General features: G+C 43.0%; 3 protein-coding genes, 1 long non-coding RNA gene and 4 other non-coding genes across 9 annotated transcripts; 7 read left to right on the top strand and 1 right to left on the bottom strand.

Moving 5' to 3' along the window:
• Nucleotides 1-12,710: 12,710 nt before the first annotated feature.
• On the top strand, nt 12,711-39,909 carry MMP2 (matrix metallopeptidase 2). The gene is made up of 13 exons (XM_005890934.3): nt 12,711-13,181; nt 16,354-16,580; nt 17,541-17,689; nt 18,750-18,878; nt 19,098-19,271; nt 21,846-22,019; nt 22,884-23,057; nt 25,232-25,387; nt 26,620-26,755; nt 30,977-31,113; nt 32,614-32,773; nt 37,120-37,229; nt 38,992-39,909. The coding sequence occupies exons 1-13, from the start codon at nt 13,026-13,028 to the stop codon at nt 39,093-39,095; spliced, it is 1,986 nt and encodes a 661-aa protein (XP_005890996.1). The 5' UTR covers nt 12,711-13,025; the 3' UTR covers nt 39,096-39,909.
• On the top strand, nt 33,524-33,597 carry TRNAG-UCC (transfer RNA glycine (anticodon UCC)). The gene has a single exon. It is a non-coding gene; the product is annotated as a tRNA-Gly (tRNA).
• Nucleotides 39,910-45,997: 6,088 nt separating the features above from the next.
• Nucleotides 45,998-118,635, top strand: LPCAT2 (lysophosphatidylcholine acyltransferase 2). 2 transcript variants are annotated; one of them, XM_005890933.3, is made up of 14 exons: nt 45,998-46,282; nt 52,154-52,293; nt 53,740-53,957; nt 55,454-55,566; nt 57,703-57,763; nt 58,651-58,709; nt 60,188-60,222; nt 62,870-62,924; nt 72,729-72,811; nt 76,112-76,237; nt 78,090-78,243; nt 100,081-100,179; nt 105,827-105,962; nt 109,748-118,633. In XM_005890933.3, exons 1-14 carry the CDS (start codon nt 46,097-46,099, stop codon nt 109,930-109,932), a joined length of 1,650 nt encoding a protein of 549 aa, XP_005890995.2. In that variant the 5' UTR covers nt 45,998-46,096; the 3' UTR covers nt 109,933-118,633. The 2 variants fall into 2 exon arrangements, with proteins under 2 accessions (XP_005890995.2, XP_070244518.1); XM_070388417.1 differs by lacking the exons at nt 57,703-57,763; nt 58,651-58,709; nt 60,188-60,222; nt 62,870-62,924 and having other exon boundaries at nt 109,748-118,635.
• On the bottom strand, nt 74,688-74,759 carry TRNAG-GCC (transfer RNA glycine (anticodon GCC)). The gene has a single exon. It is a non-coding gene; the product is annotated as a tRNA-Gly (tRNA).
• LOC138991892 (U6 spliceosomal RNA) lies at nt 86,796-86,902 on the top strand. Its single transcript, XR_011467787.1, has one exon. It is a non-coding gene; the product is annotated as a U6 spliceosomal RNA (small nuclear RNA).
• On the top strand, nt 92,062-93,414 carry CAPNS2 (calpain small subunit 2). Its single transcript, XM_005890932.3, has one exon. The coding sequence runs from the start codon at nt 92,418-92,420 to the stop codon at nt 93,156-93,158; it is 741 nt and encodes a 246-aa protein (XP_005890994.2). The 5' UTR covers nt 92,062-92,417; the 3' UTR covers nt 93,159-93,414.
• A 4,890-nt stretch (nt 118,636-123,525) lies between the features above and the next one.
• On the top strand, nt 123,526-139,429 carry LOC138991687 (uncharacterized). The gene is made up of 3 exons (XR_011467556.1): nt 123,526-126,092; nt 135,502-135,647; nt 139,346-139,429. It is a non-coding gene; the product is annotated as an uncharacterized lncRNA (long non-coding RNA).
• On the top strand, nt 126,688-126,760 carry TRNAF-GAA (transfer RNA phenylalanine (anticodon GAA)). The gene has a single exon. It is a non-coding gene; the product is annotated as a tRNA-Phe (tRNA).
• Nucleotides 139,430-144,179: the final 4,750 nt, after the last annotated feature.

The following is a 144,179-nucleotide window of genomic DNA, read 5'->3' as shown; positions in this document are numbered from 1 at the left end:
ACTGAACCTCATAGACCAAGAATTTGGGAGAGGAAGTTCCCCAAAGGAAAATGAAGGGGAGGGGCAGCTACCAAAAGCAAGAAGACAGGGTCTTGGGAAGGAATAAACAACACACGGCCACTGCCTCCCCTGGGTCCAGTCTTCTTATGTTAAATATCTCACATCCTTGTTTTCCCTCTTTAGCGATACAGACTTCATCTCAATGCTGCCATACTCCAGCACCTGAAACAGTGTTCATTAAAGTTTTCCTGAATTAATGAATAAATGAATGAATGGCAGAAATCGATGCCATATCTTGGTGTTACCTAATCGTTGTTATTTAGTCGCTAAGTCGTGTCTGACTCTTTGCAACTCCATAAACTGTAGCCCACCAGGCTCCTCTGTCCATGAGATTTCCCAGGCAAGAATACTGGAGTGGGTTGCCATTTCCATTTTCAGGGGATCTTCCTGACTCAGGGATCAAACCTGCATCTCCTGCATTGGTAGGCAGATTCTTTACAGCTGAGCCACTAGGGAAGCCTGTCACCTAATTGAGACCTGTATAAATTTCCCAATGCTTCTGTAACAAAGTAGCATAAACTGAGTGGTTTAAAACTAAAACGCCGGAAATTGGGACTTCTCTGGTGGCCAGTGGCTAAGACTCTGTGCTCCAGTGCAGGGGGCAGGGATCAAACGCTGGTCAGGGAACTAGATCCCACCTGCTGCAGCTCAGACCTGGCACAGCCAAATAAATTAAAAAAAAATTTTTTTTAATCAGAAATTTATTCTATCACAATTCTAGATAATAGAATTATCTATTCTATTAGAGGCTAGAAGTTCACAATCAAGGTGTTGTCAGAATCATGCCCTCTGCAAAGGCTCTAGAGAAAAATGTTTCCTCGCCTCTCACAACTTCTAGGGGCTCCTGTCAGTCCTTGGGATTCTTGGTCTTCCAGCTGTGTTATTTTAGATTGCACCTCCATGGTCACATGTGTGTTTCTGTGTGCAAATTTCTGCTAAGAGCACCAGTCATTGGATTACGGCCCACCTTAATCCAGTATGACCCCATCTAAACTCGGTGATTTTTACAAAGACTCTCTTTCCAAGTGAAGGTACATTTTCAGGTACTGGAGGTTAGGAGTAGAACACATCTTTTGGGGGGAACACAATTTTTTAAGGGCTTATTTATGTATTTGGCTGTGCCTCTTCTTTGCACACAGGATTTTCAATCTTCATTGCAGCTTGCATTCTCTTAGTTGCAGCATGGAAGATCTAGTTCCCTAACCAGGGATCAGTCCCAGGACCCTTGCACTAGGAGTGTGGAGTCTTAGTCACTGGACCACCAGGGAAGTCCCAGGGGGCACACTATTTATACATATTACGATTGGCTAAAAGATGCTGCAGTAACAACCGTATCCCCAGATCTCAGTGGTTTTTTATGTCCAAGTTTGTTTTTCCACTTACCAAGTCTGCAGTGGTAAGTGGGACTGGTTGCTTTCATTTTGTGGTTCTGCCACATCACCATGGGGCTCTCGGGGTTACCACAGCTCCCAGGGTGATCACAGCAAGTCGCCAAGGCAGAGACAGCTAAACGGATGCACAGGGGTCCTGGAATGTATGGCATGTGCTCACCAACAAGTTCATTACCACTAGATATTTCCTATGCTCCCCTAGTCCCCTGGGCCTTAACCACTGCTGGGCACGGCCACGGCTCTGCTGGTCACCATGAACACCTGCTTCTGCAGCTTTCAATGTCTCTAAATGATGTTAGGGAAATTAAAATGGAAGAAGTCTTGTTCAGACTTAAGAAGCAGGAGAGCAGTGCTCTGACCTTGCTTCTGACTGACCCGCCTGGACACTCCTGGGATCTTGTGCCTGCCCACAAGCACAGGAAGTCAGGCAACACTTTAGATAAGGAAGGGAGTGAGTCTTGGAATCCTTGAGCCCCTGAGGGTCTGGCCAAACCTCTGGGGTCTAACGAAATCCTATGACTCACAAGGTGAAAGAAACAGCATTGTGAAAACGTGGAAGTCAAACCAGAGCTGCATGTGGGGGCACAAACTGATGATGATATCAGTTTGCGGTCTGATAGTATAAGTAGGAATCCCCCAAACAGCAATCTGAAGTCTCAGCCATGCAGTGGACACACTGCCCGGGAGCTTTTCCTGTTTGGGACTCCAGATTGCTGTTATTCAGGACTTCCCAGCATGCCATTCAAGTGTGAATGCTGGTTGGCCCGATTTGTTGATGTACATGCTGTTATTCTTCTCTGCTGTTTCTAGTTCTCTTTTCTTTTAATGACTACATATTGAAATTAAGTTAAAGAATCCTCTATTAAATATTGAAATTGTAATAAATGGTTTCTTTTGTTAACGAATCCTTTGAAACTGAAACAAAGAAAAACTCTTAGCAAAACATAAATTGGCGACATGCGCAGGATTCGTGAAACAAAATGCCACTCTTTAAGAAGAAAGAGGTTAAGATTAATGAAGATTTTATTCCTGGATGGGAAGATTTGCCTTACTGTTCGTTAGCTACTGAATGGGGCATATCCACTGGATTGTGTGAGAACGGAGACCCCAAGTTAAGGCAGACTGAAGCTTTAGAATTTATTGATTGTGGCTTGTGCCAACTGAGAAACGACAAGAATGTACAGTGCTGAGTCGGAGAGGCCAGATCCTCCTCTCTGCCTACCTATAAGGTACAGGAAGCCAAATTAAAATTGGTTGAAGAGAAATTAAAATCGGATAAAGAGTTATGCAATTTACAAGGATAACTGTCCATGTTACAATGTCAAAGTTACATTTTAGCTGACCAAGTCTCCACTTTTCAGTCAGTAGGCAGAAAAGCTGCTGTAAAGGTTGCAGAAGTTAAATAGCAAAAGCAGTGCTTTCGATATCAGCAGATGAACAAAAAGAAAGTTCATCTGGCGACAGCTAAAGCAGGAAGAGATTGGGACCCCGATGCTTGGGATGGGAGATTAATCCCTCCAAAATTCAAGGACCTGCTTAGACTGTAAAGGTTTCAGAAATACAGTGGGCTAAAGGACATAGATTTTGTGTGAGTGTTAAGTCGCTTCAGTCGTGTTCAACTCTTTGCCACCCCATGGTCTGCAGCCCACCAGGCCCCTCTGTCCATGGGGATTCTCCAGGCAAAAATACTGGAGTGGGTTGCCACGCCATTCTCCAGGGGATCTTCCCTACCCAGGGATTGAACCCACGTCTCTTACGGCTCCTGCATTGGCAGGTGGGTTCTTTACCACTAGCACCACCTGGGAAGCCCTAGAGAGGTTTTACCTAAAGCTAAACAACAGATAATGGAATTTTAAAACTCCCCAGGCAAAAAGGAGACTCAAAAATATATAAGGCTATTTGGTTTCTGGAGACAACATATTCCACATTTGAGTCAGGTATTGCGTTCACTTTACAAAGTAGCTCAATGTGATGGAAGTTTATTAAATAATTAGGCCATTTCCAAATAAAATAAGATGCTAAAACCTTAATTACTAAACACTGGCTTCCTCCTGCAGAGAAACTAACGCTATTTTGGACTATTAATTGTCAACTAAAAAAACTGCACAAAGCGAGAGTCCTGAGTTGAGTTTTATTGGGGGCAATATGAAGACTGCAGCCCGGGAGACCGAAGCCCAGGTAGCTCTGAGAAACTGTTTCAAAGAGGCGGGGGGAAGGGACAATGTATATGTGATTTTGGTAAAGGGGGGAGTGCAAACATGCAGGCACATATTTTTTGTAGAAAGTTTCTGCTGGTCTCATGAAGCTTCTGCTACTCATGAGAAACAGTCGTCAGCATGAACAATTTAGTGCTTTTCTAGATGTGAGGAGATAGAAGAATTGAGCTCATAAAATTAGCTCCCAAGAATATCTAACTGACTAAAGACCTGTCCTACCAGTTTTCCCGGAGCACAGAGTGCCTCGTTTCTGCTCTCCACCCAACTCCTTCAGGGAGCGTTGAATGTCAGCAGCTGCAGTGGCACTTGATTTAATCCTTGTAGAGGTAGAAATCCTTGTAGAGGCAGATGGCAAACCGGCATGGCAAGTGCCAATTTGTGGCTGACATAATGAATATGTTAGGTACCATCCTGAGATCTTCTCTATAAGCAAGTAAATATTTTTTTTAGAAATTAGCACTGGTATTTATGGTCACTAACCTGACCTGCCTCTTGAGAAATCTGTATGCAGGTCAGGAAGCAACAGTTAGAACTGGACCTGGAACAACAGACTGGTTCCAAATAGGGAAAGGAGTACGTCAAGGCTGTATATTGTCACCCTGCATATTTAACTTATATGCAGAGTACATCATGAGAAACGCTGGACTGGAAGAAACACAAGCTGGAATCAAGATTGCCGGGAGAAATAGCAATAACCTCAGATACGCAGATGACACCACCCTTATGGCAGAAAGTGAAGTGGAACTCAAAAGCCTCTTGATGAAAGTGAAAGTGGAGAGTGAAAAAGTTGGCTTAAAGCTCAACATTCAGAAAACGAAGATCATGGCATCCGGTCCCACCACTTCATGGGAATTAGATGAGGAAACAGTGGAAACAGTGTCAGACTTTATTTTTCTGGGCTCCAAAATTACTGCAGGTGGTGATTGCAGCCATGAAATTAAAAGACCCTTACTCCTTGGAAGGAAAGTTATGTCCAACCTAGATAGCATATTCAAAAGCAGAGACATTACTTTGCCAACAATGGTCCGTCTAGTCAAGGCTATGGTTTTTCCAGTGGTCATGCATGGATGTGAGAGTTGGACTGTGAAGAAGGCTGAGTGCTGAAGAATTGATGCTTTTGAACTGTGGTGTTGGAGAAGACTCTTGAGAGTCCCTTGGACTGCAAGGAGATCCAACCAGTCCATTCTGAAGATCAGCCCTGGGATTTCTTTGGAAGGAATGATGCTAAAGCTGAAACTCCAGTACTTTGGCCACCTCATGCGAAGAGTTGACTCATTGGAAAAGACTCTGATGCTGGGAGGGATTGGGGGCAGGAGGAGAAGGGGACAACAGAGGATGAGATGAGGATGAGATGGCTGGATGGCATCACTGACTCGATGGACGTGAGTCTGAGTGAACTCCGGGAGTTGGTGATGGACAGGGAGGCCTGGCGTGCTGCAATTCATGGGGTCGAAAAGAGTCGGACACGACTGAGTGACTGAACTGAACTGAACCTATAGAATGCTAATATAAAGGACAGTTCATGGTTGCTTAAGGAAAGTAGAATGTGTGTTTTTGGTAAAGAAGGTATGAAGAATGGAATTGCATTTTGTTAAGGGGAAAGGAAGTAGGTGAGACTTACCAGTGTCTGTTTTTGAATGGGAAAATACATTTAAGGATACAGACAGTGGTAAGAAAGGTTTGTGGAAAGCGGATCACGAGAAAAGAGTTCTAGGCATGGTACAAGTGTTCTTGGGATGTTGAACTGCCTTTGATAACAGATTTTAAGTTTCTTTTCCTCTTAAGTGATCTGTTCTATATTTGCCTTTGAAATCTTTTATTGCTACTTTGGCTGAATGAATAACTATTGTTTCATAGTGACCTATGATTTTATCTAACTGAGTAATTTAAACCCTTTGGTATATTTGACACAACTTACTAAAATCTAATTCTAAAGAAACTCTTTTGTCTGTTTGCCTGCTTAGTCACTCAATCGTGTTCAACTCTTGGCGACCCCATGGACTGCAGCCTGCCAGGCTCCTCTATTCATGGATTCTCCAGGCAAGAATACTGGAGTGGGTTGCCATTTCCTTCTCCAGGGAATCTTCCCAACTCAGGGATCGAATTAGCATCTCTTGCATTGCAGGCAGATTCTTTACTGTCTCAGCCACCAGGGAAGCCCTGAAGCCCTTTTGACCTCTAACTAATTTTGAGGGTGCTTCAGAGGGCCCTGAGGCATTCCAGAGAAAGATATTAAACTAATTAGGTTCATCTGGTATGTTAAAAGTACATGGAAAAGAAGTCAAAGTGTTAGTCTCTCAGTCGTGTCTGACTTTTTGCAACCCCATGGATTCTAGTTCCCCAGGTTCCTCTGTCCATGGAATTCTCCAGTCAAGAATATTGGTGTGAGTAGCCATTCCCTTCTCCAGGGGTTCTTCCTGACTCATGGGTTGAACCTGGGTTTCCTGCTTCGCAGCAGATTCTTTGCCATCTGAACCAGCAGGGAAGTCAAAGGTACAAAGGAAATACTGTCAAATAAGTAATAAATCTTCGCAGGTTATATTGTATGGCAAATGTTACGAATACAGCTATTTTAGAAATTAAATAGAATTCATAAGGCTCTGACATGTCCTGATAAAATGTTATCAGTCATAATTCTAGTTACATGTATTGACTTAAAAAATACTCACAGCCTAAAAGATGAGATTTATGTTTTATTGGGTGGGAACTTTTAGGACTTCAAGCCCAAGAGACAGGATCTCAAGTACCCCTGCGAGAACTGCTCCCAGGAAGCAAGGGGAGGAGCCAGGTTATACAGAAGTTTTCAAACAAAGGGCATGTAGTCTGAACATCAAAAGGTTATTGTTAATTAAAGAAAACCAGATATCCCAACTTGAGGAATTTAGCTCTTTCCTATGTATGGGAAGATGCAAGAGTCTGGGCTCACTGAATTTATTCCTTTCATATGCATTTCCGCTATCGGAGCCAGTATCCTGTGTTTTCCCACCCTGAGCTTCTTTTCCTCGGGGCTCACCATAGGGAATGGCTGTAGTCTGATGGTTGCTGAAAACTGAAACTGTTAGTCACTCAGTCGTGTCCAACTCTTTGTGACCCCATGAACTGGGGCCTGTCAGGCCCCTCTGTCCATGAGATTTCCCAGGCAAGAATACTGGAGTGGGTTGCCATTTTCTTCTCCAGGGGATCTTCCCAACCCAGGGATCGAACCTAGGTCTCCTGCACTGCAGGCAGATTATTTCCCAGCTGAGCTACTAGGGAAGCCCCTGATGGTTGTTAGATAGCAGGTATTCTCCTTCCTGCGCTCCCTTAGGGCTCACAGACTCACATTCAGTTCAGTTCAGTCGCTCAGTCGTGTCCGACTCTTTGCGACCCCATGGACTACAGCACTCCAGGCCTCCCTGTCCATCACCAACTCCCGGAGTTTACTCAAACTCATGTCCATTGAATTGGTGATGCCATGCAACTATCTCATCCTCTGTCATCCCCTTCTCCTCCTACCTTCAATCTTTCCCATTAGAAGGCTGCAATTGCTGATGACTGTGACATTCTAATTTACTGATATGGCAGGAAATACTCCATTTCTCAACACAATATTCCATTCATAACAAACTGTGGAACATTCTTAGACAGATGGGAATACCAGACCACCTTACTTGTCTCCTGAGAAACCTGTATGCAGGTCAAGGAACAACAGTTATAACCAGACATGGAACAATGGACTGGTTCAAAATTGGGAAAGGAGAATGACATGGCTGTACATTGCCACCCTGCTTATTTAATTTCTATGCAAAGTACATCATGGGAAATGCAGGGCTGGATGAATCAAGATTGCCAGGAGAAATATCAACAAACTCACATATGCAGGTGATACCACTGTAATGGCAAAAAGTGGGAGGGAACTAACGGGCGTCTTGATGAAGGTGAAAGGAGAGTGAAAAAGCCGGCTTAAAACTCAACATTGAAAAAACTAAGATCATGGCATCCGGTCCCATCACTCATGACAAATACAAGGGGGAAAAGTGGAAGCAGTGACAGATTTTCATTTGGGGGGCTCCAAAATCACTGCGGACAGTGACTGCAGCCATGAAATTAAAAGATGTGTGCTCCTTGGAAGAAAAGCTATGACAAATTACACTCCCTTTGAAAAACTGTTGTTGGCTTCTGACTGGGCTTTGATTGATACGAAACAATTGACTATAGATCATACTGTAATATTAAGACCTCAAGTGACAAGCATTCAATGAGTACAAAGTTCACCCAAAACCCACAGGATTGGGCAAGCCCAGGAGTCCAGCATAATAAAATGGAAATGATACATTCAGGACCAAGCCAAACCTGGGCCACATGAGTTCACGGCATTACACAAAAGAATTTCTGAAAATGTTACAAAAGGGCTCAAGCAACAGGCTCTAATTAAGCCTAAGATAACTAAGTTACTTGTAAAATGGTGAATGCCCTTTGTGCAAGAAAAACAGCATGCGTGGTTTAGTGATGGATCAGCTAAATATATAGGATCCACTCGCTACTGGAAAGTGGTGACATATAATCTGGTCACTACTAAATCACTGACGACTATCAGGGAAGGTAAAAGTAGCCAATTTGCCAAGTTAGAGACATTACTTTGCCAACAAAGGTCCATCTAGTCAAGGCTATGGTTTTTCCAGTAGTCATGTATGGATGTGAGAGTTGGACTATAAAGAAAGCTGAACGCCGAAGAATTGATGCTTTTGAACTGTGGTGTTGGAGAAGACTCTTGAGAGTCCCTTGGACCGCAAGGAGATCCAACCAGTCCGTCTTAAAAGAGATGAGTCCTGGGTGTTTATTGGAAGGACTGATGTTGAAGCTGAAACTCCAATACTTTGGCCACCTGATGTGAAGAGCCGACTCATTGGAAAAGACCCTGATGCTGGGAAAGATTGAGGGCAGGAGGAGAAGGGGACAACAGAGGATGAGATGGTTGAATGGCATCACCGACTCCATGGACATGGGTTTAGGTGGACTCCGGGAGTTGGTGATGGACAGGAAGGCCTGGTGTGCTGTGGTTCATGGGTTCACAAAGAGTGGGACATGCCTGACTGACTGAACTGAACTGATGCTGTTTATCAGGTATTAAAGCAAGAAAATCTAACTGAATGCCATATATACACAGATTCTTGGTCGGTAGCCAATGGATGGGCCACCCGGCTTCCACTGTAAGTAAAGAGTAACTGACTCCAAAGAGCTATGGGGAAAATTACGGTCTAACATTTGGGAAATTGTTAAAATGACTAACGTTTCAGTCTTTCATGTAGATGCTCACAGGGTTCCAAATTCTATGGGACGATGGTATAACTCTATTATTCAAGCCTGAATCCAAGCAGTAGAAGTCTATCCAGATTCCAGCGACTTAAAAGGTTTGACTCTGTGGGCACACCAGAAATGTGGCCATCTGGGAGAAAAAGCAACATACAGACTATTCTTCAACTAAGCCTGTAATGAGGATTGTCATTCACACCCCAACCTTCAAGGATAGGCTACAATTAAAAGAAAAATATGAAGGAAGCTATTGGGGAATCTTCAGGCTGGAGAAACATGAGCCAGACCCAAACTCAGGATGACTTCTCCTGCCCTGCCAACAAGGTCTGTCCTTTCTTAACTTTGACTGTCTATGGACAAAATTTACCTGTTTTCTAGATTACACAGCACTGCTAAAGATACAGCTCAAGCGTTGAATACAAGTATTATGTGCCAATTTCCTGTGTTACTTTAATAACTGTGCCCACTTACTGATAGACTGTGACAAAGCTACCTAAGGACTGCTACATGGACCAACTTCTCACATTTGAGGAACCATGCTTACTGGAGTACTCCACCAACTATTGTGAATGGACTATCTTCCCTAAATCCTTTAATATGTTTTTTGAAATAGCCCCTCAGTTTATATGTATTGTAACCAATGATGTAGAAACTGCTTCTGTGTATCAGTTAGGAACCCCTTTTTCCAGAAGCCTAACACATGTTGATCATTTATATTGAAAAGGGACCACCTATTATTTTCCTCCTATGAGAACTTTTTATTAAGGACTCAGATGTTATTTCCTATTTTGTCTCTTCCTAATATTAGATTTTCCTTAGAACCTTTATGTAAAATTTTGCAAGGAACCAAAGAGTTACAAAATTTCACAGATAACTGCAATTGTGCCTTGATAGAACATTGTATCATTACCACTATTGCTGCCAATAAAACAATGGAAGTAAGAGTTGATGTATGAAAGCATACTTCTATGTTGAAACTTTTTCTTTACTAAATCCTCTACTGCTCAAAAATTGTTCTCTGCAATGTTTAACCCATTACTTGTGTCTTTGGTCACTTTATTTCTGTTGACTATCTGCAATCGTTACTTGACTTATAGAATTAAGACTGCTTGTATTATTTTGCCTTATTCCTATGCTCTCCAACCTAAATAATCCCAAGGTTGACTTTTAGGGAAATTAAAATGGAAGAAGTCTTGTTCAGGCTTCAGAAGCAGGAGAACAAGCCTCTGACCTTGTTTCTGACCTGCCTGGACACTGCCCAGATTCTGTACTTTCCTTCAAGCACAGGAAGTCACGCAGCACTTCAGATAAGAAAGAGAGTAGATCTCGGAATCCTTGAGCCCCTGAGAGTATGGCCAAACCTCTGGGGTCTAAAGAAATCCTATGACTCACAAGGTGAGACAAACAGCATTGTGAAAAGGTAAAAGTCAAACCAGAGCTGCATTTGGGGACACAAAGTGATGATGATATCAGTTTGCGGCCTGGGATTATAAGCAGGAACCCCCAAAATAACAATTTGAAGTCTCACCTGTGGCATGGACACGCTGCCTGAGACCTTTTCCCATCTGGGACTCCAGACTGCAGTTGCTCAGGACTTCCCAGCACACTGTTTAAGTCTGTTGATGTATATGTATTGTTCTTATTTGTCTTTTCTTTTAATGATTGCATATTGGAATTAAGTTAAAGAATCCTCTAATAAATATTGAAATGGTTGTGTGTGACAAGTGGTTTCTTTTGTTAATGAATCCTTCAAGCCTGAAACAAAAGGAAAACTTTCCATAAAACAAATGGGTGCCAAGCACCTACACTGGGCACCAACGCCCTGGAAATGCCAAAACTGCACAGGTTGTGAAGAGGTATAGTCAAAGCTGCCCTGTTCCAGAAGTACCCAATGTCTTACAAAGGTTTTGGGGGAAAACACTAAACCTCAAAAGGGGCAAGTGATGTAAATGAGCAAGACTGAGCCGAGTCACATGTGAGGCAATAGAGAATGGTGGGGACTGTGGCAAACCAAAGCCCACACCTCATCTAACAAAGGCAGCCGCTATTTGGCTTCAGCTATCATCCCCTGTGGAAACTGGCACCCAGTATTGCCAGGTTTGGGGGAATTTCTAAAGAAAACCAGAAAGTCAGATTTTTACAAGTTTCAAAATGCTGTTCAGGCGGGATTCAGCCCACAGGCCACGAGTTTGTAAGCCCTGCTTTAGTGAGACAACTTTTTCCATTTTCACTCCCAGCTCTCTGCTCTCCAACTTGGCTCTCTGGTAATCCAGAGGATGTGGACCTGAGCCAAACAGGGCTAAGCCAGGAGGCAATCCCCCTCCCCCACTGACCTCAGACTCACCCTCCCCAAAACAGGCAAGGCTTCTCTCTGGGTCAGGACGAAGGGCCAGGCTCCCTCCTGTGGGGTGAAGTCCCTCCCAAGGGGTTTCTTACAGACTGACTTCTGACCAGCCAGCAGGGCATGCCTGTCAGACAAGCCTGTACTTGTCTGAAACCCACTGAGACCCGAGCTGCAGAGGCTTTTCTGGATCTTACAATAAAGACCAGATTCATCACCCTGACTTCCGACACCCTCACAGGCAGATTCTCACTGACCATTTCAGCCCATGATGTTGCTCCTCACATTGGTCCCTGCTGCCCCTCAGTCCCATCTCTTCCCCTCCCCCACTTCACCCCCAATTTCCAGACAGAGGGAACTTGCTGTCCTTCCTCTCTGGACCTTTGTAAATGATGCTCCCTAGACCATGAAGATCTCCTGGAGGAGGGCATGGCAACCCACTCCAGTTTTCTTACCTGGAGACTTCCCATGGACAGATGAGCCTAGCAGGTTACAGTCCATGGGGTGGAAAAGGGTGGGACAAGACTGAGCGACTAAGCACCGCACAGACCATCCCGCACCATCCTTCCCACCCCCAACCCCCACCTAACACTTCGTGTCATCAGATCCCAGCCCAGAAGTTACTTCTTCCAGGAAGCCTCCCCTGACCACCCATACTAGTTTAGGGACTGAGATCAGGTATTCCCACACCTGCTGGAGAGTCCTATCACAGCTTAGCACGCAGTGAATTCTTTTTCCTGAGAGAGGAAGGGGACGTTCCTCAGGGACAGGGACCAGGACTGCTGGGTTTCCGAGTGGATATCTAGCACCTAGCATTAAGCCTGAGGCCAAGTAAATGCTTAAACATTCACAGAAGGAAGGAAAGGAGGGGAAGAGAGAAGGAAGCGGGGCGGGGGAGGCGAGAAGGAAGGAAAGGAGGGAAGGAGGGGAGGACGGAAGGACCCTTCCTTTTGTTTCCATCTCTGTACCTCTTTCCATCTCTCTCATCTCTCTCCTTCCATCTCCCTCATCTCTCTCCTTCCATCTCTAATGATCTAAATGCTCTCTCTCTGATGATCTGTAGGCGCGGCTGATCATCTCTTTTTGACCATTCCTCCCCATCTCTGACCCACGACCCTGGAGTGCAGGCCGTGCTGCTCGCCAGGACGTCAGAGTCTAGAGTGGTCGCGCCGGATGTTTCTCCGCGGGGATCCTTAGGTTTTGCGCCCCCGTGGGGAGTATAGAGGTTGGGAGGTCGCGCACTCATGGTGCTCACAGAGGCCCAAAGCAGCTAGCTGAGGGGAGAGGAGGCGGAGAAAGGAAAAGAAAGGAGAGAAGAGGCGGAGGGCAAGAGGGGGAATGGGGCGGAGAGGGGCGGGCCCGAGCGCCCGCCCAACCCCACCCGCCGCAGCCCTGCCAGCGTCCTCCCAGCCCAGCCGGCCACATCTGGCGGCGGCCCTCCCTTGTTTCCGCTGCATCCAGACTTCCTCCGGCGGTGGCTGGAGGCTACGCATCTGGAGCTTTAAACATAAAAAGGCTCTGCCAGGACTGGGCGAGAGCAGGCGGCGGCGGAGCGGGCTGGGGGCCGGGCCATGCTCTGCTGAGCCGGGCAAAGCCGAGGAGACCTAATAGAATAGCCCCTCGGAGCACAGCGCCGCGCGGGGGAGCAGGCGCCAGCCAGGCGGCGACGCGGCCACACGCACCGAGCCTGCCACCCCCGGGCGACGCGCGGGGCCCGGGAGCGCAATGACCGAGGCGCGAGTGTCCCGGGGCGCGCTGGCCGCCCTTCTGCGGGCGCTCTGCGTCCTGGGCTGCCTGTTGGGCCGTGCCGCCGCCGCGCCGTCGCCCATCATCAAATTTCCCGGCGATGTCGCCCCCAAAACGGACAAAGAGTTGGCTGTGGTGAGTTGCGACGCTAGCCTCATCCAACCAAGTTTAGAGAAACTTTGGAGCGGGGGGAAGGGCCACCCCTCCCCCCACCCCATGGTGGGCTTACAGTGTGGGGGAGGGGCTTCAGTAAACCGCGCGGGGTGGTCTTTGGACCGCCGAAGGAGGGATGGTGGAGCTGCTGTAAGAGGAGAAGGCCTTTGATAAACAGCTTGGCAACTTTCAGGACCCAGAGGGGGGGCGCACCACCAGCAGGGTCGGGAACCGAGGTGCTATGGCAAACCTCTGGAATGGGCCCCTTTTGCAAATAACAAGGACATTGTCCAGGATCTGGGATTTGGCAACAGGGGGGCGGCTTTGTAAACAACTCTTGGACACATCTGGGGGGCTGGCTGACAAAGCCAGTTGGCCAGCGTCCTTGGAAGACTTTGGCAAAAAGCCTGAAGGGGTCTCTTTTGCGAACAGTGGAGGATCCTTGAAACCCCTGTTTAGGGGTTCCATTTTAAGGAAGAGGGAGCCTTTGACACACAATTTGGATAAAGCTTTGCACACGTGAGGGTGGGAGCTCTGGGCAAAGCAGAACTTTGGCCAACGTCTAGGAACCTTCTGCACACATCTGGAGAGGGGCCCTTAGACCAACCTCTCAGGAGTCCTTTTGGCAAGTATTTGGGGCCGATGGGAAACGACCAGCGCATCTTTTCTCAGTGGCTGAATGAACAAGTTGGTCAACGAAGGTCAAGGGTTGGACCTCAGAAAGTTTCCTCGAACTTCTCCAAAGGAGTCGGACGACGGAGGGAGAGAACTGGCCAGCAGGGCGGAGGGAGGGGCAGCACGAGGGCCCCGGCGCGTGGGGCGGGGGCGGACTGAGCCCGGCTCCGACGGGAGAGCAGCCAGGGAGCCCTCCCTCATGGCGGGGTTCCGAGCTGCGGCTCAGACGTTTTGAGAGCGCGCTAGTGCGCGCGCCTGGCGCCAGGGGCATCCCCGCCAAGAGGTTGCACAAGCAGGGATGGGGGCAGCGGAAGGGCACTCCCCCTTCTCCCCGTAAGCACCTCGGGCTGGGTCTGGACCCCTCAACACGTTCCTTCCAGCGCACATCTGCCAATTAGTTGCTTCAACCACCCTTTGTTGTTGTTTAGTCGCTGAGTCAACCGCCTTAGAAAGCCCTTATCCTCCCCACACTGTCCAGGACAGGATCGTCAAGCCCTTGGTCACCTGGTCACCCGGGGAACTCCTTCTCAAGCTATGACACCAGCCCTGCCCCTTTTCCAGCATCCAGGTCTCTGCCTTTTTTGGACAAATGGAGCTGGTCTGCATAATGATGGGGCTGTGGTTGAGGGCGAAGGTGGAGCTTTGGAGTATCAGTCACGAAGCTACCTGGGCCCCCACACTTTCTACAATCTATGGAGGTCCATGTTGCCCAGAGACATACAGTGGGGGGCTTGAGAAACCAAACTTTGAACTTAGACCACCTGACTTCAAATCAGGGGGGTGCACTAACCAACTGGCCTAGTAAATCTTGGGCAAGTGACTTCTCTCTGAGCTTCTCCTGCAAACTGAGGGTAATAAGGGTTCCTGTCTTGGGGTTAAAGGAGCGATAATCTTAGGAAATTCCCTAGTGGTCCAGTGATTAGGACTTTATGCTTACACTACAGAGGGCACCGTTGGATCCCAGGTGGAGGAACTAAGATCCTGTGTGCCTCGTGGCATGACAACAAAAAATAAATAAAGGAAAATAAAGGAGAGGTAATCTTAGACACTTTGAAGGGTACTTGGGACATGGAAAGCACTCAATGTGTTAGTCATCATATGTTATTATCGTTTATTATTAATATTATTATTATACCCTTTCTTTCCTCTTTCCAAACTACCCTCCTAAACAAGGTTGCTACTGCTAACTGCTAAGTCACTTCAGTCATGTCCGACTCTGTGTGACCCCACAGACGGCAGCCCACTAGGCTCCTCTGTCCCCGGGATTCTCCAGGCAAGAATACTGGAGTGGGTTGCCATTTCCTTCTCCAATGCATGAAAGTGAAGTCGCTCAGTCGTGCCCGACTCTTAGCGACCCCATGGACTGCAGCCTACCAGGCTCCTCCATCCATGGGATTTTCCAGGCAAGAGTACTGGAGTGGGTTGCCATTGCCTTCTCTGCCTAAACAAGGTTAGGGCCCCATTAATAAGGCTCTCCCCACCATTCCTATCACATATTTAATTTTTCACTTATTTGTGATCCGTCAGCCTCCCTATACTGGGCTTTGAACCCTAGAGACTGAGACTAGAAACATCTGTCATGCTCACCACTTGACCCTCAGCCCTAAGACTGGGCTTGGCACCTGATAGGTGTCAGAAAGTATTTGTTAAATAAATAGATGAACTGATTGGTCTCTGACCCCCTGCAAGGGACTGTTTGGTTTTGGCCTGCATTTGGGCTGAGCCAGCTGCACAGTCACAGAGGGACAGGATTGTTTTCTTTGGGAAAATGGCAGATTCAGATTTGGAACCCAGGTCTGTCTCTTGCTGGAGCCCAGGGCACACAACCCTTATAAGAAAAGTGAGGGAAATAATCCCTATGTCATCAGCATTTTGGTGGATTAAAAGAGACAATGGAGGTAAAGAGAGGTGGTAGAGAGATAACAGTTCTAAGCCTGGGCTCTGGAGCCAGTTACTTGGGTCCCAGTTCAGTTCTGCCATTTAAGAGCTGGTGATCTTAGGTAAGTTTCTTAACCTCTCTGTGCTTTAGTATCTTCTTCTGTATGATGGAGATAGTTATACTGTCTACATGATAGAGGCTATGAGAAGTTTTGTTTTGTTTTGCCACACTGCGCAGCGTTGGGGGGATCTTAGTTCCTGGACCAGGGATCAAACCCGTGCCCCCTGCAGTGGAAGCAGAGTCTTATCCATTGGGCCACCAGGGAAGTCCCTGCAGTGAGCATCAAATGAGTTAACACATGCTGACATCAGTACCTGGGCATATAGTGGGCACCCAACATGTACTCCCAAACCACAGTATCTACAGTTTGTATGTCACTCGGCTAATGGGAGTGTGAGGCCATCTGGGAGTGTGTATGTCACTTAACCAGTGGTTTGGGAACCTGGGACTCTACCCAGTGCCCTGGGGTTGCTGATTCCTTTGGCCAATACTATACCATCCTAACATGGCTGTTTGTGCCTGGGTCCTTATTTCTTCCAGCAATACCTAAACACCTTCTACGGCTGCCCCAAGGAGAGCTGTAACTTGTTTGTGCTGAAGGACACCCTGAAGAAGATGCAGAAGTTCTTCGGGTTACCCCAGACAGGTGAACTGGACCAGAGCACCATTGAGACCATGCGGAAGCCGCGCTGTGGCAACCCCGACGTGGCCAACTACAACTTCTTCCCCCGAAAGCCCAAGTGGGACAAGAACCAGATCACATACAGGTGCCAAGGCAGGGCGGGCCCTGGTCCAAGGGATACTGTGTCTCATTGGGCGTTGTCTTCTCCCCTCTCCGGGTACCCAGGAGGGATCTTGGGAGGACTTGGCATCCTAAGGAGTTTGCGTACAAAGTTCTTAGGAATGGAGTCAAATGGACCAGGACTTGAATCTCACCCTTCCTGGGTGTGGGGCATTGAACTACTTCTTTTTCAGTGCTCTGACCCTTGACTTTCCACTCTACAAAACAGAATTAAAACAAAACCTTATTTATGGGTAGGTTGGGAAGTCGACCGCGTACATAAAAGGGTTTCACAGTGTCCAGCACGTAGTGAGAGGGGGTAGCCATTCCCTTCTTTAGAGGATCTTCCCACACTAGGGATCAAACTTGGGTCTTTTGCATTGCAGGCAGATTCTTTACCATCTGAGCCACCACAGAAGCCCATAATCAATGCTAGTCATTGTCATTATTAGATGAGGTTATTGAGTGGGTAATGAGAACTTGATGATTGGTTGCTATTGATAATTGGGTTTTATGGTATAGAGTTGTTGTAATTGGTTGTTAATTGGGCTGAGAGAGCTCTGTTCTGTAGGGCTCGTGCTGCACTCCAAGGATGACATCTCTGCAGGGTCCTGGAATGCACTGTTTACATTCCTATCCGTATGGGTTGATCTAAGGCTCCGCAGGACTTCAAGGCGCTCTAGTGGGCTCCTCTCCAAGGAAGCTCTACTTAACATGTACACACATGCCTGCGTGTGCATCCACACTCATGCACACACTTATGCAGACACATACCTGTCACATGTATGCACACATTCACACACCTGTGCACACGCACCCACCATTGCACTCACACACAATCACATATACACACCCTTGCACACATACATACACATTTGTAGGCCTAGGCATACGCACATGCCTTTGCACACCTGCACACACTCACATGCACTTTTGTTACCTCCAGGATCATTGGCTACACACCTGATCTGGACCCCCAGACAGTGGATGATGCCTTCGCTCGTGCCTTCCAAGTCTGGAGCGATGTGACTCCGCTACGGTTTTCTCGGATCCATGATGGAGAGGCTGACATCATGATCAACTTTGGCCGCTGGGGTAGGCGGAGGAGGGGCGCAGGGGGTCAGTGTAGAGACAAAGGGGCAATCTGGATATTAGAGAGGCACGGGGGGAGTCTCCTTTCCAGCTTAGCTAGGAGGGTAGAAGATGCAGACACTAGAGTGGTGTAGACTGGAGCAGACATGGGAAAGCCACATTGACGCGAAGTGGATGATCTGACTCCCTGGAGGTGGTGTGACACTGAAAGCAAATGGTCTCCCCACACTGTCCAGTATAGTAGCCCCTGGATCCTCAAGGCTACTTACTCTTAAATTAGTTACAATTAATAAAATTTTAAATTCAGTTTCTTAGTCACACTAGTCAAATTTCAAGGGCCCTGTAGTCACATGAGGCTAATAAGTTGGACAAAGAACATTCCCATCACGGCAAGAAGTTCTGTTGGATGACACTCATAGACGCTGAGGAACTCTAGATATGAAAGTGGGTCGGATACAATGGACCAGTGTAGACTTGAGAGTAAGCAGAATGGATGCCGGGGTCTAGGGCACCATGTGGGTTGGGGTGGGAACACAGTAGTGTAGACATGAAGGTAAGCAGTGTAGACATTGTGAGTGGAAAGTAATGAGGGTAAGTAGCACAGGAGACAGTGCAGGTATGTGGGTAGATGGTATGGCCCTGGGTGGCAAAGTGGTTATGAGGGTTAGCGTTGTGGCCATTGGGAATAATATGACTTGAAGGGAGGTGATATGGCTAAGAGAGGATGTGAAGGTAGTTGCTATAGACACTGGGGACAGCGAGGGTGGTGGCGAGGAGACTGGTGTGGCAGTGTAGCTATGTGGGTAAGTGTAGCGTCATCAGCAGTAGTGTAGACAATGAAGGCTGGTGGTAGAGATTCTGAGGGCTATGTAGACCATAGGATGCTGACAGTCAAGTCAGCAACACTCTACTGGCCTGCTGTGTCCTCAGTCCTGGATAATCCAACAGGGCGAGGGAAGGGGTCAGAGGGTAGATGGGCTGAAGGGCCCCAACCATGGATGAGATGTGGCTGGGGTTCAGCCCCCAGTGGGGTAACTAGAAGCTGAGATCCAGTGTGTTTCAGAGCATGGAGATGGGTACCCTTTTGATGGCAAAGACGGCCTCCTGGCTCATGCCTTCGCCCCAGGCCCTGGAGTTGGGGGAGATTCCCACTTTGACGACGATGAGCTGTGGACCCTGGGAGAAGGACAAGGTAAGAGTATGACCATCTACATGCCTGAGCCTCCTCGCCGATTTTCTGCATGCCTCCCTGTCACCTAGCAACGAAGACTGTGGCGTCCCTGGCAACTGTAGACCCCTCCATCTGCTCAGGTGGGAGGGGGAGGGAGGTCACACACCCCGATGAGTCACAATCCTGGTCTCCAAAGAAAGGCCTAGAGAGATTCACCCTCCACCCTGTGTGGCTCCTCAGTGGTCCGTGTGAAGTACGGGAATGCTGACGGGGAATATTGCAAGTTCCCCTTCCGGTTCAACGGCAAGGAGTACACCAGCTGCACAGACACAGGCCGCAGCGATGGCTTCCTCTGGTGTTCCACCACATACAACTTTGACAAGGACGGCAAGTATGGCTTCTGCCCCCATGAAGGTGAGTGTCCTCCTGGCTTCAGGCCTTGACCTTCCCAGCCTCTATACTCCTCAGGCTTGGCACGGCCAATTAGCCAGTGTCCCCTCCACTTCCTTCAGCCCCCACATCCCAATTTGAGCCATCACTGTGCCCTTCTCATCTGTTCCATTATTCACTTAATACTTTCATTTATTCACTTCCTTTTTTAAGCTTCACCATTAGCAATATTTTTGAACTCATTAGTTTGATGTGCTAATTATTTTTTCCAACATACATTAAACTGAACTTAGAATGATTAAAATGCCCAATGGGTCTCTTGAGAACTACTTTCTACCCTCTAGCAGAATTGGAGGTTCAAGGGTTGAGGAGAGCCTTGGGATGAATCAGAAGCCTAACAATGGGATTGGTACTGAGGCCAGTATCCAACCTGGCTTGGGGACACCGACCTGGGGGATTTCAGCCATTGCTTCTGGTTCTGATGCTGACTCTGTGTGTCTGGGGGCTGTTCCATCTGCCTTTCTTGGTCTCCATCTATCGTGGCTTGTGGCTGCATCTCTGGGTCTTGGCAAAGGCATCAGGTTTGACCTAGTATTTATATGTGTGCTTTTGTCAGTGCTTGAGACATAAGCTCTAGATATTTTGAAACAATGTAGAGGGAATTTTTTTTAAAGGGTGAGGGTATTGACATATACACTCAGTTCTTTTTAATTTATCCTTGACGTACTTCATAATCAGAAATCATGAAAGGACAGCATATATAACCTTATACTCTTATCAAGTCATCATGTTTAATGATTCAGGAGGTTGAAAGCTGAGAAGATGTGGAGAAAATGTGAAAAAGTCCAAAACCTTTTAAAATACCTTTTTTCTTTGCTAGTCCATAAAGACTCCTTGATCTATATATACCTCTGTCTTCTTAGCTGTAATTTTACACGTTTGTGAATCTTTCTGACGTTATTGCAACTGAACCCTAAGTACCAGCCCTGTTGACAGAAGGAAAGAAACAAAGAGCTAGTTAAATGTGTCCCTGTTTACGCTTTTAGTACCCAAAACTCATGCAATACTTTTTTATTAAGTAAAGTTCAAGCCATTGGCCATTAATAAGTCAGAAATACTTAAAACCAAAAATATTTAATGTATCTTGCATTTCCCAGTAGGGATTTGGATGGCGTTAACCTTCCATGTGTCAACCCCTGTGTTTAGAACAGAATGTCTTGATAATAGAAGGGAAACAGCTGTAATTCATAAGTTGAGGAAGGGTTTTTCCCTGTTTGGGACATTAACCATTGGCTTGGTCCTTAGCCAGATGTAAGTACGCACGACATGCACGTGTTTGGGTCTTGGGGCAGAAGTTCTGGTTACTCAGCCCCTCCTGACTGCTGAGTCAGTGTCTGCTTGTCTCCATCCCTTTGGGGGCAGGATTTGGGAAGAGATGGGGGCTTCCTGGGTGGTAGAAATGCTGCTGATGGGAGGCCAGAGGTGGAGACTGGTCTCCATTGAGGTTAACACTTCGCCTTTCCCATTTCAAGGCCACCAAGGCAGCTTGTCTTCATCAGCCGCCTTGTTTCTGGCGTTCCAGGAGAAGGTCTCTGGGTTGGGGAGAAGGGAGCAGTGAGGGTAAGGGGCCCTGAGACTTGTGGGGGTGGCCAGGGACTGGGCTTGATTCTGGCCATGGTGGAGTTAATGGGGGCTGGTGAGGTCACCTCTGGCGCCGTTGTTCACAGATGGTCCTTGTTACGCACTTGTGGTTTTGCTAGTTGGCAAATCCAAAGACACACCATTCTGTAGCTTCGGGTGGATGAGGGTGCGGGGCAGCAGGGGGAGAACCCAAGATAGACAAGCCCAGACTCTTAATCCCACTGTCTCCCCTGAACCCTCCAGTCATGGCCCATGTCTTGGGGCGGTCAGAGTGGGAGCCTGGGGTGTGTATTAAAAGGTTCGCAAAGATACCACCTCCCCCTCCCGCCCTCCCTCTCCTCTCCCTCCTGCAGGGACCACAGCATCTGGGAAAACGCCTGGGGTTGAAGGGAGGTGAAGTTTTCTCTGTGTGCGCAAGCGTGAATGACAGAGTGAGGAAGGCAGAGATGGAGATCAGTGTGTTTTGTAGTTCTCAGTTACAACCCTCATCCATGTAGGTGATCATGAGTAGTTCTGGAGCCAGCTTTCTTCAAACCTCAGTTTCCCTCTCTGTCAAATGGAGAGATATTGCCATCCTGCCCACCTTGGACGATATATTTAGCAATCTGCAGGGATGCAAGCATCAATCAGGCAGAGTGGACGGTGACCCTGGGGCTGGAGTAGGGCTCTGGAGGCCCCTCCCATGTGCCAGGGGTTAACTATTTTATTGCTGAGACAGAGGAGGGCAATCCATAAGGTCCAAGGAAAAGGCTGGGGCTGGCAAGGGAGGAAGGAGTATTTACCCCCAGAAGTTCAGAGAAGCAACAGTTTACCAACCAGTATAGACTTTTCAAAAATATTTTATCAATGCTATGACTTCCCTGGTGTGAGTGGGCAGGTGGGCAGCCAGCTCTGCATTCACACAGGTGCCCAGCGGATGCTCACATTCGCACCCTCCCCCTCTCTCCTGCACCCCAGCCCTGTTCACCATGGGCGGCAACGCCGACGGACAGCCCTGCAAGTTCCCGTTCCGCTTCCAGGGCACGTCTTACGACAGCTGCACCACGGAGGGCCGCACGGACGGCTACCGCTGGTGTGGCACCACCGAGGACTACGACCGCGACAAGAAGTACGGCTTCTGCCCGGAGACCGGTGGGTGTCGCGCCTCTCCCCACCCTCTGATAGCAGACCCACGAGAGCCCTCCCCACCCCGCTTCCCCAGGACAGGGGTGCTAATCAGGACGCTCAGCGGCTGGCCCAGCACGGACACCAAAGTCAGAACAGATGTTGGGCACCCACAGCCAGTTCAGCTGAATTGGCTGGTGATGCTTAGGCATCACCAGCCTAAGCTGGTTCAGGCCCGCCCAGGACTCCCTCAGAATGACCTGCACTCTCCCAGCCTCCCTGGTCTTTGTCTCTTCCTCCCCCTCATCCCAGAGTCTCTCTTCCCTGCCTCTCTTTGTCTTAGTCTGTATCTCTTTTGATCTTTGTTTTTCAATAAGAACTCCTTCCCTCCCTTCCTTCCTCCCTTCCTTCAACAGATATTTGCCGAGTCCCTGCTCTCTGCAGAGGACACAGGTAAGTCTCCCACTGGCCCATGTGTGATGGAGCTCCCAGTCTTGGAAGGGGTGTTGGCATCCTCAGCTCTGCCCAGCTTCCTCTGGCCCCACCATGGCCCCACCCATGGAAAGCTAATTTTAAAAGCTCTGGAGTCTGGCTGCCTAGGTCTGCATCCCAGCCCTGCCACTTCTCAGCAGCACTGCCTAGGCAAGTTACTTAATCTCTCTGAGCTCCAGTCTTCCCATCTGTGCAATAGGAGATAATCTAGGGTCCCTACCACACAGGGTTGTTTAAGAGGGGCCAAGATGTGAGATGTGTATAAAGCCCCTGACCCAGTGGCCCGGACTGAGCGAGCACTCAGTAAGTCTGGTTTGTTAATATCCACGTCCTGTCGTTGCTCCTGGTGGTGGCCTCAGACCCCCTGCCTTCCGCTGACCCATGTCCCTTATCCCACAGCCATGTCCACTGTGGGCGGGAACTCGGAAGGTGCCCCATGTGTCCTCCCCTTCACCTTCCTGGGCAACAAGCACGAGAGCTGCACCAGCGCTGGCCGCAGTGATGGGAAGTTGTGGTGTGCGACCACCTCCAACTACGATGATGACCGCAAGTGGGGCTTCTGCCCCGACCAAGGTATGAGGAGCCCTGGCTTTAGGTCAGAGAAGCCGCACATCCGGCCCCGCCCATATGTGGGCGGGGAAACCGTCCAGAGTCCCCACCCACCTCAGCCATAGGCACCGCCCCCTAGACACCCACCTACCGGCATCTCTACTGCGGACCCTCCCACTCACCAGAGACGCTGCCGTTCCTAGTGGGGACCGCTTGCCTGCTTAGCCCCGCTTCTCTGGGCAAAGAGGTGGCCTCCAAAATAAGACCTGATCCATCCCAGTTCCCAGTTCCTGAGTGGGAGTCAGTTTTCCCCAGCAGATGCTGCTTTCCTTTCCCACCTCTTTACCGCTCCAGGTGGGTCTGTCACACTCCCAAACATTTCAGTGCTCGATACAGGGAACCCTGCTCCAGAGAGATGATTCTCCTGCGAGACATTCCCACTCCAGCAGAGAGCTGCCTTCAGGGAGCTGGGTGGGCAGAAGAGAGGAATACAGTAGGCACCTCATCCTTGCTCTCCCCACCCTCCACGCAGAATGGGGAAGCCCTCACGGCCCTCCCTGCCCCATGGGCACCATCCTTTGCCAGGTTGTGAATGGAGGAGTCCTTGTCAGTAATGGGTGCTGAAAACACAGCTGCCAGGGACAGCTCTCTGCCTTCCAGGGCTCACAGGCTTGAGGGAGAGAGTAACCAGGAGACAGGCTGTGACCTTACTGTGTGGTCACTGCAATGAACAGGATCCTTGAGGGCACCGGGGAGTCACTCTAGGCTGCAGGGCCCCGTGTCACTGGGTTCAAGGACCCAGATGACCAGGTGAGAATGCTGGGCTGGGGCCAGCCAGTATTAGGGCAGCCTCTTTTTAATGACAGAGGCTGGCCAAGGGAATTTTTTTGTCCTCCCCCAAGTGCCATGCTAAGACTTACCCTGATTTTACCTGCTCTGCTCCAGCCTCTATTTAAAGGTGGGGTTCTCCACCTGCCGGAGTGGTTTAAGACTCCAGAGCAGGTATAGTGTACTTGGTTGGGGGAGGGGGCAGTGTATTAGTGTCCTCTTGCTGTTGTGTAGTTGCTAAGTCATGTCTGACTCTTTTGTTACCCCATGAACTGTAGCCTGCCAGGCTCCTCTGTCCATGGGATTTCCCAGGCAAGGATACTGGGGTGGGTTGCCATTTCCTTCTCCAGGGGATCTTCCCTACCCAGGATCAAACCTGCATCTCCCGATTGACAGGTGGATTCTTTACCACTGAGCCACCAGGGAAGCCCGTTTTAGTGTCCTAGGGCCGCCATAACCAGATGGCTTAAAACAACAGAAATTTATTCCCTTCTGAGTCATCCAGAAGTCTAAAATCAAGGTTTGGGTAAGGCCACGTTTTCACTAGAGACTGTATCACTCCAATCTCTGCCTCTGTTATTTGGCCAAGTACCTTCTAAGGACGTGGGTCACACTGCATTAAGGGGCCACCCTTCTGCAGTATGGCTTCATTTTAACTTGTAGCTTAATTTATTTGCAAAGACAATATTTCCAAATAAAGTCACAGCCACAGGTATATGAGGTTAGGACCTGAACATGTCTTTGCAGGGACACAGTTCAACACACAATCGAGTGCAATGATAGGATTTGCCCACTGTCTGGCTTGAGCCTGGGCAACCACTCCAAGTGAGCATCTTTTTACTGCTTCCCCTGGGTTTCCTTTTTGGAGACTCTGCAGAGCAGGTTTTGCTCTTGTTCTTTATAGAGAAAACGAAGAGCCAGGTAATGGGATTTTTAAACAAACGGGCCTTTAAGTACAGGATTTGCCAATGCTGCGTGCTCCCCTCTATAGCACATGTGCGGTCCACATGGAAAGGGATGAGGGGACCTGGGTTGACTCTAATTGAAAGTAAAAGGTGTGGTCTGTTAACCCCAGAATTGTCCGAAGAAGAAAACATCAATATGTGCCACCTCCATGCTCTGAACCCTACCATGGAGATGTCCTCAAATGTCCCCATTGTCAGAGCCAGGCCTGACTACTACTACTTTTTTTTTGGCTGCACCGAGTCACATGTAGTATTTTAGTTCCCCAATCAGGGATCAAACTCGTGCCCCCTATTTGGAAGCCCAGAGTCTTAACTATTGGACCACCAGGGAAATCCCCTGATCTGACTTTGTCCCTTATCTCTCTCCCTGTCCTTCTGCCTGCCTCACCTCCCTATGGCCCTCAGGGTACAGCCTGTTCCTGGTGGCAGCCCATGAGTTTGGCCATGCAATGGGGCTGGAGCACTCACAGGACCCTGGAGCCCTGATGGCGCCCATTTATACCTATACTAAGAACTTCCGCCTGTCCCATGATGACATCCAGGGCATCCAAGAACTCTATGGTAAGCCTCAGCTTGGGGTCCCTGGGGCAGGGGTTTGGGGAGGTCGTGTCACTGGGGGTAGGGTGCCAGTGGGGGGAACCAGCCAGGTCTGGGACTGCAGGAGACAAGGGCAGCAGTATTAACCTGGTCTGGGGATATTGGAGCATTACTCTAAGGCCTTCGGACAGCCCTTTCCTTTCCAAATAACACCAGTGTCTGAGCCTCACTTGGCTCCCCAGAGCCACGCTGCAAGGCAGGTGGGGCAGAAATGGGCTCTCCATTTTCTAGGTGAGTCAGCTGAGAAAGGTAACTTTCTGGCCTCAAGGTCAATGAGGTTTACGCATCCAAGTGAGGTTTAGAATCCAGGAGAAGTATTAATAGCTAAATACAGGGTAGAAATTCCCAGCACCTGGAATGACCTTAATGATACAGGAGTGCAAAACTTCTAGTTCTCCAAACAATTCTTTTATTTTAACGTGTAGTAGGATCAGTACAGCTAGTACCTGGAACCACTGATTTATGTATATTAATGCTTGCAATGAGGCTAGAGTTTACAAAGTGACTCCATTTTTAAAAATAAATCAACGTGTAATAGTACTGGCAGCACTTAGACAAGGCTGAAATCGTGAAAATGGTTCTGGAGCGAAGAGGTGTGGGGAGCACAGGACTTGGGAAAGAACTGCAGTAGAGTGAGTGAGTGGCTCTGGGTTCGAGAGTCACCTCTGCCACTCACCAGCTTCAAGGGATGGAGCCGGCCTTTACCTCTCTGGACTCAGTTTCCTCACCTCTAAACGGTGGCTGGTTACCCTCAGGAGTGAAGGAGGTGCCTGCCACACCCCCAGTGCTGGCCACACGGTCTCGCCTCTGACACTGACTCTCTTGTGGGCTCAGAAACCTGGGCTTTGAGTTTAAATCCTTGGGCAGGTCATATACAAAACTTGTCTGGGTCTCAGTTTCCTCATCTGTAAAATGGGAGTAAAGATGATGTCTACCTCTTAGGCATATAGAGAGAAATAATTCAGGGGATGTCGGGGAAGAACGTTCATACAAGGTGAAGGACCACAGGATTCTGGTTTCTGTTCAGTCTCCTTTCCAAGTGCAGGCCTCTTCCCTTGTCTTCCCTGGGCTGACACCGAGGCCAGAATGCTATTCTGATGGTCTTTAGCAGATTGGGTAGGCCGGTCTTGGGGCTCAGCCTGTGGGGGAGAACCCCTGGGGCTGGGGAGAGTCTGAGGTCGGGTGTCTTCCCCCAGGGGCCTCCCCTGACATTGATACTGGCACCGGCCCTACCCCAACCCTGGGCCCCGTCACTCCTGAGCTCTGCAAACAGGACATCGTCTTCGACGGCATTTCTCAGATCCGTGGGGAGATCTTCTTCTTCAAGGACCGGTGAGTGTAGGAGATGGCTTCTTTGCCCTCTGCCCTGTCTCCATTATTCTCATGCCCCCATCTCTTGCTCAAGGACCCCACTGGGGGCTTCACAGAATGACCTGTATGAGACCCATTTTTGCTGCATGTCGGACAGATTTTGGTGCTACCACAACAGGCACTTCCTGTGCTGTCTGCTAACCTGTGGATCTCCTCGGTGTCTCAGCTTCGGGCTGCAGTATGCATTCAGGGATGGTCTGCATGTCACTCCCTCTCCTGGGGTTAGCGGTTACTCGTGACAGATGGCAGGAGCACAGGAGGCCAGATCAGACCACACAAATACATTTAAGGCCTCCAGTCTGAGCATATTTGAGAATACTTCACTGGCTGAAGCTACTCACATGGCCAAGCCCACTACCTACTCTAGGGGGTGGTACTGCACAGTCATGTGACATCACACATGGATATAGATTTCTAAAACAGGGATGGAGGGAAGACTTAGGAACAATGCATCTACCATAGACCTTCTCCTGGAATGGCCTTGACCTCAAATGTTCTATGTTTGGGGAACAAGTCACCACAGGGCAGAGAGGTGGTGTCCTTCAGGCTATAAATAAAGGCCCCCACTCAATCCACCAGGGCTGTGATTCACCCAGCTGTCCTAGAGGCATGCAACAAATCTACAACTACATTAAAGCATCCATCCATCCATCCTTCCATTCTCCTACCTATCCATCATGCATCTATCATCCAGTATCCACCCATCCATCCATTATCTGTCCATCCATCATCGTTATGTATTCATGCGCATCATCAAGTCATTCATCATCTGTCCATCCATAGAGCATAATAGTTGGGAGAATGGTTCTGGAGCCAGATTGCTTAGGTTAGAATCCTGGACCTGCTACTAACCTGTTGCATGATTACAGGCAAGTTAATTGTGTATCTTCTTTTTACCTCAAATTACTCTTTTGGCTCAGACGGTAAAGTGTCTGACTGCAATGAGGGAGACCCGGGTTCAATCCCTGGGTCAGGAATATCCACTGGAGGAAGAAATGGCAACCCACTTTAGTATTCTTGCCTGGAGAATTCTATGGAGAGAGGAGCCTGGTGGGCTACAGTCCATGGGGTTGCAAAGAGTCAGACACAACTGAGCGACTTCACTTCACTTCACTTCACTCCACTGCACTTCACTTCACTCATCTCTAAAATGGGATTAATAGTCCAACCTATCTCATAGGGCTGTTTTGAAGATTAGATGAGCTTAGTGCTTAGAACAATGCCTGACAAAGACTAAGTGTGTTCAATCATACTAGCTGTCCTTATTGACAAATAATTACTTGGCTTTTACTGTGCCAAATCCTTTGCTAAGTTTTGGGATCTGGGAGTGAGGTGTTTTGTGCTGTGGACAGAGGGGCTGCTTAATGCCTGGATTGTTGTTTTAGTCACTAAGTCGTGTCTGACTCTTGCTACCCCATGGACCATAATTCACCATGTTCCTCTGTCCATGCATGTCCAAGGCAAGAATACTAAAGTGGGTTGCCATTTCCTTCTCCAGGGGATCTGCCCCACCCAGGGACTGAACCCACGTCTCCTGCATTGGCAGGAGGGTTTTTACCGCTGAGCCACCAGGAAAGCCCAATGCCTAGATTAGTGTTCTCAAAAAAAGGTCAATGAATCTCCCCAACAAAAATCACTTAGAGTGTGAGGGTTAAAAGTTTCTGCCCCCACCCTCGGGCCCTCTGACTGGAATCTCTGGGAATGGGTCCCAGGCATGTACGTTTAAAAAAATTTCCCCATGAGAATTCCCTGGTGGTCCAATGGTTAGAACTCTGTGCTTTCACTGCCAGGGGTGAAGTTCACCCCCTTGCCAGGGAACTAAGATCCCACAAGCTGCAAGGCACAGCCAAAAAGAGAAAAAAAAATTTCCCCAATGATTCTGATGCACATTAAAGTTTGAGCGCCACTCGTCTGGTTTAGGGAACAGAGGCAGAGAGGACTGTCATGGCAGAATGAAAGAGATGTGAGGGCAGAGATAATAGCACAACACTTTGTGGACACGTCTGAGTCCAGGCAGGCTCCGCAGGTGAAGTGATACCCAAGCGGGAACATTAGAGGAGAAGCAGGTGCAGGTGGACGTGATGGGGCTGGCAGGGTGGGAGCGAGGTTGAGACAAGGGAATTGCAAGAGCGAAGCTGGAGAGATGCAAAGTTACTGGCTTATCCCAGGAGAGCCTGGTGAGGCTGAAGATGTTCCAAAAACTCTTGTGAAGGGGGTCCTCTGCTCCAGGCATTAGGCTAGGTGCTGGGTGGGGGGTGGGAGGAGTGGGGCAGATGCCAGAGAGAGATGAGACCCATAATGCACTGAGAAGTCAGGTCCATCAGTCCACAAATGCCCAAACCAGGACATGTAACAACAGATCTCAGTGTGTACTGCAGCCCTCATTTAAGGGATGGGGAAGAGGTGAGCCCAGGAACCCATGCTCTGGCACCACCCTTGATCTGCTGCACTTCTCCTTAAGGAGACCTTGACCACTCTGGTGGGTCTGAGTACAGAGCTGGGAAAGGGTGTGGTGCCTAGGCCCAGGTCGGAGCCATCTCTGGTCTGACACATCCCACTTTCTTTCAAAAGGAAGTTGATGAGTGTTTAATGGGCTCCTTGAATTGATCAGTAAGTATTTAAACACTGACTATATGCAGAAATTGGTGCTGGACATTGTGGGGGACTAGAAAGGCAGTACTGAAGGATAATTCAACTCCAACTTTGGAGTCAGATCTGGATTTGAATCCTGGCAATTCCACCACCTCTCTGAGCGTCATTTGCCAAGTAAGGATCGTGGTACTTTCCCATATCAGGATGTTTTGGTCGCAAGTAACAAAGAATCCCAACTCAAACCAGCTTAAACAATGGAAAGAAATTATTCCCATGTGGTACAAAGTCCAGGGGTAGGGCTGCCTCCAGGGGCGGAAAGAGGGTCACGGATTCAGTGATTTTTTTTTGTCTACTACCGTCCTTGGCATTGACTTCTTCCTAAGGCTGAGTCCCTTGGGGTCACACGATGACTACCAATGGCAATTGGGGCTGTAAACTTCCTTGCCCACATGCAGCAGAAGAGAGATTGAGAGAGAGAGATCTCCAGATGTGAAATACAAGTGTATGTCTTCAATATTATTGTGCCAACATAGGACATACGGCCACTGCTGAATCTATAACAGTTGCTGGGGAATGCTAAGCTCTGATAGGATTAGATCACTGGTCCTCAAACTTTGGCACGCATTAGAATCGGCTGGAAGGATTCTTAAGTCACAGATTACTGGGCCCCAAGCCCAGAGGGTATGATTCATGGGTCCTAAGTGGAGCCCAATAATTTGCATTTTAAATAAGTTCCACGTGTTGGTCTGGAGATCTCGCTTTGAGAGCGGGTAGCTTAAACTTATCAAAATGGGGACTGGATCCATCTATAGGAAAGGAGGGTCCGTAAGTATGGGTATGTTGTGAGGAAGGATTACAGGGAAATAAATCATAGGTGCTGGGTAGACCACCAAGACTGCATATTATTTTATAATATTGTAAGGCTGACATTTTACAAGCCACGTGAAGTGCTTGGGACTTAGTAGGCCCTCAATAAATGAAGGCTCTTTAGTACTCCTGGAGGAGGAAATGGCAACCTGCTCCAGTATTCTTGCCTGGAAAATTCCATGGACAGAGGCGCCTGGCAGGCTACAGTCCATGGGATTGCAAAGAGTCAGATATGACTGAGCAACTGAGCATGCACACACACTTTATTACTCCTGCCAAAGTGCATGAATCCATTTCAATTCGGGAAATGCTTTTGAGTGCCGTAAGCTCCTGCCTCAATTGACTTCTAATCTGGCAGGAAAGATAAAACACTTAAAAAAAAAAACCAAACAATCAAACTACTGTTACAGGCACTTGGTGTTGCCAGTTTTGAGAGACTCAGAGTGGGGAGAGCACAATATGGAGAGAGAGGTAGTTAGGGAAGGCTTCCTGGAGGAGGGAGCAGGAGGGGGAGCAAAGTGGTTGCTTCTCTGCTCTGGCTTCTTACTGAGGGGACTCTGCTCATTCTCCAGTCCTTCTCCACCCTTCCTTTGATCTTGCCTCCCCTCTACCCAGCCAAGGAATTATCCTGGGATGTTTCTGAGTGGGCTTGGGGAGGCATGTGTGGTTACAGCTGCAGAGGGACTGAAGGTGTGGTTTCCTGTGTCCCCTTCCCCCACCCAGATTCATCTGGCGAACAGTGACACCACGTGACAAGCCCACAGGGCCCCTGCTGGTAGCCACATTCTGGCCTGAGCTGCCGGAAAAGATTGATGCTGTGTACGAAGACCCACAGGAGGAGAAGGCTGTGTTCTTTGCAGGTCTGTGGGAGGGGACCTTCTTGGCCCTCAGCTCCAGGGGGCGCTGTACCGCGAGTCCTGTACACCGGTGGGTGCTCCCCTTAGTTACAGATCCACTCTTTCAACCATCATCTGGGAGATTGGTTAGACATCCAGCATCAACCAGCACTGGCTCACAGAATGAACATTTCAGTAACCTTTTACTCACTTTGTAATCTTTTTGATTCCTTTTCCAAAGGAATCAAATGGCACTTTGGAAAGGAAAATGACACTTCAGTGCTACTGCCTTTAATACCTTCCTAATGTTAGTGCCTTAGGCAGATGACAGTTTTAGTTAGAATTTTTTAAACACTGATTTGTTTCTATTTTTAATGTTTACACTTATTTCTATAGACTTCAAAATGAATTCCTTGAAAGCAGAATGTTGAGTTAAGTAATAGTACGAGGAGACTCTTGTTGTTTAGTTGGTAAGTTCTATCTGACTCTTTCCAACCCCATGGACTGTAGCCTACCAGGCTTCTCTGTCTGTGGGATTTCCCAAGCAAGAGTGGAGTGCCGTTTCCTTCTCTGGGGGATCTTCCCAACCCAGGGATCAAATCTGCGTCTCCTGCATTGCATTGGCAGGCATATTCTTTACTACTGAGCTACCAGGAAGGCCCATGAGGAGTCTCTATAAGTGGTAAAAATCATTGAGGTAGGGTCATATGGGCTTCCCAGGTGGCTCAGTGGTAAAGAATCCACCTGCCAGTTCAGGAGACACAGGTTTAATCCCTGGGTCGAGAAGATCCCCTGGAGAAAAATGGCAACCCACTCCAGTATTTTTGCTGGGAAATCCCATGGACAGATCAGCTTGGCGGGCTGCAGTCCATGAGGTCACAAAAGAGTTGAATGTGACTTAGCAACTGAACAATAGCAGCAGGGCCACATGGGTAACATCTGGGAAACCTTGCTCCTTTCCTCTTTATTCGAGTGCCTCCCATGTCCCCAGGGCTGCAACCCTTGCTCTCAGGGAGCTCATGAGCCAGGAGGGGAGACAGAAAAACAGGCTGTTAGGAGGGGATTCAGGAAGAGCTGTGGCGGTTAGGGGGGTGAAGGCTGAGATGGGGACACAGGGACAGCTTCCTTGACGCTGAAGGCTCAGACAGCGCTGTGGGTGCATGCTCACCGGTGGACCCCCCAGCTCCTCCATCCCAGAGTGACCAGGGCAGCTGCTGGCTCACAGGGGACCTGGGTGCAAATTAGAAAAAGGTGCCTCTTCACGGCAGTTGTGGCACTTAGAATCTCTGACTTGATGAATGAAGCCAGGGTGGGAATCATTCCTGCTCACCTTCTTGGCCAGGGACCTTCCATAACCAATTTACGAAGCCTTACATGGAGGCCCCGATTCTGGGCACTGAATCCAGAAGTGAGCAGAACTCGTGTACCCGTTGAGAAAGGCCACAGTGGGGTCGCTGGCAGATTGGTGGTGGGAGGAACAGCCTTGAGCACTTGCCACCAACGCACCCTCTGCTTCTACCCAAGGGAACGAATACTGGGTCTATTCAGCCAGTACCCTGGAGCGAGGGTACCCCAAGCCACTGACCAGCCTGGGGCTCCCCCCTGGTGTCCAGAAGGTGGATGCTGCCTTTAACTGGAGCAAGAACAAGAAGACGTACATCTTCGCCGGAGACAAATTCTGGAGGTAAGGGAGGGTGGTGTGAAGGAGAGCCGCACCGCCAGCCGTGTCAACAGAGAGAAGACACTGGCCTTGAGCCTCTTGGGTTGAGTTCAGAGGCTGGTGGGCTGTGGATGCCCCCTCTCTGGTCTCTAATCCGCCAGGGCTACAGGCCCTCTGAGCAGTCACCAAAGGGCGAACTATTCTTGGGCACGTTACTGGTACAGTTCTGGTTAGGGCCTCCTTTCCCTGCTCAGAAGTCTTTGGATTGGGCTCATGACTGTCTGGTCTGGAGCCTTGTATTTTAGGGTGACTCACTGAAGAAGGGGGTAATAAAAATAATAGCTGCTACTTTGATCCTATGTATGAGGTGGGTATTATTATTCTTCCCATTTTATAGGTGAGGATATAGGTTCAGAGAGCTTAAGTATCTGGCTTAACGTCACACAGCCAAGTAGTGGCAGGCTGAGATTTGAACCCCAGAATTCTGGCTCCCAGAGAACATGCTATTCTCCACTTTTCTACACTATACCTGAGGTAGTGGGGTCCCAAGAGATGGGAGTGGTGGAGGCAGGGATGGCAGAGGGCAAACACAGGATGAAAACTTAGACGGGTACCCACAGGAGCTAGCATCCAAATCTGGCCTCATTGGAAACAGCGGCACCCTCTGGCCCAGCTTCCACAGGTCCCCTGGCTATGGGGGCAAGCTGGCAGGAGGCCAGTTTGGAAGCATGTAGCTCTCTGCCCCAGCTCATCTAAGGGAAGGGTCTAGGGACTTCCTTGGTGGGTCCAGTGGCTAAGACTCTGTGCTTCCAATGCAGGGGCCCCAGGTTCAATCCCTGGTCAGGGAACTAGATCCCACAGCCATGACTAAGAGTTTGCATGTTACAATTAAAGATCTAGCCTGATGAGACTGAAAAAGATCCTGCAAGCTGCGACTAAGACCCAGTGCAGCCAAATAAATAAATATTTTTAAAAATAATTTTAAAAATAAAGGGAAGGATCTGATTCTAAGAGACCATGGTCAGGGCTGAGGGCCAGGGAGTCCAATATCCAGGAAAGGTTAGTGAGAGGCAGCCTGGATCTCAGGAATTTTCATTACAAATCTTCCCATTTCCTAGATGAAGAAACTGAGGTCCAAAGAGATGAACTAAGTTGTCTAAGTTATTTATAGGCAAGTGTTGTCTGCTGATTACGCAGATTGTAGAATTTTAACTGCTTCTTTTGCCGTCTAACCCCAGGCCCCTGGCACTGTACCCTCAGGGTTATTGGGTCGGTGGAGGAGTGGTCTTCCTCTTTGCCTCCTAAGCATTCTCGTTCCTCCTGTGCCTGCATCTGAACCTTTGCCACTCCTGGAACAATCCTGCTTCCCTCCAGAGTCCGCTGTCCTCCCCACTCCTCCCCACCACCCGCCCCCAGTTGCCCTGCATTCAGAAGCTGTTTATGTCCCCAGCTGCCGTGTCAGGGTGGAATTCCAGACATATTGCTAAGATACTTAGCAACTTAAGCTGAATGATATCTCAAGCCTCAGGAAAGGAAACAGCCAGGAAACCACAGTGCTCTGCCCACAGGCTCCAGAACACTCCCAGGCACATGCCCGTGCTGTGTGGAAAGGCATCTCGGCACAGTAGTCACTCTGCATCTCCAAATCTTAGAATCAGAGAGCCCTAGTGTCTTTGAATCACAGTGTTGAAAGGACATTTATAATCATCCTGCAGCACACACTGTGAATGTAAACATATGGGAACAGACGTGTCCGTGTGTAATCATGAGTATCGCTTGCCTGCGTGCACACACACACACACACACACACACACACACACACTGATGCTCAGGCTATGCTGGCATCTTGCTGGGTTTTGGGCAGAGTTATCTACTTTCTAGTCCTTTTCAATAGCAAGCCTACCTGCCAAAGCCTAGATCTGGGATGGACAGCCTGTTCCACAGGGAAAGCTCTGTAAATCTTCCTTAAAAGCAGCAGAACTGAAACATCTATTGGAGGTTCTGGGTGGGGTTTCTAAAGGAGACAGATCTTTTTCCCAGGAGAGGTAGTTAATGAGCCTGAGACACTGGTCCTGGTAGAGTCTACAGAGGCCCAGGCTTCCTTGCTGGAAAAGGAGAAATCGCTCCAGAATGATACAGGACAAGGAGCTGCTTCCAGCTTGGGCAACCCCAGGGAGTGGTTAGCCCTTGCTTCTATAAGCTTTCACTAAGCCCAGAAAAATGCATTCAGTATCTCCTATGTGCCAGGCATTTACCTTGGTGCTGGAAGATAGTGGTCAAGCAATAGGCTCTCTCTGGGACTTCCCTGGTGGTCCACTGGTTAAGACTCTGTGCTCCTAATGCAGGGGGCATGGGTTCGATCCCTGGTTGGGGAACTAAGATCCCATATGGCAGAGAAATCAATATAGCACAGAACTTCTTTTAAAAAAGGAGAAAAAAGAAATAGTTGCTCTCTGCCTGGTGGAACTTACAATATCATGAAGGGAAGAGATATAAACATGTACAAATAAAATGGTGATGGTTCTCACGATGGGCCCTGTACCACATCCCGGGCTATGCATTTCACCTGTATTTCTCACTTAGGGCAGCCACTATATTAGGTGCGTTTTCCAGGTGGCCTCAAGGATATACCTTTGAAAAATCTCTGACACAAATGTCTGTACTCGTAACACCTACTCTACACTACAGTTCTACAGCCGGAGAGGAGAAGGTCAGAGGGTCACAGAGAAGGCTTTCAGAAAGTGTCCCAGTAAGCAGGAAACACCATAGGAGGAAGCTCTGGGGACAGAGAGTGAAGACACATGGCCCTGTTCAGAGCCGGCATCTCCCGATGGCTCCATGCTGTATTCTTCCTGGAGGAAAAGAACTTAGAAGCACATTCCTTCACTTCTCTGAGCCTCAGTTGATTCTTGCCCTCCCTGCATTCTGTGGGTAGAGTGAGAAAGAAACGAGGGCAAGTTCAAGGGCACATAGCTCCGAGCCATTGTCACTCCAGAGAATGTAGTTACAGGGGATGTGGATAGGATCCTGGAATTTTCCCAAGCTGGGAAACTTGGTTTTGGTACCTCAGGTCACAAGGAAGCATGTTAGGTTTTGCAAGAAGTCTCATGACAGAGATGGGATTAAGAAAGGCATTTCTGGCAGTTCTGAGGGTGATGGGCAGAGGGGGAAGACTCCTGTAGAAGGGGGCTCATAGGGGAAGCTGTTTTTGGTGTCTGGGATTGGAGGCTGGCAAGCTGGCTGTGGAGAAGAAAAGAGTCAGCTATGAGGCTGGTACTGGGCTGTCACCAGAATGAGATACAAACACAGATCTATCTAGAAAATTAGCACCATGAGGGTAAGATTTTATCTTGTTTATTACAATATCCACAGCGACATAGTGGGAGGTCATTAAATAGTTGCAGAATAATAAATAGATGGAGTGTAGGTAGAGAAGCAGTGGAGTCAAAATGACCTCAGCCTTTTAAAAGTTCTCCCAAGATTAAAATGAAAAAGACAGATGTTGCTAGCCAGGAAAAGAATATGCCAACTAATACTCCAGGTATTTACACAAATTAAAGGCAGAGCCCTGGATAATGACTTGCCCTGGGAGCTGCCGGTGGGCCTGAGATGACAGGAAGTTGCTCTGTGACTCACAGGGCTTGGGCTCATGCACCACCTTGTACTGTAACCTCATGTCTCAGCCGAGATCATTGCCCCAGATGTGGACTGTCAGCTCACTTGACAGATGAAGCAGCAGCATTTTTTCAAGCCGAGCAGTGATGGGCAGGACCTTGTCTCTGGGCTTCCGGTCCAGTGCTCTTTGTACTGCAGCAGTTTCTAAGGGAACTAACATTTCTCAGATACTGTTAGGCATTTTGCATGTGTTATTATTCCATTCATATATATGATAATTAAATATCAGTACATTAAATATAGCCCATCTAACAGATGGTAAAACTGAGGCTCAGAGAGGAGTTTGCCACCCTGGAGCCAGTCAGGCCTGAGTTGGACTCCCACTTAGAAACTGGGTCCCCTTTTTAAGCCTCTGGTATATTAAATGAGTATTATGTAGTAACTGTCATAGGATTGCCATAAGGATTGACTGAGAAAGTATATGGAAAGTCGGTAACACACTGTTTAAACGTCAGTAATAATTATAAGATTGTTTTTACGGGACTGTCCCAAGTCACCTAATGAGTGAGTCGTGTAATTAGGATTTACCCAGGTCTGACTCCCTGCCCCTCAGCTCCAGTCAGGGGCCTCCCTGAAGGGTTAGAGCTGGCCTCCCAGGCTCACCCAGGAGCCATCAGCCGGATCCTCTGGTCACGCTGGGGCAGGGCTGGCCTTGAGGGAGCCCCACTCGTTCACCATGGCCATTCTCCTTGCAGATACAATGAGGTGAAGAAGAAAATGGATCCTGGCTTCCCCAAGCTCATCGCCGATGCCTGGAACGCCATCCCTGATAACCTGGATGCTGTGGTGGACCTGCAGGGCGGGGGTGAGCTGCCCAGGCCTCTGGCCGCTTTCTAGGACTCCCTGCCCCCAGCCAGGGCCCTGTTCCTCACAAGCACACACTCCCTCATTGTGTGGGGAGGCAGGCGGCGCCCGGGGAAAACAAACCAGCCCCTTCAGCCCAGCGCTGGGAAGGCATCCAGACCCCTGACCTCTGTTCACTCAGCTGGCTCCAGGCAGTAAGACCCAGAAAGGCCCCTCACAGCTGCAGAGCTTGGAGCCAGAGAGCGGGGAGGAGGGGAGGCCTGCCGGGGGCGAGAAACCTGGGCTTGGTGCCCTGGATTCATTCTGGGGTTTGATCCAGGCCCTTTTGGGTTCCACAGGAGGCCTTGTGACCGCCTCCCGTTAGCAGAAGGATGGCTCCATTTGAGACAGGACCAACTTTGTCAGGCCCTGATGCTGAGGTGGCAAAGATGGCCCATTTGTCTCTGTTCCTTTGCTGCATAAAACAACCAAACCAGCAAGGGCTAGAATTTGGAGTTTGGAAACCAGATTCCTGAGGAGTCTTCTGGGAGGTCTCTAGGGCCCTGGAAATGAGTCCAGTTTGGCTTTTTAGAGGAGATTTCAATGAAATTTCACAAAGATGCTTTTTGAGCTCCTATCACATGCTAAGCACATGGCCCTGACTAAACCTCTCACATGTCCAAGAAAAAGAAGGGTACAGCCAGGTGTCAGGTTAAGGATTATCTTCAGAAAGAAACATCTGTTGAGCACCTCCTGTATGTCAGGGGTTTGAAAAGAAGTAAATGAGGTCATATGTGTCAGGAGTAAGAAATTCCAAAACCCTGAGGGGCCAAGCTGGTGCATTAATGAGTGAAGCAGGCAAGGCAGACAGCGGGGAGTGATGTGGTCTGTGGAGCATCAGAGAGTACATGGCTTGTTTTCTGGGGACAGCTGCTTCTCTGCTTCTGATGATCTCTGCCCTGCAAGAAAAGGGGAGCAGGAACAGCAATCCAGTAGTTAAGAATCCATGCTTCCACTGCAAGGGGGGGTGCAGGTTCAATCCCTGGATGGGGAACTAAGATCCCACATGCCACCTGGTGCGGCCTCCCAAAAAAAGAGAGAAAAGGGGAATAGTGTTATTAGATAGTCTAGCTCTTTTAAAAAGAAGTGATAAATCTGTATTTTCATATGAAATTTCCAGATTATTCAAAACAAAACAGAAAACTTGTGTGGACTAAATAAAACCCATATGTGGGCCATCTGAGAGGGATAGCAGTCTCTTGGTTTGCCACTTCTAGGAAAGCAAAGTGGTGCTTGTGCTCAGCACAGTGCTATTATTTATATTAATCATAGCATATATCATCTCATTTTATCATCACCATAATCCCTAAGAGGTGGTATCTTTAGCCACATCTCAAAGATAAAGAAACAGGGACTCAGAGAGTTTAATTCCTTCCTCCAGCCTCCAGAGGGGTCTTCTGTGATTTAAAAGTTTCTTCCTGGAGACCTCCCTGGCAGTCCAGTGGTTAAAACTTCACCTTTCAATGCAGGGGGTACAAGTTTAATCCCTGGTAGGGGAGCTAAGATCCTACATGCCTCCTGGCCAAAAAACCAAAACATAAACAGAAGCAGTTTTGTAACAAGTTCAAGAAAGACTTTTAGCAATGATCCACATAAAAAAAAAATCTTAAAAATTAGAAACATCTTCCCTATGACAGGCAGACTTGTAAAGTTCTCAGGAACCTTCTCTGTGCTATAACATCTGAGGATGGGTTGGTCACAGGCTCTTCTTTTTCTCATTCCAGGTCACAGCTACTTCTTCAAGGGCGCCTATTACCTGAAGTTGGAGAACCAAAGTCTGAAGAGCGTGAAGTTCGGAAGCATCAAATCCGATTGGCTGGGCTGCTGAGCTGGCCCCGCCTCCCCCAGGGCCTCCCCCTCCATCACCTGCTGCACACCAGGGCCTGAGCACCAGGGAAGGACCCGGGTGGGCGTGGCAGCCCTCAGTTCTGTAATTAATCAGCATTCTCACCCCCACCTGGTAATTTAAGAAACCCTAGAGTGGCTCTGCCCTGTGCTCAAGTAAAGGTGCTGACTGTACCCCTCCTGGGTGTCCCTCCCCCTCCATATCTCACCGGCCCTCCAGAGCCACCCCCAAAGAGATGCCTTGAGATTCTCAATGCAGCCATGCCTTGGGGCTGCCTTGGTGCTGCCACACTTCAGGCTCTCCTCCTTCCACAACTTTCTGTGGCTTTACAGCACCTTGGGAGCCAACAGAGACTACGTCGAGAGGGCACTGGTGGCCCGACAGCCTGGTCTGGCATGGGGCAGTGGGAGTGGGGCACCGTCAGGTGACCACCCCAGACATTTGGCCTTCTCCCTGCTGGCTGCCTTAGAACTGTCCCTACATTAGCAGTTTGCTTTGTATGCACTTTGTTCTTTTCTTTGGATCTTTTTTTTTTTTTTACTTTTCCACTATGACATTGCATTTCCCGACGGAAGGACTCAGGTTGTCTGAAGTCACTGCACGATGCATCTCAGTCCACGTAGTGATGGTCCCCTTGGTCACTCTCTTTAGTTATGTCCCTCCTCTGTCACTTCCTTCACTGGATGGAGGAAAACCAAGCCATGGCTCCCCCTGCCTAGCCCTGCCCTCCTGTCCCTTCAACAGTTTCCCCGTGGGAAAAATCAGTGAGTACGAATAAAGACACTAATTGAGTGGATGTGTTTGCCGGCTGTTTTAGTGGAGCCTAGAGAGGACCCCTAGCCCCAGCCCCAGCCCCAGCTCAAAGAGGAAACAGAAAGTCTAAATCTCTGCTCCCTGCAGGGCATAGGTGACATCTGCTGGAAAGGTCACAGCTGCTAAAGTAATCACCAAGAGACTCTGGGTGGGTGAGCTGGAGTCCCTTGGTCCCATGGAAAGAGCCAAAGCAGAGTTTCTGTTATTTAATTGCAGGGTCTTGTTCAAGGTTTCCTTTCTTCTTGAGTCTCAGTTTCTGCCTTGACAATAACATAAATTCTGATACTAATAATAGTGAATTTAACAGTAACACCCCTTCCATTAATACGATGCTTACTATGTGCCAGACCCTTCGCATGCATCATTTCATTTAGATTACAGCAACCTAAAACAGGGAGGCTATTATCAGTCAACTTTGATTGATAAGGAAACTAAAGCTTGGAGAAAAGTGATTTTCCAAGGGTACCATAGATACTGGATAACATCCTGAGTAAGGCCAAAGATGACCTAGAGAAGAAGCTTTAGTCGGAAACCGAGTATCTCCATCAGCAGCATTACCCTCCATCTCCCCTCCCCCAAACTCTCTAATAAACACAGCTAGGGGAGAACTGTGTGTGCATTCTAAACACAGCTTCTATTGATGGGTAAGCTCCTTACCCTTCCTTCCCAGCAGACTGCCCATCCTTAATCCCCTCCTATATGGAAATTCTAGAGCTGCTGAGCTGTGCTGTGCATAGTTACTCGGTCATGTCCAACTCTTCACGATCCTATGGACTGTAGCCTGCCAGGCTCCTCTGTTCATGGGATTCTCCAGGCAAGAATACTGGAGTAGATTGCCATTCCCTCCTCCAGGGAATCTTCCCAACCCAGGGATCGAACCCAGGTCTCCTGCTTTGCAGGTAGATTCTTTACCAGCTGAGCCACCAGGGAAGCCCAAGAATACTGAAGTGGGTAACCCATCCCTTCTCCAGGAGAATTTCCCCACCCAGCAATAGAACCGGGGTCTCTTGCACTGCAGGCAAATTCTTTACCAGTTGAGCTACCAGAGCTGCTAACAGAACTTAAGGCCTGGGGTTATTTCAGAGACCTTCCCTGGTTCCAACAGTCTATTACTTCCTCTCATGGTAGGGCTGGTGGGGAGGGGATGAGGAATGGACAGGTCTCTGGAGGTGACCTCAATGGAGTCCTCTTTTCTCCTGTGGCCTGTTCAATCACTCAGGTTCTTAAGGACTCGAGAGACTTCCTTCTGTGCTGAAGGGCCACACAGGTCTGCCAGCCATTCTCTTCTCCAGGGGATCTTCCTGACCCAGGGATCAAACCTAGGTCTCTTGCATTGCAAGCAGATTCTTTACCACAGAGCTACCAGGGAAGCCCTAGGGACAGTTTATATCATGGCTGTAATACATTGTTTTAAGGTTCTTTTTTATACTGAGAAAATCCAGCTGCTCCACGTGTAATACCTGAAAGGTGCCATTTCTTGCATGTACTTCTATGAACGCTGCCGCTGCTAAGTCGCTTCAGTCGTGTCCAACTCTGTGTGACCCCATAGACGGCAGCCCACCAGGCTCTGCTGTCCCTGGGATTCTCCAGGCAAGAACACTGGAGTGGGTTGCCATTTCCTTCTCCAATGCAGGAAAGTGAAAAGTAAAAGTGAAGTCGCTCAGTCATGTCTGACTCTTCGTGATCCCATGGACTGCAGCCTACCAGGCTCCTCCGTCCATGGGATTTTCCAGGCAAGAGTACTGGAGTGGGGTGCCATTGCCTTCTCTGCTATGAACACTACACAGGCATTATTTTACTTATTACCACAATCTATTTTGGGTAGGAATGAATCTTCCCATTTTGAGATGAGTATGCAGGCTCAGAGAGGTCACATGAGTAGCTAAAGGCTACATCTATCTGGTAGGGTAGGAAGATTCTGAGATTTCTACAGTGAATACCTTGGAAGGAGCAGCCGTCCCAGGGCCCAGAGTCAGAGTTTCATCATGCCTTCAGGCTACTCTGAGCAGTTGATTGATAAGCATGTCATTCACCAACTCCATCTACCTCTCAGCCACTCAGGGCTTGACGAACTGGTCTCAGGTACTGGGAATATCCTTTCCCTAACCCCTACCAGCGAAAGGTCCAGCTAGGCCCTTGAACTTCTTCCGGGTAGTGAAAAAGTGAAAGTTGCTCAGTTGTATCTGACTCTTTGCGACCCCATGGACTATACAGTCCATGGAATTCTCCAGGCCAGAATACTGGAGTGGGTAGCCTTTCCCTTTTTCAGGGGATCTTGCCAACCCAGGGATCGAACCCAGGTCACCCGCATTGCAGGCGGATTCTTTACCAGCTGAGCCACAAAGGCAGCCCAGGGTTCAAGGAGGCCTCCCTCACTTTCCTTCTTTCTTTCTTTTTAAAATAATTTTAATTTATTTTATTTTTGGCTGTCCTGTGTCTTGGTTGCTGCATGGGCTTTTCTCTAGTTGTGAGGGGGGGCCTACTCTCTAGTGGCAGTGCTCGGGCTCTAGGGCATGCGGGCTTCGGTTGTTGTAGTACATAGGCTCAGTAATTATGATTTGCAGGCTCAGTAGTTGTGCTTCCCAGGCTCTAGGTCACAGGCTCATTAGTTGTGGCTCATTAGTTGTAGCACATGGGCTCTGTTGCTCCATAGCATGTTCAATCCTCTGGGACCAGGGATTGAAACTGTGTCTCCTGCATCAGCAGGTGGATTCTTTGAGCCACTGGGAAAGCTCCTCTGAGCCACTGGGGAAGCTCCTGTCTCACTTTCTTGGTGTTGCCTGCTCACTGGGCCTCTCCCTCGCTATGAGCTCTTTGTCATTCAGCAGGTTGGCCTGAGCCTCCCTAAGTAGTGGCAAGAGTTTGAGAACAGAAATTATAAGGCCCCTTGTGGCCCAGGCTCTAAAACTCACATGGTACTACTTCTGCCACATTTTATTGGTCAGAACAAGTTGTGAGGTCAGCCCAGATTCTAGGGATGGGGAAAGACTCTTGCCTCTTGATGGGAAAACTGTGAAATTGTTTTGCTGTGTTTTTCAATTCTTCATAATATATTAAAGAAATTCAGCTACAGATACCAAGATAATGCATGTCCTTGCCCCATGGTAGTTCTTTCTTTTCCTGTTTTATTCATCACTTGTTTTTTTCTGTTTGTTTTGTTTGTATTCTGTTGGCTGTGCTGCGTGGCCTGTGGGACCCTAGTTCCCCAACCAGGGGCTGAACCTGGGCCTCGACATGGAGAGCTTGGAGTCCCAGTCACTGGACCACCAGAGAATAATTCCCTGTTTTAATCATCACTTGGTTTATTATCCTAAAATAATTTTGTGAGATCTAAAAAGATTCATATGCAGACTTACAGGTATTGAACACAAACTTACAGTTACCAAAGGGGAAATGTGGGGAGAGAGAAATCAGGAGCTTGGGATTAACATATACATAGTTCTATATATAAGATAGATAACCAACAAGGATCTACTATATAGCACAGGGAAGTCTGCTCAATATTCTGTAATAACCTGTATGAGAAAAGAACCTGAAAAAGAATAAATATATGTATAACTGAATCATTTTGCTGTATACCTGAAACAAACACAACATTGTAAATCAGTTCAATTCAGTCGCTCAGTCTGACTCTGTGGGATGCCATGGACTGCAGCATGCAAGGCTTCCCTGTCCATCACCAACTCCTGGAACTTGCTCAAACTCATGTCCATCGAGTTGGTGATACGACTGAACCATCTCATCCTCTGTTGTCCCCTTCTCCTCCTGCCTTCAATCTTTCCCAGCATCAGGGTCTTTTCCAAGAAGTCAGTTCTTTGCATCAGGTGGTCAAAGTATTGGAACTTCAGATTCAGCATCAGTCCTTCCAATGAATATTCAGGGTTGATTTCCTTTAGGATTGACTGGTTGGATCCCCTTGCAGTCCAAGTGACTCTCAAGAGTCTTTTCCAGCACCACAGTTCAAAAGCATCAATTCTTTGGCACTCATCTTAATCAACTATAGTCCAATAAAATTTAAAAATAAAAGCTCCTATGGAGACAATTCTAATACAGGGGAGCTAATTTGGAGCAGATTTTTGGCAACAGGTATGCTTTTTTTTCCCTTCATTTCACTTTTAATTTCAGTTTAGTTCAGTCGCTCAGTCATGTCTGACTCTTTTCAACCCCATGGACTGCAGCACTCCGAGCTTCCCTGTCCATCACCAACTCCTGGAGCCTACTCAAACTTGTGTCCGTTGAGTCGGCAGTCCAAGGGACTCTCAAGAGTCTTCTCCAACACCACAGTTCAAAAGCATCAATTCTTCAGCACTCAGCTTTCTTTATAGTCCAACTCTCACATCGATACATGACTACTGGAAAAACCGAATAGCTTTGACTAGACAGACATTTGTTGGTAATGTCTCTGCTTTTTAATTTGCTGTCTAGGTTGGTCATAGCTTTTCTTCCAAGGAGCAAGTGTCTTTTAATTTCAGGGCTGCAGTCACCATCTGCAGTGATTTTTGGAGCCCAAGAAATAGTCTGTCACTGTTTCCATTGTTTCCCCCTCTATTTGCCATGAAATGATGGGACCAGATGCCATGATCTTAGTTTTCTGAATGTTGAATTTTAAGCCAACTTTTTCACTCTCATCAAGAGGCTTTTTAGTTCTTCTTTGCTTTCTGCCATAAGGGTGATATCATCTGCATATCTGAGGTTATTGATATTTCTCCCGGCAATCCTGATTCCAGCTTGTGCTTCATCCAGCCCGGCGTTTCTCATGATGTACTCTGCATATAAGTTAAATAAGCAGGGTGACAATATACAGCCTTGACGTACTCCTTTCCTGGTTTGGAACCAGTCTGTTGTTCCTTGTCCAGCTCTAACTGTTGCTTCTTGACCTGTATACAGAATTCTCAGGAGGCAGAATTTAGGGACTCCTGAACCCTGTTCTCTCCATTATATTAGTGAAAACAAAGGCTCAATAAGGGGAGTGATTTTTGTCATGGGTCTGTGGTAAGTTAACCCTGGACTTCAACCTTGCTTTTGGGTTTTGGGATTTCCAAGGCTGTGCTCTTTTTTCACCAGACCACATGATCTCTCTGGTTCTGACAGTGAAGTGCTACAGGCAGAATGTTTGTTTCTAAGGCGCTACATATTTCAATTGATTCCTTGAAACCTGCCATAAGCCACTTCCAATTCTCAAGAGTCACTTTTCATACCTTGATCATGTCACCTGATTTCATTTTTGCCTGATGAGTGTTTGCTGAGGGGCATCAAAACGCTTCCCTTCTTCCATGGATTTGCTGTCCCTATGTCCTGCCTTCTCCTGAAGCCAGCCTGGCAGCAGCTCCATTGGTGGGTCTTCTGATCATGCTTTTTATTTCTTTTCAGACTCTGATGCGAGTAAAGTGGAGACAAACAGTCTCCAAGTTTCCAAGTCACTTCTCTTTTTTTTGAGACCAGGTTCCTCATCTAGTTCAGAGGGCCATGGTGGTTTTGTATTTTTCTAGTTATTGCAGCTCAATTTTCCTTGGGAAAACTATCTTCACGTTGTCAGTCCATATTTTGACTGGAAGACAGCCCACTCCTGGCTCCAGTTTCTATATTAGTCAGGACTCTTTCAGCTGTAACTGATAAACATGACACTCAAACTGGTTTAAGCAAAAGCAAAACATGCACCAGAAATCAGATCCACCCTGGATAATGAGCCCTCTTAATGGAACAGCCCACGAGTTGCTCCTACAATAGCTAGATTCAGGTTCTGTTTATCTTGGTATTACGAATGGGGCCACGGAGGTTCATGGAGACAATGATTTGGCCAAAGAGCCAGTAAAAGCGAAAGTTAAGCCAGGTTGGCCTGATGCTGGGGCAGAGAACAGTCTAAACTGTCTCTCTTGCGGGTGCGTCGCTTTGAAGGAAAAAACATTCACCTCCAAGCGGGCAGAGCTATGAATCCCAAAAGGAAGGGCCAGACACCTAAAAGGGTGGGACTGTGCTTGAGGTGGGGGTTGGGGGGTGGGGCCAGAACCTGGGCGTGTTCGGAGCCAGAGGGGCGGGGCGGGGCGAGAGCAGAGGGCGGCTAGGTAACTTTGGCGCCTGCGCAGAAGCCCCGGACTCCTAAGCGGCTCCCACTGAGTCTTGGCTGCGGTGCCCACTGGCGCGCTCCGCGTGAGTCGCTTCGCTCTAGTCAGATGCCAGGGTCGGCCATGAACCGGTGCGCTGACGCGCGGGCCTTGGCGGCCACTGTGCCGGGAGCTGACGTCGGGAATGCGGGGCTGCGGCCGCCGATGGTGCCCCGCCAGGCGTCCTTCTTCCCGCCACCTGTGCTCAATCCCTTCGTGCAGCAGACGCGGCTGGGCGTGGCGAGGCGCATCCAGGTGCGGGGCGAGGGTCTGACAGGAGAGGTGGATTCCAGTGAGGGTCATGGGTTAGAGGGAGGAGGGCAGATTCGGGTGAGGGACGTCTGACAGGGGAGGCAGACCCAGGTGAGGGATGTGAGTCTGACTAAAATTCAGGGGAGTGACTAGAGACTGACAGGCAAAGCAGATTCTGGTGAGCGACCGGAGTTTGAGAGCGGAGGCAGGTCCAAGTGAGGGGAGTGGGTCTGAGGGAGGAAGCAGTCCAGGTGAGGGACGCCTGACAGGGGAGACAGATGCAGGGCAGGGGTGTGGATCTGAGGGAGGAGGCAGTTTGAGGGGGGCCATGGGTCCGTCAGGGAAGGCTGTTTTAGACGGCAGTGTGGGTGTAAAGGGGAAGTGACTGAGAGGAGTGAGTCTGGGAAGCCAGGCTCGAGGAAGAAAGGGATGTAGATCTGAGAGGGGAGGGCTTCTGAATGGGCCAGGAGTCTGCAGGGGGCAGAGATGCTGCGCTGAGAATTTAGGACCCTTGGAGGATGCTTGGAGGTCTGGGTGTGTGTGTGAGAAGAGAAGATGCAAAGAGCATGTGGGTCTTGGGAGAAGGTGCTAAACAGGAGGAGGCTGAGCAGGCCCATGGCAGAGGAAACATTCCGCACTGAGAGGAGGGAAGGGCTCTGGGAGAAGAACTTCAACCTGAGTGTGTGGATGTGTAGTAGGAGCTCATTGTACTGCAGGAGAGTGAGTTTGGGGAGCTTTTTGTTGTTGTTTTGCCTGAGGGAAGGAGAGGAGTCCTTTTGGGATGAGAAGAGTGAGGGAGAAGGCAGAGAACCCAGGTCTGAAATTAGAACCAAAAGAAAGGTGGGATGTTTTGGTGGAGCAGTTGCGTCAAGGGTGGGAAATCACAACCTAAGAAAAGGAATAATATGGGTCCGTTTAAGGTATTCAAGAGTTTTTGGTCCTGAATCAATTTTCACCCAAACACTTCTCATAGATTTAGATTTAAGGACGTAGATTCAAGGACGAGAGACTTTCTCTGGTTGTTAAAAACAGCTCTATACAAAAAGGAAGTTCCTGTCCTTTCCTTTTTCTTGTAAAGCACTGCTTTTACCATTAGCAGTTACACTCACTCTTTGGACTTCCTCTTTGGTGAAGTTAGTGATCAGAGAACAAGATAGACTATGCAAGCTACATTTGTTCTATGTGTTCTGCATGGGAAAAAAAATAGTTTTAATGTTTCCTGTCCATCTTACATATTTATTTACTTTGGATTTGAAATAGTGTAATTTTTGCACAGCATGCTTATCTGCACTGAGACCATTGTCCTCTATGGCAGAGATAGGTTAAGTGCTGGGCTAAGCAGTGTGGGTGGTGGTTACAGTACTGGTTGATGGGTGCGAAGGTATGAGAAAGGAAGAGGAAGATAATGAATGTAGCAATACCTCTTTGTAAAGAAATTAAATGTTTAAAAATGTGATCTTAAAATGTGTCTTAAAATGGATTGATATATCCAGCTCTTTGTGACCCCATGGACGGTAACCTACCAGGCTCCGTGGTCCATGGGATTTTCCAGGCAAGAATGCTGGAGTGGGCTGCCATTTCCTTCTCCAGGGGATCTTCCCAACCCAGGGATCGAACCCGGGTCTCCTGCATTGCAGACAGATGCTGTACCGTCTGAGCCACTAGGGAAGCCCACATTGACATTCCCATGATATCTTAAAATTTCTGAAGGTGAAAGTCACTCAGAAACACTTAACAAATTCATTGACTCTCATTCAGAATTCCTTTTGACCTGAGTTCATCAAATCAGTTATACTTAAATGAAAGTATGTCCATCTCTTCTGGTTCATGTATTGGAGAGAAGCTCAAAGTGGCATGTTTGTAAGTATGTACATTGTGCCTGGATTACTGAGTTTTTGGTTTTTAAATAGTATGACTGCAACCATTTAGAGAGCACTTCCAAGTAACTCTATAAGAATTGTGATATAATGGAATGATCACTAGTCTTAGAAAACCTGCTCAGGCCCTGTCATTTATAAGTTGTATGACTGGCCAAGTCAGTTGACCTCTCGGAACTTCACTTTCCTTATCTATTAAATTGGAATAATAATACATCAAAGGAGGGTTAAACTTAAGTGAAATAATACGTGAAAGAACCTGGTATTGCTTGCTGATCTTGATAGTTATCAATGCCATTTGTTATCTACAAATTGTATGCTGCTGCTGCTGCTAAGTGGCTTCAGTCGTGTCTGACTCTGTGCAACCCCAGAGATGGCAGCCCACCAGGCTTCCCCGTCCCTGGGATTCCCCAGGCAAGAACACTGGAGTGGGTTACCATTTCCTTCTCCATTGCAGGAAAGTGAAAAGTGAAAGTGAAGTCACTCAGTCGTGTCCGACTCTTAGCGACCCCATGGACTGTAGCCCACCAGGCTCCTCCATCCATGAGATTTTCCAGGCAAGAGTACTGGAGTGGGGTGCCATTGCATTCTCCGACAAATTGTATACTGTAGTTAAAACTTACCACTTGGATTGGATAGAAATGAATATAGTCGCAATATTTTTTAAAACGTTAAAATGCATGTAGACAGAGATTCCAAAGTAGTTTCAATGGCTTAAACAGTCTGGGTAGAGGAAAATTTCAATAGACATGATTGAAAAACAATGTTGTCTGTATTATCCAGTTTAAAAGACTGATATACTTGTGTTTAAGGATGACTCAATATGGTGAATATAGGCTAAATTTAATCTTAAATGATGATCAACATCTTGTTTAAGGATTGTTGTCACTTCTGCATCTCATAGGGCTTACTTAGCTTTACTGCTCCTCCTCTCTTTTTGACTGTTTAAGGGTCTGTTCCATAGTGGCATGGAGAAAATTAGCCTAGCTTTTCTTTCCTCAATAGAATATGGAATTATAACTATGGGTCATTTACCATATCAAAAATATTTGTTGGATGCCTTCCATATGCCAGGCACAATGTTACTCTCTGGAGATAGAGATATAATAAACAAGAGAAAAAAGGACTCTGCCTATCTTAAGCCTGTATTTCACTGAAAAAGTTAAATAAGCAAGTATAGAAATATATATAATTCCATGTCTTAGTGAGTGCTATGAAGAAAGAGAGGAAAATAATCACAATAGTGTCAAAAGAAGGCCTTCCTACAGAGATAACTTATTACCAAAAGAAAATATGATGCATAATCCTCTTAATCCAACAGTTACTCAAAATTGGTTTTGTCATCTTAATAATGTTTAAATATTAAAATTTTAAATCAACTTTGTCTGTATACCAGCAGCAACTGCAAAATGAAATTAAATAATCTCATGATAGCAATAAGTGAAAGTCATTCAGTCATGTCCGACTCATGGAATTCTCCAGGCCAGAATACTGGAGTGGGTAGCTGTTCCCTTCTCCAGGGGATCTTCCCAACCCAGGGATCAAACCCAGGTCTCCCGCATTGCAGGCAGATTCTTTACCAGCTGAGCCATCAGGGAAGCCCAAGAATACTGAAGTGTGTAGCCTGTCTCCTCTCTAGCAGATCTTCCCAACCCAGGAATTGAACCAGGGTCTCCTGCATTGCAGGCAGATTCAAGACCACTACAATGAAAACAACAGAACACTATTGTAAGAAATTAATGAAGATTTACATAAAATAAAGAGCTATACCATGTTTGTAAGTTGGAAGAATCAACATTATTAAGATGGTAATTCCTCCCAAATTGATCTATAAGTTCATCGAAAGCTCAACAAAAATTCCAACAGGCTTTTTGTGTGGAAACTGACAGATTAATTCTGAAATTTATGTGGAAATACTAAGGATCTAGATTATCCCAAAAGAAGTTTGAAAAATAGAAAGTTGGAGGACATACGCTACCAGATTTCAAGACTTACTACAAGACTACAGCAATTAAGAGAGTAGGGAATTGACAGACATACAGACAAACGGATCAACAAAACAGAATAGAGAGCCTACATGTATGTTCAATTGATTTTTTGACAAAGTGGCCAACAAAATTTATTGGGGAATGTGGAGTCTTTTCAAATTTGGTTCTGGGGATGGCACTTCACTGGTGGTCCAATGGTTAAGACTCTGCACTTCCCTGGAAGGGGCACAGCTTTGATCCCTGGTCCAGGAACTAAGATCCCACAGGCCTCACAGGGGAGGCAGGTCCGGGGGTGGGGGGGACAGGGCGGGGGGCAGTGGGGGTTGGGGGTGGGGGGGGCGGGGGGGTGGGGTGGCGGAGCTGGTTTTGGAACAACTAGATAAATCTGTAGATAAAAATGAAACTTGATCTCTACTGTACACCACACAGAAAGTAATTTACGATGGATCATAGACTTGAACATAAAAGCAAAATCCATATATCATCTAGAAGAAGAAGATATAAAATATCTTCATGATCTTGAGATAGGTAAAGATTTCTTAGAAAGGATGCAGAAGAGAACTAAATTGATAAATTAGTCTTCATCAGAATTAAAACGCTTCTTATTGAAAGATAACCAATAAGAAAATGAAAAAGCAAACCATGGAATAGGTGAAAATATTTTCAATATATATATTGAAAAAGGGCTTGTAAACAATATATGAAGACCTCCTAAAAATTGATCGGAAGAGGACTAACAACCCAATGAAAATGGACTAAAGACTTGAACAGATAGGTTAAAGGGATGACCAATAAGCACGTGAAAAAATTTGCTCAGCATCATTGTTCATTAAGGAAACCACAATGAGATATCATTTTACACCCACCAGGATGGCTACAAAGAGTGACAACACTGAAAATTGATGATGTGAAGCAACAGGAACTTTCACACTTCATTGGTGGAGGTATAAAACGACACAACCACTTTGGAAAACAATTCAGCATGTTCTTTAAGCACATTTCACCTGGCCTGACAATTTTACCACCATCCACCATGAATGAAAATGTATGTCTCAAATGAGTCTCAAAAATTGATGTTTACTCATATAGATAAGAACTTATAATAGGCTAAAGGTCCCTGAACAGATTAATAGGTAAATTAATTGCAGTATATTCATACAATGGAATATCACTCTGCAATGAAAAAGACTGTATTACTGATACATATGACAACATGGTTGAATCTCAAAAATATGAAGTGAAAGAAGCCAGACATAAAAGAGTACATACCATGTGGTTTCATTTATATGAAAATATGGAACAGGCAAAAACTATAGTGAAAGATTGTCAGTGGTTGCCATACACTGAGGATACATTGACTACAAAGAGACACAAGGGAGCTTTTTTGAGTGATGGAAATGATCTATATCTTGATTATGGTGGTGTCTGCATAGGGCTATGCATTTGAAAAGCTCATATTTAAAATAGGTGCATTGTATTTTATGTAAATTATGCCTTCATAAAATTGATTTTTTGAAGTGATTTTAAACACCAAATGTCAGCAAGGATATAACAGTGACTGAAATTCTCATACACTACCAGTGACATTTTAAAATGATACAACTGGACTTCCAGTGGTTAAGACCCTTGCAATGCCAGTGACAGGGCATTCAATTCCTGGTCTGGGAAGACTCCATGTGCCGCAGGGCGACTAAGCCTCTGTGTCACAACTACTAATCCCGCACTATCACTAAGCCCAACACACCTTTTCTTTGTTTCCCCAGCAACCCCTATTCACATTCACTGGTTTTCTCCCCTATTTCTTTTGCTACCTAGCAGAGTTTGTGAGGTCAGATGTAATGTCTTATTTCCTTTGTGCTTAGATCGTTGCCTGGTGCAGGGTAATGCTCAATTCATCTTTGAGTGAAAGCTTGAATACCCTAAGATTTTTCTTTTAAGTATGTCTGTTTGATAACTACAGCATTAAAATAATGTCATCTATTTTTTTTTAAATCAACTTTGACTTTCAGATTTTCTTCCTTGGAATTATCCTGCTTCCAATTCGTGCCCTATTGGTTGCAATAATTTTATTACTGTCGTGGTCGCTGGCTGCAATTTCAACAGCATGCTGTCCTGAAAAGCTGACCCACCCAATAACTGGTTGGAAGAGGTAAGAAGTAACTATGTCTAAATATTAGGTGAATCAAGATTAGAAGAATTTATTGAAGTTTAGGCAGTGATCAACAATTGTGGCTCTGAATATAGGATATTTTTGGAATGCAGTCGTTAGAGGCTGTGCTGTGTTGTGCTTAGTCGCTCAGTCGTGTCCGACTTTTTGCAACCCCATGGACTGTAGCCCTCCAAGCTCCTCTGTCCATGGGGATTCTCCAGGCAAGAATACTGGAGTGGGTTGCCATGCCCTCCTCCAGGGGATCTTTCCAACCCGGGGATTGGACCTTGTTAGAGGCTACATCACTATAAATCAAAAACAGGTCTGAAAGTTCTGTGATGGGGTGAGTTCTTTATCTCTAAATAAATAAAGATCTCAGCTCTTAAACTACAGAGCAAGGAGAGAGTAATCATTTCCCTGTGCCCTCCTGAAAAGTACTTGGGCTTTCTGTGTCTCACTTCTCACCATGAAATAAAAGTTAGAGAAACTTCCTTGGGAGTTAGTTGCTTAATAGCTCCTCACAATATTATTATGTGAATGTTGAGAGAATTCAATAGGAAGCTCATTTTTTAAAACTCCTGTTAGATGTCTTATGGGAGACACATATTTTTCATGAAAAGCTGTATGCTTATTCATATACTGAGATGTCCATTGTGTGTTTGCACTTCTAGGACTGTGTTTTTGTTTTTCTATGCAATTGAATTTATCAAAGACAGAGACTGGATCTTACTTGTCTTATGTGTCCAACAGAATTCCTGGCACAATTTGATTTAATTAATTTTTAATGACAGATTCTTTTAAAATAGTAAACAAATCAATAACCAGAATTAAGTGCATCTTTGTTCCAGGAAGTGAGATAATAAATTTACTTCTTAAGATTCTTCATGATTTTTAAGGGCTATAATGATATAAGTAATAAAGCTTACTTTTAAAATTTTATTTTTAAAATAACTCTGAGGACTGTTTCAGCATGCTAGTTCTAAGAGTGTTTTGGGGGGTAGCAGCATCTTTGTTACACAAATATAGATATCTAAGGTGATTCATATGAAGGACAAGACTGATTTGAATTTCTCAGTGGGGGATGCATGTTGAAAATTCATTCTTATTACTTTATAGTCACAGAATAATGGAGCCACTTAGCCACGTGGCCTTGGAAAAATTATTTCTCTGGGCCTCAGTTTTATCATCTGTAAAGTGGGAATAATGATAAATGCTCTATATTTCATAAAATTGGGCTAGGGATTAAAGAAATTAATATGCATAAAGTACTTAGAACAGTGCCTGGCAGAAAGAGCTCTGCTGAAGTGTTAGCCATTCTTCCTAGCTGATATTTTAAAATGAAGTGCTGACGTGTTTTGGTTTTTGCTTTGTGCTTTAGAGTAAAACCCTGCTGGTAGCTGCAATTGGTAAAGCTATTTATGTCCATTTTTATATTTATTTCCAAAGGAAAATTACTTATCCAGTCTTGAAGTTTCTAGGCCATGCCATGTTCTTCTCAATGGGGTTTGTAGTTACTGTGAAAGGAAAGATTGCAACTCCGTTGGAAGCACCAATTTTTGTCGTTGCCCCTCACTCAACATTCTTTGATGGAATTGCCTGTGTTGCAGCTGGATTACCTTCTATAGTGTCTCGAAATGAAAATGTGCAAGTGCCTCTGTTTGGCAGTAAGTACTCTGTAAGACAACAGTGATAAAATATTTTCATGTTCATGCTTTAAATTTAGAAAGTTCTGTATAGTTTACTGATAAATTTTTTGAAGACTTAAAAATAATAAAACACTTCAAACATATTTCATTGCTTTTAATGAGGTATAATATCAAAAGAATGAATTTATGAAAAAAGATTAAAGACCTCCCTACCTATATACCTCATCATTCTTTTTATTTTCTTTTTAATTTTTAAACCTTTCAGATATAACTCTTTTAAATATTTATTTATTTATTTCATTTATCTTTTTGGCCGTGCCGTGCAGCATGTGGGATCTTAGTTTCCCTACCAGGGAACAAACCGGCACCCCCTGCAGGGAATGCACAGAGTCTTAACCACCAGATCACCAGGGAAATCCCCTATCATTCTTTTTAAACCTTACCTCTGCTGCTGCACCATCACTTCTTCCTGCTCCTAAGCCCAAAAGAACAGTTTTTCAATACAAAATATGGTAAATTTTTTTAAGAGAGAATTTAATTGAAGAATTTGTGAAAGCACCAGTTACCTAGTATTTCAGTGAATTTCTCTTCAGGGTATTAGGCTGATAAATGCAATAAGTCTTTTCTCCTAACTCTGTTTTCTTCATTATTGCCCCCAAATCTCCATGAGGGAAAAATGTGTAACTTGTTGAAAATTATGACGTAGAACAATAAATGCTTCCTGACATAAAAATAATGAAACAAGTGGAATGTTTTTTCCCACCAGATGCTTTGCTCTCTCCCCTGGGGATTAGTCTCTAAGTAACTGCTTCCAGTTGTCCCAAGGCTATTGCCAAGCATCAGGTGGTGAGAGGGTAGGTTTGAAAATTGCCTGATGCTGTCTTGGTACTCTAGAGAAAATGATAGCAGTTCTCACAGCTTTGTCATTCAGCTAAGAAAGACACACACTCTTTCTTTTTTTTTTTTTAAAGATAACCACCTTGCTTTGTGTAACATGACATTTCCCCCCAAAGTTGTTTAGCAATAGATTTTTGGTGAAATGAGGTTTATTGTGCTGGGAAGCTACCTACTTAAAAGACTATTGCACTGAAAATTTTATTAAGATAAATAGCAATTGCCCCCTACCCACATGTACTATGGCTTCACATAATCAGTTTGCAATATTATTGCAGGAATATTCCCAAAATAAAACAAGACAATCTTATAGCGTATTGTGAATGTTTAATGTAAATTGAGAAGTCTTTTAGGGAGAAAATTGCATTTTTTTTTCATATTCCTGTTGCTAACTTCTGTGAAATCAATGAAATATTTTTAGGTATAAATAGCCACCTGTCCTTTTGAAGCCAGAATCTATTAATAAGTTCTAACAAACTTTGAGTTAGAGGGTTTTTTAAGTTGTTCTCTTTAATTTGCTATCTTTTTAATTTTCCATGCAATTTGTTTTATGATTTGGTATCATTTCTATAGTAGCTGTAGCCCAAAAAATGACTTATGACCTTTCATTTGTTTTAAAGGAATATTGCGGGCCTTGCAGCCAGTGTTGGTGTCCCGTGTAGATCCAGATTCTCGAAAAAACACAATAAATGAAATAATAAGGCGGGCCACATCAGGAGGGGAATGGCCCCAGGTAAAACACAATAGATATTTATTTAAATATATTGAGAATTTATTTTTTGTACACTAGTATATATTCGTTTGGATCCACAGATAACAATATCAGGGTACACCGTATGCTAGTTGTCTTTAGCATAATAAAAGCAGGATAAATGAGTAGGGATTAAGAGGTCCTCTTCTGCATGAGATACTCCTAGAATTAAATGTATCGTTCTTTTTTATTCTCCAAACTCTTTGAACTGGTTTTCACTTTGTGTCATAAAACATAATTCTCTACCTCTGAATTTATCATTTTAAAGATGAGATACTAAAGCTCAGTTATACTCAAAAATATGGTGGGTGGGTATTTTTTGAAAGTGATTAATATCTTAAGATTATCTGAAGTATATTTAGATAGTGCTTTTCAGTTCAGGGGGCATTTCAGAATCACCTGTAGAACTTTTCTACATTTTACCATCCCATCTCCTCCTTCCCCTGGAATGGTTTTTTTTTTTTTTAGTTTATTTATTTTTGGCTGTGTCTGGTCTTAGTTACCCCACAGCATGTGGGATCTTAGTTCCCTGCCCAGGGATTGAACCCACCTCCCCCACACATTGGAAGACAGATTATTAACTACCGGGCCATAAGGAAGTCCCTGGAATGCTTTTGAAGGTGTGGAAGGAGCAACATTTATTGCATAAATAGAGCCTCATGGGTGATTCTGATAAGTACCCCCCTGCCTTTGCCCAGGTGAAAACAAGTGATCGCTAGCAGAACTCATGGTCCTGAGGTGATCTGGCTACTCGTGGTAATGTTTAGATATTAAAGTACTAAGAGGCGTATGATCAGCCAGGAGGTTTTAGAAACGAAGGCATGTGAGGAATGATTTAAAGAGTGACTGGGAAGAAATGACATTTGGAATAAGGATTTGATTTTGCTCTTTGGCTCCAAGGAATTTATCTAGGACTGGTGGGTGAAAGTAAACAAGATTTCAGTTCACTTTGCTCATTTCAAGGAACTTCCTGTCCAAAATTAGAATGGTCTGATTTGGAACCTCTTTCTGGAATGTTCAGGCATTGGCTAGGCAACCACTTGAGGGGATATTATAAAAAGAATTCAAGTATTAGAGATGCTATATGATGTTTAATGCCCCTTCTAGTTCTTGCTGCTGCTAAGTCCCTTCAGTCGTGTCCGACTCTGTGCGACCCTGTAGACGGCAGCCCACCAGGCTCCCCCGTCCCTGGGATTCTTGAGAGTTTATGATTTATTCTATATTAATTTATTCTTCATGGTATAGCTATAGAATATCCACTACATGAATTATATTTGTTATTGTATCTAATTGGAATAGGAAACCTGTTTGTTTTTTAAGTTGGAGAATGGAATCACACCTATTCACAATTTTTATTTTACAAATAACTTGTTTTATGGCAGTTTAGCTTACTAATTACTTTAATTATTACAAAATACCCATTACTAAATGCTGTAAGTGCAGGGATTTTGTTTCTGTGCTTAGCAATTTATTCATTGCTAAATTCCAGAAGTTTCAGAAAAATCAACCTGCTGTTTTATTCAGTTAATGGGGAACTGTAGTGCATAGTTTTTGTGTGGAAATCATAATATATTAAAAACTAAAAACACCTCCTCAGAAAAGAGTATTAAATTGTATTCCGTATGTCAACAAATTCAAGTAAGCATAAAGCATATTGTTGGTATTTCCTCCTTTTTTCTCAGTACAACCTGAAACTGTATGTTGTAAGAGGGAATATCATTTAATGGGAAAATTGAAGCAGAAGTAGCAAATGATTTAGTTAAAGATGTATACCAGTAGAAGAAAGAATTTAACATTGCATAAAATGAATGCAACTTTGACCATGATTCAGGGTCTACAGCTTCTTTGAACCCTTTTCAGATCATTAGCATCATCATTAAGAAACATTTACTGCGTATATTCTCTCTTCAAAACTTTAATTCATTTTCAGGTTAATGGTCAGACTATACCTCTTTTAGAGCAAAACTGAACGATCTGATTCTAGGTTTCACTGAAATCAAGTGCTAGCCTTTTATTTTTGCTTTATAAAAGTTGGCAACTGTGAAGTCATAAGAAAGCAAGTATAGAGGTAATCTGTTAATTAGACTGAAATATTAAATCTATTCCTTTTCTCCCAAGATACTAGTTTTCCCAGAAGGTACTTGTACTAATCGGTCCTGTTTGATTACTTTTAAACCAGGTGAGATCAATTAAATTATGTATTGTGACAAAATAATGATTTCTCAAATGAGCTAATAATAAATATACAAACTAACTCATCAGTTTGCTTGGAGCATTTCTTATTTTCTGATAAAATGTTTTTAATACTGTGAATCCACAACTCACTCTTTTACTTTCTCTTTTGGTATCATAACACCTTCTTCTTTGGAATGTTGTGTGTATGTGTGTGTGTGTGTGTGTGTGTTTGAGCAGAAACCACTAGCAATTTTTCTTTTCCTCCGAGAGCAACCCCCACAGACACTTGGGGTCCGTGTTATCAAGTTAGAAAACCTATTTCAAAAAAAAAAAAAGAAAACCTATTTAAATTATCATTATAATGCTTTCAATTCCTTCTGAGGGTCATGCCTTTTTAAAATATTATGAAGTTGTGAATTTTATAGCAATTTATAATTTCATATGTCATTTAACAGTCATTACTAATATTTTAAAATGTTTTTGTACTGGCTGCTAGAATGCTCAGAACCAAAGTCAGAACTCACTCTAGCAAGTGTGGTAGTTAGTGGTTCAGCTTTTAGTTTCATCGACATTTTTTTCTCTTTATTTTATCTTTTCCTCTTAAAAAAAAAATTGTTGAATAAAAGGTATTTGGAAAATGAAAACAAATGGATATAAAAATAGTATTTTAAGTGACTTAGGCATAACATTTAATATTTTGCTTACATATTTCTAAATTTAAAAATCTCTCATTTTGGCTAACATTAGGAATTTACCAACATTCAGCCAATAGTTTATGTGTACTCTTAAAACATTTAGTATATTTACATCACTTATTATTAATTTTTAATTCACTGTAAAACTTGTATTCATATAAAGAGCATGTTATAAAATTTCACTATGCGGTTATAGGAGCCTTCATTCCAGGAGTTCCAGTGCAGCCAATTCTCCTCAGATACCCAAACAAGCTGGTAAGCATCAAATTTTACTATGAAAAGAATCTCACCATTCCAAACAGCACAAATATCCTAGGACCCCTTTTGCTTGAATAAATTGATGAATGGGTAAATGGTGGGAACAGGTGGGCAGTCTCATTCTCCTTGCCACATTTAGTTTTTAAAAATTTGCAAGATTGGGGAGTTCCCTGGTGGTCCGGGGTTAGGACTTCACCTTCTGGTGTTGGGGGTGAAGGTTGGATCCCTGGTTGAGGAGCTAAGATCCTATGTGCCTCATGGCCAAAAAACCAGAACATAAATATCAGAAGTAATATTGTAACAAATTCAATAAAGTTTTCTTTTTAAAAGTCTGAAGCCTGGTTTATAACCTTAAAAAAAAGATACTTTCTTAAGAAAAACTTGCCAGGTAGGCACAAATTGGTTGATACCAATTTTTGATACTGCTTTTGCTATTACTAAGCTACAGGAAGATATCTCCTTAGCTTCTGCCCTGTTGTCCCTGTGATGGTATGAGTATGTCTCAGCTCCAGGGTCTCTTAGATTAGATTTGAAAAAGCTCTCACAAAGTTCTGATTTTTCATTAAGCTTGAAAGGGAAAACATCTCCTGATTCAATGGTTATTACTGGTGGAGAAGGATTGAAGTAGCAGGATAAATTTGGAAGAGGCTTGGTGTTCAATGACACTCAGTACTTAGTAGCTGAGACACTTGGCAAGTAGCTTAAATAAGAAAATAGCTGCAAAGAACTTCACATTCTACAGAAAGTCCATGTGGGCTCAGGAAATAGCCTTTGCTCCAGCAAGATGTATTGTCGTCTTCTGGATATTGGTTGTGTCACCATTTTCCTAAAGAAAGTTATTTTTTGGCAGGGAGATGGATATTTTGTTTCTGAGAGGAACTTTCTTTACTACAGAATTTACATAAAAAGGCAGGATGTAATTATTCATGCTCTATGTTATTTAAGATTGAGTTCTTGATCAACTTCCTATCAGTGGTTGATTTCTCAGCTTTGCACACTTTTAGTTAAAATTTATCAAATTTTTACTCAATATACTTCTGCCTATGGATTTGTATTTGTCATTTATCCAAATTTTTTCACTCTGTACTATTTCATTTCTATAGTCTCTTCTCCGATATAAACTTCTTTTTGAGAACTGACGTATTCTGGTTTTTGTAAGCCAATTAATTATCCAGATATGTTTTTATTAGGAAAATAGTTAAGCATACACAATCATTTTAAAAAAAAAAATTCAGATCAACTTAATTCCAGAAAAAGATACGTGGTTACATATGGATGAGAAGGCAGCTCTTTGCCATGTAGATATATAATCCAAGAACTGATAGATCACTTCACTATTGTTTAGTGCTTGTTTTGCTTTTCAACATATTGCTTTTAATTCAAAAAGGAAGTATATGAATACCAATATCAAAATAAAATTTTTGGTTTTGTTTGATATTTTTTCTGTAATAGTTTAAATACTATTGTTATTCTAGGATACTGTGACTTGGACGTGGCAAGGATATACATTGTAAGTTGCTTATTATTCATTTATATAAATTTTATTTAAGTGAAGAAAGAAAGAATTTGTGTTTTTTTTTTTAAGCCTTGTTTTTATAGAAGTAAAGATTTCTCATCAGAGCCTTAAATAACGGATAAGTTTCTGTAGAGAACATAACTATCTTGCCCATTAAACCCTAACGTGCAGAATTTGATGTGCAGAATTCTCCCATGTGCAGAATTCTAGTTGTTTGTCAGTTCTAATGCATCTCAAGTGTTTACCAATTCTTAAGAAACATTCCAGTGATCTCATTTGCATCCTCCTTAGCTTAAATTTTGTAGTTTCATTCTCAGTGCAAATTTAACGTTATCTGGTGTCTCCATCTGTTTTTTTACCTCATTGGTTTAAATAGTCCAGAGCAGTTTAGTCATATGGCCTGAAATAGTTGTGATGTGTCTGATTTGAGTTGAGGAAATAGCTAAGCAAGTTTTCACTTCCACTCTTTGGTTTTGAGAGGCTGGGAAATCAGCAGTTTCTGTAAACAGTTAAGAGAAGAGAGGAATACTGTTTCACTGTTAAGCAAGCTGAAGTGAAATAGACCTTTTAAAAAGAGCAGAACACATAGAATCTTACTTTCTCTCAAGAAGTTCTTTTGTTTAGTTCCCCTCCCTATTCAGGTGCCTCCTTTGGTACCTGCTCAGACAACATTGACATCCCTCAGTGTTCACCTCAAGGAACCTGGCTGGCCTTGGGCTGCAGAAGAGAAAAATAAAATGACAAACCTTCCCCCAAATTAAAAAAAAAAAAAAAGACAACATTTTGGATTTGAGGGCTTTCCCAGAGCTTATGCAGTAATGCCTTTTGATACTGTTACACACAGAGCTCAAATCATTGATGGATAGGTGACCATCACTTGGAAATATTTAAAAGAAATCATACTTTGCCTTCAAATACATTGTAGACAATCCAAACAACTTATGAAAATTAGATTTTTTTCACTACAAACTTATTTTCTCCATTTTTTGTGTATGTAAATTGCTTTGAAATAACACATTTAAATCAGAATAGATGGGCTGATTACATGTGTTAATAAACACTGATACTTGTGAGACATTTATATTCCTGTTATGCTTTAGTCCTTGGTCGTCAGAGTTAAGTAAATAACACTAAAAATAGGGCACATAAACTGTAAAGGATATCTATTTATTCCCTTGGCTAGAATATCTTTCCTGTCATTACTAATTTCGAATTCCTGGTTTTCAGAAACAAATAGTATGAGAACATTTTAGGAAAAAAATACCTGAAAATTGAGGGATAACATATTTCTATTTCCTGAGGTATGTCATCCTCAGGACCTTTACAGGTCTGCTTAGAGATAGTGACTTTGGGTTCATTGTGACTTTTTTGGTTTTGCAGCTGGACCAGTGGAAATGAAGGTCAAATAGGAGATTGGGGGTAAATAGCGTGGTTAAGTATTTAATCTAGGCTTCTAACCTGAGAAGTATGTAACAGGAGGAAAAATAGGAGAGAGAATACAGCTAAGAAAGGAAAAAAATATTTTCAGAGTTAAAGATATCTTAGGATTTGTAAACAAACACAAGATCTCCTAAAGAAACAACTTTCATCTTAAGTCACGTCGCACTTGTGTGGTAACCTCCCGTTTTTACCTTATCTTCTCATCTCCATCATCTTATATTTAGCGCTGTGTCTGTTATGTCCAAATCAGTTTCCCCAGTTGTCCTTGAGAATTCCATAAGAAATGCTGTTTGGTTTGTCTGTAGTGTGGACAAGTCGAGTTTCAAGAGATGTTGTGTGTGGTTTCATTTTCTTTTAATAGTGTTCAGAATTTTCAAATCAATATTTAAATCATTGAATTCCAAAGCTCTCTGTTAATCATTAAAGAAAAACTTACTTAATGAGAGAGAATGTGGATTGGCTTTTATTTTTATGGGCCCACATTTTTTTTTTCACTATTAAAAATAATTTAGTAACATAATATTCTACTCAGGAGTTTTTCTGTAGACAAATTACTATATCTTAAAATGTGACTGTGAGTAGTTTTCTCTAGGTCTAGGAGTCTTAGTTGTCAAAGAGACTTCAAATTTGGGGTTCCTTCTGCTGACCTGTGGCTCTGACCCACAAATACATATTTGGTATTGTGTTTGGCAATTTAACTTTTGAATATCAAGAATAGTTCTCTATCCTCCAATTAAAAAAAAAATCCTATGATAAACCATGGGGGCTTCCCAGGTGGCGCAGTGATAAAGAATTTACCTGCCAATGTAGAAGATGCAAGACACAGGTTCAATCCCTGGGTCAGGAATATCCCCTGGAGAAGGAAATGACAATCCACTCCAGTATTTTTAGGAAATCCCAAGACAGAGGAGTCTGTTGGGCTACAATCCATGGGATTGCAAAGAGTCAGACATGACAGAGCAACTGAGCACATGATAAACCATAAAGGAAAAGAATATTAAAAAGAATGTATAATAAAAAATTTTAAATATTTTAAAAAGAATAGGTCTCTAAGCCCAAAAAGTGGTAAAGCAGCAGAGTGGCATTTATAAATGCAGAATACGTACAAAGAGTGACAAACGTTGCTTGTTTGTCAGGAAAGGATGGTTGAGCAACTTTAGGTAGTACCACATAAAAATGGCCTTCTCTCTTTTCTCCTCAGCATTCAACTTTGTGTGCTTACTTGGTGCCAGCCCTTCACAAGGGTGGAAGTTGAGGTAAGTGGTTCAAAATGTAGCCTTGAAACTTGTGGTTTGGCCTTTCTTATCATAGTGAATTTTCAGTCTGGAGAGACCAGATGTAGAAAGATTGGAAGTTAAGTTTGCCACCTTGAAAATAAGCCCTGTTCTTTTGCAAATTGTGTATCTAAACCCAAGCTGTCAGAACTAGCCCTTAAACTTGTGTTAGGAAGCACAACCTCCTAGCTTCTGGGAATTTCCAACATGTCACCACCCTGATTGGCCATATTTTCATTACTCACTCCTATCTTTTTATTCCTTTTAATGCTGACAAATAGATTTAAGGGACTAGATCTGATAAACAGAGTGCCTGATGAACTGTGGACAGAGGTTCGTGACATTGTACAGGAGACAGGGATCAAGACCATCCACAAGAAAAAGAAATGCAAAAAAGCAAAATGGCTGTCTGAGGAGGCCTTACAAATAGCTGTGAAAAGAAGAGAAGTGAAAAGCAAAGGAGAAAAGGAAAGATTTACCCATTTGAATGCAGAGTTCCAAAGAATAGAAAGGAGAGATAAGAAAGCCTTCCTCAGTGATCAGTGCAAAGAAATAGAGGAAATAACAGAATGGAAAGACTAGAGATTTCAAGAAAATTAGAGATACCAAAGGAACATTTCATGCAAAGATGGGATCAATAAAGCACAGAAATGGTATGGACCTAACAGAAGCAGAAGATATTAAGAAGAGGTGGCAAGAATACACAGAAGAACTTTACATAAAAGATCTTCATGACCCAGATAATCACAATGGTGTGATCACTCATCTAGAGCCAGATATCCTGGAATGTGAAGTCAAGTGGGCCTTAGAAAGCATCACTACAAAGAAAGTTTGTGGAGGTGATGGAATTCCAGTTGAGCTCTTTCAAATCCTGAAAGATGATGCTGTGAAAGTGCTGCACTCAATATGCCAGCAAATTTGGAAAACTCAGCAGTGGCCACAAGACTGGAAAAGGTTAGTTTTCATTCCAATCCCAAAGAAAGGCAATGCCAAAGAATGCTCAAACTACCACACAATTCCACTCATCGTACATGCTAGCAAAGTAATGCTCAAAATTCTCCAAGCCAGGCTTCAGCAATACGTGAACCGTGAACTTCCAGATGTTCAAGCTGGTTTTAGAAAAGGCAGAGGAACCAGAGATCAAATTGCTAACATCCACTGGATCATCGAAAAAGCAAGAGAATTCCAGAAAAACATCTACTTCTGCTTTATTGACTATGCCAAAGCCTTTGACTGTGTGGATCACAATAAACTGTGGAAAATTCTGAAAGAGATGGGAATACCAGACCATCTGACCAGCCTTTTGAGAAACCTATGTGCAGGTCAGGAAACAACAGTTAGAACTGGACATGGAACAACAGAATGGTTCCAAATAGGAAAAGGAGTATATCAAGGCTGCATATTGTCACCTTGCTTATTTAACTTATATGCAGAGTACGTCATAAGAAACGCTGGGCTGGAAGAAGCACAAGCTGGAATCAAGATTGCCAGGAGAAATATCAATAACCTCAGATATGCAGATGACACCACCCTTATGGCAGAAAGTGAAGAAGAACTAAAGAACCTCTTGATGAAGGTGAAAGAGGAGAGTGAAAAAGTTGGCTTAAAGCTCAACATTCAAAAAACGAAGATCATGGCATCTGGTCCCATCACTTCATGGGAAATAGATGGGGAAATAGTGGAAACAGCGTCAGACTTATTTTTTGGGGCTCCAAAATCACTGCAGATGGTGATTGCAGCCATGAAATTAAAAGACACTTACTCCTTGGAAGGAAAGTTATGACCAACCTAGATAGCATATTGAAAAGCAGAGACATCACTCTGCCAACAAAGGTCCGTCTAGTCAAGGCTATGGTTTTTCCAGTGGTCATGTATGGATGTGAGATTTGGACTATAAAGAAAGCTGAGCACTGAAGAATTGATGCTTTTGAACTGTGGTGTTGTAGAAGACTCTTGAAAGTCCCTTGGACTGCAAGGAGATCCAACCAGTCCATCTTAAAGGAGATCATTCCTGAGTGTTCATTGGAAGGACTGATGCTAAAGCTGAAATTCCAATACTCTGGCCACCTGATGCAAAGAGCTGACTCATTGGAAAATACCCTGATGCTGGGAAAGATTGAGGGCTGGAGGAGAAGGGGACGACAGAGGATGAGATGGTTGGATGGCACCGACTCAATGGACATGAGTTTGGGTAAACTCCAGGAGTTGGTGATGGACAGGGAGGCCTGGCATGCTGTGGTCCATGGGGTCACAAAGAGTCAGACACAACTGAGCAACTGAACTGAACTGAATGCTGACCTCTGCCAAGTTTCATGATAAGCCTTCACATCTTGACCAAAGGAGCTACAGTAGCTGGTGGAACCCCTCAGCTTCTTGAAGATTTATGTTCCGTGAAATCTGAGAGATTGTGAGAGAGATACAGAGTCAAAAACTCTCATTTTTAGAATAGTCTGTACATGGAAAACCTGAAGAAATCGTGTTATGTGAGCCATTAAGGCAGAAGAGCCATAAAGGTAGCTCATATCATCATTCACAGGACACTTTTTCACGTTCAGTGACAGTGGCAGGTGGGGAGTGGAGGAGTAATTAGAATGTTCTGAAAATTCTGACCAGATTTTTAAGACTTTGAAGATTGATTCCAAGAACTCTGCTTAGTTTCTAGGGATGACATGGAATAATGGGCCTTTGAGTTCAGAATCTTGTTGGCTTTGGTGATACCCTTAAGTAGCTTCTGAATAGAGGATCACAATAGTGGTTCTCCAGATTTTTGCTTGGATTTTCCAATTGCATCCACAGCTTTTGTAATGAAAACCCTAAGTTTGTATATGTAATTCAGAGTCCTGAGTGGGGGCCAGTGCTCTAAGTGACAAGACTGTGGAATTTAAGTTATAAGAATCTTATTTTACCTTGTTGGATAGCTTGGTTATTCAGCCATTTAGATGTCAATAATGCCAAATGTTGTAGGAGCTCAAATTATGTCAGAGTGAGTTTGACTACAATGAAATTTTCTTGAGACTTGCAAGTTGCTTGCCTGCCATGAAAATACTTGTTTATTAATTACATGTCACACTTCCCCACTTTTAAACCAGCTCAGTATCTTTCCATGTGACCAGAAAACACTAGATCTTAGATGTTTCTAGAGAAACAGGTTCAATTTCCTGAGTCTATGAAATAAACTGACAACAAGCAGATTAACAGCGGAAAAGATATATACAAATTTATTCATCTGTATCCTAATAAGTTTAGAAAGTATGAGGAGAAGCAAATTAATCAGATTTCTTTTTCTGAGACTTCTCAGTGCCTTTGAAATGTTTGACCACTGAACCCCTTTTCTCTCTGGAAAGCTCCTAGAACCAGTGTTCCATAGAATAGCATTTTGGGAAACCTTGTTGGGAAGAAATATCTTATTACTTCTAAGTACTCTGAGCACTGCTCTTCCTTCTTGAATAGCTTCTCAGATAGCTAGCCCTGTTTTCTTAATCAAAAAAGGAAAAGAAAACCCAAACATAAAACAGCCATACTATCTTCCCTGCAAATTCAGAGATACTGTTTTTATATATGTGTGTGAGAAGTCACTCATTCATGTCTGGCTCTTTGTGATCCCATGGATTGTAGCCTGCCAGACTCCTCTGTCCATGAGATTTTCCAGGCAAGAATACTGGAGTGGGTTGCCTTTTCCTTTTCCAGAGGATCTTCCTGACCCAGGGATCAAACCCAGGTCTCCTGCATTGCAGGCAGATTCACTACCACTGAGCCACCTGGGAAGCTCATATATATATATATCTATAACTATATATATAACTATATAACTATATATCGGAGAAGGCAATGGCACCCCACTCCAGTATTCTTGCCTGGAAAATCCCATGGACAGAGGAGCCTATAACTATATAACTATATATAGAGTTCCTTCCTCTTAAGTTACCCCTCTTTAGCTAAGATCTGGCAGTAGATGTGGAAATGCACACAGAACTGTTCATTTTTTTCGTCTAGCACACATATCAGTGGTCAAATTCTGTTACAACAGAGGTATGCAAATTCCTCGTGCTTTTGCCCTGACCATTGTTACCACATTTCCTTTCTGGGTCGGGGCTCGCTTTCTTTCTTTTCAATTACAGCATTTGCATCCTCCTACCAGTTCTTAGACCATTCAGATAATATTTTCTGCAAAGCAAAGAATATATCCTTTGTTCGATGACTTCACACTCAAAACAGCTTTCAACCAGTTGAAAACAGCTGAATAGGTAGGGATTTGAGGTGTAAGAATTGAAGATGGAAATTTGTGGAGTTCAAATTGGGTATTCTGGTTTTTGTTGTTGTTGTTTAGTTGCTCAGTCGTGTGCAACTCTTCTGTGACCCCATGGACTGTTGCCCACCAGGCTCCACTGTCCGTGGGATCCCAGGCAAGAATACTGGAGTGAGTTGCCATTTCCTTCTCCAGGGAGTCTTCCAACTCAGGGATCAAACCTGCATCTCATTCGCTGGCAGATGGATTCTTTACCACTGCGCACCCGGAAGCCCAAATTCTTATTTTAATTGTAATTTGAAGTTTATGAGTCTGCCTTTCACCCAGGGGACTCCTAGCTACTTTATGACTTTTGAATATGTTAATTCCTCACTGCTGCTGCTGCTGCTAAGTCGTGTCAGTCGTGTCCAACTCTGTGCGACCCCATAGACGGCAGCCCACCAGGCTCCCCCGTCCCTGGGATTCTCCAGGCAAGAACACAAGTGGGTTGCCATTTCCTTCTCCAATGCATGAACGTGAAAAGTGAAAGTGAAGTCGCTCAGTTGTGTCAGACTCTTCGAGACCCCATGGACTGCAGCCCACCAGGCTCCTCCGTCCGTGGGATTCTCCAGGCAAGAGCACTGGAGTGGGGTGCCGTCGCCTTCTCCGAATCCCTCACTGGTGGGCTGTAATTGCAAAATGTATCCCAGAGGCCCACCAGGCACTAAGTATATGCGCACCATGGCTTAAGACTCTCGCAAGGGGCTTCCCTGGTGGTCCAATGCTTATGACTGTTTTTGCTTTGCAAACTTTGCAAATAAGTTCATCTGTACCATTTTTTTAGATCCCAAATATAAGTGATATTATATGGTGTTTGTTTTTCTCTTTCTGACTTACTTCACTCTGTATGACAAGCTCTAGGTCTATCTACATCTCTGCAAATGGCACTATTTCAAAGAACTGCACATTTCTTAAGATTCATCTGTTAAAATCCTTTTCTGTTACTTAGAGGAGGAAAAGATTGATTGTAGTATCATTACTAATCAATCTGCCTCTTGTCATCATTTATTTAATAGAAAGGAATGTGCTCATGTGGTCATTAAATAACGAATAAACCAGCTTTACTGGTTCAGAGTATTCATGCAAAAGACTGGCTCTGGGTAACAGAGAGCCTTAAACAATGCTTGGGAGAATTGGGGCTTAATCTTGTGTGGAGTCTAAGGCCCTTGAGGAGGTACTTTTGGGACCAAAAGTACAAAGGATGCTAGTGTGGGAAGCAGTCCAGTTAGACTCTGACCTCCTCCTCGTCTGGGTCAAAATGGTACAGAGTAAATAGAGTAAGGGAGGAGAGAAGATTGCAGTGAGGAGGGGAATGGACCTGGGGAGTCTATCTCAGGTGCAATGGGAAAGTGAATTGAAGTTCACATGGGATGCTGTAGGGGAGGAGAGATTTCCCTCTACCTATCCAGGTTCGATTCCTGGGTCTATGAAATAGACTGACAACAGGCTGATTAACAGCAGAAAAGATATATACAGATTTATTAACTTTCCATATGGTATGCACAAGGGCATCACAGGGGATAAAAAGTGAATACCCAAAAAAACTGAGATTTGAGTACCTTATTATTTCCCATGGGCAGAGGAGCCTGGTAGGCTGCAGTCCATGGGGTCACGAAGAGTTGGACACAACTGATTGACTTCACTTTCACTTTTCACTTTCATGCATTGGAGAAGGAAATGGCAACCCACTCCAATGTTCTTGCCTGGAGAATCCCAGGGATGGGGGAGCCTGGTGGGCTGCCGTCTATGGGGTCGCACAGAGTCAGACGTGACTGAAGCAACTTAGCAGCAGCAGCAGCAGCATACCTTATTATTAATAATGAAAGCAAGGGAGGGAAGGGCATAGGCCACTTAGGGGAGAATAAATGATTTTTAAGAAAGAACAGTAGGCTCTTAGAAGAGATGGGAGATGTGATGGTGTGTGATAAAGTTTGTCTGGGTGTGATGTTGCCTTCTGGTCTCCTCCCCTCTGATGAGAGTCAGTCTTGCCTGTATGATGAAACTCCCTAGGAGGAGATTTAGGACAATTAAGTTCCTTTTGTAAGATCTGTCATAGGCAGATAAGGGGAATTTAGAGAAAGCCTCTCCCTCCATTGCTGTTTTTAAGTGTCTTCAGCTTAAAATAATCAATATATCTAAGAGGCATATTTGGTGTGGCATGTCCTGAACTCCTTCACTGTCTTCTTTCTAAAGTTGAAAATGAAGTGTCATTGAAATGAAAGTGGAATTGCAACTTGAGACACAAGGACCATGTTTGAAACAGGAAAATAGGACGGCAGCAGGTCAAAGAGGGATATAAGAGGACTTCCAAGTACCAGTGAGGTTCGATTTAAATAACTTGATCCTCACCCATCACATCGACAATAAAAAAAAAAAAAAATAGACTTGGTGTTAAGATCACATATTTTGGCCCACCTGCACAAACTAGAAGGATAAAAGATCTTCAATATAATAAACCAAAAAATTTTTTGTCTCATTGCAGCATGTGGGATCTTAGTTCCCTGACCAGAGATTGAACCCATGTCCCCTGCAGTGGAAGTGTGGCATCCTAACCACTGGACTGCCAGGGAATTCCCAAAAAAGTACTTTTATATTTGGAGCCAGCATGGTCACCTTGAGAAATTACATAATTTTTCAAGCAGCTCCAAGGACTTGAACATGAGTTTGTAGTAGCCTCAGCCAATGAGGTTTTGTACTTTTGCTGAGCATCTCTCAGTTAGCATCACTCTAACAGGAGTAGGAAGGCAGGATCAGGAGAGGTGACTGAGCATGTGATTAGCACCCTGCATATGGCGGGAGTGGCAGATTTAGGTGACAGAAAGGTCATATAGAAGTGTCTGACTCCCAAAGTCCAGTGTAGACAGGCAGACAGATGTTGCCAGGAGGGGGTGGATAGAGAGGGATGAATAGGTGCTGAGAGAGACCATCAGGTTCTTGGAGTTTCTGCATGACTAGGTTAAGGGAGGAGTAAACACTGATAGATAATGAGAAAGTCTCATGGAAAACCTTGTCAGAATGGCCAAGGCGGGGTTGAGAAGGGTATCTATGGCCAGGTGAAGGGGCTGTGAAATCAAGATAGGCCATCAGTGTGGATACTGAGGATAGCAAGAGAAGATAAAGGTAGAAACTTTGTGGTAGAAAATTTGTGGTTGGGGTCACTGGGGTATTTAGGTGTGTATTAGGGTTCAGTGATAGATAATGGCAATCATGTTACCCTCTCTCTGGCTGATCTTCCTTCCAAATAAAAGATATGTTAATGCAGTGAACCTTGAATGACTTTGTACAAATTGGAAATGTGATATAGAGGACAAAGTCTTCTCCAAGGAGAAGTGACTTATTAGAATTTCCACTGAATGGCTTCTCAGAAGGGTTGGGGGCCTCCAAGACCTATGAGTGTCAAATCCAGACTGTTAATTATTTTGGACTCTCAGTGGAATTTGTTTTTGTGGAAAATACTTCCAGCACTAAAAGCAACCAAACTCATAGTTCATTGTATTGTGTTCGGTTAGCAGTGTAACAGCAATTTATTTTTTTAGGGTTTTCAGTATGTGCTTTTATGACCCACCAATCAAGTGTATTATAAATGATCCTTTGGCTTTTTAAAAATGAATAGTTATTCGACAATTTAAAATTTTAATTGATCATATTATTTTGTTAGTTTTTCTGTGAACATCTCTTTTAACATAGTTTTCTCCCTTGGATTTTATCCTAAGCAACTGTAAGAGATTTTAACCTGAACATGATGGAGGGAACTTTTGGAAATATTTATTTGCATTGTTTGTTGCTCTGGATATATAAGTGATGTGGGGACCTCTGGTGGCTTAGTTTATTTTTCCAGCTTAAAGAATGACTGGGTACTAAGTGAAAAGCTAGACTTAGAAGTCCAGTTGAAAAGGACGGAATCTAGTCAATTTTTTTCCTTTGACACTAGAGGTAATTGAGGCCTATAAAGGCTAAATGACTTTTCCAGGATCTCGCATAGCAGAGCCAAGGCGTCAACCCAGGCCCATGCTGTCTCCGCACTGTGACATTGTCCTCTTGGAGAGGATGTTAAAAAAAAAAATGTGAGAAGTAAAGTGACATTATCCTATGGTTTCTGTCCATTTTATCCTAAAAATGTCCCTTGGGTCCATTCTGGCCTCTATATCCTCCCTCCCTCTGCTCATGTTATTACCATCACTCACGTTGATTGCAGTTGTCTCCAGGGCTCCTCCCTGCTCTGAGCCCCTTCCCCTTTGGTTATCCACTCCCTGCCACCGAAGTTACTGCTCAAAAACTCTGAGCCTCTTCCCCTTTGGTTATCCACTCCAAGAGTCGGGCCGACTGAGTGACTTCACTTTCAGTTTTCACTTTCATGCATTGGAGAACGAAATGGCAACCCATTCCAGTGTTCTTGCCTGGAGAATCCCAGGGATGGGGGAGCCTGGTGGGCTGCCGTCTATGGGGTTGCACAGAGTCGGACACGACTGAAGCGACTTAGCAACGGCAGCTATTGACAAGATCATGCTTATCCTCAAAAACTCAAGATCAAGTGTTCGCTTTTCTGTAAAACCTCTTTGATTGCTTTTTCCAGCCCCTTGACCAAATTAATCATTTCCTGTCACTCATGCTCAGACTCCAGGAGAGTTGTAAAATATGACAGGCCTTGGGCTGAATCCTGGTCATGTGACCTATATAACTTTAAGTAAGTTAATTAAGCCCTATCATTAAGGGTAATGATAGTTCGTGTGTGTTGTGTCAGTCTACCCTATTAAGATATGTATCTTCTTTAGAGCAGGAGTTAGGGTCCTGTTCTTACCTGATACATAGTAGGTGCTCAAAAAATCTAAAATGACTTAAATACAGTACCAGAACCTTGTTAATGTTAGAAGACTATAATCAAAAACAAGGGTAGTATCAATGAGGTATCACAGAATATCACGTGGAGAAAAAAAGTAAAATTTAAAATGATAAAGGAAAACATGATGTTAGACAAAAGATAGAAAGCCCACATAGGGTTAAAAAACAAGCAGAAGAAATGATAAAACAAAATTTGATCAAGTGATAAAGTATGACTGATATAGGAATGGATAGAGAAGATAAACTGCAAAAAACAAAGTGCTATTCCTAATAACATTTTCAAACACAAAGGCTGGGTGGGAGAAAAGGCAGCTTTGAGAATAAGATCTGAGCAGTTTCAGCTTTACGACTTCCAGAATTCCAGACATTGACTCATTTCATCCTCACCACAACCAGGGATGTGGGTGATCATAGCCCTCTTTTTAGAGTTGAGGAGACAGTTCAGAAAACTTAAAGGTCATAATAGTTAACATACAGAAAGACCCAGAGCTTGAATTCACATCTCCTGAGTCCAAGGACAGTGTGTTCTTTACATTTTATCTTGTAACCTGTGTGCTAGAAAGGCAGGGGATTTCATATAATGACAGCTTATAAACTAATTTATTTAGCAATTAAAGTATTAGGCCTCACAATTGTAATGGAAAGGTTTATTTGCCTTTCAGTTTATGCCTGTTCAAGTACCAAGTGATGAAGAAAGACGTGATCCTGTCCTTTTTGCCAGTACAATCCGGAATGTAATGGCAGAGTAAGTATCTATATGTGATTGTAATCAGTAAATAGTTTTTAAATTATTGGTAAATGACATTTACTATTGTTTGAAGTTTTTGTTTTTTCTTTCTGAGGGCCTCATTCCCCAACTCATTTTGGTAAGGAAAAAGAATGTGCCCAGGAATGTAGTCAGTAAGACAGTCTATAAATATTTTCCCAGATGTAACCCCAAACTATTGGTAACGTGCCTCTGCCAGAATGGGAGCAGGAAGGGTACATGACCCAGAAGAAACCAGCCAGTGACTTCCAAAGGATGGATTCCCCCAACCTGGCCTGTCACCATCAGCCAAAGATGGTCTGAGCCGTTCGTGCCATGACCCACCTTCTATCCTCTCAGCCTCCATGTAGCTGCTGAGGTTGGGTGTTTCAAAGGCATAAATGATTACAGCACTGAAAAGGAAAAAGTCTGCAAGGAATGCACTAGCTGCCTAAAAAAGGGGAAAAGTCACCCTCACTAAGGGGATGGCTATAATTTAGGATTTAGAAACTGCAAAACATAAGCCAAGTGTTTTCCTGCACATAAAGGAGTTTTAACTGATTGCTCTTCTGATTATATAAATTACCTCTCCTCCTATAATGAAAGAGTGTTATATTGAGTTCATTTTTTCTCAAAAACCCTGATGAACTTTTTTGCCAACCCAATACTGTCCTCACCACCCAGGCAGTCTCAGAGCCCTCCAGGTGTGTACACGCTTTCCCAGCACCACCTCCCTCAGTCATGTCCAGCAGTGGGTTTGGAGCTAATAAACCAGCTGTATTTATTCTCTTAGTGAAAATGCAATGAGAACTCTGAATTTAGCTTCATAGCTGAATTTGGCATTATAAACAAGATTATATACATTATATCAGTATGTTTATGTATATTATATATATTAATACTTCACAGGAAACTAACTTTATTTTCAAAAAAATAAATGTCTAAGTCTTTGGCTGAAAAAGTTTTGTTACGGTATGTCCCAGCAGGTAGTTGATTTACCTAGTTTCTTGAGCAGCTACAAAATTTGCTTTGATATTGTTTTCTTCCCTCTTCCCTTGTGTTTTCATAGTAGCTTATGTCCAAAAGTTAGGAAGGAAGATAAGTATAAGGAAATGACATAATTTATATGAGATATTTTGGCTTCCTGAAATGTCTAAAAACATTTTTTTGTGTGTGCCTAAAAACAGAGGAAGGATTTGTTTAAGCATCCTTTTCCTGGATTTGGAGGCATGGAGGTAGAAGGGCCTTGGATAAAGAATAAGGAAGCAGATTTCCCTGGTGGTCCAGTAGTTAGGACACCATGCTTCCAGCACATGTGGTGCGGGTTCAATTCCTGTTTGGGGAACTAAGATCCCATATGCTGCATAGGGTGACCAAAAAAAAAAAAAAAAGCAAGAAAGACCTCAATTAGTTGCACAAGCTTGGACAAGTTCCCTCCAAGGCTCCTTTCCTCATGTGTAAAAGTGGGAGTTCTAATCCTTGCTTGGCCTTTCTCATGGTTTTGGTTATTATGAGAGTCAAGTAGGAAAGTATTTGTTGAATGCATTTGAAATGGTAAAGAGCCAAGTCAAAGTAAATCATGGTGGTCGACCACCAATAAATATTTACCAAGCGCTATGCTAGACCATTTACTTGTGTTATGTAACATAATCTTCACAGCAGCTCTGAGACAGGTGAGGAACAGAGGCTCTGAGGGCAAAGTGTTTTGTTCAAGACCATGGTGGATAGTGAGAGTCTCTGGCATGCATGCTCCATCACTAAGTCAGGTTCAACTCTTCTGCGACCCCATGGACTGTAGCCCGCCAGGCTCCTCTGTCCATGGGATTTTCCAGGCAAGAATACTGGAGTGGGTTGCCATTTCCTTCTCCAGGGGAACTTCCCCACCCAGGGCTTGAACCTGGGTCTCCTGCATTGGCAGGCAGGTTCTTTACCACTGAGCCACCAGGGAAGTGAGAGTCTCTTGACTGGGATTCAGAGCCATACTTCATGTTACCAAAGCCCAAGTTCTTGACTGTTTTGTTCTGTTCACTGTTATAATTCCTGAAGTGTTTTTTAATTCTTCATATTTTTTACACCAAATAGTTATTAATCAAAACAGCTTAGTTGCAGGTAAGAAAAAAATGTTTCTTTATATTGCATTCATTGAAAATTTAATGTTCTTAGCCATGATTCAGCAAAATCAAATAACAGCTGATGACATAATGTTATGATTGTCACTGAATAGGTGTGAATAAAACTTTAGCCAAGAGGGATCTGCAGGAAATTTATGTACTGCACAGGTGTTCTTCTTGTCATTCAAGTGTCTTTTTTTTTTTGGATTTGCCAGCCTTGGTTTTATTTATTTTTTTTTTTAATTTTATTTTATTTTTAAACTTTACATAATTGTATTAGTTTTGCCAAACATCAATCAAGTGTCTTTTCAAGTTCTTGTTAATATGTATTTTTGCCAAGTCTGGTTCCCTATTAGTAGATCTCTGAGCAGGAGGGAGGTGGTTGGAGTTGTGCACCTCTTTGAGGATGGAGGGTGTTTAGGTTTGTAAGAAATATGATCTTATTATCAGTTCTGTTCAGTATTTGTTGAAGATTGCTGGGTAGCAAGAAGACAATCTTCAAACTTAAAAGATGAAAAAATGCAGATGACTAGTGATCTGTATAAACTATTCACTTATAATATCTAGGTGTCATTTATCTGTTTAAATAGCATGTCCATAGGGATTCTTAGTTGGTCTTTAAAATAACCAGGGTTATTTTAAGGAAATAACCAGGGTTATTTAAGGAAATGGCGGGTTGCCATTTCCTTCTCCAGGGGATCTTCTTGACCCAGTGATCAAACCCGTGGCTCCAGCCATCTCCTGCATTGTAGGCGGATTCTTTACCACTGAGCCACTAAGGAAGCCCACAGTAACCCAGTGGAGGAAGTGACTATTCCTACGCACAGATGAGAACAGTGAGGCTTAGGTTAAGTGCCAAAAGTGCCACAGCTGGTAAAAGACTCCATAGAGTCTTGAACTTAAGTTTTCTCATTACTTTCCATGGACTGAAGTCAACTACTATTATCATTGTAGTCAAAACACAAAACTGGTGAACTGGCAGAGCACACAGACATGAGGAGATTGACTTGGGCCACAGTAAATCTGTGAAGTAAAGAAATATGTGTCTTTGGCAATAACAAGCCAAAGCCACTGGTTCAAAAGGTAGTAAATACTTTTCCATTTACTGTTTGTTGACCAATTCAAGCTTACTGAAAAATCATCACCTTTTTAAAAAAGTTGAATTTGTTTGCTTTTTAATACTTTATAGAGCTCTGAAAATTCCAGTAACAGATCACACCTACGAAGACTGCAGATTGATGATTTCAGCTGGCCAGTTGACACTGCCTATGGAAGCTGGGTTGGTGGAATTTACCAAAATCAGCCGGAAATTGAAGTAAGCATATTTTTAAATCACCACACTTTCCTAAAGGTGTCTGAAAGAGATCTGAAATCCTGTATGTTTATTTTCTCTGGTTTCATTAATGCCTAGCTCTAGAACCTACATGGTGTTTATTAGGAAAGCCATTTAGTTTATACAATTTTGTTTTTTAAAGAAATGCTACTTCAGAAATGTTTGTTAGTAGTGGGAGAACAAGAGATAGTAAACATGGGTCAGCACAAATCTGCCTCTCTACTCAGAAATGGCTCAGAGCAGTCAGTCAGTCCTGCCACCTTCTTATGAGAAGTATGGCATAGGGACTTCCCTGGCTGTCCAGTGGTGAAGACTTTGCCTTCCAATGCAGGAGTTGGAGTGCACCCCTGGTTGGGATGTGAAGATCCCACATGCCTCACAGCCAAAAAATCAAAACATAAAACAGAAGCAATATTCTAAAAATTCAATAAAAACTTTAAAAATGGTCTATATAAAAAAAGAGAAGGATGGCACAGTTATATGGTACTGGCATGAGGTGGTCAGAACTTCTCATGTGAAATAGGAATTGACTTGCAGAGTAGCAACTCTGATCATCATTACATTTTAAATACTTCCCTAGATCAACCTTCTCCTTCTGGGCACATAATTTTTTTTTTTTAAGGCAAAATACTCCTTTGTGATTTTATGATCTAGTTTAAGACTGTTTAGAACATTCCCTTTGTAGTTCATGGTATGAAGGTGTAGCTTCCTCATCCCTCTCTGATTACAGTTCATTGTTTTCAGCTGCATCAGGGATCTGCAGAATTTATTACTTCAGTAGACCTTGGCATCCTCTCTTGGAGGGAGCTGCAGAACCAGTTACTGTATTAAAGTTCAAAAATAAAAAAAAATATTTTGGGAGCTTCTGTGGTGGTCTAAATTAAGAATCTGCCTGCCAGTGCAGGGGGCATGGGTTTGATCCCTGGTCTGGGAAGATCCCACATGCCAAGGAGCAACTTAGCCCGCGGGCAATTAACTACTGAGCCTGAGCTCTGGAGCCCATGTGCCTTAGAGCTCATGCTCTGCAACAAGAGAAGCCACCACAATGAGCAGCCCAGGCACCGCAATGAAGAATAGCATCCGCCCTCACCACAACTAGAGAAAGCCTGAGTCCAGCAACAAAGACCCAGCATAGCCACATAGAAATAAATAAGATTTAAAAAGAATATTTTTTGATAATTGATGTAGGAAATACTATTTATATCTTCTACATAACAATGTTGTGATATTATATTTTTACAATATTCCTATAGATATGAAAACTTTAGTTAGTCAATGAACTTAGATGTAGAAGTATGTGTTAAGTCACCTGTTTAATTCTATAGGATGTGATATAAGCCACAGTATATTTTCCAGGGTTTTAAAGTTTTTTATAACTAACATTGGAGGAAGTGTGCATAGTCTAATGAATCCCCCATCACAACATTTTGTGAAATGTGAGCCCATTATCAGCTGGAAAACACCTTGAAAGCAAGAATTATATCTTTTTTTTAAAACAACTCAGTAAGTATTGTTGACTTACTAAGTACTATTTAGATTAAAATGTGAGTCCTTGTTTTCTTCTCAGGAATCATTTATTATCCTACCACATTGCTCATCCTCCCAGTTACTTTTCTTTCTCTCAGATACTTGGGATAATTACAGTTATGCTAATACTCTTAAAAAAAATCAGAAGTCTGTAATCATATCCAATATGTGCTTTAAAATAATTCATTTTATTCTCCTTTTCAGATATTAACACTTCAAACACAGACACATGAATAAAATAGCACTCACAAAATGTCCATGTGGGTTGTGAAGGGCTAATAACGTGTCTTCATAACTCTTTGTTTAGATTGGATTGGGATGGAATTCGAAAGCATTTGGATGAGTATGCCGCTATTGCAAGTTCCTCAAAAGGAGGAAAAATTGGAATTGAAGAATTTGCAGAGTATTTGAAGTTGCCTGTTTCAGATGTCTTGAGACAACTTTTTGCACTCTTTGACAGGGTAGGTTAAAGTTTAATCTTTAACATTTTTATTTCACAAGTCCCTGCAGAATATAAATCAGCATGGCAGGCATTAGAAAAACTTGCTAGGTCACTGTTAAAGAACAAGACTGAGCCCATAGTTAAATTGCATGATTTTGATTTTTTCCCCTTAACAGTAGTAGTAGTACTAGTAGTAATAATAATAGTAATGAATAATAATTGTGAATATGTGTATGGCAACAATTATGAGTGTCTATTTTTTATTTTTATTTTATTATTGAAATATAGTTGCTTTACAAATGTTGTGTTAGTTTGTGGTGAATCAGCTATATGTATTCATATATCCCCTCCTTGAGCCTCCTTCCCATCCCACCCCCCAAACAACTGTGGTTTCTGTTTCTTTTAAACTCCAGGTCAGAAATAAATATTGTCACCATATAACCATATTTGTGTATAGAATTGGAAAGGTTTATATAATTAGCAAGAATTTTAAAATTTATGTCAAAATCATGCATTGATGACATTGGTGGCACTGTTCTATTCTGAAGGTTTCTGGACTTTCCCCAAAACATCTGAAGACCAAATAGATTTTAGTTTATTTATAACAAAGTTTTTAATTAAAGCTTGACTGTTTGTCCTTATAGTGGGGATTCAGTTTTCTGCTTATGAATATGTATGTACACGGAGTTAGATAACTGAATTGTCAAAAGTTTCCTTAGGAAAAATGCATCAAGACTTCAAGTTCTCTTTCTTTCAATTTGTTCTTTTAATACGTAAAACTTACAGTAAAACTCACTTTATGATTATAGTTTTGTGAATTCTAACAAATGCGTAGAAGCGTGTAACTACCACCACATTCAAGATACACAATAATTGGGGGAAAAATTCCCTGTAGGTATGCTTTTGTAGTCAGGCCCTTCCCTCACTTTTAACTGCTGGCAGTCACTCCATCCCTTTAGATTTACCTTTTCCAGATGCCATACAAATAGAATCATTTGTATATCCTTTTGGGTCTGGCTTCTCTCATTCAGCATAATGCATCTGAGATCCAGCCATATTGTTGCCTGTATCAGTAATTTGTCTCCTTTTATTGCTGAGTGGTATTTCTATTGTGTACTACACTTGGTGTATCCATTCCCCAATTGAGGAACATTTGGTTTCCAGCTTGGGGCTATTATGAATATAACTGTTCAAAGTGTTCACATATAGGTTTTTGGGTGAATGTAGATTTTCCTTTCACTTGGGCAAACACTTAGGATTGGTTAAATACTTGGGGTTGTGATCTTTTTATTTTGCATTCATTCCTGAAGGACATTTTGGTTGTACATATATAGAATTCTGTATAGAGTTCTTCCCTTTCAACAATTTAATAATTTCATCTTTTGCCTTCAGGCCTCCATGATTGCACTGCTTAACTAGTTGTTTTTCAACTACCTCCTGCTTGCAAGAGTTAGTGCTTGCTTCCACCGCCCGCCCCCCTCCCCCGCCCCGCCTTCTGTAGGGGAAAGGGAAGTCTTTAAAAAAATTTTTTTACATTATTATTATTATTTTGGCTACAAGGCATGTGGGATCTTTAGATTCCCCGACCAGGGATTGAACCCATGCCCCCTGCATTGGGGGCAGTCTTAATGCCCCTGCAGTCTTAATCACTGGACTGCCAGGGAAATCCCAGAAGTAGTGATTTTTGAATTTCAATGAGAGTCTGTGATTGTAGTGAGAAGGAGAGATAGGCTGCCCTGGGATCATTCCATCCTGGCTGGCACCAGAAGTCCCAGTTCTCTATCTACCATTGGGAAAAGATACTTTGCAAAGAAATTATAGCTTGATGACAGAAACCAGGACAGAGCTTGCTTTTTTTTCTTCTTACCCAGAGCTCATTAATGTTCCTAATAACTTACTCTGTGATCTCTTAGATGAACTATTCTTTAACATGAGGCAGATAAGCAACCGTCTTCTGTATGAATTGTGCAAACCTCCCTTCCGGGCTTACTGCAGCATACAAATAATCTTTCCTTGTCCAAGAACAGGTCATGTATCACTGTGATGGTGCTGCTAAAAAGTGTAATGAAGATTTAAGGGAAAGGAGAGATAAATTACTAGATGTAACTGTGCAAATTGGGAAAAGAAAGGCTCTTTTCATTTGTACCATTACTTGTGTTTCTGTGAGATTTATATAGCATCTTTTGGTATGGCTCTGGGAACAATAAAAGCAATCTTAAAGTTTTTAGAAATATGACCTTGGTGACAGGAAGGAATATGGCAGGGACGTACAAATAAGGACAGAAAGTGCGGAAATGGAAAGTGACATGAAACAGGGACCAAGGAAGTTCAGAGCACAGCAGACGTTATGCTTGTCAAGATTTTTAATCAAGATTAAAAATAATCTCTATAGAGGTTGCCCCACCTTTCAGGTGTTGAAGTGTCATAACAGCAGTGAGAGGATTGTATTGACACCAGTTCTGTCTTTGGTGACTAATGATACCTGCCAGTGGCCTCATTGTTTCTATAGCACTGGATGTACGGGAAGATTTGGGAGTAGGGAAGGGAGTGTAAACCAAGGATTACAATAAACCCTAGTAAGCCAGAGTGACTCACTCTGATCTAGAGAATACAATTGACTCCAAGCAGTTTGGAGACTGGTGAGCCTTTGTGGCCAATGTGATCAATCACAATTTTGCATGCGTTCCTTCATCACATACCAATTATTTCTGTGAGTTTTCTTCATTTCTTTGTGTAGTGTGTAGACTTGGCTTTAGATATAGACCATGAGTTGGTCTTTAAAACACTTTTGATCTCCGGCACCCTGGAAGGTAGAGAAGATAATCTGGAGAATTAACAAAGAATGCATTTGACCTTTCTTTCCTTCTTCCTTTCCTTCTTTCCTTTCTTTTCTCTCTGTCTCTTCTTTCTCTTTCCTTTTTTGTTTTTCATATCCCTGCATGTCTGAGCCTGTGAAGATTTGCTTTGTTTTGAGAAGCTGAACTATGCAGTCATTGCCACACCCTGTGCATATCCCAGGCTCTCTGAGAGATTTAGCTGGGGAATGTGTGTGTGTATGTGTGTGTTCCACAGGAAAGACAAAGAAGTTCAGTAATGTCATAGTTTGTTTCTGTCTGAGTAGCTTATCTTCCTAAACTCAGTGTTTATGAGGGGTGGGGGAGGAAGAAGGGTGGGAAAGAGAGAGGGTGGGGTGTTCCTCTTGTTCTTTCAGTAGCTATAAATTCTTGCAGGGCAGAGGGCTCCTCCCATGTGCCTTTCCCAATTTATCCTCCTTTCCCCCTTTTTTTCTTTGCTTCTCTCAGTCTCTCCCCAAGTCTTGTGCAGTTGTGGTTGGTATTTGGGGGAAGCAGAGAGACCTAAGTATCTCTCCACATTCCCTTACTCTTTTTTTCCCACATACATTCCTGGCTAGTCTGCAAAAAACTTCTTAATGGTTTTCATTTCAGTCTGGTTCCTGAAAAAAAAAATTCTGTCTATTCAGTTCCTTCTGATAGTCTCACACATTCTTTTAGACTGTCAGATATGTGATGGCAGATAATTTAAAGGTTCAACAGAAATATGGCCTTCATGATCCAAAGCATGGCATGGTTCAGTAGTTTGGGATCATTTCCTTAGGAGAAGTCTCATCTCTTTGACAAAAAAGGAAAAATACCCTTTTGCTCGTTAGGTTTCATTCACCCTCTTTATTTTCCTGAATGTACACTGAACTCTCTAGATCAGAGGGTGATTTGGATTAGTCACAGAGTTCAGATGAGTTAGAGTTGAGAGCTGAGACAATAGTTTAAAATAGTGGCTTCTCAATATTTTTTATATTCATAATTCAGTTTTCAAGACTAGATTTTTTTGCCAGCACTCTCAAAGGGATTTAAATGCACTTAATGGGACTGAGAAACAATACTGGCTAAGTCAGAAATGATTATAACACAGTCATTTTTACAGTTATAATAGTGTCCACACAGCATCACTTTATTTCATTCATTCTTCAGTGCTGTATCCTTGAGCTGAACCTGTGCTGCCCTGCCAGCAGTATTTTATATACCCATGAGACAAAGTTCTCAAATGTTTTAGAACGCATGTTGTCTCTTTGTTGCTAGTTTGACAATATACCATGTTATCCACCTCTTACTAGGGACAAGTCACATCTCGTCTAGGCTACATCTCATGATACATTCAGTGTAATGCTCCACCTGGCACCTATCACCATGCATATGTATATGTGTGCTCAGTCATGTCCAATTCTTTGCAACCGCATGGACTGTAGCCCTCTAGGCTCCACTGTCCTTGGAATTTTTCCAGGCAAGAATTCTGGAGCAGGTTGTCATTTTCTACTCCAGGGGATCTTCCCAACCTGGGGATTGAACCCACATCTCTCGTGTTCACTGCTGGCAAACCTGTATTTCAACAGTTAGCAGACTTTTTCAGCAAAGAGCTAGATAGTAAATGGTTTTGACTCTGTGGGACATTTGGTCCTAAACTTTGAGCACAACTTGCACAACTGAATAAAATTGTTAATCCACCCCACTTAGAAGATTTTTTCTGTTTATTTCCAGTCACTTAAGCCTCTTAAGTACCCTTTCCTAACTCTCAGCATGGAAATCTGTATAATACAGCACCCTACCTTCTCTCCCCAGCACCCTACAGGGAATGGCAAGCAAGGATGCTTATTATTGTTGGCTCATGATTTAACACTTGAACTAATGTCAAGAACAGGGCATACAGGAAGAACTTGGGATAAAGAAACACATTCATTCCACACAATGAGAAACAGTCCTAAAAGATCTCCAGAAAATTTGTAATAGTCAAAAGTGCTGGATTGTCAAAGGGCTAAAGTACACACACATCTTTCCTGTCTAATATTTAAACAAAGTACATAGTAAAACCAGAAGAATTAAGTACTGGCTAGAAGGCAGAAATGGGAAAAATCATGATACTTTTCACATTTTTTTACAAAATGGAAATATCTAAATTTTCTTAGCCTGTGGTCTCTCGTGTGCATAATGGTTTTGGTAAAAAGACTGAACTTGTGGCAGACTATAGCTGAGTGATTAGTTCCTGTCATCTTTGTAGATGAATGATATACCACTAATTAGAAATGGGGAGGATGTCAATAAGAAGTAGACAGATATGGCGAGAATAAAGATTCAGAGTGACCTCTTTTAAATCAGATGTGGAACAGTGGTCACCATGAACCCTGACTGCAGTCCTTCAATCCAGTCCTTAAAATTTACCAGCATATTTTATTTTCATATGTTTAGAAAATATAGAAAGTAACAGTAAACTACACTTGATGGATGAGATCCAGTCTGATGCTTGTTTTATAAATAAAGCTTTATTGGGGCACAACCATGCTCATTTATTTACGTACTGCCCATGTCTGCTTTCTTACACAATGCCAGACATGAATAGTTGCAACAAAGAGTGAAGTCTTCTATCCTTTAATTTTTAATTGAAGTATTAGTTGACTTATAATGTTGTGTTAGTTTCTGGTGTACAGCAAAGTGATTCAGCTATATTTACATATTCTTTTTCAGATTCTTTTCCATTATAAGTTATTATAAGATACTAAATATAGTTCTCTGTGCTATATAGTAGTACTTTGTTGTTTATCTGTTTTACATACAGTAGTAGGTATCTGTTAATCCCAAACTCCTAATTTACCCCTCCCCTAGCTCCCCTTTCTTCTACCCTTTAAACTTCCAGTTCAGGTTTGATATGTACTTTAATATTTCATAACTCATGTGAAAAGAACTCATCTTGATTCTAATCTCATTTAATAGAATTTGTTATATGAAATATACTCTAAAGCTCATATGATATAATTAACAGAAGAAGGATATAACTTTCTGAGTGGACTAGATGAACATTTCTATCCAGTTGTACAAGCCATCCTGAAAGTTGGACGGTCCTATATGACCAACCATTTCCCTCTTCAGTTCTCAGGTTAACTCAGTCTCCCCGTGTAGTCCATCATAATATTGGGTGGGCCAAAACATTCATTTGAGTTTTCTGTAACATTTGACTAACCCAATATTTTCCCTCCCTGAATGTTCTAAATATCCTTTTTTTTTTTATGTACTAAGAATTTTTATTGGATTATTGTTGCTTGGAGGGGAGGAAATGGCAACCCACTCTAGTAATCTTGCCTAGAAAATCCCATGGACAGAGGAACCTGGAAGGCTACAGTCCATGGGGTCATAAAGAGTTGAATACAACTGAACATACACACACACACACAGTTGCTTTACAATGTTGTGTTAGTTTCTGCTGCACAGCAAAGTGAATCAGTGTTCATATATCCCCTCTTTTAAGGATTTCCTTCCCACTTAAGTCACCACAGAGCACCCAGTAGAGTTCCCTGTGCTATACAGTTATCTGTTTTATTTAGAAATATTCTTCCAAGCATGAGAATTATATGCTTTCTTTTTGGCTTTGCAGTGTGAATCTACCGAGGAGACACTTAGAGGAAACAGGAAGGAGAGGGCATTGATTAAAGCTTAACTTTTTTATTGGAGCAAGTGAGCAGTTGCTGGCCTCCTCAAAGAGTGTAAGGAGGTAAAGAATAGGGCTTTGTAAAGAGCAAATTGTGTCAGACCAATTTAATTTCCTCCTATGACAGAGTGACAGTCCAAGATGATAAAGAAGAAATATATATTATCTATATGGACTCTAGAAAGGCTTTTGATTTCATGCAACATGACATTCTCATCAATAAATTAGGAAGGTCTGGTTCAGATCATGTTGCAGTGAGGTGAAAGCCCCACTTGACAGAGAGGCTTCACTGAAAGTGGGAGCCATGTGTCCTTCTGTGTTTTACCCACTGCAGTCCCCCCACCTTGGAATCCTGTCTGGAGGAGCAACATACTTGATAGGTTGTCGAAATACTTTTGAAAACAAGACAGTATGTCAAAGCAAAAATAAGAGTAAGTAAGGATGTCTTTAAAAGTTATAGAATCAGACCCAAGAAAAAGATGAGATTAAATTCATATATTGCATAAAAATACTCAGGCACGAGAAGGAAACAGAATGCAAGAATGAAGCTGCTACTTCATAGCACATGAAGATCTAGACTCAGAATTCTAGAGCTGAAAGGATGATTAGTGTGAAATTGCCCATCTTCCTCATTTTGCACAAAGCTTCCAGCTCAAGAGAGGAAGTTGCATGCTCAAGACTACACAGCTAGTTAGTTACAGGACTGGGAGCAGAAGTCCTAGTTCAGTATTCTTTTTACTACAGACTGTCTCTGGACTTTTTAAAAAATAACTTTCTTGAGGCATATTTTACATTCAGCTATTTTAAGCATACAGTTCTGTGACTTTTTTACTGTTTACCATAAATCAGTTTTAGAGTTTTTCTATTATTATTCCTTGTGTCCTTAACTGTTCATTCCTGTTACCTACTTATCTCCCGTCCCTAGGCAACCACTGTAGAGTTGTAAGTCCCCGTGTGTTATTCTAGACTTGGTCTAGAATCAAGACTAGAGATTTTCTGTCTGTATAGATTTGCCTCTTCTGAACATTTCAATGAATGGAATCCTATGATATATAGTCTCGTGTCTGGCAGTTTTTGAGGTCCATCTGTGTTGTTGCATGTATCAGTAATTTCATCCCTTTTTATTGCCAAGTAGTTCTCTATTATATAAATATATCATATTTTGTTTATTCATTCACCTGTTAATGGATATTTAGGTTGTTGCTACTTTGGAACTATCATGAATAGTGTTGCTAATAGCATCTGAGTATCACTATTGACTTTTTAAGTTCAATAAGTTCAGTAACTCTTCCCTCCTCAAACTGAGGTTAAATTTTCCATTGAATGTGGCCTCTTCCCCTACTCTTTCTCTCCAGATCTGGACAGTAGAGTTTTCCCAGACAGCAACCAAAGTTCCTATTAATGGTCTAATAAATAGCCATAGGGGATTAAATAGTCCAGAGAAGAAAAGGCTTGTTAATCTAATAACAGTCTTTTATTCCATGATGGCTTATGAGAAACTGTTAGCCAAATGCTCTCTATCTTCACAGAAAATAAATGAGAAGAATTGGATTTAAACTTCAGCAAAAAACACTTCAGATGGGCATAAGGAGGCACATTTTATATGGCAATGGATGCTGTCAAGTTAATTTTGCAATATTATAAAAACAAAGCCCATGTAATTTCCTCAGAGAGAAGCTTATATGAATGGATTTAAATCTGTCTGAGGCCAGATGGCCCCTTGTAATCCCCTAAAGGGAAGAAGTCCTTTTGTGGTGCTTCCTCAATGTGGTAAAGGAAGACATTTCGCCTTTGGTATTTACAGAGACCATTTCATGGTGCCCCTGAGACCAGTTATTGGAGTCCTAGTGCCATAAAACTAGTTGGCAGAGAATTTTATACAAAACACTAGGTGTGGCAGGAGACCTTGCCCCCATGTCCTACGTAGAGCAGGGTCTCCCAGCTACTATTCTCTCCCCAGTCATACACAGAATAATCATTATTTAATTCAAGAATTATACAGTTTATGAAGTAATTTTTCATTTAATCTCCTATTTGCACTTAAAAAGTTATTAAGTTATTGAACTTAAAAAGTTAACAGTGGTGCTCGCTTCGGCAGCACATATACTAAAATTGGAACCATACAGAGAAGATTAGCATGGCCCCTGTGCAAGGATGACACACAAATTCGTGAAGCGTTCCATATTTTTTAGCATTGAAACATGTATAATATCATATATGAAACGAGTCACCAGTCCAGGTTCGATGCACGATACTGGATGCTTGGGGCTGGTGCACTGGGACGACCCAGAGGGATGGTACGGGGAGGGAGGACGGAGGAGGGTTCAGGATGGGGAACACGTATATACCTGTGGCAGATTCATTTTGATATATGGCAAAACCAATACAATATTTTAAAGTTAAAAAATAAAATAAAAAGAAAGAAAGAAAACTATTAGGTCAAACAGCCAAAATAAATAAATAAATAAAAGGTTTTCCTGGGGAAAAAAAAAAGTTAACAGTGACACATGATTGCTATTAGCAACACTATGCATAGTAGTTCCAAAGTAGAAAACCTAACTGATTAACTTCACTTTCACTTTTCACTTTCATACATTGGAGAAGGAAATGGCACCCTACTCCAGTGTTCTTGCCTGGAGAATCCCAGGGACGGGGGAGCCTGGTGGGCTGCTATCTATGGGGTCGCACAGAGTCGGACACGACTGAAGCGACTTAGCAGCAGCAGCAGCAACTGAAAACCTAAATATCCACTAACAGGTGAATGAGTAACCAAAAATGTGATATATTCATATAATGGAGTACTATTTGACTTCATACTTGAAGCTTAGGAGTTTCCACAGTAGCCTGTGAGATAGACTCTGTCAAATGGCTATTCAAAGTTCTCTCCAATTTCATTCTATCCTATTGAGCCTTTATCTCCTATCATTTCCAGCAATAAACTCTCATCATTGTTGAACTATTCACCATCTATTGAATTCCACACATCCTTTAGTTCCTCTGTCTTTTCACAATACCACCCCTTCATGTATATCCTTTGTCTGTTTGGAGAACTCTGACTTAGCCTATAGTTAGGCCTACACATTATCTTTTCTATAGATAAATGTTCTCCTATCCTTTGCCTCAACAGAACTTATTGCTACCCTCTTTGGGGACTCATAGTGGTTTGATAATCCACTGTTTAGATAATATATTAGCTGTATGACCTTTTCAAAGTAGCTTAACATCTCTTGAGTTTTTCTTTCCTTATCTTGAATGTTTGTGTCTTTCAGAGGAATTATATGAGACCTAGATACCAAAGAATATTATATGCAAATATTATATAAAAATGTAATAGTTTAGTATTAATGGTATAGATGTGAAATAGACTTCAGATTATAATTACAACACCTAGGTTTCTATAGGTCTTCTTACCCATAAGCACAGTGACCCTGATGCATTCATTTATCTCTCTTAAATATTGAGTCTAAGTCCTGAAGCATGATAAATGAAATTGAATCATTATAAAGTAGACAGGGAGATACTATTATTATCATCTTGGAGATTGAAATTAAGGTCCAAAATGCTGAGAGATATAATGATTTAGTTACATCCTGGCTACTTTTCCCTGAGTTTACCAATAGAATTTCCAGAGACTTCTGGAGGACTTGTACTCTGACTCTACCTAGTATCAAGGCTGAGGTTTCTCAAGATATTGTCTGAGACTACCTGTCATAGACTGACTTTTCAAGATAGATATTAAAAACATAAAATCAAATCTCACAAATGTAATATCGAGCAAAAAAGCCAGACACACAAAATCAGAAAAGAGAGGACAATACTACCAACTTCACAGAAACAAAGGTATTAGGAAAGAGTACTATGAGCAGCTCTATGCCAACAAATTGGGTAACTTAGATACAGTGAACAAATTCCTAGAAATATACAACCTACCAAGACTGAATCACAAAGAAATAAAAAAATCTGAACAGACCTATAACTAGTAAGAAGATTGAATGAGTAATTTTTAAGAAACCTCCCAACAAAGAAAATCCCAGGACCAGATGGCTTCACTTGTGAATTCCACCAAATGTTTAAAGAAGAATTAAGTATCAGTCCTCCTCAAACTCTTTCCAAAAATTGAGGAGGAAGGAATACTTCCTAACTCATTCTGTGAGGCCAACATTATCCTGATACCAAGGTCAGAAAAAGATACTACTGTTGACCCTTGAACAATGCAGGGGTTAGGGGAACCAACCCCTTGTGCAGTCAAAAATCTGCATTTAACTTTAAAATCAGCCCTACATATCCATGGTTCTGCATCCACAGTTTCAAACAACCTCAGATGGTGTGGTATTGTAGTACATACATATTGAAAAAAATCCTAGTAGAAATGAACCCACATAGTTAAACCCATTTTGTTCAAGAGTCAACAGTACATGAAAAGAAAGCTAAAGACCAATGTCCATATGAATAGTGATTCAAAAATCCTGAAAAAAATATTAGCAAACAGAATTCAATAGCACATTAAGAGGATTTTATATCATGACTAAGTGGGATTTATTCCTTGAATGCAAGAGTGGTTCAACATGGAAAAATCAGTCAATGTAATAAACTACATTAACAGAATGAAGGGGAAAAACATGGTTATCTCAACTGATACAGAAAAAGCATTTGACAAAATTCTGTACTCTTTCAGATAAAAACACTTGGCAAACTAGGAATAAAAGTAAAGTACCTCAACATAATAAAAATCATGTATGAAAAGCCCACAGCCAACATCAGACTCAATGGTAAGAGCCTAAAAACTTTTTCTCTGAGATTAGGAGCATGAAAAGGTGCCTGATTTTTGTTACATCTATACAAAATAGTACTGGAAGTCATAGCCAAAACAGTTGGGCAAGAAAAGAAATGAAAGGAATGTGAGTTGGAAAGGAAGAAGTAGAATTATCTCTGCTCACAAAATACATGATCTTAGATGTAAAAAACCCTGCAGACAACACACACACATAACTGTTAGAACTAATAAACAAATTCAACAAAGTTGCAGGATACAAATCAACTCACAAAACTAAGTTGTGTTTCTGTAAACAATAAACAATCTGAAAAGGGAAGTAAGAAAGCATTAAAAGGAATAAAATAGTTAGGAATAAATATAACCAAGAAGGTGGAAGCCTTATACACTGAAAACTGCAAACTGTTGTTGAAAGAAATTAAAGAAGACATGAATAAGTGATAAGACATTGATGTTCATCTATTAGAAGACAATATTAAGATGTCAGTACTACACAAAGTGGTCTACAGAACCAGTGCAATCCCTATCAAAGTCTCAACAACATTTTTTAACGGAATTAGGGAAATCCATACTAAAATTCATATGGAATCTCAAGGGAGACTGAATTGCCAAAATAGTCTTGCAAAAGAGCAAAGTTAAAAGTCTTACACTTCCTGATTTCAGAACTTACTACAAAGCTATTGTAATCCAAATAGTGTGGTACTGGCATAAATACAGATATATAAGCCAATGGAATAATATAGAAAGCCCAGAAATAAACTCATGTGTGTGCATACAAATGATTTTCAACAAGGGTGCCAAGCCCATTCAATGGGGAAAGAATAATCTTTTCAACAAATGGTGCTGAGATAACCACAAGCAAAGGAATGCAGTGGACTCTTACCCTATGTCATATATAAAAATTAACTCAAAATGGATCAAAGACCTAAACATAAGAGCTAAAACTATTATGTTTTGCTTTAGACAAAAACATAGAGGAAAAGCTTTGTGACATTGGATTCCTTGTTGATTTTTTGGATATGACACCAAAAACATGAGCAATAAAAGAAAAATTAGATAAATTGGACTAACTACATAAAAGTTAAAAACTTCTATGCATTGAAGGACACTGTCAACAGAGTGGAAAGACAGCTCATGGAATGGAAGAAGATATTTGCAAATCATATAACTGATAAGGAGTTAATATCCAGAGTGTAGAAGGAACTGCAAAATAGCAACAAGAAAGCAAACAACCCTATCCAGAATAGGCAAAGGACTTGAATAGACATTTTCTCCAAAGAAGGCATACAAGTGACCAACAGGTATATGAAAATGAGGGAAATGAAAATTAAAGCTACCGTAAGATATCATCTCATATCCATCAGGATGGGTATGATAAAAAAAATAAAGTCTGAGGAAAAATTGGAACCCTTGTACATTGTTGGTGGGAATGTAAAATAGTGTAGCCACTGTGGAAAATAGTATGGTGGTCCTTCAAAAAATTAAAAACAGATTTACCATTTGATCCAGCAATTCTGCTTCTGGGTAGATATCCAAAAGATTTGAAAGTAAGGACTTGAAGAAATATTTGTACACCTATGTTCATAGCAGCATTATTCACCAAAGCCCAAAGGTGGAAGCAGCCCAAGCATCCATCAGTGGAAGAATGGATAAACAAAGTGTTATATCCATACAATAGAATATTATTTAGCTTTAAAAAGGAAATACATTCTGACACATGCTGCAACATGGATGAACCTTGAAGACATTATGCTCAGTGAGATTAGCCAGACACAAAAGGACAGATACTGTATGATTCCACTTATATGAGATACCTAAAACAGTCAAATTCATACAAACATGAAGTAGAATGGTGCTTGCCAGGGCCTAGGGGGAGAAGGAAATATTTAATGGGGACAGAGTTTATTTTGCAAGATGAAAAAAATTTCTAGAGTTGGATGGTGATGATGGTTATGCAACAATGTGAACGTAGTTAATGCCTCTGAACTGTGTACTTAAAAATTAAGATGGTAAATTTTATGTTATATGTATTTTACCACAGTTTTTTAAAATTTAAAAACAAGATACCAAAAAAAACATATGCTGTACGATTCCATTTATTTAAAGTACAAAATTGAATCTGTGGTGTTAGAGGTCAGAATAATGGTTACCCTTGGAAGAGGAGAGTACCTAGAAAGAGACATGAAGAAGCTTCAGGGGTCCTGCTTGTGTTCTACGTTTTGATCTGGGTCTTATAACATGGGCTATTGCAGTCTGTGAAATTCTTTGAGCTATACATTTGTGATTTTTACAGTTTTCTATGTGAATGTTACACTTCCAAAAGATTCCAGAAATCCAGATCATGAATGCGACACCAAACTGCACAGAATCAAAATCTCAGAGCATGGGATCTAGGGACCCTGCATTTAAAAAATCTCCCTTCCAAGTTTTTCTTAAGAACATTAGATATTGCAAATCTGCTGAAGGAAGAGAATTAGATAAATATTTTTCTAATGCCCAAAAATTCTTCAGTTGTGCCCTAGCAATAAATATTCCTTAGAGAAGAAATTCTTGATATCCTTAGGTCATTTACTTTCTTCTGCTAGGAAAATCCATGTCATCTGCTAAGAAAGAGAACTAAGAATAATTAACAGCATATAAAAATCTGTAGTTTAATATATTATACTTAAAATATGATTTCTTCTAATTTGTCAGATATACTGTAATTTAGGAATATTTTATTGAGGCCCTCTGAAAAATGGCAGGTGCTAGGACCTAGTGGAATTCAGGCAACTTCAGTAGGAGGTGAAGCATCACACCCCAGGGTGTGGTACAGTGCAGGCAGGTACAGAAAAGCCAGTTCTTCCACATGTAAGCTACTTAGACTCCATTTCATCTCTCATACCACCTCCAAGATTTCAGCAGGTTTTATCCTTGCTGGGTAAACCAAAAGCATGTTTCTTGCAAAGGCTATATTGGAAGGAGCAAATCAAGGTCTTGGACAAGCCCTTGGAGGCCTTCTTGGAGGAGGCGATCAGAGAAGAGGAGGAGGGGATATTGGAGGGATAGTTGGAGGAATTGTGAACTTTATCAGTGAAGCTGCGGCTGCTCAGTATACCCCAGAACCACCACCTACTCAGCAACATTTCACCAACGTGGAGGCCAATGAAAGTGAGGAAGTTAGGCGTTTTCGGCAACAGTTTGCTCAGCTGGCTGGACCAGACATGGAGGTGGGTGCCACTGACCTAATGAATATTCTCAACAAAGTCCTTTCTAAGCACGAGGATCTGAAGTCTGACGGCTTTAGTCTTGACACCTGCCGGAGCATTGTATCTGTCATGGACAGTGACACGACTGGGAAGCTGGGCTTTGAAGAATTTAAGTATCTCTGGAACAACATCAAGAAATGGCAATGTGTTTACAAGCAGTATGACAGGGACCAATCTGGATTTTTGGGAAGTTCTCAGCTTCAGGGGGCTCTGCAGGCAGCAGGCTTCCAGCTAAATGAGCAACTTTATCAAATGATTGTCCGCCGATATGCCGAGGAGGATGGAAGTATGGACTTTAACAACTTCATCAGCTGCCTGGTTCGCCTGGATGCCATGTTCCGTGCCTTCAAATCCCTGGATAGAGATGCAGATGGCCTGATTCAGGTTTCTATCCAAGAGTGGCTGCAGCTGACCATGTATTCCTGAAGTGGGCATTAAGTCAGGACCCTCCCTGGAGGATAGGACTGCTAGAAGCCTAGCCATTCTCTCTGCATGGTTGCAGATACCCCATCTGGAGCTGTCATTTTCTGCCGAGTTCTTGCACAACAGGACCTATTTCTGAACTTGCGTTGCCCTTTATTGCTTAATTAAATCAGATTTTTCATGAAAAATATTCTGAGTGGTTTGTATGTTGGCTTTTTGAGATTTGGAATTTATATGGACCTATATATCTGATGGGGAGGCATGCAGGGCAGGCTCTCATGGAGTACATTTTAAGAGTACATTGCTTGTTTGGTGGATTAATTCCAAAGAGCAGGGAATTTGTTGTTGTTACTGTTAAGAATGAGATTTGGAAAAAAATCCTGGGATAAATCAAGAAAGCTCTCAAGAGACATATTTTTTTCCTTCAAAAAGGTGAGGAGGTGGGAAATTCAAAATCTGTTTTTCTCTTAATTCATGTCTGGTCTTCCCATTACATTAAAAATATGCTTTCCTGGAAACATATTTAACTGTACAGAAACAGGCTCAGAAATGTGAAATTAAGCAGTTTTATATAAGGTAGTTTTTTTTTAATGGTGGAGCAGCTATCTAAAATCTAGAATTATTTAGTCTTATTTTTTCAGTAAAATAAAATGTAAAAGTTTTGTTTTGATATATTTATGGAGGACAAGAGTGTTGAGGAATGAAAGGGTATACTCATAGTTGAAATGTCACTGATTGCCTTAATGAATCAAAATGATCCCTCTTACATGTACTTCACACACAAAATCAGGCATGCCCAGCTGATGTTAGCCAGCTCTTGTCATGTCTTTCCCTGCCTCCTAGCAAGGAATATTCTTTCATTTGTTTGAAAACCGCAGATAGGGAAAAAAGTGAACAAAGAGAAAAAAAAAGAACATGTACACAAATCATATGTGTACATAAATGTACACTTATATAAATCATTATGTGTATATACATGTTGCTGAGTCTTTATTGCAGTGTTTCTCAGCCCTGACTGCAACATAGAATCACTGGGAGAGCTCTTCAGGAATAGTGATAGCTGAGTCCCACTCCACACGAGTTAAAGAAAAAGCTTTAGAGGTGGGGCTCAAAGATGAGTATTTTTAAAGCTCCCCAACTTTAAATGATTCTGATGAGCAAGCAAGGTTGTCTGACAGTGCTTTAAGGTTATGCTATTTTACTGTATTTTTCATATCAGCCTCAGCTGAAAACTGAGGCCCTGCAGGAGTCAGTGTTGCCAGTGTCCAAAAGAATGAAGATAGGAGTATGGAGAAACCGCCACCCAAAAAGCGGAGGCCTTCCTTGTGGATGCCCGTTGGTTTGGCTTTTTCTTTTTTCAAATATTTATTTGGCTATGCCGGGTCTTAGTTGTGGCACACGGGATCTTCATTGCAGCATGCGGGATCTTAAGCTTCAGCATGTGTCTAGTTCTCTGAGCAGGGATCAAACCCGAGCACCCTGCATTGGGAGCCTGGAGCCTTAACATCTGGACCACCAGGGAAGTCCCTGGCTTTCTTCGTTTTGATTCAGGTGTTGATAGCAGGGTAAACCAGAATCTGGAATCCCCTGGCCAGTGGACTCAGCTAGAGAGGGCTCATTTGCAAGTGCTCCGTTCATCTGCCTGCTGTATAATTGATTTCTATCCCTCCTGTTTCGCTAGTTTTTAATTCATTCCCTCTCTCCTACTCTACTTTGGAAGATCATCCTAAATTCAAAGATAAATCCTTCCTTTCTGACTCATTTAGAGGAAAATTGTAACTCTCAAAATGATGTAATTGGCCTATTAACAGACTCAGCTGCCTGTTAGAAATCCCCATTGAAATTGAGAGAGGTTGGCATTTGGCCTCTGCGTACACCATCATCACCATCTTATAATATTTATTGAATACCACATATGTGTGATTCTGAGTTGAGCCAAGCACAGAGATCATGTCCACTTTCCTCAAGAGAGTTGTAATTTAAGCTTGGTCTGGGGAGCTACTTAAACCAGGTGTGGTTATATAAGAGTGAGGCTGCTGCCAGAAACCACACATTAATATCAGGATCCCTATTTTAGAATAAAGCCACTAATATGTTAGGCATGGATGTAGTAATGTAGCCAGGAAAGGGGAGAGCTGCCAAGGTGCCTTTTAAGGTCTAAGAATATTAAGTTTATAATTTAACCTTTCCATGTGATGGCTGGGGAAAAGAAAATGTAGGCCCACTTTTCTCCCCTCACTTCGTTCTAAATATTTTATGAAAGTTAAGACAATTATCTCACACTAGAGTGGTACTGAGTATTCTCTTCCTCTTCACGTTAAAGGATTACTACTTTTACGATTCTCTTCCTGCATGCCAGGGCAAAACATTCTGATATTACTTAAGTTTCTCTTTTATTCTCTTATGAATTTGTATAAAACTTGTATAGATTACCCAAGGCTCTAGAGTTGACCCCAGAAAATTTAGTTCAAAGTCTGGGTTTTTCTAAGTAACCCAACCTTTGGCATTGTGTCAAACCAATAGCTTAAGAAGTGATTGGATTTCTTAGTTTCCATTCAATTTTTTTTTTTAAGTTGATGTTTTAAAGGCAGATTTTCAATATAAAAGGAAGAGTTTACCTAATACTTTTTTAAAAAATTTGCCTTTCCTACATGGAAAGCTACTGATAGCCTAAGATGAAGGACTTTGATTTATATAACTCTATCATTTAAAAATTTTTAAGAGCAATGCAATCAATGTAGTAAGTAGAAAATAATAATGATTTTGTTTAAATGTGACATTATACATTTACACTTTTAAATTGCGAAGTATCCCATATGATTTTGGAATACACTTAATCTTGATACAATCCACTGAATTCGATAACCTGTAACAGCAGGAAAAAGAACTGTGTGTTCTGTACCTAAACACAGCAAATGTTCAAAAACGTTCAAAATTTGTATATCATCTCAAAGTTCACTTTAAAAATATTTTTTGAGTAATAGTGCATGTGTTTTTTAAAGTTTATTTATGTATCAACTTCAGTCAGAAATTTCACCAGTAATACTACACAACTCAACTACAGTAGGACCTTAAAAAATATTTGCTCAAGCACCTGCAGGGCACTGATATTAAATATACCTATAGCTGAAACTCCAGTACTTTGGCCACCTCATGTGAAGAGTTGACTCATTGGAAAAGACTCTGATGCTGGGAGGGATTGGGGGCAGGAGGAGAAGGGGACGACAGAGGATGAGATGCCTGGATGGCATCACTGACTCGATGGACATGAGTTTGAGTGACCTCTGGGAGTTGGTGATGGACAGGGAGGCCTGGCGTGCTGCAATTCATGGGGTTGCAAAGAGTCAGACATGACTGAGCGACTGATCTGATCTGATCTGATTGATCCTGCAGTGCTTTCAGAATTACTTTTTTTTAATGTCTTTTTAATGCTAAGTGGATTAAAACAATTTAATTCCTAGAAATTGATAATATAATTATGCAGATGGGTAGAAATATGCTCTTAATAAGAATACTGAGGGAAACAGTGCCTCTTCCTGAACTCTCCTGTATAACTGAGAGTTTATTGAATTTGAATAATAGTGCTTTTCCTGAGAAGTTCAATTGATTTTTACAGGAAAAAACCCACAGATTTGAGGAATCATTTCTTTTTTTACTATGGGACTAATTTGAACTTGAAAATTAAAGGACTGCATTTTACTTACACTTTTTTATTATCTGTTTTTGAATATATTTTATCATTTACCTGCTTTAATTTGAATGAGAGTCAGATTACCTAAATGTTAATTGTCGTTATAGCAATAATGAGTGTTGTGACCTCAAGTAAAACTTACGTCTTAATTTTTTATTAGTAAAAATAAAGAAGTTGACTGGATGATTTCTAAGATACCCCCCAGTTTGAAATTTTGTTATTCTGAATTTGTATGGTATAAAAAAAATGTATTTTTTTTATTAGTCCAGTAATAAAGTATCTCAGAATAATTTCCATAATATGTTTTTTCCTTCACATTATTAGGATAAAAACTCACATATAATTTCTCATGTGATTGATTATCAAGAGTCTGCTTTAATATTCTTTTTTTGGTCAAAGCCACTCATATAAAACTGTTAATGAAAATCAGGGGCCCAGAATATTACCTTTATTTGTGAATAGCAGTAGTATTACTAATTAATATTAATAGCAGTAATATTAAGAGTTCTTTAGATTTCTGGTGCTCCATTCAAAAATAAGTTATAATGCTTTACCTGTATTATAACATTGGATTTAGTAGTATAAATAAAAATTGGATGCCTCACAATAAATTCAAAGGAGTATTTCAATAGGTGGTAACCGTACTACCTATGGCTGTATCTTCAGTGTCCATAGATATTCTCTTTCTTAAAATTTATTTAATCAGTGTATTAAGTTGACTTACAATGTTGTGTTAATTTCTGCTGTACAGCAAAGTGATTCAGTTATACATATATATATATATATACACACACATACATACATACATTCTTTTTCCTATCTTTCTCTATTATGGTTTATCACAGGATATTGAATATAGTCCTGGATCATTCTTATATCTATTCTTCAGAACTTGTATTTAACACTTCTTTGTTTCTTAGTGGGAAAAAAAACCAATTGCACAAGAAATTTACCTTATTAGACATATATCCACAGTTCAATAAGCTGTTCAACCGCTAAGGCCTAATGAACAACAGCCCTCCATAGTACATAAGAAAATTAAATAGAGTCACAGCAAGGAAAATTTATGTCCCTTAAAAGTCTCCCATCCCTGAAACTTCGGGGTGATGACAGTGTCGCTGTCAGTTGTGGTAGTGGTTGCCCTGGTGTCTACATTTTTTCAAAGAACCTTAAACTGTACCCTGAAAACTGATGCTTGTTATTGACTGTAAATGATACCTCAATGAAGTTGATTAAGGGAAAAAAAATAACTCTTTTAGAGGCTGATAATCAGACAAAAGGGCTTCCTAGGTGTATGAGTGGTAAAAAACCCACCTGCCAATACAGGATCCATGGGTTCAGTCTCTGGGTCGGAAAGGTCCCTGAAGAAGGAAATACTGCAGATCCCACGCCAATATTCTTGCCTGGGAAATCCCATGGGCAGAGGAGCCTGGCAGGCTACAGTTCATGGGGTCATAAAAGAGTCAGACATGACTTAGCAACTAAACAACAACAACAACAACAATAAATCAGACAAAAATGGAAGTCAGATCTGAGTTTTTAATCTCAGCAAGAAACCCTATTACTTCAGGGAACTCTTGAAACCTCTGTTTCTACCTTATCCAGTGGGCTGATTAGTGAAGGTAAATTACTTTTTTTCGTTCCTACCCTGCAGCAAAATAAAGGTAACATGGTGACAGACTTGCTTGCTTTGAGAAGCTGACGGGGGACTTCCCTGGTGGTCCAGTGGGTAAGACACCACGCTTCCACTGCAGGGGGCATGAGTTCAACCCCTGGTCAGGGAACTGGGTCCCACATGCCACCATGACACAGCCAAAACCAAAACTCACAGAAGCTGCAAAATGTTTCCCTAAAATAATGTACGTATAGAAAAGGCACACCCTTTCAGGGGCTTCAAAGCGTTCCCTTTCTAGCTCATCTGTGAAACCCTAGTGAAGAACACTGCCTGAATGTGTTAAGGTGAACCCAAAGTAGTAGGTAAGGGTAGATGAGGAAAAGGTAGCATGGTTTTTATCACCTACCTGTGTGTGCTAGGCAGTGAGAACACACTGTACAGAAGGAAGGCAACCCTTGCCCTAGGGGAACTCCTAATAGTTGAAATGTAGACACTTAGTCACAGTTAAAGATTATGGTCTTATCAGTACCAAAAGTCTGCTTACTTATCAAGGAGCACACTAACTTTGTTGTTACTAGTTCATAGCTTATCTGGAAACTCATCACTTGAAGATTTTGCTGCCAAAATGATCTCACACCTGGGATTATAATTATTGTGCTTGTTATTCTGTTTTTTTTTTTTTTTTCTCCCTTCTACTCCTCTCTCTCCTCCTCCATCTTTCTCTTCCACTCTCCGTCTCACTTTTCCTTTCTCCTCTTTCCCTTTCCTTGTTGTTTGTTTTGCCTCTTTTATCTCTTCCTTCTGTCTTCCCTCCCTCTCTTCCTTGCCTCTGTCTTCTTTTCTCCCTGTCTTCCTTAAGCTCTCCTTTCTCCACATTTCATCCCCTCAGTGTTCCTGTCTAGGTGAGCAGTTCATGTGCAGGAAAAACTCTGCATTCAGTCAGCATGGGTTAGAATTATCAACCCATCCTTTTGTATTGCCATCATGAAATACCTGATGAAGTGTATAGATATTAACATCATATGAATTAGTTTTAGTTTCCAGAGGCTTAGAAGTGCAGGATCTTCCAGGGCCTGATATCACTAAGGGGCCCTTGCCATTGCTCATGTTTGCTTACTTGCTCCTGCTTTATTGCAAATTAAGCCTGGAAAGAAGAAAGAATGTAGCTATGATTATTGCCTCAATTGGCCCTTTTCCTTTCCCTTCTGTTTCCTACCTGTAGAGGGTCTCTTCGTGACCCACTGAGTGTTGGCCATCCTGGCATGCCCACCATCAATGGTGGGATGAAGGCTTTGGTCTCACCTAGGAATGAATCCTCCATCCTGCTTCCCAGAGAGACTCCCATCAAGGCTGAGCTCAAAACCCCATGCTGATATCCATAGAATCACTCTTAATGACCGTCAGTGATAAAATGTTTATATTTATCACTGAACACAAATCTATTTTTCTTCCCTCTGAATTGGGCTGCTCACTAGCTGTTCTATCTCAGTGCAAGCTTTTTTCCAAATAGACTCAGTGCATGATGATGCTGAGTTGCATAGCCTGCCTGAATTTCGCCTTGTGATTAATAGTTATTCAACCAATGGCCCTGCTAATTGATTTCACCCATCCTTTCACAGAACCACGATGGCAGTATCGACTTCCGAGAGTATGTAATTGGCCTGGCTGTCTTGTGCAACCCCGCCAACACAGAGGAGATCATCCAGGTGGCATTTAAGGTACTGTCAGCCCCACTGAAAGCATCTAGATCTGTCTCATAAACAAGTGTTGACTCTAAGTGTATTATTTGAAAATCAGTTCATCCATTACAAGTGTTTATAGATTTGCTGTGACATGAACACAAGAATAATGTGATTAAGACAGTCGCTACTGAGAATAAAGAAAACACAAGCATCCGTTTAAGCAAAAAAAAAGTCTTTGGAAGCAGCCCAGTTAGCAGCATCGAGATTGAAGAGCAGGTGATTTAATAAATTAGCTTAAAGATTATTTCTTTTCAGCCTCCCTATTTGGGAGCCCCAAAGTGAGGTTTATAAATAAACACGACCTGTCTCTTGTCATCCTAGTTTGCCATGCAGAAAGTTTTGATCCATCCTTATTTTCTCACTCTATGTGTCAGAGATGTTTTTGGCGATCTTTTCCTGATGAAGTTTATTTTGTTGTGGTGGTATCAAGTGATAAGAGTCCACATACATGACTCAGAAGACACATAGTAAGATCAAGTTTTGATTTTACTTGAGAACAGAGCATGTATGATTAGAATTCGGAAAGGAACATCCCATTCAAATACAAATTAGATGAAGCACCTTTCATCTGTACCATGATGTCTTGGATTTCCACCCTGTATGTTTCCTGTTGTATCATATATATTGTCATAGCAGGACAGGGGATTAGGGGGCAATGAATAAAATCCATGTCCCCCATCCCCAGCAGAACTTAATGGAGGTTTAAATGATGAGAACTCAGATTTCATTTATCACTTATATGTGCAAAAAGAGGGGAAGAATACATTCCCAAAGTATGTTTCAATTCTTTAGAGATGAAAGGTGCTTCATCTAATTTGTATTTGAATGGGATAATCATACATGCTCTGTTCTCCAGTAAAATAAAAGCTTGATTTCACTATGTGTCTTTTAAGTCGTGTATGTGGACTCTTTTATCATTCAGCCCCTTGAGTCTCTGCTTCATCCACCATATGCCTGAGGACCTTTCCCATGTCTGTTTCCTACTCTTATTTCTTCCTGATTTTCTCAGAGAAGAATATCCCACTGTGTCCTCAACAAGTGTCTTCCCTTCTATTATTCAGGAAGACTCTTCCTCCCAGAGTCCTTTCTCACATCGTAGAGACCGTCCCGGATAGCCTCAGGAATTTCCATGTGTTTTGTCATTGACAGAGAGCCCCCAAGTTGACTTTTTATTTCAGATTGTTTTCAACAGAATTAACTGCTGGGTCTATAAAGAACCTAAGAGGCTGATGCTTAGCAGATGGTCACAAGGAAAGGGCCAGAACACTTTCCAAGTTGAAAACTTTTGGCTTTTACAGACTTATTCATCGTAAAACCTAAAATTATGCACATAGCTAACTTATTCCCATCCAGTTATTTCTGTTCCCGTTCTGGGATTGTCTGTGTGATTATAAGTTCAGCTGGGCAAGTGGTCACTTTGGGCTTACCAATGAAAGACCTGATAGAAAATTTGGCCCTTAATCATAGTAATTATTGTTTTTAAAGAAGTCCTGAGATTTTTCTCTAGCCTAGACCTTGGTTTTGGGGGTGGAGAGGTAGGGAAAGGAAAGGAGAACTTAAAACTATAATTAGCTCTTTTTTTCAGTAAGGCAAGTGTCACGCTTTATTTTGGTTATTTTTTTAACCTTCTCAAGGGTGTTTGATGTTTTTGAAAATGATTTTGGCAGGCTTCTATGTTTTTCATTTAGCAGTATCATTTTATATATACAGGATCCCTTCTCATCCTTCTATTTGAGTAATGCTTCACAGTTAACTGCCCATCTTTGATCATATTTCATCACCATGGTGACCTTTAGAGGTATAATATTAGTCAGCATTCTTCAGTCATTAGCAGTAGACTGGCTGAGGAATCAGTTGTGAGGACAAGAAGCAGGCCCCTGGGAAGACCCTGAAGCAGGCAGCTCCAGAGGTCCCAGCTGCGGGAACTGCTCTACGTCTCCCTTGGGCACTGCTGTCAGAGAGACAAACTCCAAACTCTGTTCATCATTCAGATGCCAGGCAGGGTCCTGGTGGTCTTGAACCATGGGCTTGCTAGGGAAGACAGGATGTTTTGATTCAGAGCCAAGTTTACTCTACCCAGCAAGGATCTCATTTAAAAATTGATGGAGAGGTCAAAAGCTTTACAGGCAAGCAAAAGTTAAGAGAATTCAGCACTACCAAATAAGCTTTACAAACAAATGCTATAGGGACTTCTATAGGAAGGAAACACAAGAGAAGGAAAAGACCTACAAAAACAAAACCAAAACAATTAAGAAAATACCAATAGGAACATATATATCAATAAGTACTTTAAATGTAAATGGATTAAATGCTCCAACCAAAATACACAGACTGGCTGAATGGATACAGAATCCTGCAGCATTCTGTGCACTGGGGAGAGAGCACTCCCCCATTCTCCAAGGAAACTGGGGTGTTAAACCTTCTACCAGAGCCCAGAGGATGGGATTTACCTGAGATCTGGGAACTGTGTAGCAAAGAGACTATTGGGAACATGAGGAATTGAGAGAAATGGAGGGGTATTATGGGGTCGTTGTGGCAAAATGTCCTTTGTCACAACAACTGTGATAGGAAGTAAAAGCCCCAGGATGGATGTGTGAAGGGAACTTATACAGAAGAGAGAGCCGTCAAAGAACCAAATGTGGCAGGAATTTAGACGATTTGATGAGTTGGTGAGAATTGTTTAGGAATGGAAGACTTTTATAGAAAACTTAGAATTTATGGGAGTGGGGTGTGTGACAACCTGGCTGTTCATGTCTGAAGTCTGAGGCCCATAAAGAGCCCTGGGGCTACCATTTGTAAAAACAAATGCTAATGCACTTTGTACTTTCCAACTGTCTTAGCCTCCATTCAGGGGCTCAATGTAGGAAATGGACTAGGAGTCTGTGTCTTCTCATCAAGGGACAGGAAATCACAACTTCAAATTCTGTTTTTCTCCTCCCACCCTAGTGGATGATTAAAGCACTATTCAATATTTGCTTGTTGTTCATTTCTCGATTATCACACCTTACCCTATGCCTGTTTTTGATTATGTGTTTAGTCAGAAGTGGATACCTTAACAGCAGGAGCTCTAGATATTATCTGCCTGCCTTTGAGTGCCAGCTTGACCACCGACAAGCTCTGTGACCTTGGGAAAGTTGCCTGGCTTCCGTGTTCCTCAGCTTTCTCATCTGTGAGATAGGACTAATAACAACCCCTCCCTACATAAGACTCATTAGGGGAGACTGTCATCAGGGTTAAATGAGTGTGTAAAGGGATTTGAACATGTTGGATCAGTGCCGGCAAAGAGTTAGTGTTGATATCATTTAAAAAATGTGAATACCCTGGAGAAGATTTTGAATATGACATATCAACTATCCCTGATTTGCAACTTGACTTTCAGTGTATCCCACCCTTTCCCCTCTGCCTATAAACATATTCAGTCTCTCCCTTCCTGTAGGCAGCCTCCTTTTGTGCATGGTTGTTACCCCATTTCTCTCCTGCCCTTTATCCATAATTTCTTTTTAAAGTAATGATTTATTTTTGGCTGTGCTGGGTCTTTGTCACTGAGCAGGCTTTTCTCTAGTTGCAGAGAACAGGAGCTACTCTCTAGTTGCAGCGTGTGGGCTTCTCATTGTGGTGGCTTCTCTTGTTGTGGAGCACAGACTCTAGTGTGAGCGGCCTTCAGTAGTTGTGGCATGTGGGATCTTCCCAGACCAGGGATCAAACAGGAAAAACAGGAGTCTGGGGTGGAGAAGCAGGAAGGGCAGGAAATGAGAATTTATAAGGAAGCAAAAACAGAACTTGCATATCAGTTTGAGGTCTGTAGTGCTGGAAAAGAAGGAGCCAGTGGTGGCTGAGGTGTTCTGGCTTGAGCAAATGGGTAAAAGTGAGTTATGTTACCCACTGGTATCCCAGGCATTGCAAGGTAGATTCTTAACTACTGGACCACCAGGGAAGCCCTCCATAATTTCTTAAAAGAAGAACCCATGCCTTTGCCTCCATCAGTTCAGTTCAGTTCAGTTCAGTCGCTCAGTCGTGTCCGACTCTTCACGACCCCATGAATTGCAGCACGCCAGGCCTCCCTGTTCATCATCAACTCCCGGAGTTCACTCAGACTCACGTCCATCAAGTCGGTGATGCCATCCAGCCATCTCATCCTCTGTCGTCCCTTTCTCCTCCTGACCCCAATCCCTCCCAGCATCAGAGACTTTCCAATGAGTCAACTCTTTGCATGAGGTGGCCAAAGTACTGAAGTTTCAGCTTTAGCATCATTCTTTCCAAAGAAATCCCAGGGCTGATCTTCAGAATGGACTGGTTGGATCATCTATTCATTCCTTGACTCCCATTACCATCTGTCATCAGGATCTCCTAATTGCCAAATCCAGCAAACCTCTTTGCTACCTTGCTTCCAATGGCATTTTACTGTGTTGGCCATTACCACAGTCAGAGTTTCTTCCTCTTTCCTAAAAACCTCCCCTAGCTTCCAAGATGCATATTCTTTCTTTCTGCTTCTCCATCTCTCTGACTGCTTTTGTTATTGTTGTTTTTGCTGGCTCCTCTTTCCTGCACACACCTCTACTCTTAGTTTCCAGGACTCTGCCTTACTTTGTGCATTTTCCACAGAGAAGCTCAAACACACTTAGAGTTTCAGTTCTTAACTGAATTCATATCTCACAGCTCATCATTCTCCTGTGCTGATGTGCTAGACTTTACTTCTAACTGACACTTCTGATTCAAATTTATCTCTCCAGGTCTAACCCTTGATCTCATTGGGTACCTGCTCTCCCACTCTGGGTAACATAATGTTTTCACCCCTTGTTCAAGTCGGAACACCTCGGCCATCGCTGGCTCCTTATTTTCTATCACTGCAGACCTCTAACTGAAATGCAAGTCCCACCTTTGTTTCCTTATAAATTCTCTCTTCCTGCCCTTCATGCTTCTCCACCCAAGACTCTTAATTTTTTTTCTTGTCTCATAGACTCAATGGATATTAGTTTGAGCAAACACCAGGAAATACTGAAGGACAGGCAGCCTGGAAGTCCAAGGACAGGCAGTCCATGGGGTTGCAAAGAGTTGGACCTGGCTTAGCAATTGAACAAGAACAGAAGTCTTTTCAACCTTCTGCCTCCAATCCATCCTCCACCCTCTTCCTTAGAGAGCTTCCTCAGTTCACAGTCGATCACGCCACAGGCCTTCCCATCATCATCCTGAAGGGTTAGATGATACACTATGATCTGATTCTTGGTTGTCTTTCTCTCTCCTGACTCGAGCCCCAAGCAATCACCTACCAATATCTATATATTCCTTGCATATTCCTTGTATATTTTCTTCATGTTTTAAGACCCAACTCAAATGTCATAAAGCCTTTCCTGACCTCTCCAGCTAGGATTCATCTCATTCTACAGAGGACCCCCATGTGCTTCTGTGCTTACTGTGGTTATAGCCCCTATTTTATTTTTATGTCTTTCTACCACTAAACTCTAAGTATTGTGAAGGCAGCAGAGATCATACATATGGACATATATCCCAAGCCCCTGGCACAGTGAATGTCTGAATTACTAAAGAATTTATTTTCCAAGATTATTCCATACTGTCATTGCTCTGGAGGAGCTCGTTCTTAGGCTTTGTTTTCTTTTTCCTTCAGCTCTTTGATGTTGATGAGGATGGCTTCATAACAGAGGAAGAGTTCTCCACCATCCTGCAGGCTTCCCTTGGAGTGCCTGACCTTGATGTTTCTGGTCTCTTCAAGGAAATAGCCCAGGGGGATTCTGTCTCCTATGGTGAGTAGGCAGTTTGGCTCCTGATTCAGTGTATGAGGAGGGCATGCAGACTATGACTGACCCTCATACAAGTGTTGTTTCCCTCCTCTAATATGTTAATGATAGAAATAATAGTAACAATGATGATGATAGCAATAATAGTAGTAGTGGTGTAATGGTAGAAGCTAATTATTGGGAAATTACCATATGCTAAGCACTCTTCAAACATTTTATATATATTAATTCATTTATTCTTTACAGCATGCCTATTCAATCAGTACTCTTCATTATTCTTATGTTATCAAGATGCAAAGAATCTAAGTGACTTATCTAAGATCATTCACCAGAAAATGTCAGAGTTGTAGCCACAGTAGAGGGATACAGGCTGGGGGACCCACAGTAATAATAACAGTAATTAAACCGTCTATTAATGTTTCCTGTTAGTAGCTTAGGTGAGCTTTCGCATTCATTATATCATGTCACGTTGATGGCACCCCTGTGAGGGAGGGACTATCATGGAGGAAGACCTTGAGGCCAGACGGCAGGTCTGTCCACCAGCCTTTCTCCTAATGACTCAAGTCCATGCATTAAAATAAGTGCCCTTGGGACTTCCCTGGCAATCCAGTAGTTAAGACTCTGCACTTCCAAGGCAGAGGATGCAGGTTCGATCCCTGATTGGGGAACTGAGACCCCTCATGCCTCATGATGTGGCCAAAAAATAAAAACAAATAAAATTAAATAAAAACAAAAATTTAAAAATAAGTCCTGTAAGGGATGAAGGGATGGTTCATCAGTTTCCATGTATTTCATAATGTTCTTAGGAAACACAACTTGGTGGAGCTTTGATGTGGTCATAGACATGGCTTATCTTCCCCAGTCTTCTCTGGTGGGCTGGAGGAGGATTCCTCTTGAATGCCTTTTTCCTTCTGGTGCTCAAAGAGTCTCTGCCTGATAACTTTCATTGGATGGGGGCTTTAGATCACATACTACGCTTACTCTCTGTTTTTAATTACTGTCATTTGGCTATCTTTTCTTCTATTTTAGATAATTAAATGCCTAGGACACTTACTCAAAGTTCATTAAAAAAAAAAAAAAGAAAGAATAAAATGGAAAGTGTATACTGATGTAAAACTTAAAGAGTCATAAACCTCATGTGTACTAATTCTCTGGCCATTTTCATTGCATAATTAAGACTGTATTGCTCCAAGCTACCATTTTTTTTTTTTTTTAGTATTCTTTAAAAATTTTTTTTTGATGTTGACCATTTTCAAAGTCTTTATTTAATTTGTTACAATATTACTTGTTTTATGCTTTGACTTTTTTGGCCTCAAGGCATGAGGGATCTTAGCTCCCCTGCTGCTGCTACTGCTGCTAAGTTGCTTCAGTCGTGTCCAACTCTGTGCAACCCCATGGACTGCAGCCTACCAGGCTCCTCCGTCCATGGGATTTTCCAGGCAAGAGTACTGGAGTGGGGTGCCATTAGCTCCCCTATCAGGGATCAAACCCGCATCCCCTGCATTGGAAGATGAAGTCTTAACCACTGGACCACAAAGAAGTCTCAAAGCTACCAAATTTTGAAAAACTATTTTGAATTATTATTTCAATGGAAGCTAATCCTGAGAATTACTTGTAGGTAGTCATATGTTTACCTGTTGATTTTAATATTTTTTTAATAGAAATATACTTTATTTTTTTTGGAGTTCAATACTTTTCTTTTTAGAATACAAAGAATATCTCCTCTTCCCCAATATTAGGCAAGCCCACTTTTTTTTTTTTTTTGCAGGAACATTTGAGGTATTTAAATATGATTTTATGAAAGAGTAGGTATAAAAATTTATCATGAATGTGGCCATTTACATTATTTAAATATGATCATTTAAGTTTTTATTCTTGGTTTTCCTTTAGCAAAATAAATGCCCAAATTCTACTTATCACCAGTTCATAGCACTTCTAGAAATGAGTTACTCTTTAATGCCACTGGCATCCCCAAAGAAGACAGAGACCTTCATCTTCTGACCAGAGCACAAGTCTTAAAATTAAAGCTCATGGTTTCTGTAGATCAACTCTCCTGCCTATGTATCTTAGAAATCACTTAATGTCTACTTTACCTCCATCACTGAAATAGACTCATGCAGATAAGTCTTTATTTTGGGTGTTAAGAAAGAATAATTAATAGCTTACCTGATTTGGAAATATAAAGTCTATTAATACAAAATAATGTTGTAATTACAGAGAATGATCTGGGCTCAATCTGGTGACTTCCTCATCACTAAGACCTGTCTATATCATCAAGAATTGCTAGGTACTCTAATGTGCCATGAAGTAGACACTTGGTTATAGGAGGATTTTTTTTAATCGATAGAAATAGGATATTGGGTTAAAAGCCTTTTATTAGAGAGTCAAATAGCAAGCTTATTCAAAGACCAGGCTTCCTTTGCTATATAAATTCAATAAAGCTTTCTCCATCCTAACAGAAAAGGAGAGAGAAATTTCAAAGTTGAGGGAAGCATCATATTTCAGAAACTATTAGGGGCTTAAGGTTCAAATTCTGATGGTTAATTTAGTAAGTTAATTTCTGTACTCTACCTATGTCGCAAATCAAAACACCTGAGATAAAAGGAGGCCCATGACTGAGGGGTCTTGTGATACGATTATTCTATATTGTACACTCTACTTGTTCTTACTGATCATAAGTCAGGCAGGGCTCACCTTTTCAACATGGTTCATTTCTTTACCAGTTTTAAAGGTTAAAATCATTTTAAAAGTCAGTAATAGAAAGTCCTGGGCTTCCCTGGTGGCTCAGCTGGTAAAGAACCTGCCTGCAATGCAAGAGACCTGGGTTCCATCCCTGGGTTGGGAAGATCCCCTGGAGGAGGGCATGGCAACCCACTCTAGTATTCTTGCCTGGAGAATTCCCATGGATAGAGAAGCCTGGTGGGCTACAGTCCATGGGGTAGCAAAGAGTTGGACACAACTGAGTGACTAAGCACAGCACAGCACAATAGAAAGTCTTGGAGAATAAATTTTTAAACATTTTTTATTACAGAGAAATAGTAAAATTATATATAACAATAAAACATAATCATGGAGCATAATGAAGGTTTATAAATGAACACTTGTGTACTACCACTCAGATCAAGAAATAGAATTTTTCAGTAACTCTAGAAGCCTCCATGCACCCCTTCCAAAAATACAACCCCTTCCTCTGTCTTAAAGGAGGGAACTGCTGACCTGACTTAAAAAGGAATCTCTGCCTGCTTTGCTTTAGCATCTTGCCACAAAAGTACAAATTTTAAATATATTTTAGTTTTGCCTAAGTTTTTGAACCTTGCATAGTAGCCTCATACCACATGTGTTCTTGTGTATTTGGCTTTTTTCATTCGACATTATGGTTTTAAGATTTATCCACATTGTTACAACACAGCTAATCATTCATCTTCATTGCTGTACAGCATTATGTTCTCTGAATATGCCAGGATTTATTTTTCCATTTCAACTGTTAACAAACATTTGAATTGTTTCCATTTTTCACCTATTATGAATAACATTGCTGTGACTATTCTCATGCATGTCTCCCAGAATACAGTATGCACAAATCCTCTAGCTTATTTATCTGAGAATCAAGTATGCATATCTTCAACTTGACTAGATAATGGAAAAAACTATCTGCCAAAGCTGTTGTATAATTTATAAGGGTTGAGTAATAGACTTTTGCAATCATTATATTATTAAGATCATGTGTTAATCTGCATCATGCCAAAAGAAGATTCATCTCAATTTATTGAATTTTTTTTCTACTCTTTTAGAGGAATTTAAAAGTTTTGCCCTAAAGCATCCAGAATACGCTAAGATATTTACAACCTACTTAGATCTCCAGACGTGCCATGTGTTTTCATTGCCAAAAGAAGTCCAAGCAACTCCCTCAGTTGTAAGTAATAAAGTCAGCCCTGAAAGTCATGAAGACAGTACCTCAGATAAAAAGGACGACTGAAAACAAATATTCCTAATAAGGAAACCACAGTGGCTTTTATTTGAAACTTCAAAGGCATGTATTGGTAGTATTTTACTTGTGATTGAGTAAGGATGATGTTTAGATAGCTTTTTTATAAAAATGATAGATTTTTCTTTATTGAAAGGCTTCTATTCACATGTATTTATCAATATTCCTTTTCTTTTATATAATATTTTGCTATACTGATTGGCTTACTGGTGAGAAAGGTATTTTTATGGATTTTCCAGGTTAGTTTGCATATCCAAATAAATGAAATGACCTCCCTTGTTTACTGAGGAGCATTAATCAACACTGTAAAAAAAATTTTAAGTATAAACACTTTTTCATCTACCTTCCTCTAAAGAAATAAGGTTGTATTCTGTTAACTCTAGTTTCTTCCCATTCTGGAAATAAGAATGAAGAGCCTGAGGAATGTTGCATAATTTTATACCTTTAATTTCACAGATTCATCTCTTCCATTTGTATTTCAGTTTCTTGGATCACTGAATGTGGGGGGATTGGAAGGGAGAGCTCTGTTAATTGGATCAGTTCAGTTCAGTCGCTCAGTCGTGTCTGACTCTTTGCAACCCCATGAACCACAGCACACCAGGCCTCCCTGTCCATCACCAACTCCCAGAGTCCACCCAAACCCATGTCCATTGAGTCGGTGATGCCATCCAACCATCTCATCCTCTGTTGTCCCCTTCTCCTCCTGCTCTCAGTCTTTCCCAGAATCAGGGTCTTTTCCAATGAGTCAGCCCTTCACATCAGGTGGCCAAAGTATTAGAGTTTCAACTTCAACATCAGTCCTTCCAATGAACACCCAGGACTGATCTCCTTTAGGATGGACTGGTTGGATCTCCTTGCAGTCCAAGGGACTCTCAAGAGTCTTCTCCAACACCACAGTTCAAAAGCATCAATTCTTCTGCACTCAGCTTTCTTCATAGTCCAACTCTCACATCCATACATGACCACTGGAAAAGCCTTGACTAGATGGACCTTTGTTGGCAAAGACTCCTTAAAAACTCATATTCTCTTGAGCATGCATCCCTATTGTTGATTTCCTTAACCATCTGCTAAGGAAATCATACCTTTTTTTGAGATCTACAGATTTAGAACTTTGTTTTAAAGACAACAACTGTGGCCAAAGGCTATGTAGGAATTGCCTTATTGAAGGTAACATTAATTGTATAATGAGAAAATAAATTGTTTGCCACAGAATTTAGTTTCATTTTAGTTGGGTAGTTTAGAATGTAGTGCTTGCCCAGTAAATGAATCAGATTTACTTTATTTTAGTGTTCTTGCCTGGAGAATCCCAGGGATGGGGGAGCCTGGTGGGCTGCCATCTATGGGGTCGCACAGAGTCGGGCACGACTGAAGCGACTTAGCAGCAGAATTAATATATTTTACCATCTAAGTGGGAATTTTATTAAGTGTCCTCTCAAATTTGAGAAAATGAAAGTGAAAAGTGTTAGTCACTCAGTTGTGTCCAACCCTTGCGACCTCATGGACTGTAGCCCACTAGGCTCCTCTGTCCGTGGAATTCTCCAGGCAAGAATGAATACTGGAGTGGGTTGTCATTGCCTTCTCCAGGCGATATTCCTGACCCAAGGATCAAACCTGGGTCTCCTGCATTGCACACAAATTATTTAACATCTGAGAGCTTGCCTGAAATATCAACAGGAAAAATAGGAAGGTTCCAAACTATCACCAAAAGCTAGGGAATCCAAAAACCTATTTTATTAATGCAAGACCACTATTTAGTCCCCAGGCAGGAATTTAGCATTTTTTTCCCTTTAGTTTAAGCAATAATTTCCCTCAAATGCCATTTTATTAGATGTCATGCATGCTTACTAAAAAGTTTCATCCTTAAGTATATATGTATGATTGTTCGCTTTTTACATATCTTAAGCTATTTAGGGAGAAGGCAATGGCACCCCACTCCAGTACTCTTGCCTGGGAAATCCCATGGATGGAGGAGCCTGGTAGGCTACAGTCCATGGGGTCACTAAGAGTCGGACACGACTGAGTGACTTCACTTTCATTTTTCACTTTCATGCATTGGAGAAGGAAATGGCAACCGACTCCAGTGTTCTTGCCTGGAGAATCCCAGGAACAGAGGAGCCTGGTGGGCTTCCGTCTATGGGGTCGCACAGAGTCAGATGCGACTTAGTAGCAGTAGCAGCAGCAAGCTATTTAGACAAAGAATGGAATGAGCTGAAAGCAATTGCTTAAGTAATTAGGAAAGTACATCTTTATAATATTGTTTATCACATGGAATTGAATATATATAATACTCAGGTACCCTGATTTTTATCATGGAAAAGTCACATGTTAATCCCATTAACCATGAAAAAGTAGCATTTTAAATTACAAGCTTTCTATGAGGCTCTTGAAAGTGATCCCATTGTTTTACTGTTTTAGAGTAATATTTATGTTCTTTAATTCCACTTCTGCCAATGTACTATTCCTCTTTTATTATGTTACTGAACAAACTTACTACATAAAATTCTTGGCAATTAAAAATTCTGGTTTTGCCATTTTTGTCTCAAACGTAATATACTTTTTTAATATGGTTTGAATGTAAGTTTGTATATTTGTGAATGTGATCAATTTTGTTTGCATTTAAGCCTTATGAAATATCACACATAATTTTACTCTAATAAATGACTCAAATTTTAGCCAAAGCAGCAATAGTATTCCTAAAGTTGACTTTTGACTGATGGAGTGTATGTAATAACACAAGTTATTACTGTTAGTATTACTACCAACTAGGCCTCTGCTTTTATGCCATCTAAACAAAGATTTTCTTCAAAGCGGCTCTTCTCTTAGAATTTAAAGTTAAGCAATTAAATTTCATTAAATCAGTTAAATGCACTGTGCTTTTATATAATAGTTTGAAAGACCCAAGTTACTCTTTGAAATGAGAAATACTAGATCCTAAGACTTATACACCATAAAACTTTCGATCAGAACAGTTCTGTTGAAGGATAACGACACACTGAATGTTTACAGAGCAAGTTGCTTGCTTTATGTATATTTAATTATCTTCTGCCACTGTTTTTAGAGTCTTGCAAGGCTGAATAGGATCGCTAGCAGTGCTACCTCTAATGGAGACTTAAAAGAGCCCCTTTTAGAAGACGTATGGTGTGCTATCTGTATGAAGCACGGCAGTATGGATATCTGATTCTCAGACTCAGGAACTCTCCCTATCAGACTGTTACAAATGCAAGGTGGTTAGTTGGTAGCAGTTAATTGATATACCACTGACTCTATTAGAATACATGGGCTCCTCACCACAAAGGTCCTTATGGAATCCTTATAAGGGTATCACTACAGAGGATAAAAAGATACTAGTAAGAAGCCCTTTCCTAGGAATGCAGATGTATTTATAATTCTTATTTTCTTTTCTGTTCACTTGGATTGACTTTGCCATTTTTTTGCTCAGTTGTTAGACCAGAGTATTCTGTCAATGCCATGCTGTGAGTTGATAGAGGGGAAAGGCCGTCATGAAGTTCTTAACATATATCCAACATACATGTCTTGTATACATATCATTAACAATGTATATGCTATTTATATCCTACTATTCCACTTGCAATGTAACATTTTCCAGTATCCTTAAACTCTGGAAATGTAAATTTTAAAATGTATGCCTAAGTTCCCTTCAGATAACTGTAACATAATCATGTGATCATACTTCAGATTTTGAAACTATGAGTTTCATTTTCATCTTGGGACTATTAAAAATAACCAATTCTATATTCCATGATAAGTTTTGAATTATGAATAGTTTGCTAAGGGGCTTATTTATACCTTCTGAATTCTAAAGTGAAAAATTTCCTAAAGATTTTAAAATTATTAACTTTATTTTAAACTAATTTCATTACAGGAAAAAATTGAATTATTATCCTAGATACCGTAGAGTAATTCTAACTTCACGTAGTAGTTTACACGTTCATATCTTTTAAAGGTAAGTAGGCTTCATCTTTTTAAGAGAATTTTTACCTTTGTGAAAGTAACAGACTTACTAATTATTACAATAAGTAATAATAATACCAATTTGGAGTCCTTACTATGTATCAGGCATTATGCTAAGTGATTTACAGGCAAATACACACTTAAACACTCAATGAAGCAAAGGTATTGTTGTCCCTAGTTTTACTAAGCAAAATTGAGAACTACCCCTAAGTCATTCATTAAATGATAGAGCTTGCAATTAAACCCAATTTTGTCTTGATTCCAAAGGTCATGCTTCCAATAATTTACATAAAGTAGTAAAGCTGCCTGATTTATAAAATTTGTAGGTTGAGCATCTGCCATTTATTTTCATCCTTGTGTGAAATTTTGACTTAGTTCTTAAAGAGAAACAGAGGTGGTTCAGAATGGTTCCTTCCAAGCAGTGGCTGAGAAAGATTGGCGAACCACAGCCTACCCAAGGAAACCCTCCCAACCCCTTCTTGTGGCCCAGGATAGGTCAGCTGAAAACCCTGAAACCTTCCTATAGGAACAGTCCAATTACTGTACCAAAGATGAGGTGAATGTCCAGATACTACAGTAAACTTTTTCCTTTGTGGGCAGTGATGGAGAGTGCATTTTCTAGTTCTCATGGGTCCCTCTGCTGTAGCGGCCTTTTCAGTCACATCTCTGCTCTCAGAACAAAGTAAATGCTGAATAAAGGAGAGTTTGAGGGACTTGAGGATAAAGCCAGAAGTGGAGCATCTAGGACCTTCATTCTACTATTGCAAAGCATTGCCTTTGTTGGTCTCCCTGCTTATCCTTTACTCCTTTTATTCAGTTCAGTTCAGTTGCTCAGTCATGTCCGACTCTTTGCGACCTCATGAATCACAGCACGCCAGGCCTCCCTGTCCATCACCAACTCCCAGTGGTCACTCAAACTCATGTCCATCGAGTCAGTGATGCCATCCAGCCATCTCATCCTCTGTCGTCCCCTTTTCCTCCTGCCCCCAATCCCTCCCAGCATCAGGGTCTTTTCCAATAAGTCAACTCTTCGCATGAGGTGGCCAAAGTACTGGAGTTTCAGCTTCAGCATCAGTCCTTCCAATGAACACCCAGGACTGATCTCCTGTAGGATGGACTGGTTGGATCTCCTTGCAGTCCAAGGGACTCTCAAGAGTCTTCTCCAACACCACAGTTCAAAAGCATCAATTCTTTGGTGCTCAGCTTTCTTCACAGTGCAACTGTCACATCCATACATGACCACTGGAAAAACCATAGCCTTGACTAGACGGACCTTTGTTGGCAAAGTAATGTCTCTGCTTTTCAATATACTGTGTAGGTTGGTCATAACTTTCCTTCCAAGGAGTAAGCGTCTTTTAATTTCATGGCTGCAATCACCATCTGCAGTGATTTTGGAGCCCCAAAAAATAGTCTGACGCAGTTTCCACTGTTTCCCCATCTATTTCCCATGAAGTGATGGGACCAGATGCCATGATCTTCGTTTTTTGAATGTTGAGCTTTAAGCCAACTTTTTCACTCTCCACTTTCACTTTCATCAAGAGGCTTTTGAGTTCCTCTTCACTTTCTGCCATAAGGGTGGTGTCATCTGCATATCTGAAGTTATTGATATTTCTCCCGGCAATCTTGATTCCAGCTTGTGCTTCTTCCAGTCCAGCATTTCTCATGATGTACTCTGCATAAAAGTTAAATAAGCAGGGTGACAATATACAGCTTTGACATACTCCTTTTCCTATTTGGAAGCAGTCTGTTGTTTCATGTCCAGTTCTAACTGTTGCTTCCTGAACTGCATATAGGTTTCTCATGAGGCAGGTCAGGTGGTCTGGTATTCCCATCTCTTTCAGAATTTTCCACAGTTTATTGTGATCCACACAGTCAAAGACTTTGGCATAGTCAATAAAGCAGAAATAGATGTTTTTCTGGAACTCTCTTGCTTTTTCGATGATCCAGCGGATGTTGGCAATTTGATCTCTGGTTCCTCTGCCTTTTCTAAAACCAGCTTGAACATCTGGAAGTTCATGGTTCATGTATTGCTGAAGCCTGGCTTGGAGAATTTTGAGCATTACTTTACTAACGTGTGAGATGAGTGCAATTGTGCAGTAGTTTGAGCATTCTTTGGTATTGCCTTTCGGGATTGGAATGAAAACTGACCTTTTCCAGTCCTGTGGCCACTGCTGAGTTTTCCAAATTTGCTGGCATATTGAGTGCAGCACTTTCACAGCATCATCTTTCAGGATTTGAAAGAGCTCAACTGGAATTCCATGACCTCCACTAGCTTTGTTCGTAGTGATGCTTTCTAAGGCCCACTTGACTTCACATTCCAGGATGTCTGGCTCTAGATGAGTGATCACACCATCATGATTATCTTGGTCGTGAAGCTCTTTTTTGTACAGTTCTTCTGTGTATTCTTGCCACCTCTTCTTTATATCTTCTGCTTCTGTTAGGTCCATACTATTTCTGTGCTTTATCGAGCCCATCTTTGCATGAAATGTTCCCTTGGTATCTCTAATTTTCTTGAAGAGATCTCTAGTCTTTCCCATTCTGTTGTTTTCCTCTTATTTCTTTGCACTGATGGCTGAGAAAGGCTTTCTTATCTCTCCTTGCTATTCTTTGGAACTCTGCATTCATATGCTTATGTCTTTCCTTTTCTCCTTTGCTTTTCACTTCTCTTCTTATTACTCTTTTTATTAGTGCACTTAAACTTCTGGGAGTTTTGTTTATATATATATATATGTATAAACAAATATATATTTATATATTACAATATTTATATAATATATTATTCATGTATTTATTGTCTGTTATTCCTAGCACTTAGAGGATATACCTGTGAACACTCAGTATTTGAAGAATGAATAATGATAACTGTATCTTTCACTTACTGTGCCTTGTATTTAGAATAGAGATCATCTTTACAACAAACTTTGAAAACCTGGGATTATGATCCTTAAAACTCATATAGAGAATAAGTCTCAGAGAGGTTTTGTCACTTGCTCGGAGTTATATAACTGGTGAGTACAGGAGCTGAAATTCAAACCCAAGGCTGCCTGGCTCTAAGTGAGGGAACTTTTGATTAGGCCAATGTAACCTGAACCCATAAAATAAGTAAAAAAATTAAAGGTTCCAGAAGCATGGCAACTAGATAATCTGAGAACCCTCTGGCCTCAAATCCCCTAGAATGTTAAGCAAAATGTCACCAACATATTTGAAATGTGTAACTGAGCATGCACAAAACTAAAGGAAATGCTCAGAAGTCAAAAATGAAAATAGAGCTGGACTCTGGAACTGTGTGAAGGCTTGAGTTACCATTGACATGGGGGCATTCAGCAATCTTAATAACCAGGAGGGTTGTATTTTGTGGCTATGGGAGACAAAAGGTGTTATATGATGTGGGGATTTGGAACTGAGATCTCGGGAAGAAAAAAAAAAAAGATCTTGAAGGGCTACTCTCAGTAAAAGAATGAATTAAAAAAATTAATCTTCTGGTAAATAAAGACTGAGGAAATTTTTTCTGTCTTGGCCTGGGTTCTAGATTGGGGGAAAAAAAATCCTCCTCTGATAACTTTTTGTAAAACTTTCAGTTCTTTGGAGACAGAGATGGAGCCCATGCCCCCTTCACTGGGAGCCTGGAGTCTTAAGCACTGGACCACCAGGGAAGCCCTGTTTGGTTCTTTTCTTAGTTTCTATTTGGCTAGTTTGTTGTTGTTTAGTTGCTACATAGCACCTGACTCTTGCAACCCCATAGACTGTAGCCTGAGGAGGGCACGGCACCCCACTTCAGTGTTCTTGCCTGGAGAATCCCCATGGACAGAGGAGCCTGGTGGGCTACAGTCCACGGAGTCACAAAGAGCCAGACACAGTTGAGTGACCAAGCATAGACTGTAGCCCGCCAGGCTCCTCCATCCATGAGATTTCCCAAAAGAATACTGGAGTGGGTTGCCATTTCCTTCTCCCGGAGATCTTCCCAACCCAGGGATCAAATCTGCATCTCCTGTTTGTCAGGTGGATTACCAGAGCCACCAGGGAAGCCCACTTGGCTAATGAGAAATCCTTATTTGTTCCCTCATTATGTTCACAGATTTCTTAATCGTCAGGAATATATTTATAATATTAGTAGTAGTTTTACAGTCATTGTTTCCTATTTCATCATCTGTGTCATTCCTGAGTCTATTTACATTGGCTGATTCTTCTCCAAGTAATGGGTCATATTTTCCTTCTTTACATGTCTTTATGCAAATTATTTTATGTACACAAATGTGTACAGTTTATCCTGTACATTATAGATGCCAACTTATCGAGTGTCTAGACTTGGCTATTATCCTTAACAGAGTTTTGAGTTTTATTCTGACAGGTAATTAATTTACTTGCATGTTATCACATGAAATTCAATTTAAACCTCACACCCTCTACAAAGACTAATTCAAAGCGATCACAGATTTAAATATAAAATGCAAAACTATAAAAGTTTCAGAGAAAAATGTGTGAGAAAATCTTTGTGCTCTATGGAGAAGCAAAGAGTTTTGAAATTTGACACCAGAAGCATAAAACTGTAAAACGTTTTCCCAAAGTAGCTGTACCAATTTACATTCCCCTCAGCAATGAATAAAAACCCTGATGGCTCTGCATTCTCACTAGCATTTGGTGAAGTCAATATAAGTCATGTTTTGCAGGAAATTTATATATATTATTTAAGTTGTTGAATTTGTTGCAATAAATTTGTTGTTAATATTCCTGTGTTATCCTGTTGATGTTCATATAATCTTAATGATATACTCTCATATTCTTAACATTAGTAAGTTTTTTTTTTTTTTTTAACATTAGTAAGTTTTAACCCAGACTGATTTTCCCAGTAGGTAGCTTCACAGGTTGCTGGATGCATTTTTGCTGCATTGATAGAAAGATGAAGCAAATGTGTCTGATGGAGAAAGTTAAAGTGAGTGATAATTTGGGGAGCTAGAGTTGGGGGAAGAATTAAATTCCTTCCAAAGTGGTTGTTTGAATAAGCATTGAATTGGAATTCAACTTCTAAGCTCAACATTCAGAAAACGAAGATCATGGCATCCAGTCCCATCACTTCATGGGAAATAGATGGGGAAACAGTGGAAACAGTGTCAGACTTTATTTTCTGGGGCTCCAAAATCACTGCAGATGGTGACTGCAGCCATGAAATTAAAAGACGCTTACTCCTTGGAAGGAAAGTTATGACCAATCTAGACAGCATATTCAAAAACAGAGACATTACTTTGCCAACAAAGGTTCGCCTAGTCAAGGTATGGTTTTTCCAGTGGTCATGTATGGATGTGAGAGTTGGACTGTGAAGAAGGCTGAGCACTGAAGAATTGATGCTTTTGAACTGTGGTGTTGGAGAAGACTCTTGAGAGTCCCTTGGACTGCAAGGAGATCCAACCAGTCCATTCTGAAGGAGATCAGCCCTGGGATTTCTTTGGAAGGAATGATGCTGAAGCTGAAACTCCAGTACTTTGGCCACCTCATGCGCAGAGTTGACTCATTGGAAAAGACTCTGATGCTGGGAGGGATTGGGGGCAGGAGGAAAAGGGGACAACAGAAGATGAGATGGCTGGATGGCATCACTGATTCGATGGACATGGGTTTGGGTGAACTCCGGGAGTTGGTGATGGACAGGGAGGCCTGGGGTGCTGCGATTCATGGAGTTGCAAAGAGTTGGGACACGACTGAGCGACTGAACTGAACTGAACTGAACTGATAGTAGAAAAGCTGGAAGTATCCCCTAAATTTATTTTGCACACACACACACAGTTTTCTTCAATGGAAAACATTCATAATGTACATTTTCAAATTTTTCTAAGTTTCTTAGATTCAGTTACCTGCTTGTCAATGTTTTAAACTAGAAGGTGCTCCAAATTAAGTTGAGATGCATGCATGCTAAGTCACTTCAGTCGGACACAACTCTTTGCAACCCTATGGACTGTAACCTACCAGGCTCCTCTGTCCATAGGATTCTCCAAGCAAGAATACTGGAGTGGGTTGCCATGTCCTCCTCCAGGGGATCTTTGCAGTCCAGGGATTGAACCCGCATCTCTTGTGTCTCCTGCACTGGCAGGCAGATTCTTTACCTCTGAGCTACCAGGGGCCCCTAAGTTGAGAGAATTGAAGCCAAATCTCTGTGTGCAGCATCGTTGTTGGGGAAAAGCAATTTCCTTTGAAAGGTAAACACAGGCCTTATGAACAGCGTTGGCAGGGACTGCTGAAATCACTTTTCACCCTATTCAGGGTTACTTTCCTGACTCACAGACTGGAGGAGAACAAATGATTTGTCAAAAAAAATGAACAAGGGAAAGTTTAGGAGGCTAAAACAGATTTCTGATGCAGGAAATTTATTTGAGCACAAGTATTTCCTCAGACAGTAGATTCAACCTGCAGTGAAACCCAACATTTGTTCAATAATCCCCCAACCCTCTCATACTGTGTCAATGTTATCTTCACACATCATATTTCCTCTTTGTCCAAATTCTGCCACATTTAGAGGCCTTGCGTGACTTCCTCAACTCTGACATGTTATTTCTGGATGAATAAGTAACTGAATACTCTCAACTTCAGAGTTTCTGGATGAATAAACAAAGCATAGAAATCTCCAAAGAGATGCCCTGTCACTTTCCCCAGTGACAGTTTCACTCTGTTTAAACTGTGTGTAAACAGAAACCCAACCAGCTAGTAAGCTGCCTTTAAATCTGCCAAAACTACCCCCTTCCCCATCATCACCCTGCAATGCCTGCACCACAGGCATTACTAGCTAGTTTGGCAAATGCAGGACAGTTGTGGGAACATTCAAACGTAAACCATAAATTGCTCAGAAGTGAAGGCACCAGATCACAGGTCTTGTTCTACAGCTGTCTGGCCCCTAGAGGACATTTTGGAGAATGATTCCGTTTTCTGCCTTGAGTTCACTTATAATGGTGGTGGTTTAGTCGCTAAGTCACGTCCAACTCTTGTAACACCATGGACTATAGCCTGCCAGGCTCTTCTGCCCATGGTATTCTCCAGGCAAGAATACTGGAGTGGGTTGCCATTTCCTTCTTCAGGGGATCTTCCCAACCCAGGACTTGAACCCGGGTCTCCCACATTGCAGGAGGATTCTTTACCAACTGAGCTATGAGGGGCTTCCCTTCTGACATATTGTCACATCTCTCAGTTTCCTTATTTGTAAAAAGGGGCTGTTACTTCACTTGCATAAAGTCACTGAGATTTTGTGAATCAGTTCAGACCAGACTCTGTGTGTGAGAGAGAGAGAGAGAGACGAGGGGAGACAGAAAGAGCAGGCATGAGAGGGCATGTGAGAGAGAGCAAGAGAAAACCCTGCAAAGTGTAACATCCTATGCAAATACAAAGTATTTCCTTGAAAGCTGACATTACTGTCTGAGCTTTGGGAAAGCTGGAGACTCGGGTGGATATAATCTGGTATTTTCCTCCCAAGGATCTCAGACCTTAGCAGAAATCTTGCCTATGTTGTCCTCCTGCCCTGGGACACCCACTGTGCAGATGCATGGAGAAAGGCAGAGGTAGAACCAGGGGGAATGGGAGAGATGGGTGCTCATTCTCCCTCCAGGCAGCAGCCGAAGGGAACCAAGGGACGTTCTCTGATTCATCCCAGGTGGGGCCAAACAACAGCTATTAATGTAGTTTGGATGAGGGGTAGGGATGGGAAAGTGGAGGTCTATTGAGTGTTATTCGGAGAGGGCAATGGCAACCCACTCCAGTACTCTTGCCTGGAAAATCCCATGGACAGAGGAGCCTTATAGGCTGCAGTCCATTGGGTCACTCGGAGTCAGACACGACTGAGCGACTTCACTTTCACTTTTAACTTTCATGCATTCGAGAAGGAAATGACAACCCACTCCAGTATTCTTGCCTGGAGAATCCCAGGGACGGGGGAGCCTGGTGGGCTGCTGTCTATGGGGTCGCACAGAGTCAGACACGACTGAAGTGACTTAGCAGCAGCAGCAGCAGCCTTAAGTATTACTATGTCCTTCTGTTGAGTATGAATTCCTTTCCTCAGAACAAGCATGCTTTTCAGTTTTGTTAAAAGGGATACTTCAGTGACATGAACCCCAGAACTCCAAACTGGGGGGAAAAAAATCAACTCATTTCCTAGAGCTTTCAACAAACCAATTATTATCTCCCCCTTGAATCATAAAGGAAAGCTAAGCAATGGCTTCCTGTTTATCCCCAACATCCACTAATAAATCCATTCCAATAGGAGTCAAATTTTAATTCTTTTTATAACTAGTGTACCAGAGGAAAAAAATCTAAATATCATATGATGTCATCTAAGCTGAATGGATTTGGTTCGAAGCTGTATCGCATAAAGAAGACCAACCTTCAATTCAGATAGCACCAGAGGCCTAGGATCCTTAATCCTATACCAATCAGGAGAAGCCACCAGAAAGCTTTCAGGCTCCATCTGAAACAGCTCAGAATATTAAAGGGCTTCCCAGGTGGCACTAGTGGTAAAGAACCCACCTGTCACTGCAGGAGACATAAGAGATGTGAGTTTGATCCCTGGGTCAGGAAGATCTTCTGGAGGAGGACAGAGCAACCCACTCCAGTATTCTTGACTGGGGAATCCCATGGACAGAGGAGCCTTGTGGGCTACAGGGTTGCAAAGAGTTGCACATGACTGAAGCAACTTAGCATGCATGCATGCAGGGAGGAGAAAGTACGTGACAATCTCAGGGTCCTGAGCTTTGGAACCAAATCACAGACTGCCCAGAGAGGCTGGTGCATTACCTAGCACCACGCATGCTCAGGTGTCCTGGCCAGAACAGCAGCATGCAGATTAAATGAGATGAGGAAACCCTGCATCTGGCATCCACACCTCCCCTTAATGGACCTCTGGGTGGACCAGTGTAGGCTGTTGAGCCCTGTTAGTCTTGGCAGCATTTCAATTGCCTTTGCCTTTGAGGACATTGTTCAGTCATCAGTTTGGAAAACAGCAATGGCTAGAAGTGGAAGAGATCTTGGTACGTGTTGTGGGTTGAATTGTATCCCCCTTGCAAAGAAGACCTGTTAAAGTCCTAACCCTAAGTACCCAGAACCTGCAATTATTTGGAATGAGGGTCTTTGTAGATGTAATTCATTTAAGATGAGTTTGTTAGGGTGGGCCCTAATCCAACACAGACACACACAAAGAGAAGACAACCACACGATAGTGGAGGCAGAGATTGGAGCCACACGGTTCCAAGCCAAGGAACTCCAAGGATTACCTTCAAACACGGGAAGCTGCAAGGCACAGGAGGATTCTTTCCTGGAGCTTTCGTGGGGAGGAGGCCCTGAAGACACCTCAATTTGAGACTTCCAGCCTCCGGAACTTGTTTTAAGCCACCAGCTTGTGATACGTTGTCACAGCAGCTCTAGGAAGTTCATACAATCATTTTTGGTAAATGTTTTGTTTCCAAGGGCTTCCCTGGTGGCTCAGTGGTAAAGAATCTGCCTGCCAGTGCAGGACACGTAGTTTGATCCCTGGGTCAGGAAGATCCCCTAGAGAAGGAAATAGCAACCTGCTCTAGTATTCTTGCTTGGGAAATCCCATGGACAGAGGAGCTTAGCGGGCTACAGTCCATGGTGTCGTGAAAGAGTCAGACACAACTTAACGACTAAAGAGCAACAGCAAATTGTTTCCAAAGGTGGTGCTGAACAAGATTCAACAGCAGCCCTGCAGATTCCCAGGCCTCCACTAGGGAAGCATGTGACCACACTTTCTCAGGACAACTGGTTAATTCATGCTCAGATTACCCTGATAATCCATGGTTCCTTCCCCATCCCTACTGCCTATTCAGCAGAACATCTGCTCAGATTCACATGCCAGACCCGGAGGATGGACCAAAGGCACCTGACCTGGTCAGGAAACACCTGGCAGCACTCATATAGGTAGGGATGCAGATAGAAGGCCAGCGATGACCGGGGAGGTGGATACACATGGAAAGCCCCTTGTAGAGGCAAAGCAATAACTCTTCCCCAGGCAGCACCACATCATGGTGGCAACGCTGGTGACCAAGTGGAAATTCTCAAAATGACAGACTAGACAGAAAGGGAAGTGAGTATGGCTGTCAAGAAATGAGGGGTCAGGTCTTCCCTGGTGGTCCAGTGGTTAAGAATCCACCTTGCAGTGCAGGGGATGTGGGTTTGATCCCTGGTTGGTGAGCTAAGATCCCACGTGCTGAGGAGCAGCTAAGCCCATGTGCCACAACTACTGAAGCCTACATGCCACAACAAAAGATCCTGCATGCTGCAACTAAGACCCAATGCAGACAAATATAAAAAAGATTTTAAAAGAGAGAGAGAAAAAATAAGGGGTCTGGGGTGAACAGGAGAGCTCCTGCCCTCTCAAAACTCAGGGTGGCCAGACAGAACTCCCCATGCTTTATGGGAAACCAGAGACCTAGATTTTTTAAAAATTGAAGTATAGTTGATTTACAATATGGTGTTAGTTTCAGGTTTACAGCAAAATAATTCAGTTATAAGACTATATATATATATATATTTCTATTCTTTTCCATTATAGTTTATGACAAAATATTGAATATAGTTCTTGTGACTGTGAAAGTCACTCAGTTCCGGTCTAACTCTTTGTGACCCTATGGACTGTACCCTGCCAGGCTCCTCTGTCCATGGAATTCTCCAGACAAGAATACTGGAGTCGGTTGCCATTCCTTCTACAGAAGATCTCCCCAACCCAGGGATTGAACCCAGGCCTCCCTCATTGCAGACAGATTCTTTACTGTCTTAGCCAGCAGAAAAGCCCCATAGTTCCTGTGCTATAAAGTAAATTCTTGTTGTTTATGTATTTTGTATATGGCAGTGTGCATCTGTTAAGCCTATACGCCCAATTTATCCCTCCCCCATCACTTCCCCTTTGGTAGTGATGTTTGTTTTCTGTGCAGAGACCTAGATGTTTACAAGAAATTTCCTGGTCTGTAAGCACTGGGTGGGCCAAGTAAAACCCTGGGACGTTGAGCTGGGCCCATAAGGTGATGCCCTGTGCCAGAGGCATCCTTCCACCCTCCATCTGTACATCTGTCTATCCAATGCCACAGGAGCCCTTGGGTACCTTCCTAAGTGATCACAAAGGGTTATGGCCTTCTCCGGTGTGGAGACCAGGCAGGTATCTCAGGGGCAGAGAAACAGTACAAATGTTTGCATTTCACCAGGATGAGATCGTTACAAACCGGATCAAGGAAACCTGAGAAAGTCAAGGACTGGGAGGGGAAGAAATGTGTCCCTGTGGCCTCTTAAGCAATTATCATCTGTGTCCCTGGCAGCTACTCAATTCCAGAGGCAATTCCAGGAGCTGTGATTTGGAATCAGCCTCTTAAGACACACTTAAAGGTTTTGGGGCTGGGTGCTTCTCAGAGAACAGAAAACCCAAGGTGGTGATAGTGGTGGAGAGAGAGTGGTTATACCTGTCCTTAAATACCTGCAGGGTTGTTACAGAAGGAGGGGGAAGGAGCTTCTTTTGTGAGGACCCAAGCATTAAACCCAGGGCCAGTGGAGAGGTCTAAAGGTGGAGTCGCTTGCCTTTGGAAGAAGTGAGCACTTGGTCATGGGAGGCATCCAAGCACACATTCAGTGGCCAACATTTGGAGATAATATGGTGGAGAGACGCACAGCTGTGGACAAACTCTGAAGTCCTTTCCGTCCTTGAAATTCTTCGACTTAACTTATTAGTCACAGTTTGTGATATTCAATTAACCTGCTTTATTTGGGATCTTGTTTTTGTTTGTTTGGGATTTTGCTTTAGAAGTTATGCAGAAACTTTGGAATTCTCTTTCCACTCTGGAAATGGGACTTTGAACTCTCAGCCCAGGAACTGTGACGAGTGGAAGGTGACCCAGGACCACGATACTTTCGAGGTGAAGGCAGCAGGCAGTCACTGACGGTGCCTTAATTTGTGGCTGCTGGGAAGAGTTAAAGTACAAGCCAGGCTTCTGAAAAACAGGAAGGAAAATGGGCAGATAGGACACGGGATCCTGGAATTAATAAGAAGTCAAATGGCTGAGTCACCGAGATAATTTCAAAGTCTGAAGGTAACAGGGGGAAAAAAAGGAGAAAAGAAAATCAGACAATTGGAAAGTAATGAAGGCTTTGCAAAGACCCCTGGTGACCAAAACAACAGAACTCGGGAAAATTTAATTACACACTGATAGGTGAGTCCTTCGAGACAGCCAGACTGTCCTGCCCCTGGCCCTTCCCTCTCACTGGATCCCTTTCTGGTCAGTAGCAGCTGCAACCCCCACCTCAGGACGCAGTTAGATTGGAGCCTTACCATTTGCTCAAAGCAATCTCCTTCACCCCCAGTTATAGTGCTGATCAGTCCATTTCATCATCCCCTCTCAGTGAGGATACAGAATGTCAGAACAGAAGTAAACGTTGGGAATCATTGTGCCCATTGTACAGAAGGGAAAGCTGAGGCCCAAAGAGTGGATCCTATGTCAGGTGCAACAGGGAAGGTTAAGGTGTACAAAGGCCAATTCCTTTTCTCTCCTAAATTAATAGAAAAGAAGCTTATATTGCTTAAGTTAGAGCTTATGCTTCTACTTTAAAAAAAATCATATTTTAAAAAACATAATCTTCGCAGGACTTCCCCCACAGTCCAGTGGCAAAGACTCTATACTCCCAATGCAGGGGGCCTGGGTTTGATCCCTGGTTGGGGAATTAGAGCCCACAACTAAGAAATTCCCAACTAGATTCTGCAACCAAGAGATCCCATGTGCTGCAACTAAGACCCAGAGTAGCCAAATGGCTGAAATAGCTCAATTGGGAGAGCATTAGTCTGAAGATCTAAAGGTCCCTGGTTCAATCCCAGGTTTTGGCAACTGTTTCTGACCCTTTGGGCTTCCCTGGTAGCTCAGCTGGTAAAGAATCCGCCTGCAATGCAGGAGACCCCGGTTTGATTCCTGGGTTGGGAAGATCCTCTGGCGAAGGCTACCCGCTCCAGTATCCTTGGGCTTCCCTGGTGGCTCAGCTGGTAAAGAATCTGCCTGCAATTCAGGAGACCTGGGTTCGATCCCTAGGTGGGAAAGATCCACTGGAGAAGGGTAACAGCTACCCACTCCAGTATTCTGGCCTGGAGAATTCCACAGTCTGTATAGTCCATGGGGTCACAAAGAGTCGGACACAACTGAGTGGCTTTCACTTTCTTTTTTTTAAAAAAAAGACAAGACCATTGATTCCTGTGCCCATGCTTTTTTTTTTAAAGGTCATCTTTGAGATTAATATGGGAACCTCTCCAACTCAATAGCTGGATTTTGAAGAAGAGATTTCTCCTGTCCCACACACTAAAAGTCACATTTTATTGACAGGGTGAGGTTTGGGGATGTACTTATGAACAACCAGGCTCTGTGTTCAGCCCTGTTCACAGACCCATCCAGAGAGCAGGCCTATCCCTGGGTGTTTCAGGGGCAAGCAGCCTGCTTGTCCCACTCTGAAGGCAGAGAGAAGCCCCCAGATGGGTTGCCAGGAGGACTGGGCAGATTAGGCGGTTTTGTAAGGAACTGGAGAGAGCAGGTCTGTTTACTCTTTCAGTATTTCTTTACATTTTTTTCAGGATCAGAAAGTGACCCCAGACTGTTCTTTTGGTGTATGATTTAGACTCGTTGTTACAACCACCCTTTGCCCCTGCTGTCGTCCTCCTGCCTGGGAAGAAGGAAGGCCCCAATTCCCTTTCCTCACCGCACCCCACCCCATTCTCTTCCAGTAACTCTAGAACCTCCTGACCAGGCCTCTGCCAGCCACTCTGCACAAAGGGCCGGACAGACCTTTTCATGAACACAGATTGTGCTGCTCACCCTAAAGAGCCCTCAGGGGCTTTCTCACTGCATTGAGTAAATGCCATCCTCCTCTGGGTGGCCAAGAGGCAGCTGAAAATCAGGCCATCTCCCACCTCCTCTTCCTTCCCCTTGCCCTTGGCCACACTCCTGGGAGGCACTGCCTGCCTCGTTGCTCCAGTCCTCCAACCCACAAGGTGCTTTCTCTATCTGAGTCACCCCTCCCTGATCCCTGCCACCCTGGGTCCCTCTCACCGTTTGGTCTCTCAACTGGAGAGAGTTTCCCCGAGCACCCAACTAAAGGGCTCTCCCCAGACTTTCTGAGTTAACCCAGTGCTCCAGTGTTTGCAAGGCTTTGTCAATATCTGTTGATAGCTGATTTATTTGCTTGTTTATTTGTTTCTAGCCTTCCCCCTGCTTGAGTTTAAGAGACAACTCATCTGTTTTCTTTACTATAACAGTCCTGGCTCATAGAACTTCTCCTGATATGTAATAGTTGCTCAGGAAATACTGTGGGAAGAAAGGAAAAAGGAAGGGAGGGAAGGAGAAAGGGAGAAGAAAAAGAGAAAGATAAAGGGAGGAAGCCTCTTGTATCTACATACTCTAGTTCGGTTTTAACTTGAAGTAGGAGCTAAAACAAAAGGATTAACTATGGGCTTTAATGCATTAGAAACAGCAATATTGGGGGCAGGTTGGCGGTGGGGAGCCTCCAGTCCCACCTTCCAGGCAGCCAACTCTGTGTGGCCCAGGGGTAGGACAGGAGCTGGGGAGGTAAAGGGAGCTACCAGGGGGCGTGATGGATGGAGGAGGGGAGAAGTCTCCATCCTCACAGGTGGGCAGCACCTGCCCTGCCCGGCAGGTGTGTAATAGTAGCATCTGCCATCGTGTAAACAGTTTCAGGATCAGCTTTGCCCCCAAATAACCTAGAGTCAATGAAAGAGTTGGGGGAATGCAAATATTTAGGTCAGAGCGAGGAATACAGTTTCCCTCCTTCAACCCAGGAGCTCCTGGGAGACGGGGCAGGGTCTTCTGAAGTTATGCGGATGAAGTACATTGCTCAAGATCTGAGCTCAGGTAGGCACCGCACACACAATGTGGTATGAAGGTGACTCAGGAGGGGTGGGACCTTGTTCCGGGGAGGTGGCATTTCACCAGTCTTTGGTGTTCCAGAGAGCAGGACTCGTGTGGGTGGACACACACTACACAAAAGCCACTGGCTGGCCACCAGCAGAGAAATCTCTTCTAACCAGAGTGCAGACACTGGACAGCCTGCCTAGGGGGCTGGAGGGGGCATGAGCTTCCCACTCTGAGGCCAAGGAGAGCAAAAAGTGCTTGGGTTAGTCACCGAGTCATGTGCAACTCTTTGTGACCCTGTGGACTGCAGCATGCCAGGCTCCTCTGTCCATGGGAGTTCCCAGGCAAGTATACTGGCATGGATTGCCATTTCCTTCTCCCAGGGATCTTCCCCACCCAGGGATTGAATGTGCATCTCCTGCACTGGCAGGCAGATTCTTTACCGTTGAGCCACCAGGGAAGCCCCCAGGTATTAGGTAGGAGATGGTAAAGACTGTGGTCTGGAGTCCCTGCCGCACCAGAGTCTGTGATGCTCAGATGAGGTCCATCTCCTGTTGACGCCCAAGTGGACTCTCGGAGCCATCAGGAGGGTGCTCAGCTCATCAGGGAAAGTCAGTTCCCTACGGCTTTTCCTTGTAACTTTGTTTGCAGATAGCGAGCCTTTTCTGTCCGTCTCCTCATCCCGATCCTTTCTGCCTGTAACAATCACATTATTTAATTTAGACGAGTGAAGTTACCTTAGATCAATTATACTTATTTTTCCTGTGTAATTTTCAAAGCTTAATATCTCCATTCAGGCCCAGCCTGGGGGACAGGTTGTCTAGCAGAGTCCTAAACGATTTCAGCCCTTAATTCAATTGTACTTTTACCACAGCCTGGCCAGTGAGCATAATTCTTTTATCCCTAAGATGTCTCATTAGCAATAATCTAATAGCACGTATTAAAATATAGGTCACCGAGGTGGGCTGCCAAGTGAAAGGCTTGTCATAACTTTGAAGCCTGGACAGCTGTCTTGTTCCCCTCCAACACCACACCACCCCAATCCCAGGCTTAATTCTCCAACAGTCAACTCATAAAATCAGTCCACTTTCTGCTGTTCAAGGTGAAGAACTATCTATTCCTGGCTAGGAAATAGTGTTGGTATCTGTTGCCCTGGGGTGGGGTGAAGGGAGAAGTTCTTGCCAGCATGACACAGTAGAAAAGATCTCTGGCCTCGGACATTTGAGGCTGTGGCCCTCATCCCAGCTGTGCTCCGAACTTGCCAAGTGACCTGGGGGGACGGTTCTTACTCTGTCAGGCCTCAGTTTTCACATCTGTAAAAGGGGAAAGCAGTGAAGTTAGAGCCATTGTTTCTCTGGCTGTCCACATTCAGACTGTCCCAGTGTGCCCTTGATGTTTTCATTTAAGTCAACTCACTCTTCTAAATCAAATAAATTTGTTTTAAAAAGGAAGCTCAAGTATCAACATGGAAAAAGCTCAAGAACATTTTCAGAAAGATTGCTGCAGAATGATGCCTTTTGTATAAACTTTAAACGTGCAAACCGATCCTTTCTGTTGTTTAGACAGGCAAGACCAATCCATGCCATTAGAGGGTAAGGTCATGGTTCCCTTTGGGGTGGGGGGAGATGTTGACTGAGAGGGGGAACATAGGGGGAATTCTGGGGTGCCAATCACTTTTTAAATGGCCTGGGTGGTGATTATACAGGTATGCATGCATGCATACTCAGTCACCAAAGCATGTCCAACTTTTTGTGACCCCATGGACTGTAACCTGCCAAACTCCATCTGTCCATGGGATTCTCCAGGCAAGCATACTGGAGTGGGTTGCCACATCCTTTTTCAGATCTTCCCCACCCAGGGATTGAACCCGTGTCTCTTACATCTCCTGCATTGGCAGGCAGGTTCTTTATCACTGGCGCCACCTGGGAAGCCCGTTATAGTTGTATATTCCTATATCTATCTTTATCCATCCATCCGTCTCCCTATCTACTTACATATCACCCACCTAGTAAAAGCATAGATACCTGCTTGGGAATAATCAACATTATATAAGGATGGTGGCATGCCAGCAGAGGTGGGAGGGAGCGGGATACAACTGGGGAGAGAGACACAGGGACTTCAACCATATATCTAATGTTTTTCTTACTTAAGTCAGCTAGCTGTTTGTTATAGGATTGTCTATAGTTTTATATAAGTCTGAGATAAGTCATTAAGTCTAAAATCATTAAGTTAAAGTTGTAAATAATGAGGAAAGCTTTATGTAACATCAGAAATAGAAAACCCCTGAGAGAAAGAAAGTGAAAGTGGCTCAGTCATGTCCGACTTTTTGCAACGCCATGGACTATACAGTCCATGGAATTTGCTAGGCCAGAACACTGGAGTGGGTAGCCTTTCCCTTCTCCAGGGGATCCTCCCAACCCAGGGATTGAATCCAGGTCTCCTGCACTGCAGGCAAATTCTTTACAAGCTGAGCTATCAGGGTAGCCCTAGAAAACCACTACCACAGGCCATATACAAATATGCAAGGAGACCAAATGCTGTTATTCAATTGTGCTACAGGGAGTCAGCCGCCAGCTCACCAGAGCACAGGAGAGGGCTTAGAGGGCTGTATCAGGGGTGGGAGAAGACACCCTCCCCAGTATGACAGCCTGGTTCCCAGAGACATCCAGGCTGAGCCGTGGTGTGAGGACAGACCCCACGGCGGGGACTTTGGCCTGACAGTTTCCCAGGCGCTCATGAGGCTGGAGAAGGGGGGCTCTGGGGAAGGGGGGCTCTGGAGTAGGGGGGCTAAAAGGGTCTGACTCCAAGCCTGATTTCCCTCTGTTGAAATGGGCATCAGCAAAGGAGAAGTGCCCCTCCAATAGTCAGGGTTAAAAAGACCCAGTGTTGTTGGAATTTGGATCAGAGAAAGGCTTATTGCAGAGCCATGCAAGGTGAAAAGGTGGCTCATTCCCCTAAAAAACATGGAACTCCTTGAAGGGTTTTGGCAAAGCATTTTTAAAGGCAAGGTGAGGGAGGAGCATGGTTGGTTGGTGCAAACTTCTTGCTGTCAGAATCCTTTGTTTTTGCCATTGTCCACATAAGTCTGGTCATGACATTCCTATAAACCTCCAATGAGGCAAATGTCATTCTCCTTGTTCTGCACTGTTTTATCTCTATATGAATAAAATAGTGTTATATCCTTCAAGGTCAGAGGCTTGAGAATGGGCTGTGATGTACATTTCAGGGTATAGGCAACATTCTTAAACAGAAGCAAAAGCAATGGAACACAAAGGTTAAAGTAGAAAAAACAGATCCAATATGGAGTCAGGGTTGTTCTTCTCTCTTGTAGTAGGAAGGGGGTCATGCTTTCTTCCTATGTGAGTCAGTGTTATTTAAAGCAGGACCTGTGTGGCCCTAAACCATCAGCATCTCATGACCCACTTCAGGAAGGAGTAGTGAAGTTCTTGCTAAGCTCTGGCCATCCTGGCTTCTAAATGGTTTGGGGAGTAGGGTGAGGTCTTGTTCAGAGTGGGCTATGGGACAGGGAGGAAAAACATGAGGGATTATTATCAGTAAAATGATGAGCAGAATTGGGAAAGCCTTGAGGAAGAGTCCCCTTCCTCCCAAGGCCCCCTTCCCCAGCCTCGTGCACGCCTGGGAACCTGTCAGGCAGACAGTCCCCACTGTGAGGTTTGTCCTTCCACTGGGGCTCAGCCTGGACGCATCTGGGAACCAGGCCATCACACCTGGGAGGGTGTCTTCTCCCACCCCTGATACAGCCCTCTAAGCCCTCTCCTGTGCTCTGGTGAGTTGGGTGCTAACCCCTCGCAGGGTATGTGTATGGGCTTCAGTCCTGCTCTTGGGTCACAGAGAATATAATTGCTGCCTCTCCTCTCTGACCGCATGTCCCCCTGTGAGGCCAGCAGCTCTGCCCCCCACTTCCTGAAGGCTGCAAGTCCCTTTACCACTGCCTCTCCTCAAACTTCCCAGCATACACACAAGCAGAAATACACATTTTATTTTGGTAGGGACAGGAGTATCTGGACTGACATCAGTTCAAGAGCCCTCATCTGTCCCTGGCCAGTGTAAAACGGCTACCTGGTCTCACTGCAAGGAAAGCAGTGCAGTGGAGGATTAGCATGTGCATTTCTGTATCCTCTGGAATAAGCAGGGAAGGCCTAATGACCTCTCTTAGACTGTCATCATTCAGAATGCTGCCTAGCCTGGACCTCCCTCCATCAGGACCAGACTCCTCATCTCAGCTTCCCTGTCCCTTGCTTCATCCCTTCAGGGTGTGCCCAGACTACCTAGTCTGATAATGCTCCATGGAGAGGATGTGGCATGTGGAAGAGCCCTGGACCACATGTCAGGGGTCAGGGTCTGAATCCTTGTTCTGCCACTACCCAAATGACCTTGGGAGTTAGGGGGAGGTGTCTGTGGGTGGAGGGTCTTCTTCAAGGTAGCTCCCTGGGAGGAAGGGAAAGGAGCATGATACCACACTGAGCGAGGATGCCATTGGGTGGAGAAGACCTGGGTGGGACAGCGGGAATGAGAGAGAAGAAAAATAGAAGAGAAGCATGATGGCATTGTGGCAGGTCCCAGGGGTGGCAGGTAGGGTGGACATAAGGGATTGGGGTAGGAGGAGGTGGTGAGCCTTGAGAGGGAAGGACTCCAGCTATGAGGAGAAGGGACCAGAGAAGATGGTGGCTGCAGACAGACAATGCTGGGTTCAGAGCTGCATCAGCCACAGGCTTTAGGTTTCCAAACAAAAAGGGAGAGGAGACCTGCTTAGAATGGGGGGCTTGAGTGGGGCAGGAGAGAAAGTGAGGTGAATGAAGAAAGTGGGGACCAAAAAGGGAGACCCTGAGCCACCAGGATAGAACAGTGGTTAATAGCATGTACCCTGGAGCCAGCCTAGTTTTGGGTTTCAAATCCCACCCTTTGTCCCATCCTATCCATGTGATCCTGGGCAAAGCATTTAACCACTTTTACTATTAATTTTTTTTTGAAAAATTAAAAAAAAATTATTGAAGTATAGTTAATACCATTAATAATGAGTATTATGTGAAATAAAACTTAGCATGGCTATTGTTTAGTTGCTGAGTTGTATCTGACTCTTTTGCAACTTTATGGACTATAGCCTACCAGGCTCCTCTGTCCAGAAGATTTCCCAAGAATACTGGAGTGGGTTGCCATTCGCTTCTTCAGAGAATCTTCCCCACCCAGGGATCAAACCTGTATCTCCTGCACTGGCAGGTGGATTCTTTACCACTGAGCCACCTGGGAAGCCCACTTTGTGTAGTGCATCTAGAACCAATAAAATTCATGTAATTCATGCATCAATGAATGGAAAGACTCCAATATATTGCAGATATCTATTGTGTATTTAGTATGTGCCCAGCATGAAGCATTTCACAGTCATGAAGCATTTAAACCTTACAACTACCCTATGAGATAAGTACTATGATAAGCCCCATTGAATAGAGAACTGAAGCACACATCAGCCCAGGCTAACAGGGCTAAAAACGACAGAGTAGGGGGCAGGCCTCACATAGGATGTGCCGTAGGCAGGTGTTTTCTATGCGTGGTCTACAGAGTGTGGCTACTGCCTGTGCTGCCCTCGCTAAGTGACTTAGATTCAGGTTCCCAGGCACGAGAGCAGAGTGGGACCAGCCCAGACTGGGGGCAGATCCCGTGGCCCTTGGTTTCATTGTGCTGAAGCCTCATGAAGATCACCTCGATGAGAGTGCAGTTTCCACCTCCATCCCCTTGCCTATCCCCCACACCTGCTCTGGGAGTTTTATGTACCTCTATCAGTATACCTTAGACAATAAGCAGGAAGCAGCTCTTCTCCTTCCATGCCCTAGAGGGCACCCGTTCATCTCTCCCAGGGAGAAAGTGGCTCAGCCAGGAAGTGGCTGAATGTTGTTTGCCAAGTGTGGCCAGAGTAAAAGGAAGCCCCAGTGCTAGGAAAAGAAGGCACCCAGATGGCGAGTGTGAATTGCTATAGCCACTCTCAACCTGGGACCATGCTTTGGAAACATATCGTTAATACTGGAATTGCATATTTTTAAATAGGAATTAAACATGCCACAGACATGCAGATTCCTGGTCCCTGCTGCAGACCCACTGTACCTAAATTTCTGGGGCCAGGCACAGGAATCTGCTCTTCGAACAATCTGCTAGGCTAATGTGAGCTGTGAAAGTGGCAAAGAGGCCGCAGAACTCTAGAAAGAAGCAGATGACCTTCAAGGACGTGACTGTAACTCACATCACGGAGCCTTGCTAAATGAGTCCCTTCCTAAAGCATTACCAAAGTCTTTCCCATTGATTGTTTTATTTAATAGCTGTGTTATTCCCATTTTGCAGGTGAGGAAATTGAGGCTCAGAAACCAAAGTTACCCAGCAGGTAAATGGCGAAACAAGGTTTTGAATCTATCCAACATTTTTTTAAAACTCCAATTCCACAAGCATAATTGTTACACTAACCCATATTTGCTACATCATCCCAGCCTAGGAATTTGAAGTCAGATGTCCTAACTTAAAATTCTAAAGAAGATCCCTGCCTCCCATGGATGTGAAGACATTAAACTTCTTGAAACAATAGCAAAGGAGTAACACATGCTATCCCAGGCACTCTTCTAAGTGCTTTGCATGTATTTATTCATTTAATCCTCTCGACAGTTCTATGAGCTAAGTTCTATTTGTCATCACCATCTTACCTGTTTTACAGACGAAGATACTGAGACACAGAGAAGTAGAACTTGGCCAAGATTTCACAGATAGGAAGAAGCCAGGATTAAAATTCATGCAGTATGGCTCCCAAGTTCATGCTTTTAGCCATTCTGTCTCTCCAGACTGCAGAAAAAGCTTAACTTGGTAAGTTTCCTAGGAATAGATATCAGAAGGCCAGAGAGACAAGTAGGAAGAGGGTGGGAAGGTAGGTGTATGCATATGTATTATGTACCACTGGTGACATCACTGGGAAATGTTTCCTGAGGAAAAAGGAAACAGCACAGAGACTAGTGGGCTGTCATGTCCGGGATCCCGAGATAGAGTCTGTGCAAGAGTTTGCAAGTCCCCTAAACCTCCATTTAAAATGCTGTGTAGAGACTTCCATGGTGGTTCAGAGGTTAAGAATCTGCCTCTCAATACAAGGGATGTGGGTTCAATCTCTGGTCGGGGAACTGAGATGCCACATACCACAGGGCAAGTAAGCCCATGGATTGCAAATAAGACCTAATGCAGCCAAATAAGTAAATATTTAAGAAAAAATAAAAATAAAATGCTGTGTATATTAAAAATGAAAAATACACAGAGATAAGTACTGTTTTCTTGAATAGGAATACTGAATACTGTAAAAAAAAAAAATCGTTTCCTCAAGTTGATCTATAGATTCAATGTAATCACGGTTGAAATTCTGATGGGATTTTTTAGGGAACTCAATAAGCTGATTTTGAAATTTGTGGGGAAGAGCATTGCCAAGACACTTCCAAAGAAAAAGAGCTGCTGAATCTTGCCCCGTTAGATGTTGTTGTTCAGTAGCTCAGTTGTGTCCAACTCTTTGTGACTCCATGGACTGCAGCACGCCATGCTTCCCTGTCCTTCACCATCTCCTGGACTTTGCTCAAACTCATGTCCATTGAGTCAGTGATGCCCCATCAGAGAGAAAAACTTATCATAAAGCAATGCTGTTTGCTTTTTCCCCAGTTTTATTGGGATATGAAGTGAAGTGAAAGTCGCTCAGTCATGTTCGACTCTTTGTGACCTCATGGACTATACAGTCCATTGAATTCTCCAGGCCAGAATATTGGAGTGGGTAGCTGTTCCCTTCTCCAGGGGATCTTCCCAACCCAGGGATTGAATCCAGGTCTCCCTCGTTGCAGGCAGATTCTTTACCAGCTGAGCCACAAGGGGTATAATTGACCCCTTTATTGGGGTATAATTGACCAAAAAATTTATGTATTTAAAGTGTACAATGTGGTGATTTGATATACAAATACATTGTAATATGATTACCATAATTAACTTAATTAGCAAGTGTGTCAGCTCACACCTTTTGTGTGTGTGTGTGCAGTAAAATACATAAAATCTACTCTCTGTAAATTTCAAATATACAATATAGTGTTCTTAGCTATAACAACATGCCATAATTTTGAGCCCTAGAACACAGTCATCTTACGACTGAAAGTCTGTACTTGGAAAACAATGTTAATTAAGACAATGTGGTATTACTTGGACACAGAAAACAGACAAATGGAGCAGAATTAAGAGCCCTGAGGCAAACCCAGCTGTATAAGGAGACTTGGTTGGTGAGTGACCATTCTCTGCCAAGCAGAGCAGGAAAGATATAACTACTTAATGAATGGGCCAGGACAGTTTATCAGTGATTTACCTGAGAAATAGTGAAGTGGAATCCCTATCTCATACCCTATACAAAATCAACTCCATATCAGTTCAGTTCAGTCACTCAGTTGTGTCCAACTCTTTGTGACCCCATGGACTGCAGCATGCTAGGCCTCCCTGTCTATCACCAATGCCTGGAGTTTATTCAAACTCAGGTCTATTGAGTCAGTGATGCCATCCAACCATCTCATCGTCTGTTGTCCCCTTCTCCTCCTGCCTTCAATCTTTCCCAGCATCAGCGTCTTTTCAAATGAGTCAGTTCGCATCAGGTGGCCAAAGTTTTGGAGTTTCAGCTTCAGCATCAGTTTTTCATATAGTTTAAAGATATAAATATGAAGGGTTGTTGTTAATGTTGTTTACTCAGTCCAACTCTTTGCAACCCCCTGGTCTGTAGGCCACCAGGCTCCTCCATGGGATTCTCCAGGCAAAAATACTGGCCTGGGCTGCCGTTTCCTCCTCCAAAATATGAAGGGGAAAACTATCATTCTGACATAAATACATAAACCAAAAGAAAAGATTGCTGTATTAAAATATAGTAAAATAGGAACTTCTCAGGTGGTCCAGTGGTTAAGGCTGCCTTCCAATGCAGGGGATGTGGGTTCAATCCTTGGTCAGTGAACTAGGTTTCCACAGGCCACAGGACAACTAAGACCATGTGCTGAAGCTAGAGAGATCCCGCTTTCAGCAATGAAGATCCCATGTGTTACAACTAAGAACCGATGCAGCCAAATAATTAATCAAAAAAATAAAATGCATTAAAATGAGTAACCTCTTGTTTACCAAAATCACCATATAGAGAAAAAAGACTTATCATACAACCAAGACAAGATATTTGCAACATAAGTGACAAAGATTTGTGCACAGGATATTAAGAACAACTGTTATAACGCTAGTGGTAAAGATCCCAACTGCCAGTGCAGAAGACCTAAAAGACCCAGGTTCGATCCTTGGGTCAGGAAGATCCCCTGGAGAAGGAAATGGCAACCCACTCCAATATTCTTGCCTAGAGAATCCCATGGACAGAGGAGCCTGGCAGGCCATAGTCCATAGCGTTGCAGAGTTGGACACGACTGAAACAACTTAGCACACGCACATGTGAATCAAATTTTTTTAAAAAACACACAAAATTGCACAAATGGCATGTCATCATGTTGCAGAAGCAAACAAAATACAAATGACCCACACGTATGTGAAAACATGCTTCACGTTATAGAAGTCGGGGAAACGCACATTAAAATCACATCTTAAAGAGTAATAAAAAATAAAAGCCAGGTAATACCCAGAGTTCCCGAGGATGTAAAGAAATTGGAAGTGAAGAAATAACAGAGTTTCAGCTGGTGCCACTTGAGAAAATAAGTTGACCTTATTTGATAAAGCTGAACACATACTCTACACATGGGCATCAGAGCTGTCTGTAAAAAAGACTCTAGGCAGCATTGTTCAAAATATTTAAAAAACTAAAAACAGTCCAACATTGAAGCTCACTTCAATAGTTGAGTGAATAAATAGATTGTTATAATTCAGACAATAGAATGAATATATGAAAAGAAAGTGAAAGTATTAGTTGTTCAGTCATGTCCTACTCTTTTTGACCCCATGGAGAGTAGCCTGCCAGGCTTCTCTGTCCACAGAATTCTCTAGGCAGGAATACTGGAATGAGTAGCTATTTCCTTCCCCAGGAGTGTTCCTGACCCAGGGATCCAACACAGGTCTCCTGCATTGCACAGATTCTTTACTATCTGAGCCACAAAGGAAGCCCAGAATGAATATATACAACAATGAAAATGAGTGATCTACAGCTAACTCCATCATCATGAACGAATCTCAAAAATATGGTGTTCTGCCAAAGAAGTCACAGAACAATATCCGTAGTGTGATTCCTTTTATGTAAAGTTCAAAGAAGGACAAAGCTAAAGAATGTACTCTTAGGAATAGATTCATAGGTGACAATACCATGAAGAATAACAAAGAAACAATGATTTACTAAATAAAGGAAACTGGTTACCTTGGAGTTGGGAGGGGGGAGTAGCAAGGGGAGGGGCACAGGCGGGCTTGTAGGGTGTGTTCTATTTCTTAAGCCAAGAGAATGGGTTCTTTTTGTAAAATTCATTTTTAAATTTTTAAATTATTTTTCTCTTTTTGGTCACATCCTCTGGTGTGTGGGATCTTAGTTCCCTGACCGGTAATCAAACTCATGACCCCTACAATGGAAGTGTGGAGTCTTAACAACTGAACTGCCAGGGAATCCCCAGGGGGTGAGTTCTTATATGTTCATATTACTGATACTTAAACTATAAACTGTTTACATATGTTTTATATGCTTTTTGTTATGTGTGAGAAATTTCACGCTAAATTTTTAAATGCTGTGTGTGTGCATATTTCTGGAAGAGTCTACATTCATCAGATTATCAAAGTGTCCAGTCTTCTAACAGAGTGTACCTGAGTGTGAAGGTTTCTATGGTCCCATCGTGCTCTAATATTCATTCCTTAGATGGATAGAACTCTTGTGTCAGCCTGATTATGGTTCATCCTGATCAGCTGACCTCAACCCCACTCTGCCTTGGAGAGGGACGTGAACCAGGTGTGAGTTTTCTGTCATCATAACTCACGTGACCACCTTAGGGTCAAAGGGTGTCATCTGGTGGTTCATGCAAAAGGGGGATGTCCTTCTTTCCTCCCAGGAGACTGAGTCCCTTTGCTTTGAACACCTCCATCCCTTTCTCTCTCCCCAGTTCCAGTCCTGACATAACTTTTGTCTATCTTTCTTCTTCCTCCTGTTCATCCCCACCTTGCTGATGGACTTGGCCCTCTCCAAAAAGCCCTAATAGAGCAGGAGTCAGGACCCAGCCCTGTGCTTTTTCTGCTGCCCTACCTGGCACACCTGTCCTCTCCCCCCCAGCACCTCTGTCCTCCTGTGGGGGCGGTCATGTGCTTGTCCAGGCTTGCAGTGCCAAGTGCGCAAAAGGATGGTTTACTCGTTACTCCGTCTCACCCACTGAAGGACTTCAGATTTTATTCCAAATGAGATGGGAGCCACTGGAGAGAGCGAAGGATAGGATCTGCATTCATTTCTAGAAGGTCTTCCTGGTGACTGTGTAGAGCTTCAGGGGTAAAGCGAGACATGACAGAGGCCATTCAGATCCTACGGCACTAACCCAGGTGAGGGATGACATAGCTGGGAGCAGGCTGGTGACCTTGGAGATGGGGAGATGGGAACGATATATTCAAGAGAGTTTGCGGTAGGATTGGTTGTGGGAACATGAGAAAGAGGACTCTAAGATTTTGGGCCTTGGAGGATCTACAAGGAAGACGATGCCATCACTTGGAATAACGGAGACAAGGAAGAGCAGGTGTGTGCAGGTAAACAAGGGGAGGTCAAGAACAGCAGGTGTGTGTGCAGGTGAACAAGGGGAGGTCACGAGTTCTATCTCTGACACAGGGGTTCCAGGTGTCTTTTGTTGCCCATGTGGAGATGTTGCTCTGTAGTTGGATCCAGGCAGGCGATGTTAATGGATGCATCCATCATCAATGACAGATGGATGCTCTTTAGTGCCAGTGCCTGGATGTGGTCCCAGGTCGGGTAGGAGCTCCACAGAGAAGAGTGAAAGGACTGACCATCTGAGTAGGTTGGAAGCCTCGAGGACACCTGGGAGGCTTTAGAGGAAGATATCCTGAAGGAGACTGACTTCAGCTCACCGGGGTCTTTTATTGAGGGCACTTTTTTGCTGTCTGGAAATGCAGTTTAACGTATACCAATCATCCAGGGCAGTTCAGTGGTCAGGACATAGGTCTAATGCCCCTGATCAAAAGAAAAACAAAATAAAGAAACAGAAAGAAAGGAAGAAAGAAAACAGAGAGGAAAGAAGGAAAGGAGGAAATGTACAGGGAACTTCTCCTCCTCCCTGACCTCATTTTCCCCATCAGTGCAGCGGAGGTACAGGTTCTGATACTATCTTCAGGACACTTCCAGAACCGAGTCGCTTGGATTCCAAATATCCTACAGACCAGGCTTTGTGTGTCAGGGTCTTAGTGTCTGAGGGGAGATGGCCAGAGCTGGGCTAACAGCATCTTGTGCCCATGGCCTGTGTCACCAAGTGTCGTGGTAAGTGGAAGTGATGCCTCCCCAAGGATCACGTTAGCTCTGATAATGCTCCAGCCGTCTGCCCCCGCACTTGCCCTCAGGCCACCTGGAGGGGCAGGAGGCAGGGCACAGAGAGAAGCCACATGGCCCCATGGCTCTTGGATCTGAAGGCAGGGAGTCTGGGCCCCAGATGGAGAGAGACATTTTCCCCTTCAGCCCAGCCGCAGGCTAGTCTCCAGAAGTCTGTGAAACCACAAGATGGAACCCTCAAGTTTTGCTGTCAGACCCTCCAGTGATGTGCATTGTGGGGGTGGCGGGCAGTGTCTCCCTTCATCTCTGTAGGGGACACTCCAGGGCCTGCCCACACCCCTTGTAATCCACTCTTCTTGCCAACATAGACCCAACCACCAGCTTCCTACTGCCCGAAGCTGGGACTCTAATGGGAGCCTTTTTCTGGCAACAAGAGTTTGCTTAGCCCACACACCAGGCAGGATGGAAATGCTGGTAAGTTAGCACCCTGGGAGCAGTCTTCATGGATAAATACTCCAGCTTTCAGGGACAGATCTGAGACACCCCTGGCCCAGAGGTTTCCAGCAGGACTGACTACCAGCTGCCCACAGCAGTGACTGCTTCTTAAGGCCCCCTCTATTGGTTTCCTTCTCTTTCTTACCTCCCCTATCCTCTATCACTGTTTCCAGGATCACCTCACTCAGTCGTGTCCAACTCTTTGAGACCCCATGGACTGTAGTCTGCCAGGCTCCTCTGTCCATGGAATTCTCCAGGCCAGAATACCGGAGTGGGTAGCTGTTCCCTTCTCCAGGGGATCTTCCCAACCCAGGGATTGAACCCAGGTCTCCTGCATTGCAGGTGGACTCTTTACCATATGGGCTACCAGGGAAACCCTCTAAATAAACTACTTGAATTCAATTATTTGTTTCAGGTTTTGTTTCTGGTAGAATCCAAGAGAAAAAAGCCCCAATCAAAGACACCAAATCCAACCAACGATTGAGATCTCTCCTTGTTCCGTTTTGTACATATTTCTGGAGTGTAAGCTATGTAACAGGATATATCAGGTACTATCTTTATCCCTAGTAGGGAAGTCATGCAGAGAATGTTCTAGATAAATATACAAAACAATATAAAGGAGGAGTTTCTTCTCTTGTGGGAGGTAGTTATCAGGGAAGGTTTTACAGTGGAAGTGACACCTGAGGTTTTAAAGGATGAATAGGAGTTCTTCAGATAGACAAGAGGAAGATGGAAAGCCTTTTTAAAAATTCAGAAGTGTAAAAAGGCACAAAGTATCCAATGAATCACTGGTAGTTGAGTATCTCTCTTGTTCCTAGAGAATAAAGCATATTTTGGAGATGGTAAAGGAATTTTAAAAGAATACAGAGAGGTTAGAATAGCAAGAGATGTGGTTAAATAGGCAGGCAGAATCTTGTCTGTATTGCAGAAGGTGTTTTGATATTATCTTGGAAAGATGGGACGATTTGAAGAAATCATGGGTTATCTTTTTCTGATTGCATAAGTATCAAAGGTTCATTGTATAAAAGTTGGCAGATAAAGAGAAGTATAAAAAAGAAAATAAAATTACTTCAAATCCGGGGTTAATTAAATCACATTTATGTGTTGTTGTCTCTCAGAGGAGTTTTAGGCAGAAGAGTGAGGTGATCAGATGAGTTTTAGAAAATGCTCTGGCAGCTGGTGAATATCATGTGGCTGGAAAGATACTGGACACAGGGTGACCAGCAAGGAGGCTGCTGCAGTGAAAGGTGATGGATGGGGACCCTCTGTGGGGATGCTTCAGCAGTGGGAATGGGGCTTCGCAGCATGTTTTAAGGTGGGATCCTCAGGATCACTTGGATGAGGCGCAGGGTAGCAGGCAGGAGGGCAGCCTGACTCCTAGTGAGTTTCTGAGTGTCTCCATCCATAAGCTAGTGGAGGAGACAGGGGCCAGGGGCCAGGAGACCTGCATTCTCATTTCAACTCTGTCACTTCCAACCTGTGAGCTGCAGTTTCCTGACCCCCAAATGGGATGATGGTTCCAATCCTGCTTTCCTCACAGGATTTTCAGAATGGTCCAGGGGTCAGAGGAGATGAACATCGCTGGTGCGTGTGGTCCCAGGCTTTCCTCCTGAAACCTCCTCCTTGCCCTGACCTTCTGCCTCCAGCCACCAGCCTCCAGAAGGCCAGGGCAGATCCACCACCCCACTCTTTTCCCCTTTCTCTTCTCTCTGCATCCTTCACAGAGGACATCTGTCATGTTGGTTGCCTTAATGAAAATGCTCTAAACACTCTCCTGTGTGCTAAGTCACTTCAGTCGTGTCCAGTTGTTTACAGTTCTATGGACTGTAGCCTGCCAGGCCTCTCTGTCCATGGGATTTCCCAGGCAAGAATACTGGAGTGGGTTTCCATTCATTTGCATCTCCAGGGGATCTTCCCAACCCAGGGAGTAAACCTCCATCTCCTGTGTCTCCTGCATTGGCAGGCAGATTCTTTACCACTGAGCCACCTGGGAAGCCTCTTAGTTTCCCCATCAGGGATTGAACCAGTCCCCCTGCAGTGCAGTCTTAACAACTGGATCGCCAGGGAAGTCCCATGACTTTTTTGACAGAGTTGTCCACTAATTTTTGACAGAGTTGTCCACTAATTTTTGACAGAGTTGTCCACTAATGTATCTCAAGAGCCTAGCACAGTGTCTGGCACTTAACAGGCATATGTAGGAACACGTGAGCAAAGGGGTGCACGAATAGGTAAATAAGTGAATGAAGAGCAATTCTAAGCCTCATGTAATAGGGGTCAGAACCTCAAATGCCTTGCTAGTCTGCCCATAACAAACAGATGTAGGAGTAAGCACCCCGTTGTGACCTTTCAATCTGAACAAAACCCACCCGATGGCCCACCAGCCCTCAGTAGGCACTGAA

Source organism: Bos mutus, chromosome 18 (assembly GCF_027580195.1).
Source record: "Bos mutus isolate GX-2022 chromosome 18, NWIPB_WYAK_1.1, whole genome shotgun sequence".
In the NCBI taxonomy this organism is placed as follows: domain Eukaryota; kingdom Metazoa; phylum Chordata; class Mammalia; order Artiodactyla; family Bovidae; genus Bos; species Bos mutus.
The sequence above is the reverse complement of the archived record's forward strand: the minus strand, read 5'-3'. Positions and strand labels throughout refer to the sequence as shown.

Coding starts and splice junctions, on each gene's coding strand:
- CAPNS2 (XM_005890932.3), top strand. CDS start 92,418: ATGTTTCTTGCAAAGGCTATATTGGAAGGAGCAAATCAAGGTCTTGGA.
- MMP2 (XM_005890934.3), top strand. CDS start 13,026: ATGACCGAGGCGCGAGTGTCCCGGGGCGCGCTGGCCGCCCTTCTGCGG. Junction 13,182..16,353: donor CGGACAAAGAGTTGGCTGTG/GTGAGTTGCGAC, acceptor TATTTCTTCCAG/CAATACCTAAACACCTTCTA. Junction 25,388..26,619: donor GGGCATCCAAGAACTCTATG/GTAAGCCTCAGC, acceptor GTCTTCCCCCAG/GGGCCTCCCCTGACATTGAT.
- LPCAT2 (XM_005890933.3), top strand. CDS start 46,097: ATGCCAGGGTCGGCCATGAACCGGTGCGCTGACGCGCGGGCCTTGGCG. Junction 100,180..105,826: donor TCATCCAGGTGGCATTTAAG/GTACTGTCAGCC, acceptor TTTTTCCTTCAG/CTCTTTGATGTTGATGAGGA. Junction 105,963..109,747: donor GGGGGATTCTGTCTCCTATG/GTGAGTAGGCAG, acceptor CTACTCTTTTAG/AGGAATTTAAAAGTTTTGCC.